Source organism: Ziziphus jujuba, chromosome 6, assembly GCF_031755915.1.
Source record: "Ziziphus jujuba cultivar Dongzao chromosome 6, ASM3175591v1".
Taxonomy (NCBI): Eukaryota; Viridiplantae; Streptophyta; class Magnoliopsida; order Rosales; family Rhamnaceae; genus Ziziphus; species Ziziphus jujuba.
This window is the reverse complement of record NC_083384.1, coordinates 16,864,764-17,008,942: the sequence shown is the minus strand read 5'-3', so window position 1 is coordinate 17,008,942 and position 144,179 is coordinate 16,864,764. Positions and strand designations below refer to the sequence as shown.

General features: G+C 31.5%; 3 protein-coding genes, 1 long non-coding RNA gene and 1 pseudogene across 39 annotated transcripts; 1 reads left to right on the top strand and 4 right to left on the bottom strand.

Annotated features, from left to right (window-relative positions):
* The first annotated feature begins 47,030 nt into the window (after positions 1-47,030).
* On the top strand, positions 47,031-49,669 carry LOC132804030 (uncharacterized). The gene is made up of 5 exons (XM_060817911.1): positions 47,031-47,610; positions 47,693-48,571; positions 48,689-48,796; positions 48,887-49,253; positions 49,390-49,669. The coding sequence occupies exons 1-5, from the start codon at positions 47,031-47,033 to the stop codon at positions 49,667-49,669; spliced, it is 2,214 nt and encodes a 737-aa protein (XP_060673894.1).
* A 12,891-nt stretch (positions 49,670-62,560) lies between these two features.
* Positions 62,561-65,280, bottom strand: LOC125419046 (uncharacterized). Its single transcript, XR_007238034.2, has 2 exons — positions 64,832-65,280; positions 62,561-63,373 (listed from the first exon to the last, which is right to left on the bottom strand). It is a non-coding gene; the product is annotated as an uncharacterized LOC125419046 (long non-coding RNA).
* Positions 65,281-68,514: 3,234 nt separating this feature from the next.
* On the bottom strand, positions 68,515-70,094 carry LOC107430395 (expansin-like B1). The gene is made up of 4 exons (XM_048464587.2): positions 69,898-70,094; positions 69,587-69,693; positions 68,982-69,293; positions 68,515-68,824 (listed from the first exon to the last, which is right to left on the bottom strand). Exons 1-4 carry the CDS (start codon positions 70,031-70,033, stop codon positions 68,627-68,629), a joined length of 753 nt encoding a protein of 250 aa, XP_048320544.2. The 5' UTR covers positions 70,034-70,094; the 3' UTR covers positions 68,515-68,626.
* A 10,129-nt stretch (positions 70,095-80,223) lies between these two features.
* On the bottom strand, positions 80,224-100,861 carry LOC107430396 (structural maintenance of chromosomes protein 6A). Of its 36 annotated transcripts, XR_009639367.1 has the most exons (10): positions 100,189-100,838; positions 99,939-100,061; positions 99,003-99,077; positions 97,662-97,731; positions 97,086-97,158; positions 95,831-96,077; positions 88,611-88,693; positions 86,067-86,238; positions 85,708-85,813; positions 85,171-85,571 (listed from the first exon to the last, which is right to left on the bottom strand). XR_009639367.1 is itself a non-coding variant. In XM_060818357.1 (8 exons), the coding sequence occupies exons 5-8, from the start codon at positions 95,876-95,878 to the stop codon at positions 84,252-84,254; spliced, it is 525 nt and encodes a 174-aa protein (XP_060674340.1). In that variant the 5' UTR covers positions 95,879-96,077; positions 97,086-97,158; positions 97,662-97,731; positions 99,939-100,061; positions 100,189-100,853; the 3' UTR covers positions 83,916-84,251. The 36 variants fall into 36 exon arrangements, 16 of the variants coding, with proteins under 16 accessions (XP_060674345.1, XP_060674340.1, XP_060674339.1 ...); XR_009639355.1 differs by lacking the exons at positions 97,086-97,158; positions 99,003-99,077 and adding an exon at positions 84,446-85,114 and having other exon boundaries at positions 85,228-85,571; positions 100,189-100,818; XR_009639359.1 differs by lacking the exons at positions 85,171-85,571; positions 86,067-86,238; positions 97,086-97,158; positions 99,003-99,077 and adding exons at positions 82,841-83,240; positions 83,599-84,363 and having other exon boundaries at positions 100,189-100,836.
* Positions 100,862-106,987: 6,126 nt separating this feature from the next.
* Positions 106,988-129,544, bottom strand: LOC107430394 (expansin-like B1; annotated as a pseudogene).
* Positions 129,545-144,179: the final 14,635 nt, after the last annotated feature.

Genomic DNA, 144,179 nt, shown 5'->3' with positions numbered 1-144,179 from the left:
ACATATATAGTACAAAACACGAGTATTGTATGGTGCATCTAAAAACGATAAAATTTTTATAATATTATAAAATATCAAATTTTGATAAAATACAATCGAATTTGTACACCTTCATCAAATCCATAGAATTTCATATTCTCTTTTAATCCATTATCACAAATCCATCAATTTAAATATTTCAATTTCTATCACCATAAAGTCCAATCCATGAATAAATAAATAAATAATTAATCGTATAAATACATTTTTGACCACAATTTTTAAATATAATTATTTTCTCAAACCTTCAAATCAATTTATATCAAAAATATCATTAAGACCATATAAAATTTCACATGTAATCAAATACGTAAAAATGCATTTTTATTATGCATCATAACCTCAACAACAAAATTAACAATAAGTTAATAGGGGTTTAAAACTACAATTTTCTAAATTTCAAAAATATGAATTCAATGCCATATATATTTAATTCAACATAAATTTGGCATCACAAATTTAAATAACAATTTATTTAAACATTAAACACATACATTTTTCAAATTTCCACATTAAATATATTAATTTATTTAAAAATGGCATCTTTCTAACTACTCCACCATAATTTGCAAACAAGCTACCAATAGAAAGCTAAGAGGACAAGGAACACGATACTAGCCTCCAATGTGCTTAATGTCACCTGTGGTGACTGGAAAATGGTTGGGAAGTTTCGGCCAAACTCCCCCTTGCATGTATCTCATAAATCGTTTAAAAATCGAACAAATGAAGGACATTTTTGATCATCAGGGGACCCAAAATAGTGGGGATAGGGTATGAAGTTGGACTGGATTGACCGCAAAATGGCGGAATCATCGGAAAACTTAATTTGGTTGCCGTGCGGCTTCGTGGGCTTGATCTGGGTGGAATCATCGGATGGCCAATGGTCAATTTTGGTAGCCAAATTACTGATGACTAGGGTTCACTGGCAGCCCATGCATGCATCAACGTGGTGGTCGGAAAGATGAAACCCGACGGCACCTAAGAAAAGGAAGAGAGGAAGAGAGAAAAAGAGAGAAAGAAAGAGGAAGAAGAAGAAGGAAGAAAGGGTCCCATGTTTTTTTCCCACATGGGGGAAAAGAAAAGAAAAATAAAAATAAAAAGAAAAGAAATGAAAATAATATAATGATATAATGAACGAGACACGTGGTGCATCCCAACTGGTGATGACACATGGCACTTTATAAACGTGCCATGTGGTGCATCCCAACTGGTGATGACACATGGCACTTTATAAAGAGATTTTTATATGTGGGTCCAAATCAAGCATGCCACCAGTTTACGAACTCGTGTCGATGAGCACTTTTGTATAACACATGGGTCAATGTCAATAATATCTATGTAAATAAAAAGTCAACTTCAAGTCCGGATTGCATATGGTTTTGACCATAACTTTCTACTCTTAGCTCTGATTTTGGCATATCACCAGTCTATGAACTCGTATCAATGAATGCTTTTATGTAGTACTTAGTCAACACGAAATTCCACCTATAGTTAAAAGTCAACCCTGATTAACTTGGTCAAAAATTCAAATTCGAGCATTTTCTCAGATCGGGGTGTTACGCCTAATTGTAATGACAGGTCCTTTTCTACTAATTTGGACCTCTTAAGCATGTTTCAAAGCTCTAGTTTGCTCAAATCTTGCTCATTGGTGAGATACAACAAAACCAATTTTGGTTACAATGAAATCACTGCCACCACCGGTGGAGGTTGGGTAAATTGAAGGTACTATCTTGATTTTCCCATCATAAGTTCCTATTTGGTACCTAGATTATGAATTATTGTTGAGTATTTCGGAAGTTACCATTGATGGAGCTTTGGTTGATTATGTTGAAATTGGACAATTAATTATGTTTTTAATTAAATTTTTTAAATTATTTTAGATATTAAAGTATAAATTGTTTTCTTATATTACTAATAATGTTATTTTTAAATCACTAGGAGGATTTTTCATCATGATCTTTTATTTATCTTACTTTCATTTCCCCTAGGCCTAGATACATGCATTATATTGGTGTGTGTGTGTGTGTGTGTGTGTGTGTGTGTGTGTGTGTGTGTGTGTGCGCCAGAGGTGATGATTGGATTTGAGCAAATTAGCTTATATGCAGGTGTATATATATATATATACATATATATTCATGGTCATTTAGCTTATGGACAAGTTACTTAATATATGGACAGTTATAAAGAATCTTCGATCAATTGTATATATATTTGTATATAAAAAAATATATATGTATTTATTGGAATTTTAGTTATGACTTTAACTATTTGATTAAAGTATTATTTTCATATGGTTATTTTATTATATTTTTATGTTATCTTACAATATATTATTTCATAGCAGTGTAAATTTATCTTTGTATATTTCCTAGAAATGCTTTGATGTTACTATGAACTAAGGGTATATATGTTGTAATATTTAAAGTGCTGAGATTGTGGAATTGTAATAGGTGGGAGGTGTGGGGTGTGGGATGGCTATGAATATAGAAGTATATATTCTTTATAGGTTATAATTTTGGGAAAGTTCATTTCATAGGAGAGACGTTGCCCGATTTTTTATAGAATTTTCAGTGAGGTTTTCCATAGTCATGACCATCCTAAGATTCTGGTAGGGAATTCCAGAAGCAGTGATACGAACTTATGTCAACACATCCCTAAACCTGTATTATATTAGTCCAGATCTCAATTAAGTTCAAGTTCTTACCGAAATACTTTAACCCCTAATCAGTTTGTGATTAGAAATCTTGGTATAATAAAGGCACCACAATAGGTGATGGTTATCCTATTGATAAGTTAAAACTAAAACACTCACTCTTTAATGGTATTTTAGGTGTTCAAAGAGAACAAAGAAAATTCTATCTCACAAAATAAATTCTAAATATTATTGAAGGTGTGTTCTTCCTAAAAAATAATTCCTTAAATAGGCTAGAGTCACAAACAATAAAACCCTAAAAACCGAGGACGAAATCGGCCATGTAGATTAGGAAACAAGGTTGGCCGAATTTTCTCTCTCCTTTCCTAATCAAATTTTGATTAACTAATTCATTTATTTTGAATAAGGAATTAATTAATTTACAATTAAAATGATAAAATAATAACTTTCCTAAGTTTATTTGTCCAGCAAATAAATAAATACAAACCAAATAAATGACTAATTTCCTAAAACAAAAGTCAAAATCAAATTAGGAAACTAAATAACTATCTTTTTGATTAAGCTATCTTTGACAAATCTTTGACCAATTTAAGCTCCAAATCAGCTTTCATATGCCTTTTTGCATTCCAAATAGGATGATCATTGAGTCCCAAACGTTGCCTTTGATTGGAATAAAGAGAAAATGTCAATTCAGAAAAATACAGTAAAGCCAGCAATAAAATACAATAAAAGCAGCCAAACTTCCTCCTATGTGCACACCACCTATTTGGATGCTTTAGCTTCTGTCTTATCTTGATTCTATGACCTCTTAGAGATATTAATTGAATCCATGAAGTGTTAGAACGATTTCTTGCTGCTCGGAGGCCATATTTGTACTAAAATAGCTACCCAGGTCTGTATCGGCCTCCACCACTTGGATGTTTAAAATGGATCTTGTATCTTTGGATATTGACAAGCCCTTTTGAGAATTAATTACTCCTCATATAAAGGCAGCCAGGTTATCCTTAAATATCTTAGCTTAAACCCTAGTGATGGGCCCAGTCTTCATCCGTATCGGGTCAGTACCCCAGTGGGTAGTCGGTTGTGCGAGCACGGGAAGAATCTCATCATTGCCCTCCTCTTGAAAAGGATTTGGCCTCAAATCAAAATCATCACCTACAGCAAAAGGAGATAAGTTGGCAAAAGGCTTTCTCATGATTTTTCCACTCAATTTGAGTTTTAGAATGCTTACCTTAGACAAAAAGTTCGTAACTACCTTCTTGGATAGATGATGAAGCCGTGCATGCCATACTAACCTTTTTTTTAAGCTTTTCGGCCTCCCTCCTTTGTTGCATTTGTAATTAATCTCTAAATACTACCTTTGGATTTAATGGCTCTAGCTTAACCTTTTTCGCTTTAAATTTAAATATAATGGAATTCTCTCTCCCATAATGTATGGCATCCTTATCAAATTGTTATGGTCTATCCAACAAAATATGACCTGCATGCAATATCATACAATACAACATCCACATATTTATCAATGCTGAATTTTATTTTCGCCTCTTTATTTACATTCATCTGACCACTATCATTAAGCCATTGCAATCTATATGGTTCTGGATGTTTAATGGTTTCTAACCCCAATTTATTAACTACCAAATTACTAATTACATTTGTACAACTTCCACTATCAACTATCATACTACAAATGTTATCTTGAATTTCACATCGAGTGAGGAAGATATTCTCTCTTTGAATTTGGTCCTCATCTTTGTATATAGTTGGAACCCTCCTTGCTACCAAACTCAATTCAGCCCTAGATGCGTTAAGTGTTTCGGATTCATCATGCCATTCATCTTTAACTTCATCTTTAACAAATTCAGTTTCAGCATCACGTTCTTCACTTTCAGACTCTAACTCTCCATTACCTTTCAGCACCATGATTCTTTTATTCAGGCATTGACTAGTAATGTCTCCTCTAGAAGGTTTAGGATCAGATTTACCTTCATTTTTGTGTGCTTGGACATATTCGGTTTTGGACTCCCTTTTTGGCCGATTGGTGCTTTGTTCTCCAAGTTTAGGCTTTTTTCTTGCTTCAAAGGTGGTATTGCTTCTCTAAGCACTTTGATTTGATCTCTTACTGTTTGATACTCCTCCAAGTCATGTAGTTGAGCCCCTCTTCGTGAATTGATTCTCAAGTCTAACAGCCACATGCAACATCTCTTCCAATTCCACATATTGTTGTAATTCCAATTGATTGGCTACCTCTTGATTCAATCCACCTAGAAACTATGCCATGGTTGCTTCTACGGGTGACAATTAGAACTTGAACATAATTAGATTCGGGCTAATATAATACGGGTTTAGGAGTAGGTCGTCCTACGTTCGTATCAGCCTGTTACCATGATTTAAAAAAAAAATGTTAATTTAATAAGTTGGTTAAATATTTTCACATGATATTTGATGTTGTAAAGAAAATTAGATTGAGTTAAAAAAAAAACAAAAAAAAAAATTATATTTGCTAACAGGCGACGAGGAAACATTTTTATGCGTCGCCTATTACTGATAATTAAAAAAAAAAATACTTGTTTATGTTGTTTAAATATTTTCACTGGTGATTTGATGCTAAAAGAAAATCAGATTGATTAAATAGAAAGATCACACACCAAGAAAAAAAATTATTTGCTAACAAGCGAAACATAAATATTTTTATGCGTCGCCTGTTACCATGATTTAAAAAAAAATGTTAATTTAATAAGTTGCTTAAATATTTTCATAGGATATTTGATGTTGTAAAAAAATCAGATTGAGTTAAAAAAAAAAAACAAAAAAAAAATTATATTTGCTAACAAGCGACGCATAAAAATATTTCCGCGTCGCCTATTACTTATAATTAAAAAAAAAAAAACACTAGTTTATGTTGTTTAAATATTTTCACTAGTGATTTGATGCTAAAAGAAAATCAGATTGATTAAACAGAAAGATCACACACCCAAAAAAAAAGAAATTATTTGCTAACAAACAACGCATAAATATTTTTATGCGTCACCTGTTACCATGATTTAAAAAGAAAAAAAAACACTCATTTATGTTATTTAAATATTTTCACTGGTGATTTGATGATGAAAAAAATTCATATTGATTAAACAGAAAGAGTACCCACCAAAACAAAAAAAAAAAGATTTTCTAAGAAGAGACGCACAACTATTGTTATCTGTCGCCTGTTACCATGATTTTTTTTTAAAAAAAAATTATGTTCAATTAATAAGTTGCTTAAATATTTTCACTGGATATTTGATGTTGAAAGAAAATTAGATTGATTGAAAATAAAAAAAAAACCAAAAATATATATATATATATATATATATATTTGCTAACAGGTGACGCGTAAATATTATTATACGTCGCCTATTGTCTTTCAAAAGGGTCGCCTTAAATGATATGGCGACCCATGTATCATTTAATGCGTCGCTTGTTATTTCAAATGAAGAAACAAATGCAATCTATTATTTTATTTGAGTTCAAATAAACTATCACTGATAGCCAAAAACATGAAAGTTCAACTCGTTGAACATACTTATGTCGAGCAATTGGACTATGGGTCCTTGCTTTAGATCAATTTACAATTGTTATATCCTATCTCAAATTATGTCGTGAGATGTGTTTTTGTGTTTGTGTATACACATATATGTGAATAATTGAAAAGAGAATTGATAAAACTATTTTCTATTTTTAGATTAATTGAATTGATGTTCATTGGAATGCTATGTGGAAATATTTTTAGATGTAATTTAAAAAAAATAACTAAAATTAAAAAATAAATGTTAATTACTATCGGATAAGGCAACCCTTTTATATGTAAATGCATCGCCTGTTTATTTAATGAGTCGCTAGTTCATCTAGTTTTTTAAACGAAAAATTACAATTTTAGAGTTATTGCCAAAAGTTTAAGAAGGAAATAAACAGTACTTGGAGAAACTTTTTTGTTTTAAAAGAATTAAAAAAAAGGGCATCTATGAAACTATTTATCCTTAAGCGATACAGTTTATCTCAATACGTCGCCTGTTTATCCATTTTCTTAAAATTTTTGGCGTGTTTTCAAATTTTAAGCGGGATTTTGAATACCATTTGTTTTCACAAAATATGTGTTAGTACACTTCATAATAGCTGTTAGAATTGGAAGCAATCTAAAAGAGACTTGAAGAGTGGGATATTTCGTGTTTAAGTTTCCATTTGCCTACGTTGCTATTTGGAAGTTGGATTTCTCTATGTCGCCTTCGTGGTTAGCTTGGCTTCTTCTTTCTTCGACTCCATGGTTTCGGTGAGTTTCTTTTCACTTTATTATTGGTGGTGACATGTGGTGGATTGGGTTATTTTTTATTTATTTATTTATTCATTATAACCGAAGGTTAGGTTCGCTGGGTTTTCTTAATCTTGCTATTGTTGAAATTCGTTGGGTTTTCTTAATCTTGCTTTTGTCAATAATTTGTTTGCGATTGGTTTTCTTAATCTTGCTTTTGTCGATAGTTTTTTTTGTGATATTGTTTGATATTGTTCTACTTAGATTGGTAGGGAAATAGATAAATCGTGGATAACAAAAGATAGAACCTTAAGCGATTATGCTAAGGGGGTGAGTGAATTTTTGAAATTTAGCATGGAGAATGCCAATGATTGTAATGCCATATGGTGTCCTTGCATGCAATGTGGGAATATGAAAATCCATACTATTAGGGATATTAAATGCCATATATATTGGAATGGGTTTGATGTCAACTATCGGCAATGGATTTGGCATGGTGAGTCATGTGTTAATGGTATTGGACCATCTTCTCATTTTGGGAATATTAATGTAGAATATAATGAAAATGATAGTAGTGGTAAGGAAGACGTGGCTTTCAATAGCTTAGAAATGACCTGTGTTGCATTAGAAACTTTTGATAATGATTCTAATGAATTTGCTACCTTATTGGAGGATGCGGAGAAACCTTTGTACCCAGGTTGTACCAAATTTACCAAGTTGTCGGCCTTGGTTAAATTGTACAACTTAAAGGTAAGATATGCATGATGTACTGTTGCAATTGTTCTCCGAGATGTTGCCAAATGACAATGTGTTGCCAACATCCGTGTACAATGTTAAGAAGACTTTGAGTGCTTTGGGAATGGAGTACATCAAGATTCATGCATGTTCTAAAAGTTGTATTCTGTTTAGGAAGGAATATGTGGACCTTAATGAATGTCCTAAATGTGGATCTGCTAGATGGAAAATTGATAAGAATGGAGTTGCTAGCAATCTTCCAAATAAAGTTTAATGGTATTTTCCTATTATTCCGTGTTTTAAATGAATGTTTCGTAGTGTTGAAACGGCTAAGAATTTGACATGGCATGCCAATGGGAGAAAGGTTAAGACAGGGGAAACACAACACCCTGCGGATTCTCCATCTTGGAAGTTGGTTGATCGTTTATGTCCAAACTTTGCATCCGAAGATAGGAATTTGAGACTTGGGACTGCGGCCGATGGAGTTAATCCACATAATATGTTGAGTAGTAGGTATAGTTGTTGGCCTGTGATGATGGTTGTGTATAATCTTCCTCCTTGGTTGTGTATGAAGCAGAAATTTATGATGTTAAGTCTTCTAATTTCTGGACCGAAGTAACCCGAAAATCAAATTGATGTATACATGGAGCCGTTAGTTGAAGACCTGCAGCGGTTGTGGAATGAGGGTGTTACGGTCTTCGATGCTTACCGTCAAGAGAAATTCACTTTGAAGGCAGTGTTGCTATGGATAATAAATGATTTCCCAGCTTATAGTAACTTGTCCGATCATGCGGTGAAGGGATATTATGCTTGTCCAATTTGCAGTAAAAATACTTTTGCTACAAGCCTAAAGTATGAAAAAAAAAAATGAGTTTTACCGAGCATAGAAGATTTCTTCCTCCAAATCATCACTATAGAAGGCAAAAGAAGGCTTTCAATGGATTTCAAGAATTTGGAGTGCCTCCAAAACCGTTAACTGGAGAAGAAATCTTAGATAAACTTAATGCAATGAGATTTGATAACTCAAACAAAAGGAAAATGACTGTTGATTCTGAAGAATGTTGGAAGAGGAAGTCCATTTTTTTTTAATTGGAATATTGAAAATTTAGATGTCATGCATATTGAGAAAAATGTTTGTGAGAGCATATATGGTACATTGCTCAATATTCCTAGTAAGACGAAGGATGGAGTTAATGCTCAGTTAGATTTACAAGAAATGGGTTTGCAGAAAGACTTGGCCCCTAAGCCGCAAGAAAATCGAACTTTCCTACCATCGGCCTACTATACATTATCAAAGCATGAGAAGAAATTGTTTTGTAAGTGTTTAGCGGAGTTAAAGGTTCTAGATGGTTATTCTTCAAACTTTAGGAATCTTGTTTCAATGGAGGACTTAAAGATGGTAGGATTGAAATCTCATGATTGTCATACATTGATGCAACAACTCTTACCTCTTGTAATTCGTGCAATCCTTCCTAAACATGTGAGACATGCAATTGCAAGACTTTGTTTTTTCTTCAATGCAATTTGCAAGAAATCTATCATTGTTGCTGAATTGGAAAAAATTCAAAATGATCTTGCTACAACTTTGTGCCTTCTAGAGAAATTCCTTCCACTATCGTTTTTTGATGTAATGGTTCATCTAACTGTACATTTGGTTCGAGAGGTAAGATTGTGTGGACTAATACATTTCAGGTGGATGTACCCATTTGAGAGGTACATGAAAGTATTGAAAAGTTATATTCAAAATAAAAATCGGCCAGAAGTTTGTATTGGCAAGGGTTACATATGTGAAGAAGTGATTGAGTTTTGTAGTGAATTTCAAAGAGGGTTAGATGCAGTTGGAAACCCAATTGGTAGATATCAAAAGTTAAATGATAAGGATGATGTTGGTGCCTCCATTAAAGGTGGAAAAAATCAATCAATTGATCAACAACTCTGGGAGCAAGTCCATAGATGCGTACTTTCGAATACACCATAATTGGAACCGTATGTCAGGTGCGTATATACATGTTAATGTATAAATTAGTTGATATTTTAAATATATATATATATATATATATATATATATATATATATCAACATGTATAATTTAGTTGATATTTTAAATATATATATATATATCAACATGTATAATTTAGTTGATATTTTGAATATATTAATATGCATCAATAAGTTGATATGTTGGATATTTTTATTAATTACAACAACTTTTATTTGTTTTAGTATTCATTTTGAAGTCTTGAAGACAAGCAAAAAAAATCAAGGAAAAAAAGCAAAATGGTTTCAAGACGAACACAAACGTACATTTATGTACTGGTTACATGATAAGGTATGGGAAAGTTAAATATTCAATATATAATATCATTGATTTAGCTTTAATTTTTTATATTTTTTTCAATTGACTAGATTGCATAGGAGCGAAGTCAACCTAATCACACAATTTCTGAAACATTAAGATGGTTAGCCCATGGTCCGCAATGGGTGGTAACGAAACATGAAGGATATGTCATTAGAGGGGTTAGATTCAACACTATAAATATGGATAATAAGAGGGTCACCCAGAATACTAGTGTCAAAGTTATTGCCAAAAGTGACCATTTTGCTAGTGCTAAGGATAATAACCCAATTTTAGCTGAGATGGCATACTATGGGATCATAAGAAAGATTTGGGACATCGATTACACTATGTTTTGAATTCCAGTATTCAAGTGTGATTGGGTTGATAGCAGTGGTGTGAAAATTAATGAGACGGTGTTTACATGTGTTAACTTTAGTAAAATTGGATATAAATCTGACCCATTCATCATGGCTTCACAAGTTCAACAAATATTTTATGTTGAAGATCAACTTGATTCGAGATGGTCTGTTGTTTTAACTCCACCACGACATTGTACTTTTGTTGAAGAAGATGTTCTTGGCGATACTACAATGGCTCACAATCCATTTGCCATACAATTGCCAAGTGTTGATACAAATGATCATGAGGATGAATGTGAGAGTGGCTACGTTCGTAATGACTGTGAGGGAATATGGATAAACAATATCTTCTAAATAAATTGGTACGTATATTTATTAACTTATGTTTTTAAGTAATATTTATTTATTCATTAATTATTTTTTTCTTATGTATTTTTCACTTTAATTAGGAGAAATGTGCCACGCCAAATCTTAAGAAAGTAAATATTCATTAAATTTTCATTTATCAAATTACAAATTAATTTATTAATGATTAAGTTTTTATTAATTTATTTTGCATAAGAGTGAATAAATTGTTTTATTTTTCCATATGCAATATGAGGGTGTAATATCGTCAACACGAGGACGTCCATTTCCATCTCAATGAGAATGCATATGTAAAAATATATCAATGAGATGATATTTAATTATATTGATAATTGTTTTGTTATGAACAAGTATTTATTTTAAATTTTTATATTCTAATTATTTTGGACAAAGTTAGTTTGGGTTTTTTTGTATTATAATTACTTTTATATTTTAATAAATTTTTAAAAATTAAAAAATATAAATCTAAAAAAATATAAAAGAAATGGCGAATCATTAAAATACTAAAAAGTCGCATAAAATATATAACAACATATAATAAGATAAATTTAGCGACTCATAAATTTTGCGACTCTACACAAAATGTCGCTAGAAGAATTTTTTCCCATTTTAGCGACATAAATATATAGCGACCCTCAACAAAAACGTCACTAATAAATTTTTAATGATTTTTTCATAAAGTGTCACTAAATCAATGAGTCGCTTTAAGTTAATTGTTGAATATGTCGCTAAATGAGAAAATGAGTCGCTAAAAACACATAAATATGCGACTCTTATAATTTGTTGCTAAAACACGGATACGTCGCTAATTTGGAAACACTAAAAAAGAGTCGCTAAAAATATATGGGTTGCTAAAAATGAAACTTACATAATTCGTTGCTAAAACATCATGCGTCGTTAAATAGGTGATCTAAAAATGCGTCACTAAAAATACATGAGTCGCTATTTAAAATCAATTTTTAGCGACAGTTTATGAACAAGTCGCTAAAAAATTTTTAGCAACAATATTTTAAAGAGTCGCTATGTTATGCGTCGCTATAAGTTCATTGTTGTATGCGTCGCTAAAAAATAAATGTGCGTCGCTAAAAATGTGAATAGGCGACTGTTATGATAAGTCACCCGTTGTCTTACATATTTAGCAACAGGATATTTGGCGACTCCGTCGAATATGCGTCGCTGTTTATTTAGTGCGACGCAGTACTTGCGTCGTGTATCAGCTCAATTCTAGTAGTGAAGGTCAAGTTTTGTTTATTGTAGAATTAAAAACAGAATGCATGGAATTTATTTATTTAGATATTTGGGGTTCTCCTATTTTGGCTAGTAATTATGTTCCAAGGAATTTACAGAATTTTGTTGACGATTTTTAAGGAAATTATGAGTGCATTTTTGTAAGGGTTGATTCGACAATGTTGAAGACACAGTAAGATATTGTACATTTGGATGAGAATATGATTTGAATATGCAAAATGTATTCAAACCGTTTTGGAGATAGTTTATTGTCTTTTTATTTTAGTGGTCTTTGTAGATGTTTGGATTGAAGTTAAAGTTACTAGTTATGCTTGACTTAGTTATAATTTGGGAACAACTTGTAGATTATTTTAATGGAAATGGTGATGTGAATGTAACAAATGAGACCTAAATGCTCTTTTAATATTTTAATTACCTACCCTTATGGGTTCATTTTTTAATATTAGATTTCAGTTAAAAATAAATTAAAAATTAAAAATTAAATGATTAATATCTAAAACCAAATGGATTTGGGAGGAGATTAGTTTTAATACAGATATACCTTTTTTTTTTTTTTTTTTTTTTGGGCCATGGTAAGTTGGAAAGCTTGTAAATGTTGTTTTTAGCCCCCTTCAAAACCGTTGGAATGCTTAATGCTTGATTCTTCTACTTCCCCCCCACCCCCCCTTAAAATGCTGCATTTTCATTTATTTTTTTTATTACTTTCAAGTCTTCAGATTTTAGTTCAAATCTCATCTTGGGCAAAAATTTTCCCTTCTCTAAAGTATTTTGATCTCTATAAATATAGAAATCGGCTCTATGTATAGAATTACTATCCTTAGTCCATTGCAAAGACTTGATCAAATCATCAAACTCAATATTTTATTTACTTGTTTCATAAGTTATTTATGTATTTTCTATATTTCTATCATTAGTTGTCTGTGTATTCTAATTAGTTTATTTGTGAGAGTAATAAGAAGAGGAAAAAAGTAAAATTTTAAATAATAAATTAAAGATGTACTAATTCTAGCAGTTTAAAATATTAACTTTCCTTTGGAAAAAAATCCATAACATTGTTTTAGGAGTCTGAACATTATTACAGATGATCATGATAAAGTTGATACTTTTTTCAATTACTACTTACAAGTATTAACCCCGTGTACTTAAATTTTTTAGTCGGTATATTTAATTGAGATTTTAATTGATTTTTGTAGACTTTTATGGAATTCAAAAGGTATGTGGTATGTAGTTCAAATATTTAAAGACTCTATAAAGTTTGGAATTGTTTAATATAGATTTTAGATGACATTTTAAAAGTCTATAAAAATAAAATGGTATTTAATTAACAATTGTTACAAGTTTATAAAAGCCATGTAGTATCCAAAACATCAATGATTTTTATTAACTTTTTAAATTCATGATTTTTATGTGATTTTTAAGTCAAAAATGGAAAGATTTGTTTAAAAAATTCTCCACTCATGCACCTCAAAATTTTTAAAGATTTTTAAAATGAATACTATTGAATTATCTCACAAGTCATTTTCGCAGCTTATTCCCAATTGGCAAAAACTCTAGTATTCCTGTAAGGATGGTAACCCTCCAAGGATCCGTTCTTATAAGGAAGACAAATCCGGTGTGGACGAGATAAGATGGGGAAACCTACTCCCTACCCTGTATGTATGTTTATTTAAATGTATTTATACATTTATAACTATATTTATATATTTTCTTTTACTTAAATTTATTTATATTTTTACATATTTTCGTAGCTTTTAAATGTATAAACTTATTAGAGAAAAATATATATTTTATATTAATAAACTAATATTTTTTAAAAAAATTCGGAAAAATAAGTTTATTTATCCTGTTTCGTTTCCCTTATAGCAAATCTTCATCCTACCCCACTCCATTGTTATTCTTATACTCTTGGAGTATCCATTGGTCACTACCTACTCTTTCCTAATAAAAAAAGGGAAAAGAATTACTATACACTGACCTTACATAAAAAAATTAAAAGAAAAAGAAATCTATGAACTACGAATTTTTCAAATTAATTTCATGAAAGTCATAAAATTTGATTTCTATTTTTTTAACCAATTTTTCCATTTTTTTAAAGCCATTCTTAAGAATTCTATTCTTTTATTGACAAATGAAATATAATTTGTACCAAGTTTATAGTTACATTTAAATGTCAATAAAAATTATCAATATTTACTAAAGTCAATCAATATTTATAAAAGTCTATCAATCTATATCAAAGTCTTTTAAAATGAATGTATATAAAAAAAGTATGAGATTTTTGTAAACTCTATAAAAGTTAATAGAAACCTATAAATTTTGCAAAAGTAAGTCACTAAAAGAAATGCAAAACGAATTAGTCAAACTCATTAATTTTTCATTTTTTTTTTCATTTAATGTCATTTCCAATTTAAAAACATTGATTGACTTTGCTTCACTTTTATTTTGATATACATACATATATATATATATATATATATTTCAAAATGCTTAAATTGATTAACAAATACAAAAGTAGCTAAACAATTCCAAAACGTATCTGACCAAATCCATCACATGGTTTCAAATTAATTGATTTGAAACACCCTGAAAATTTTTGAAATGAGGCCAAAATAAGACTAATGAGTTATGATTCTGCATATTGGCACACTAGAATTAAGTTGCAAATCAGCTTTTTTTTTTTTTTTTTTTTTTTTTGGGGTCAGGATCACAACACAATCTTTATTTAAAAGGCTCAGGAATGCTCATTTGTAATTGCAGGATGGCAGGAGGACGGTGACTTGAACCTATAATTTCTAAGATATGGATGTGAGAGTTCTAGTAACTTCATTTATCTAAATTAATAGTGTTGAATAGCCTAATTAGAGCATGCTTTTTCAGTAGTACTGTAGTTTTACAAATCAAATTGGATATTTTTTACCCAATGTCGGGGACATAACGAAGGTTTCACAATTGGACGGTCTTCCATAAAATTACAATTAAGCAAACCTCGATTGCACGAGGAAGTTTTATTTGTCAAAGTAAATAAATAAATAAAACACCTAGTTAGAGGGGGAACCTTACCTCTCAATATGCATATAATTACCACACGAAATTAATATAATAATAATATTAAAAAAAAAATTAAATATGCAATGCAAATACATAAACCACTTAGTCTAATTCTTCAAAAAGATCAAATTTATCAATTATGAAATATGAATGAATACCATCAGCTATCTCTCGTACGATATAAACAATCATGGAGTTTTTCAAAAATTCATTCTCAATGTTTTAAAAAACTTCATCCTTGAAAAAGCTCGTTCTATTGCTGTTTTAGAAACTGGAAGCGTCAATACTAGACGGATCAACCTAAATAACGATTGGCATAATCGGGCAAGAGAAGAAACATTTCGAAACTGCGGGTGTTGAAGTACATCAAACTTAGTAAAGATTCTATCGTCTCTCTAAATCTTTTATGTCATCTTTATTGAAATCTTGAGGATTAAACTTTTCAGCTAGTGTACATATAGCATTTATAGACAATGATTTGAACTTGTCAATAGGATTTAAAGCTTCACTCAAAGTAAATAGTTCTACTGTTTTCTTGTAAATCTCCTATTCAACTCCATCAATTGAAAATCTATTATAGTATTTAGTATAATAAAATGATAGTAATTCTCTACCATAAAATTTCTTTTTTATTGATTAAAAAATCATTTTAAATCAGACACAGCAAAAAAGATACTATATTCTGAAGAAAACTATCCCATTCATCTTCTCGCATCTTTTGACGAAGCACTTTTGTAGTTGATACTTAATTTATTGCATTTAAAATGTCTTAGGATTTCATTTGCAATGCTTGACATAACATATTAGATATTCCCAAAACTCTATGCAACAGTAACAAAATAAATCCTTATATGCACTTTTTGCCTCCCCATGTATATTATTCTTTAATCAATTGTCAATAAGATTTTCAAAAAGTGTAGAAGTTGAACCAAACATGTCAATCAATCTACTAGCGAAATAAAAATGTAAACTCCAATGAGTATCTCCAGCCTATTGTAAAGCAAAACATGATTAGCTTCTACCTATCTCAAGTTCTTTTGATGCTATTAAATTAACAATTTCATCTTTTCAAATTTGTTTAAATGAGAATGACGTTTAGTTGAAGCGCCAACAAAATTGACAATAGAACTCAATTCAAAATAATAATAATAATAATAATAATAACCATGCGTCATGTACCTTTTAAGACGCTGCAACTAAAATAAGTTGTAGCCAATAAGCAAAACAATAAATATAGTTAGCATATAGACGAATTTAAGGAATAAAGCTTGTAGTCGATTCCGTTCACTTTACATGTTACTAGTGTGAAGTCCAGCCGCACCACTGCACCAACAATGTGAAGACTGCTCAGCCACCACTGTTGACAATGGTTGCTGTAATTTACACCGAAAAATAATTTGCTCAACAATTGTGGGCAATGGCAGAGGTCGGTGCTGAATTTCAGAATCGATTGAAAATGGTAAACATGCAGCCAAATTTGTGAGCCTATAAATAGGCTCCATCCCCATGGTTTTGCATCCAAGCCAAGCAATCTCAATATCATCCTAAGTGAGGAGTGTTGAGAGCTGTTAAGACTCCAGAGAAAGCTTGAGAGAAGAGTTGAAACTCCAGGAGAGAGTTTGATAGTCAATAAAGAGAGATTCCACATGAGAATCCAAGAGAGAGAGAGAAGTTTTGTATTTTGTATTCTATTTCCAAGAGAGTAATAGAATTCTTTTTATTTTTCTTCTCATATTTCTTCTCTAAAGTGGTCAGAGAACCACAACAAGTGGTATCAGAGATCCAGGTTGAGAGCTTGGTTTCCAAATTTGAAGAAACAGAGCCTCTGTTCTTCAAGTTGGTGTTTTGAAATGTTGCTTAAATCAAAGATTTAAGGATACCAGGTGAAATTACTCGATGAGACGAGAAAAACCACGTTTGCCAAAGAGCAACGCGATGTTTCACAAGCCTACACATGCCACCAGAAGTTTTCTGCAACAGGTCACTCACCACACATGCTGCACATGCCATCTGGAGGTTAAGACGACCACGTCATCTGACATGTCACCAAATGCAGCCACGTCATCTGCCATTCGATTCGACATGTCGTCAGCCACGCATGTGCCACATCATCTACCACGTGTTGACACGTCATCACACTGCCATATCATCAAACATTTCTAAAATTACAAAACAGCCCCTAGATTGTTTGGAAATTACAGATTGACCCCTGTAGTTTCTGTATTTATAGTTTGACCCTAAAATTTTGGAAAATTGCATTTTTGGCCCAAATTTTTTGGTAATTATATTTTTAACCTCAAAAGAGTCAAGTCCACCATTTTTTTACTGTTCTGGATGCAACAATTAACTCTGTTTTGCCAAATTTAGCTCCGTTTTTGGGTTAAGCCATTATGTCAATGGAAGAATCATCTTCGGGAGCTATGGTTAAGCTCACTGCCACAAATTATACACTTTGGAGACCTCGGATGGAAGATCTCCTCAATTGTAAGGATTTGTTTGATCCTATAGAAGCTAAAGGAGTAAAGCTCGATCCCAGCAAAGAAGCAGAATGGAAGAAATTAAACAATAAAACGATTGGTCAGATTAGGCAATGGATTGACCACAGTGTCTTCCATCATGTTGCTAAGGAAACAGATGCATATGTCCTTTGGATGAAATTGGAGGATATGTACCAGGCCAAAACTGCTCGGGATAAAGCCTTGTTGCTTAAACGATTGGTAAATCTAAAATTACAGAGTGGAACTTCTGTAGCCGAGCATACCAGTGAGTTCCAGAGCTTGGTAAATCAACTATCTGCTGTGGATAACCAACTAGGGGATGAGTGTCAGGACCCGTCCAGAATTCCTCCCCGGAACCCTAGACAAGCCCTGATCCCAAGGAAATACCACCGAACCTGCCAACGGAAAATCCGGCAGCACCTCCCCTAAGGGTAGGACTTACCAAAAATTACCTGCACTGAAAACACACTTCTATATTCATCCCCTTATTCCTCCCACAAAACTACAAATTGATTCCACAAATTTACAGCACTTCATAACAATAACAGCAACACAGTGCATAAATAAAAACATAAGTGTCCAGAATAATAAACAGAGCTTCATGAAGTGCTATTCAATAGAAAATACAACAAGATGAAAGAAATAATACAACTGAAACAAACGAGTACAAAGGTACTTTTCGAACTACGATAGCGGTGGAGAATTGGTTCGCCCCAGAAGAACGTCTACCACCCCTTGCACCTAAAGGAACGGAATTTAAAAATGTGAGATGCTAATCATAATCATCTCAGTGAGCGACCCTAGCTACTGAACACTTTTAATAATAATAATAATAAATAAGGGAATTTAATTTAATACGGACAATTAAATAGATAAATAATTAATAACAATTGAAAGTAATAATTTCTCTCAAAACTCTCACTATTCACTCCGTTGGAAATGTTCCCTTTTTAAAACATTTTCACAAAACCCGATATTCGTATTTTCCGAAAACCAAGGGATCAAATAACTTAATAAACAATAAATAAATAAATACCCCAAATATAAATAAAATGTAATAAAATATGATAAATAATTTTGAACACTTTGGGGTTTGAAATTTTCATCTGAAAATTTATACTTGATGCACCACACCATATACCAGTGATGCCCTCCAATACTCAGCGTCCCGAGCACCGACTGGCGGGGGGTTAAAGAGAGAAACTTGCAAACGGCACTTCGGCGTCCCGACAGTCCCGCTGTTGAAACCGTCATCCCGGCCAAAGAGGGGGGCGGCTGTGGCCAATATCAAACTTACCTGCCCACGGTCCAATGGCAACTCACGGGAGACATAATACTTGCGCGCTAACCACATATACATACACCAGAACACCAATACTGTATGAATGCGTCTAAAATAATTATTAAATCAACCGTACCGTTCTTTCCAAAATTACCGTGGGAAATATACCAATTTTCACATTTACCATCCCACATATTTTCATTTAACAATCCGGTACGAAAACATCGATAAAAATAAAACAATAATTTTTCTCGTAATACGAGGTTCAACAAATAATATACCACGGGCATAATTATAAAAATTAAACCACCACTTTAAACAAATATTTTCATAAAATATTTAAACCAATTATGCCAAAAATAATATTAAAACCACATACAATTTATTACTGAAAATACCTTGCTCATGCATAATAATTAAAATTAAATTACAATAAAATAATAATTAAAGTGCACCACATGAGCATAATTCAAATACCAATTAAACACCAATTAAATATAATTAATTACTCAAAATATTTTTAAAGGTGGGTCACTCACCTTAAGCGCGTATATCAGCTAAGATCCTCCGCAGGATCAACTCCACTACTCGAACGCGCACCTAAAACAGCCACAGTATACCAACCAAATATATTAATATTTTAATCGGGTAACTCCCAAATGGGTACACAGGGAGCGAACACAAATGACAACTAAAAATTATGAGTGATATACCGAATCGAAGCTTGAGTGATGAGGATCACGGATTCGGTCTTACTTCCCGGAGATCGGACCCGAGGTGGCCGGAATCTCGCCGGAAAGTTTTCGGGATTTAACTCCTCAATTCTCCTAAATCGTCGTGAATTGGAGAAAAAGGATTCCAGATTTGGATTCAGGAGGTCGGAATTAGTGGACAGGGACCGGCGGTGCAACTGGGTACTCGCCGGAACAGTGACTTCCGGCGAGCCGTCGCGGTCATCAGCAACCGTCGCCGGCGGCAGAGTGTGCGGTGGCCGTTGGCTGAGATTTTTGGCTGTTTTGTAGATCGAGGGGAGAGGATTCCAACGGGACCAGCGGTGAGGCAAACGGAGGCCGGACGGCGGAGAGATCTGGGTTTGAAGATTTTCGGCGCCTCGCCAGAAAACGCTCCGATCCCGGCGAGTCAGAGGTCCCGTGGCCGTGAAATTTGGTGGGTAGGCTGGAATTGCCATGGGTGAGGGACCGGTCAGGCGCATGTGGCTTGAAAGTGGCCAGAAAAGGGTCAACGGCGGTGGCCGGCGGTGGAGGGGAAAAATCACCGCCGAGCTTCGTCGGCTCGGTCTGGGCGCGTCCGGCAATCGACGGCCGTGAAATTTCAGGGTTCGGCCGGAAATGGGGAGGCGCTCCCATCTGGTCGACGCATGTAGCAAGGATCGGCCGGAAAATTGGACGATTTCTGGCGGCCGATCGTTTCTCTCTCTCTCTCTCCTCTCTCTCTTTCTCTCTCCTTCCCGGCATTTTTGCCAAATAAAAGCCACTGTGGGTGACACTATTCATCCACCTGGACCAATCAGGTGATGACACGTGGCATTGCTGTGCACTTAAGCTAGATATAATAAAATATTACGGTATCCGGCGAACTTTAAACATCCATAACGTTTTAACCAGATGTCCAATTTAAGCGTGCCGCTATCCTATGAACTCGTATCGATGAGTACTTTACAACCATACAAAAGTCAAAACAAAATTATACAACAATAAAAAGTCAACTCCGGGCACCTTTTGAACAGTTTGCACCTCCACTTGTTTTGCCCATAACTTTCGAACCGTAGCTCCTTTTTCGACGTGCTACTAGTCTACGAACTCGGGGCATTATGCACTTTGCCATGGTACCCTGGTCAACTAGAAATTTCAACTGGAACAAAAAGTCAACTTTTAACCCACTCGGTCAACGGTCAACCTCGGTCAACGTGCACGAATTCCGATGTGGTTTGGGTCGGGGTGTTACAATGAGGATCAGGTCCTCCTACTTCTAAGCTCTCTTTCAGACAGTTGGGAGACATTGGTAGTCTCTCTCAGCAATTCGGCCCCGAATGGCAAACTTACTATGTCTATGGTCAAGGATGCCCTATTCAATGAAGAGGCCAGGAGAAAAGACATTGGCATGGACTAGTCACATGCCCTCATCACAGAGAAAGGAAGACAGCAAAGAGGTGGTCGAGATAGGGGGAGAGGCAGGAGCAAGAGTAGAGGCAGATCTACAGATGGTAAGAAATCATCATATAAATGCTATCATTGTGGCCTGGAAGGTCACTTGGAAAAGAATTGCAGAAAGTTGTTGAGAGAGTAGCGACTCCAAGATAATCAGCTGAAGAAGGATGGAGAGGCACTAGTCACTGTTGCAGGAGAAGTGGCTTTCTTTGCTCTACCCAACAAGAGACATGCCTTCATATATCAACCCAAGATCTTGAGTGGGTAGTCGATACTGCAGCATCCTACCATATCACTCCACACAGAGATTTCTTCAAAACGTACAAAGCAGGAGACTTTGGTACGGTAAAGATGGGAAATTCCAATTTTACAAAAATAGTGGGAACTGGTGATATTCAAGCAAAAAAAAATGTTGATTGTACAATCACTCTGAAGGATGTCCATCATATTCCAGACCTTCGGCTTAATCTACTTTTGGGAGCAGCCTTAGACAAGTAAAGCTATGACAACCATTTCAGCAAAGGCACATGGAAAGTGATGAAAGGTGCCATAGTTGTCGCCCGAGGACATATTTGTGGAATGCTGTACATGACTCATGTGAAGATATATGCGCATAGCCTAAACATTGCGGAAAGTGAGGCTCTCAAAATCTGTGGCACCAGAGACTCAGTCACATGAGTGAAAAAGGATTGTCTATTTTGGCAAAGAAGAAGCTTATCACTGTTTGCAAGGACACTGTGATAGATCCTTGTAGTCACTGCTTGTTTGGTAAGCAACATAGCGTCTCTTTCAGTTCCTCTGCATCGAGAAGATCAGAGTTGCTTAGACTAGTGCACTCTGATATTCGTGGTCCCATGGAGGTGGAATCATTAGGTGGCAACAGGAATTTCCTTACCTTCATTAATGATGCTTCTCAGAAGGTATGGGTATATTTCTTGAAGATAAAAGACCATGTATTGGATTACTTCAAACTGATTCACACCATGGTAGAGCGTGAAACAGGAAAGAAGCTAAAATGTATTCACTCAGATAATGGAGGCGAGTATACTTCCAAAGAATTCCATGGCTACTGCAGAAGATACAGTATTTGACATGAGAAGACGGTCCCTCACACCCCACAACATAACGGAGTAGCTGAGAGACTGAATCGGACAATTATGGAAAAGGTCAGAAGTATGATCAGTATGGCTAAGCTGCCAAAGCCATTCTGGGGAAAAGTTGTTCATGCTGCCTACTATTTGATCAATAGATCACCTTCCGTACTATTGAATTTTGAAATTCCGGAGAAAGTGTGGTCAGGTAAGATCCCCTCTTACTCTCACTTAAGAGTGTTCGGTTGTTTAGCTTATATACATGTATCCAAGGAGCTTAGACAGAAGCTCGATGCAAGATCTATTCCATCAGAAGGTTATTAGAAGTAAGGATGTAGTATTTCATGAAAACCAGACAATGGATTAGATCGAGAAGCCCAGAATGTCTCTAATCGTTGTCCTAGTGCCTAGAATTTTGGTCCTAATCTAGCACCAGCACAAATAGCCATAGAGGATAATGAGGTGCATGAAGATATGCCAGAAGCAGACCAGGAAGAAGAAGAGGATATTGAGCAGGGGGAGACTCAATCCTCTCAAGCAGCTACAGGGCTATCACAACAGTCAGATGATGGTACACCTCCTGAAACCAGTGGTTCATAAGTTCGGAGATCTGAGTGAGGCTGAATTCCATCAAAGAGATTTCTAGAATTTGAGTATATTCTGCTTACTGAAGAAGGGAAGCCAGAGAGTTTCCAGGAAGCTGTTTCTCATCAAGACAAATAAAAATGGCTACAAGCAATGCAAGATAAGATGGAATCTTTACAGAAAAATCATATTTATGAGTTGGTTAGGCTTCCAACGGGAAAGAAGGCACTAAAGAATAGATGGGTGTTTAAGCTCAAGAAAGATGGCAGCGGAAGGGTGGTGAAACACAAAGCTCGATTGGTGGTCAAAGGATTTCTTCAGAAGAAAGGAATCGACTTTGATGAGATTTTTTCACCAGTGGTAAAAATGACTTCAATTCGAGTCTTGTTTGGTTTAGTAGCAAGTCTAAACCTAGAGCTTGAATAGATGGATGTGAAGACAACATTCCTTCACGGTGATTTACATGAGAAAATTTACATGGAGCAGCCAGAAGGGTTTGAGGTTTCAGGGAAAGAAAACCTCGTATGCAAGTTGAAGAAGAGCTTATATGGCCTCAAGTAAGCACCAAGACAATGGTATAAGAAGTTTGAATCGTTTATGGTGAGTCAAGGCTATAAGAGGACTGTAGCAGACCAGTGTGTTTATATTAAAAAATTTCCTGGTGGAAACTTCATTGCACTTTTGCTATATGTGGACGACATGTTGATCGTTGGACAAGATGCAATGAAGATTAGTCAGCTGAAAGAGGAATTGTCTAAGTGCTTTGATATGAAAGAATTACGACCAACTCAACAAATTTTGGGAATGCAAATAATCCGAGATAGGAAGAACAGAAGGTTATGGCTATTTCAGGAGAAGTATGTTGAATGAGTGATAAAGAGATTCAACATGGATAAAGCTAAACCAGTCAACATTCCACTTGCAAGTCATTTTACGTTAAGCAAGAGAGTGTGCGCCTCATCCAAAGAAGAGATAGAGAAGATGGTTTCAGTACCATATTCTTCAGCAGTAGGAAGTTTGATGTATACTATGGTGTGTACCAAACCAGACATTGCTCATGCAATACGCGTCGTGAGTAGATTTCTTTCAAATCCTAGAAAGAGACACTGGAAGTAGTCAAATGGATTCTCAGGTATCTTAAATGTACATCAAAGCTATGTTTGTGCTACGGGGGAGGTGACCCAGTCTTAGAAGGCTATACAGATATAGATATGGCCGGAGACCCTGATAATAGAAAGTCTACGTCAGGTTATCTCTACACTTTTGTAGGGGGAGCTGTGTCATGGTAGTCAAGATTGCAGAAGTGTATTGCTTTATCCACTACTCAAACAGAGTACATTGCTGTAGCAGAAGCAGGTAAGGAAATCTTATGGTTCAAATGTTTTCTTACATAAGTGGGCATCAAGCAAGAAGACTACATGATACATTGTGATAACCAAAGTGCCATATATTTGAGCAAGAACTCAATGTATCATTCTCGTACAGAGCACATTGACATCTACTATCATTGGATATGCAAAGTAATAGAACAACGGTTGCTGAAACTGATGAAGATCCATACAAAGGAGAATCTAGTAGATATGTTAACAAAAGTCGTTGCTCAAGAGAAGTTGAAGCTGTGCAAAGACATAGCTAGAATGGATGGCAGATGACCATCAGTTTTAAATGCGGCTGGAGGGGGAGAATTGTGAAGTTCAGCTGCACGACTGCACCGACAGTATCAAGACCGCTCAGCCACCATTGTTGACAATGGTTGCTGCAATTAACACCGAAAAATAATTTGCTCAACAATTGTGGGCAATGGCAGAGGTTGGTGCTGAATGTCAAAACTAATTGAAAATGGTGAACATGCAGCCAAATTTGTGAGCCTATAAATAGGCTCCATCCCTGTGGTTTTGCATCTAAGCCGAGCAATCTCAATATCATCCCAAGTGAAAAGTGTTGAGAGCTATTAAGACTCCAGAGAGAGCTTGAGAGAAAAGTTAAAACTCCAGGGGAGAGTTTGATAGTCAATAGAGAGAGATTCCACGTGAGAATCTGAGAGAGAGAGAAGTTTTGTGTTTTGTATTCTATTTCCAAGAGAGTAATATAATTCTTTTTTTCAATGTTGAAGCATTATCAACATAAACAATTTCAAAAAATCTTTTTTAATAAAGTCATTGGTATCTACATATCTCAAAATAATATTCATTTGTTCTTTGTTGGATTCATCAACTGCTCCATCAATAATAATACAAAATTTTTCATCCTAAATTCATCATATATTTTACTTCTCACATTATTAGCAATAATTTTTAATAACTTATGTTGAATTTGTGGGGATATATACTTGGCATTTTAAGCTTCATTATCTAGGACAACTTCAGCAATTTTTTTGTTCACTTTTTCTTGCAGCTTGATTAATTCAGCCATGGAAAAACAAAATGCACTTTCCTTTTCTATGGAAAACTCAAGCCATGGAAGTCTTTCAAAGCAAGAAGATTGAAATCGACAATATTGGGTCCTAAATACAACAAGTGTACAATCGTATATAAGTTGACATGGTCCCATATAAATATATGCTCTTCAAACTTCATCTTGTTTGTCAATTGGATATTACCATATTGGAATGCATTTTTGAGGATCTGGTTGCAATATGGACTGTTACTTTCGAGTGGAGTAAGAGTATCCTCATTGTCAAGTTTAAATTTTTAATTCTTTAACGATGATTTTGAATTTGAAGTAGGACTATCACATTTACTTGATGATTAACCATCTTCTTTTTTATTAAAATAATGAAAGATATATATATATATATATATATATTTGCATTGTCTATTAAAATAATAACAAGAAAATTGATAAAATTAATATAAATAAAATTTTAAATATGATCACAAATATATATATATATATATATTATTTATATTAATTTTATCAATTTTCTTGTTATTATTTTGATTGATCACAATGCAAATATATATATATATATATATTATTGTTTTGTATTTCCTTTCTTTCTCTTGGTTTTAATGGCTGCGTAGGAACAGCCTTTTCACAATCTATATAATATATAAAAGAAAAAATATATACGGCACGTATCAGCATATTTTTCATCCAAATTCTCTCCAAAAGTACCATTTTTATTTATTATCCATTATTATTTATTTTATTCATTATCTTACCATGTATGAGTATAACCAAATATATATAAAATTAATTTTCGATATAACTTTTTATAACTATCAAACAATTCACATGTTAATAATTTTGAAATAAATTTAAAATAATTAAGATATTTCATTTTATCTTATTTACCAAATATATATTTTTATCCTTTTAAAATTATATATATTATTATTATAATTATTATAATAATATTATATAATATAATATTTCCTTATAAAGTGGTGCCGGAATATATATTACCTTCCTTTCTAGAAGGTATCGTGGCTTCTTTGGCTAATTATATATTATATCTGTTTAATCCATTCAGTTTCTTGTTTACTTTCTTTATCTTTATTTCCTTCGATTTACTTTTGTTATATTGTTCTTTTCTAAACCTTGCTGAACAGTAATCGTTCCGAGTCTGAACAATAAGTCCCAGGAGAGGCATGAGAGGATGTCGGTCTGAGAGATATAGGAATAGGATGGAAAAATATTAGTAAAAGTAAATTTAAGTGTTTATATATAATATATAATAAAGGAATTATAGCCTAATATATACTATAATAATGTATAGTAAGATGCACTTTAACATTTAATATTTGATTTGATTTTATTTACCAAATAAGTTAAACATATTTAGCTATAAATATGTAAGTGACATCTTCTGGTTATTTAAAATTTTGGTTTTCAAAATTTTGTTAGTTTTTAGTCTCTCATATTGTGTTTTAGTTGTTCATTCTTTTTTTTTATTCTTTAATTTCAATATATATATATATATATATTTTTTTATATATATACTAAACATGATCATGTTAATTATAAGCATGGACGTGAGCCATGCTATGGATTTTTGATTGAAATTGAAGATGCTGAATCAAGATTTGATGATCAAAAAGAAAAAGATGTTTCTCATGAAGAATCCTTAATTATTGATTCACTTTTGTCTATCAACTTTTTCAAGACGATGAAGAAGAAAAAGATAAAAATGAGAGGTGCAAGAGATTATTCAGATCGATGGCATGCAAGAATGCAAAATATGATCGTTCTATCAATCAAGTGGTGCCGGAATTCCCTGAATTTGAGATAACTTCATTGAATAAGAAGCAACTTAAGGAGATTAAGCATTTTTCCTAGATATTATAGTTTTTTTTTTCTTATTAAGCTTTTTTTATTGGAATTGAAAAAAAAAAAGAATGTTTTTATTTTAGTTAGTATAAATTACAATATAGTTTTTTTGAGCAGAAAATATTTTTGTTGTTGTAGTTGGTTAATATAATTATTTCAGGATATTCAATATTTTGTGGTTTGTTTTTGTAGTTTTAGCTCAATTTCCCTCTATTAAGTACTCTTAATTTTTTAAGAAGAAAGCATTCGGAGTAAGAACAAATAATTTCTTTATTCGTCTATAGACAACTTTCTAATAGCATTCAGTTGGTATGATGTGTCCAATGGATATTATGATATGATCCATTATATTTATTTTAATTAAGTACTGAAATAGAGGATTATCTAATACCATTCGCGATTTGATCATATTATATATGTTTCAACTTTCTAATTTTTTTTTTTATTTTTTGGAAAGGACTCTCTCAAATTAAAGATCCCGAATTTAACTAATTGGATAATCTTAATTAAATATTAATTTATTTCCTTTGAACATTAACTTTTTTTCTTTTAATTATGTTGATTGTTAATTAATTTAATTGATCCAATTAAGTTAAAACTTTATTTGCCTTTTTTATATTTAGCATAATTACATATAATCAGCATCATTTAAATTGAATTTTAACTTCTAATTAATTAGTATTAACTTAACATTCAAAATAAGTTCGACTTCATATATATTATGCAAATTAATTAAATTCAAAAGTAAAATCTAATTTCTAACTAACTAGAATTAATTTAAGGGAAAAATCTTTGTCCTTGAATTATGAAAAATAACACATATTAATTTAAATAGGAATAAATTCCCTAATGATAATTAGTTCTGAGCTTATATCCTGAATAGTAGTTATATTTTCAAATTAGTTTAAGGTTCCAACTAGCTTTTTCAAAAAAAAAAAAAAAAAAGTTCCAATTAGCAATGCATTTTTTCTAGCAGTAATTCTTTAGAACATATTATAATTTTTTATGATAGTGTTTCTTCATAACGTATTAAATATTAATATTTATGAAAACAAAAAGAACATACTTTAAATTTGTACACAATAATAGAAAATCCAATAATTAAACTATTTTATAAAGGAAGTAAATCATGTTAATATGTATATAACAATATATGTATATATTGTTCACCATTACTTATATGCATATATAATATAGTTTTCTTCTTTTTGTTTTCCTTCCTTTTTTAGAATATATAATTTTCTAAAAATATAAAAAATAAAAAATATATAATTAAATTAAGGGAACTAACTACTAATAAGGAAAATGTTGACCTATTTAATTAACCTTAAAACTATTGGTATAATTATTTTGCTTGAGGATAAATATCAATTTATCTCATAAATAACCTCTTGCCATAATTATAGTTTTAGGGTTAATTATTTTAGTGTTAAATATCTCATAATTTGATTATTAGATTATCTAATAAAAAATGTTATGTATATTTTTATCCATGACTTTACTTATATATTGTTTACCATTTCTTTCTTTTTAGAATATATGTATATAATAATATATGTATGGCTATTATATATGTATGACAATTTTACACTTGGAAAATTGGAAAATTTCATAGTATAAAAAGTAAAGTATCGAATTGTAAAGTAAATTGGTAAAGTAAAGTATATCTTGAAAAATTGAAAAGTATTGAATACTAAGTTATATATACATATACATATCTTTACTTGATTATTTAATAAATTATTCCTTATTTCTATGGGCTTAAAAAAGTAAAAAAAATATAGAATATTTCTTATTAGATAATCAAGTAATCAACTTATGAGATATTTAACCCTAAAATAATTAATCCTAAAACTATAAGCATGGAAAAAGGTTAATTAATCCTAAAACTATAATCATGGAAAGAGATTAATTTATGAGATAAATTGATATTTATCCTTAAGTAAAATAATTAAAATTTAAATAGTTTTAGGGTTGATTAGATTTATCAATATTTTCCTTATTAGTAGTTAGTTTCCTTATTTTATTTTTTATTTCTTTTATATTTTCAGAAAATTATACATTCTAAAAGGAAGGAAAATAAAAAGAAGAATACCATATTATATATACATATAAGCAACGATGAACAATATATACATATATTGTTAAATTCATAAAGAATGGCCCTTGATTCCTAAATTGGTGCCAATATCTTCTTTCTCAAATTGGATCTACAAATTATTTTATTACTAAAAATATTTTACTATTAAAGTTTGAACAATTAGGAATAGGAAAAGAATAATCTAATAGGCAGCATTAATCACATTATAATAAATTTAGTATTTATAAGTTATCGTTGAATGCCTTTGCCTCTTCATCTAATCCAACTTAATTATTTTTTATATATTTGTCAACTATTGATAGTAGGTTGTACAATGTCTAGTATCTAATCCAATTTACTATTTTACGTTTAATTTGTATACTTTATAATTATGTTGAATTGAAAATTTTGATTTAATATTGTTTTTATGATTCTTTATATATGATTTTATTACAATTCTTTTTTTACAATTTATTATCAAAATAATGTATGGCAATTATATATACCATGCATTGCACAGGGTATGTATCTAGTCATATATAATGATTATACGGCTCCAATTACATATATACACTAAAAAAAAAGATTGCAAATTGTGTTGACCACGGTTTTGGATTTTTGTTGGCATTGAAGTTGTGGTTTGTGTTGTTTTTCGTGCTACTGGAAATTGTGTTTGCATCATTCTATTTTTGATAATAATAATTAAAAAAATAAGAATATAGAAAAATAAGAAGAGCCAAAAGCTGAGAATACAAAAATTACAAAAGGCTGGTTTGTTGAAAAATTTGATTGCTGGATATTTGAATTTGAATTCTGATATCTTGAGTTGCTGGAAAATTCAATTTTGATTGCTGGATATTTGAATTTTGAGTGATAAAATTGATAAAATTAAATTGGTTAAAGGAATTGAGACAAAAACTTAAATTACAAGAACAATAACCAACAACTATTCTATATTTTGTTCAAAATTGTTCTTCTTCATTGTTTGAATCTTTTTCCTAAATTTTATCCTTTAATTTTTTGATTTCTTAATGTTCTAATCTGCTTCTTATTAATTTTGAAAATTGCTTGTTGATTTGCCTTATTTTTGGTTAGTGTCGCCGAAACTAGGTTTTGTCAATTCACTCGGTATTTGTTTGTTCTAGTTGCTGTTTTATTGATAAGTTTAATTAAAACATAATTGTTATCTATTTAATGTTTTAAATTTGTTTTAAAATAACTTTGAGATAATTCTTTGAGTGGAAAAAGACAAGAGAGTGAGCTTAAAAGAGGGTGAAAAACCGAAACTAGTGTGCAAACATGAGTGAAGAGACCTTGTTTGAGTGAAACACTTGAGGGAGTGATTTTGGTAAGGAATTTTGTGTTATTTATACTAACATGGCAGGTTCAAAGATGATAAGAGAAGATGGCTCATTTAGAATTAATAAAGAGGAATCCATAGGGTTCAAGGGTAATTCTCGAGTAACAGGAAGTGGAGGTGAACCTACCAACATGATGGCAGTCTTGGAACAACTTTAAAGGATGAATGCTCACTTTGATCACCTAGATCAAAGTATGGACAGGTTAGAAATATCACAAGGTGGGTTGAATCCAAGGTCTAATGTATATGGAGGCCGAGGCTGAGGTCGAGGAGGCCGTGAATGACCTAGAGAAGAATTCGGGATGGTAATTTTATAGATAATCTTGAAGAGGGAATTAATGATATTTTTGCATTCCAAGGAAGGCCAACCCATGGGAGACAAGCTAGAGAAGAAGGTGATGACCTTGAAACATTAAGGTTAACATTCCACAATTCATGGAAAAGAGTGATCCAGAGGCTTACTTAGAGTGGGAGGAACGAATGGAGATGATATTCGATTGTCATAACTATTCGAAGGCTAAGAAGGTTAAATTGGCTACTTTTGAATTTGGACATTATGCACTCCAATGGTGGACAAATGAGCAAAGTACCCGAAGAAGAGTTGGTGATGAATTGATTACTACTTGGCGACAAAGGAAGGGAACCACGAGGAAGAGATTTGTACCGACTCACTTTCATAGGTTATTGCGTCAAAGACTTCAATCATTAACTCAAGAAAATAAGACCGTAGAGGATTACTATATAGAGATGGAGATGCTCATGATGAGGTTAAGCATGAATGAGGATTGTGAGGCAACCATGGCAAGGTTTTTGGGTGGTTTGAATCGTGAAATAGCCAACCAAGTGGAGTTACAACAATATGTAGAATTGGAGGAGATGCTTTATGTAGCTATCAAGATTGAAAACAAATTTAAGAGAAAGCGTATAAGCTCATAGTTTGGAGGTGTTTCCAACAGTGCTGAAAGGTAATGGAAAGTTAGAATCTAAAAGTGAAGAGAGCGAAAAAGAAGTCGAATTTGTTGATGAAGAACATGAAGAAGCCAAGACTCTCAAAGCTTCGAAGGCTGAATTGAGTTTGGTGGCATTGAAGGTTCTAACCGTGTACAAAGATGAGGATCAAATCCAAAGAGAAAACATCTTCCACACCCGATGTGAAATTCAAGGTAACATTTGTAGTATGATAGTTGATAGTGGAAGTTGTGCTAATGTAATTAGTAATGTGGTAGTTGAGAAACTAGGTTTAACAACCATTAAACATCCAGAACCGTATAGATTACACTGGCTTAAGGATAGTGGTGAAATCAAAGTAAACAACAAACTAAAGTAAAATTCAACATTGATAAATATGTGGATGTTGTATTATGTGATGTTGTTCCCATGCATGCTGGTCATATTTTGTTTGGGAGGCTATGGCAATTTGATAAAGACACAATACATTATGGAACAGAGAATGCTATTGTTTTTAAATTCAAGGGAAAGAAGATTAAGTTGGAGCCATTAATTCCAAAGGAAGTGTTTAGAGACCAACTTCAAATTCAACAAAAGAGAGAGCTCGAAAAGTTTAAAGAGAGGGCGAGTGTGGCACCCACGGTTTCACCACCTGTCCAAGAGGGAAAAACCGAACCTCCTCATTAAGGTAAGTACTCTAAACTCAATTGTGAGGAGAAAATAAGAGAAAAGGCTGAGAGTGAGAAAAATGGAGGAAAAGCCAAGAGTGACCCTAAATGAATGGAACCTATGAGTGAGAAAGAAAAAGAAAGAAAAAAGAAGAAAAAAAAGAATTTTTATCTTAGCTTGACTGAAATTAAAAGGGCATTTGTGAGTAATAAACCATTGCTGGTTATAATTTATAAAGATGTTAATTTAAATGATCAAGCTAAGCCCGAAGAACTTGAATTGCCAAGTTCTATTTTTTCTCTTTTACAGGATTTTGATGATGTCTTTCTGGAGGAGATTCCTAATGGTTTATCACCTATCCGAGGGATTGAGCATCAAATTGATTTTGTGTCAGGAGCTGTAATTCCTAATAGGCCTGCATATATGAGTAATTCCGAGGAGACAAAGGAGCTACAAAGGCAAGTAAGTGAGTTGTTTGACAAAGGTTATATTCGTAAGAGTATAAGTCCATGTGTTGTTTCTGTTTTATTAGTGCCTAAGAAAGATGGTTCATGGTGCATGTGTGTAGATTGTAGATTGATTAATAATATAACTATTAAATATAGGCATCCAATTCCTAGGTTAGATGATATGTTAGATGAATTACATGATGCATGCATATTTACTAAAATTGATCTTAGGAGTGGGTATCATCAAATTAGGATGAAAGAGGGGGATGAATGGAAAGCTGCATTTAAAACTAAGTATGGTTTATGAGTGGTTAGTAATGCATTTTGGTTTGACTAATGCACCTAGCACTTTTATGAGATTAATGAATCATGTTATGCATCCATTCATTGGAAAATTTATGCTTGTCTATTTTGATGATATTCAAGAATATAGTAAAAATTTAGATGAGCATGTAGGACATCTTAGGTTAGTTTTAAAAGTACTTAGGAAGGAAACATTATTTGCTAACCTTAAAAAGTGTAATTTTTGTAAAGATGAACTTGTTTTTCTAGGATTTGTTGTAAGTACTGTAGGAATTAAAGTTGACCAATTCAAGCTACAAGCAATTCAAGGATGGCTGAAACCTACCTCCATTTCCTAAGTGAGGAACTTTCATGGTTTGGCTAGTTTCTACCGAAGATTTGTTAAGGATTCAAATGGGAGAAAGCATAAGAAAAATCTTTTGATTTGTTGAAAGAAATTTAACCAATGCTCATTTACTAGTTTTGCCTAATTTTTCTAAAATTTTTGAAATTGAATGTGATGCTTCGAGTGTAGGTGTTGGAGCTGTTTTAATCCAAGAAGGAAGACTCATAGCATACTTTAGTAAGAAGTTAAATAGAGTAATATTGAAGTACCCGACCTATGACAAAAAGATGTATACATTGGTGAGGACTTTGGAGACATGGCAACATTACTTGATGCCAAAGGAATTTGTGATTCACATGAATCATGAATAATTAAAGTACATCAAAGGCCAAGGGAAGTTTAACCGACAGCATTTTAAGCGGATTAAGTTCATTGAGACTTTTCCTTATGTGATCCGCTACAAGAAATGTAAAGAAAATGTGGTTGTCGAAACATTATCCCAAAAGTATGTATTGTTTTCTACCTTAGATGCCAGATTGCTTGGATTTGAACAATTAAAAGAACTTTATGAACATGATAGTACTTTGGTGAAATATTTAAAAGTTGTACCAAACATGGTTTTAATAAATTTTACATCTTTGGGGGATATTTGTAGCATTAGAGAGCTACTAGTTCGGGAAGGTCATGGTGGAGGTTTAATGGGTCATTTTGGTGTTTTTAAAACTTTATCCTTACTGCAAGAACATTTTTATTAGCCTAACATGCGGAGAGATATAGGCAAAATTTGTGAGAGGTACCTTAAATGCCGAAAGTCCAACTTGAAACCGCCAGAACTTTACATTCCATTATCGATTCCATCCTTTCCTAGGGTAGATTTGTCTATGATTTTATTCTTGGTTTACCCAGGTCTAGAACAGGTAAGAATTCAATTTTTGTTATTGTGTATAGGTTTTCTAAGATGATATATTTTATTGCATGTAATAAAAATGGTGATGCAACCAATGTAGCAAATCTATTCTTTAAGGAAGTCGTAAGATTACATGGAATGCCTAGGACAATTGTTTCGGATAAGGATGCTAAGTTATTAAGTTACTTTTGAAAAAATTTGTGGGATAAGTTAGGGATTAAACCTTTATTTTCAACTATTTGTCATCTACAAACTGATACACAAACTAAAGTAGTAAATAGAACTTTGTCTACATTGTTATTTTAATTAGTAGAAATTTAAGAACATGGGAAGAATGTTTGCCACATGTTGAATTTGCTTATAATAGATCTTGTATTCAGCTACTAAATATACTCCATTTGAAACTGTTTATGGTTTTAATCCTTTGACTCCATTAGATTTAACACCTTTGCCTTTAAGTGAACGTACTAATCTAGATGGAAAAAAAAAAAAAAACTGATTTTATAAAGCAGATTCATGGAAAGACAAAAGCAAACATTGAAAAGAGGATGGAATAATATGCAAAGAATGCTAATCAAGAGTGAATAAAGGTTATATTTGAACTTGGAGATTGGGTCTGGTTGCATTTAAGAAAGGAGAGGTTTTATGAACCAAAAAAGTCCAAGTTTATGCCTCAAGTGAATGGACTTTTTTAAGTATTGGAGAGGGTCAATGAGAATGGTTATAAACTTGACTTGCCAGGTGAGTATAATGTGAGTGCTACATTTAATGTTGCTGATTTATCTCCATTTATTGCAAGTGATGATTTTGATTTGAGGGCGAATCCCTTTCAAGAGGAGGGGAATGATGAGAATCTGCCGGTACCAATACAATCGACTACTCGCTGGGTGTGGATCCTTTACAAATGAAGACGGAACCAATCACTAGGGCACAAGCTAGGAAATTCAAAGACAATCTGGTTAGCTTCATCCAAGGAGTGATTCAATCTCAAGAGGACCTGACATTATCCGAAGATCCAATGTATCCAAGTCACAAAGGCATAAATGGACTAGTAAGTTGTTTTGGTACATTTTTGGACCCCGAGCTGCAAGGAATGGATTAAACTCTTTATGAACTCAATTGATATCACTAAAAGGTCATGAAATCATGTCATGGCAGAAAAAAAAAAAAAGCAATCAAAGACCACATTTGCACACAAGCCTTCTTTTTGGTTGAAATTGTCCATTTTGCCCCTGCTTTAAGCTCTCTTGTTGTTCAAGCATTTTCTCTTTGTTCCAATCAGGAACAACATATGGGAATCATATTTAATCATTTTTGGCATTCTACATGGCATATAGGATCTGATTTGGAGCCTTAACAAACTGGAGATTGGTAAAAAATAGTTTAGTTGGCAAACTAATCAACTAGTTTCCTAATTTGTAATTTGACTTTTGTTTTAGAAAATTAGTCTTTTATTTTGGTTTTTATTTATTATTTACTGGATAAATTTACTTAGGAAAGTTGATATTTTATTATTTCAATTGTGAATTAATTTATTTCTAATTCAAAATAAGGGAATTAATTAATCCAAAATAGTTTAGAAAAGTAGGCAAAATTCTGCCAACCCTTGGTTTCCTAATCTCTATGGCAGACTATGGCTGACTTTATCTAGTTGTTTTAGGGTTAATTTTTTTGTAACTTTAGCCTATTTAAGAGCTTATTTTTCAATGAGAATATAGCTTAGAATTTTTACATAAAATTATTTGTGAGAAATAATTCTCTTTATTCTGTTTGAACACCTAAGACACCATTAGAGAGTGAATGTTTTAATTTAACTTATCAATAGGATATCCATCACTTATTATAGCATATTCGATATATCAAGGTTTCTAGTCACAGGTTGATTAGGGGTTGAGGTGACCATAAGAACTTGAACTTAATTTTTTGATCTAAACTAATATAATACGGGTTTAGGAGTAAGTCGACCTAGGTTCGTATAAAGTGCAACCTTCTTTAATAAGAAAAAAACATATCAAAGGAAAGAAAACATAATAATATGTTACCAAAGGTCAAAAAAATTCTGGATCACAAAATTGACGAAGGGCCATCGATATTATCGATTGGACCTTTCGGTAATCTTTCCAAAATAAGCCATGCTTGCTGGAAAAGTTTTCATTTTAAATTTTTCTTTCACAAATCATCAAAATTCATTACAGCTACTTTTTAATTATGTATTGCACCATATAAAATGTTGATTTCAACCTTCTTTAATGATGAAAAAAGCATAAGAAAGAAAAGAAAACATAGTAATACCTTAAAAATGATGAAAAAATTTGTAATATCATAATTATCGAATACCCTATCTATATTATCGATGGGTTCCATCAATAATTTATCCAATATTTGACAATCTTGCTGGAAAAATTATGTATGACACCATAAAACTTATTGAATGCAACTTAGGTAATAATAAAAAACATATGAAAAAAAGGAACACACAATAATACTTTAACAAAAAATAAAGAAAGTTTGGATTTTCTTCATTATTGAAGGTCATTTTGGTATTAACAATGAGTGCATCAGTAATATTTCCTATCAATTTTTTCAAAATAAAATTCATATTTTATTTCTATTATTTTGATATTATATATGACACCATAGAAATTGTTTAGTGCAACTTGGTATGGATAGAGATCATAAGAAAAAATAAGACACATTAATCCTTTTACAAACATAAATATAAATTTTTATTTTTATTTATTGGTATATCGATTTTTTCCTGTCAGTAATTTTTTTAATTTTTTATTTTTTAAGTCAAACACTCCATTTGTTATTGCAATTATTTTCACATTATATATGAGACCATAGTATTGTACTAATACATTTATTCAATGCATCTATGTCGATATTTTTTCCCACGCCTACTAAGATAGCATAAGCAAAATACAAAGCACACATCCAGCAATCAGGCTATAATAACATGTATAGAACATTACATAGTTGTTATATCGCATAATTAAAAGGATAACTAAGATACACATCTAGCTTACAATTTAAGCTATAGCAAACCCCCAATTGGTAAAAGCTTATTGCTAAAAGAACAAACCAACAAGAAGACTATGAAATTACAAGTCCATGCTCCTTGCGTTCTCCCAAGCATCTTGTATGCTTAGACCCAATTTCTCATACCTCCGGATCTTTATTTCCGGAAGTTTAGGTAGTGAATTATGAATATCCTTAACATATTCATCGGTAAGGATAACTCCTGGAATGTCTGGCTCTGGGAAATATTAGTAATCAGCTAGTCCTTCCTTTTTCCTCATTATAACTTTTTTAAGAGATACACCCAATGGTTAATGGATTGTTTCATAGAAATAAAGAGACCATATGTAATATGTATCTTGAAATCATTAAAGTAGCAATCAGTAGCAACAACCTGAGCACCTTCTTCCCATAGACGAGTTTCCTACACAATTTGATCACCGTGGCATTGACTATGAAGTTGCACCTGCCTTGCTATTTCCAAATCAATCACCCTGCACACTAAAGAAGATGAGTTCAAATATTTTATCTCAACCTGCGAATGACAAAGTGGGTCAACCTTTATAGTAATGAAAAAAAAAGAAATTAATAATAATCCTCATTGTGAAGTTTCTAAAAAAGTTTGCACCAAAATTCTTATGTACATAGAGAGCATAACTTCTACCCTTCTTTTGCTAACACTTTTAGCCTCTGTGTCCCTATGACTAAGATGTCAACTACAGTATATTATCTATGTGGAAAAATGTTATTGCAAATGGTTTACAAAGAAGGCATTGAAATGTATTCTATAGTAAAAAAATGAATACAAAAGTGTGGATAAAAAAGAGAATTAATGGAATTGTAATGTATTCTAAAATCTAGTTGCTGCATTATACTTTCTTAATTTACTTATTCTTCATCAATTAGCTTTTCAATCAACACACTAAATAAACATACTAATCGCCAACAACCATAGGTTAAGTACACAAATAAGTCTAAAGATTACAATCACAAAACCATAAATAAAAGACAACTGGCAACAAATAGAGAACCTCAAACACCACATGCTTTATTTCTGAAAGTTCAAGCAGTGAATTATTAATATCCTTAACATATTCATCAATGAGGATAACTCCTGGAAGGTCTGATTCTGGAGCATGTCAATATTCAGCTAGTCCTTTTTTTTTTTTCCCCTCATTGTAACTATTTTCTGAGAAATACATCGAATGGTTAATGGATTGTTTCACAGAAACAAAGAGACCATATGTAATATATATCTTGAAATCATTAAAGTAGCGAGTAGTAGCAACAACTTGAGCACCTTCTTCCCATAGATGAGTTTCTTGTACCATTTGATCACCTTGGCCTTGACTATAAAGTTGCACCTGCCTTAATATTTCGAAATCAATCGCCCTGCTCACTGAAAAAAATGAGTTCAAATTTTTTATCTTAGCCTGTGAATAACAAAGTGGGTTAGACTATATAATAATATTAAAAAATTAATAATAATCCTCATTGTGAAGTTCCTACAAAAGTTTGCACTACAATTCTTATCACTACAAAAAAAAATGGGAATTAGCGACTATGCTGTCAGTGACAAAAAAGTAATGGTCACTGAATGAATAAAACAACGACCGATATTTAGTCGCAGAAACGATAGTAAGAGAAACGTGTAGAATTTTGGTTGACCTGTTATGGTGACCAAATATTTGGTCACAAATATAAATTTGCACTGACCAAAAACTATTTGGTAGTTAAAAAAGCAAGGCGGGAAGCTTTCCCACCTTTTTTTTTTTGTGGGAACATGAAGTTTCAACGACCAACCACTGTTGGTCACTAAAAGTATTTATAAAGGACCAATATATTAATCACTAATAATATAACTTAAAATTTTTTTTTTAAGGAAAAATAGCAAATAATGTTAGCATAAGGCATTCCACGACCAAATTATTTTGGGTGGTCAAATGTTATATTTGTGACGAAAATATTGGTCACTAAATAGAATTTAAAATAATAAAATATAAAAAAAAAGTTTATAATAGGTTTGGTTTAATGCCGTCAGCGACCAACTATGTTTGGTGAGTAAATACAAAGGCGGGAAACCATCCACATGCTTTTCCATTTTGGCGGGAAGTGAGAACCTTGACTAAATGTAAGAAAAAGAAACATGAAATTGGTAATTTAATGGTTTGAGCTACCATGTCAGTGGCTAGTAAATAGATACAAACGGTGTTAATAATAATATTAATAAAATAATCCAAAATGAAGCTGCATTTTGTAAAGAAATATTTACTTAAAAAAAAAAAACAGATTTTATTTATTTTTTGTATTTTTGGTTACAATCCCGATAGAACCATTTTTGGATGGATGATCCCCATAAAACCCTTTAGATGATAAAATCGCACCGGCCCTATTTCCTTTCTAAAACTCTCTCCAAGAGTTGTGCTGCCCCCTTTGGATTGCCTCACCTCTCTGACCATTCGTTGCTTCTGACTGCTTGGATTGGCATCTCTCTCAAGCTCCATCTCAGATGTGTTTCCTCTCCCATTTTCTCTCTGTGCTTTTTCTTTTCTCTGTTTCTTCATTTTTCCCTAAGTTGCTCATTCCATGAAACGTAGGTGAAAGATGGGTTAGTTCTTTGTTACGTATGACAAAGAGTCAACTGGATTTAATGAGCTAATAAAGGAAGGATTGAAGGATTTATTAGGGACATGAGAGGAAGCAAATCTATTCTTGGTAAGAGACATCTATAACTTCTTCTTTTTTTGGCTCTACGTTTGTTGTGGTGTTTTGTGAGAGATAGGTATATTGAGTGAGAGGAGTCTCTGGCCCTATATGTTATTGGTTTTTGGCAATGTGGTTGATATTTTCAAACAATAAAGTTCTAGAAATTTTTCCCACATGTTGATACATAATTGCATTTTTATCTTTTTTCCTATGTTCTTAACATAATGTAATGAGTTTTCATGGATTGGAATTTTCTTGAACTGCTTTGTTGCTTTTGAAAAAAACACAAGCATCGTAATTTGATTGGTTGAGATTTTTTGTTTTTGAGAGATACTGAATCAAAATGTAAAAAAAGAAAAAGAAAAGAAAAAAGAAAGAAAAAAAAAAGGGTAACCGAAAATGGGAAAAAAACTTGAGGTAAAGAAGTAAATATGGTTTTCCAACCTATAAACAAATAAGACAGTTTCTAGATTTTTACTATATTTTGGTTTTTTTGGATTGGGACTTTTAAGAACTTCTAAATTGTTGAATGTTGAATAATGGACTCTGTAACTTGTCTAATAATAAACACCCATAACATAGCAAAATGTAATTGAATATCAATATATAATATTATTGCATATTGGGAATTGAATGGAGAAATCAAATTAGAATAAATCCTGTTGAATATATATAACTAATTGTCTAAATATTATTTATGATCACCTTGTGTAGGCATGGTGCATAATTTGTGGAGATTGGAATACTGATGGCATCCTCCATCTATATAGATGTATGTACATATATAAATATGTGGGTTTGAGAGATGGAATAAGAAGGGACTATAACATTTCCACAAGATCAGTGATGATTGCTTCATTTATGCATATATACATGTATGTATATATATATACGTATAACAAAAGGATTGAATGATTAAGATTATTGACAATATCAATCCCTTAGATATAGTATTGATATTATTTTTTATGTTTGCAGGATGGTAATATAGGGGAAACAAATATTGCCAAAATATTCCTTTAAATATGCCACCTAAGAGATCAAGATATGTACCAGGAAGAGAGACTTTGGTTCCTAGGAGGTCTCCTAGGACTACCCCAGCACAAAGAGAGACTTCGGTCCCTAGGAGGTCTCCTAGGACTACCCCAGCACAAAGAGAGACTTCGGTCCCTAGGAGGTCTCCTAGGACGACCCCAGCAGAAAGAGAGACTTTGGTCCCTAGGAGGACACCATCACAAAGAGAGAATTTGGCTCCTAGGAGGTCTCCTAGGACGACAGCATCATCTAGAAGGACTACATCGCCTATGGAGACACCATCCCCTAGAGGTCGACAACCTATGCAAACACCAGATCGTTCCACAACACCAACGCCTAGTGAGACATCAATACCGAGTGGTCCAGAGTATGTGGAAACACCAATTCCAAACATTACATCGTCTAGAGGTCATTCTCCTATAGATCCTGTAGATGAGAGTACTGAAGATACACCTGTATCCACTGGTATGTCGGTAATCTATCATATATGTTATGTAAATTGAGAATCTATATTACATAGTATTATTAATTAACATTATTTCACTTTGTAGGTTTAATGAAGAAAAATACACGTGGCATTACGCGAGGATTGGAAATTCTTAAAACAATGGCATCCAATACTAAACTTCATGTCCAAGTAAATGATGGGGATATGCATGCATATGGTGACCATTGTTCTCCCTTTGCTAATCAGATTGGCATTGCTGTGTGTAACTTTGTTTCACCAAGATTGAAGGGATGGAAATATGCTTCTGATGATGAAAGGAAAATTGTCTACAAACATATTGCTGTGAGTAAAACTTAGACTCATATCATTAATATACCATATCAGTATTATAATAACTAACAAGGTTTTATTTTCCTTTTGTGTATAAGGATCGGTTTGACATTGATCTGAATGATCCTCAATGGATAGAGATTGTTGAGAGGCATTGTCGTGATAGGTACAAAAACAATAGGAGTTATTGCAACAATCATTTCAAGCTGTGTAAGATGCAAGGCAAAGACCCAATGCAATTTAGACCAAAAAGAATACGATGTCAAGAAGATTGGGAGTGGTTGTGTGCTCATTTTGAGAGTCCAGAATTTTTGGTGAGTTAGAACTATTTAAACTGTTTCAAACTTTTTTTAAATTCATGTGTATATTTTATCATATTCTAAACCATTTATTTTATATATACAGAAACGTTCTAAAGCAGGGCAATGTAATAGGGCTAAAAGGCTATATAATCATCATGCTGGATCAAGATCGTTTATTGCAACAAAGGCAGCACTAGTTTGACATTCTTCAACAATTACTTTAGTTATATTTGAGAATGGATTATTTTTTCTTTATTATTTTTCCATATTATGGTAAATACTCGGTTCATAAAGTGCTTGATAAGTGAAATTTCCGATTGCATTAATATCTTTGATATCTTAGTGTTTACTTAGCAATTTTAAGGATATATCTCTTGCTCATACATCTTATGTCTATTGAAATTTGGTTGTCATTGGATGCTAATGGATTTTTACTAGTTTTGGTCCTTTGACAGTTTATAATATATGTCATGTATCTATAGCAGAATTGGGTTTGAGCTTAGAATTCCATGGCTTTAATGACTATTTAGTTTCATTGCCATGATAAAAAGGCAAAAATGTCAACAATATCAGCTAAAAAGGACATTTACTATTACTACCTTTGTTATTCCGACAAACCTTTTATGCTTCAACTTTGTTGATATTGGATTTCTACTGCCTTGTAGCTATAGTTCTATGTGATTCTGTTGATTTGTTGTTACCTTTGTTTGTGAGCTATTTCTAAGCTATGAATCTTGGTGATTCATTGGGATGTTGAATTGAAGTTGGCGATTATGATTATAATGTTATATAAGTGTCTATATATACATATATATATATATATATACATACAGAAGGTTTAGTCCCAAATGTGAATGTGACTTTCCCTTTGTTTAAGCATGCAAGTAAAATTATCTTTCTTTTTATTTTGTAGTCATCTCCAAATGAACCAATTGGTGAGATTGAGTTTTTCAAGAGAACACACTGGACACAAAAAAAAGGATGGAATAATGTTATAGCTGAATCAAGATATGTAAGTTTTACTTATCACTCTTTAACTGGTTTGACATACTTGTAATATCTTATAATGACATTTTTATACCTTTCATGTTGTTAGAATGAGATGGTTCGGCTACAAGAAGCACAAACGCAGCAGACACAAGATGATGCTTCTCCTGATGATACTGGTGCACCGGTTTTTTTGACAGAAGCTGACATTCATGCACAAGTCCTAGGTAGAAATGCTGGATTCATTTATGGTGTTGGACCAGCTCCAAGAAAGAGCTATAGCAGGCTGCTTAACCAACCTACCCCTCAGTTGGCTACAGAGTTTGAAGATTACAAAGTTGAGGTAAAAAGACTTGCACAAGTTGTGGATCAACAGGCAGAACTCATTGCCAGACTTTCTGCATTCTTGGATGTGAGTCAGCATCCTTCACGTCCCAGCCAGTCGCCGCCACCACCACCACCTACTGCAACAATGACTTGATGTTATGGTTTCTGCTTGTGATATGCATAGCATTAAAATTCACCTATACATAGTTTTTTGATAGTGTACATAGTTAGAATGCAAAATATTTGCATTCACAGGTGAATTTTTGGCACTATGCATGGTTATAGACATTTGCAATCACAAGTCTTTTTGCAAAGCATGTACAGGCACAAGTGCTCAGCTTACAGTCCTTTTGATAGACTACTTTCTGTTTGTAGTGTAAGTATATAAATGTATGTAATGACAATTATGTGTAGGCAAGGACACTACTTTATAATCCTATAATTATGACATGGATTTTGACTGAATTCGATACTATGCCCTCTCCATGGTAGAACGACATTTAACTACAATGTTTTAAAGGTTTAGGAGGTTAAACGAACTTGAGGACAAAAATGCAAACTTAAATAATTAAATTAAGGATAAAAAATGCAAAATGAAAAATAGTTTGTGGGATTCCATCTCTCCCCTACATGATTTTAATTTTGTTTTTCTGTTATTTTTTTTTTTTTTTACATTTTATTGTTCTCAATAACAAGAATAAACATAATGAGACAAAAAAAAAAAAAAAAGCTTGTTTATATTAATGTTGTTTAAACTCGAGAGGAGGCAAGCTGCATTTTCTTTATTTTGCACTAGTTCGAATTTTTTTTTTTTTGTTTTTTTCACTAACTTTAATGTTATACTTATTTTTGAAGTAACTTATTTTTAATTTTTAATGTATTTTTAACTGTTCACATGCAAAATTATATGTATACACATATATATATATATATATATATATATATATATATATATATATATATATATATGTATATATATTTTGTGCCTCAATGAATGCTTAACTTTTGACTATGAATTTATAATAAACGTGTTGTAAATTAATAATTGGTTCTATGCCAGGAAAAACACTTTTAATGTAATTGATTATTATTTGTCAAATCTTTTTGTTTTACTTAATATTCTTATCATTTTTTTGTTTTCGCAAATTAGTGCCACGATTATTACCGACATAACGTAATAATTATTTATGATTATATATTTTTTATTTTAATAATTAATTATAAAATTTACAAATTCTTACTCCCTTAATGATTAATTGTGAAATTTATATTTATAAGTTGTTGGAAGATATTTTGATATATTGTACAAATAGTTTGATGGAAAACGTCTAACATTCACGGTCTTAGTGTATTTTTCTAACATCAAATTATAACAAACCTTATTACAAATCTTAAGGGCTTAGATGTATTATAGCATAGTTTTTATAAGTAACTATATGTATATAGGGGAATGTACTGTGTACAAATTAGGGGTTTGACACATATTAGCGATCCTTAACTGTTATTAGCTAATGGTAAATAATCGCTTATTTTTATTAAAATAGATAATAAAAATAATTCTTTTTCAAAATTATAATATATTTAAAATATATCAATTTTCAACTATTGAATGATCCTGCAATTGCTAGTGCGATTTGTCAAACATATTTGTCAAATATTTTTGATAGAACACGACCCCATACATATATATAGTCCGCAATTTATTTGAGATACTATATGTCGCCGTATAATTATATATAAAATATGTGTTTAATTATTATGATTTTGATCCTTCTTTGTTTTCTCAATGAACATTTGTTATGTTATTATAGTTTTTATCATACAAAGAAAGATGTTATTTACATACTAATCTACAAAGATACTTGTACATTTATATATATATATATATATATTATCATTAGTGTTTAAATTCAAACTCATGATCATGATATAAAATAATTGCAAATGCACATAAACTTTTTTGATACTTAACCACATTATAAATATGTTTCCTAATAATTTACACTTGATTAATTAAGATGGACAAAATACATTTTTCACTTTCCATACATATAGCTTTCATTGTTATTTAATATATATATATATATATGGACATTGTTTTATAGAAAATGTATATTACAATATTTGTCATATGAATATTAAATTTTTATATGGTTAATTCTTAGGTTCATATGATTGGACAGAAGAAAACAGAGAAAAAGAAAGAAAAGAAAGCAAAATAGAGAAAGTAAACGGAAATTTATATTGGAAAGTGAAACCCAAATATGAATTTCTACTTTGGTGGGAAGTTTTGCCGCCTTTTTCCATATTTCCCATTTATTTCATTTTGCTAAAATCCCAATTTGTCCCTTATGTTTACGTTTTAGCAAAAGCAAATCCCCATTTGAAACATTTTGTGTGATAGGAGTCCACCCCTCTGTGCGTCCATTTCGACCGGTAACACTCTCAACCTCTCTCTCAGTTTTGTTTTCTTCGTTTCAAAATACAGCTTATTACCTCTGCTACCACCTATCAAATTTCGTCCAATTCCAGAATTTTGGCTGACTAAAGAAGTCATTCTTCATATGTATTTTTGCTCAGCTTGTAAGGTATACGTGAATGATTGGGTTTTATACATATCAAACGAAAGCAACTGGATTGAGGAGCTGGTTGGATTTTTAGTTGGATGTGATGAGCTGAGAGGGAAAAGATTCTTCATGACCTAAGGAAGGCATTCTTGGTAAGAGACATTTTCTTTCTGAGTTTATGGTGTCTTTATGTAAATGACAGAGTTCTAGTACTGTAAATATTGAAAAATATATCAGATTTTTGTTTTTGGGTTCATACCAAACTACATGATGAGTCAATAGGAAAACAAATATATGTAACCTGCATTCTTTGTTGGAACAACTTATAGCTTATTGCAGCATATATAGGATTAGGTGAATACTTTTAGTTCCTATGACTTATACAAATTACATTTCCATATCCTATTTGGTTTTCATAATTTCTAAGCGTAATTATATGTCATTTCCTGGAATTATGGTTTGGTTGTTTGTGGATGAGGTGGTTTTTTCCATTTGACTTACCCTCCAATAAGATTGAAAAAACTAATTCATTATTTTGGCAAAAACAATAAAAGTAGTGCATCTACACGAACTTGAGCCCAAAAATCATGTGGCAGAGCAATTGAAATAACCAAATGTAGGGATACTTGCCAAACTCCAAATCAGCTTGTAAACCAAGTCATCATAGAAACATAATAACATTGTCCACATTCTATTTAAAATATTATGTTACAAGATAACTCTATATCACACAGTTTAGCCATAACTTAATGCCTAGTAAGCTGGAAATTTCTATTCTTATTTTTTTCAATAAAGTATATCTACATACATATAATTTTTATGTGATACATAAATATATATTAGCAGCTTCTGACATTGTGCTTCCACTACCTTACTGTCACCTTTAAAAAGGATCATGCTATAAGAAAACATACTGGACACAAGGTCATTGAAGTTTTATCTTTATTATGATAAAGTGAAGTTGATTATCAATGTTAATTCTAGATGGCTATGAATATACTCCAAAAACAAATATTAGTGGAATGAATAATGCTTAGTATACCTATCATTGTTCTTTTTGTTGTTTTTTTTTTTTAAATAGACCATTTCATGTCTTTGAGTATATGAATATTGCAATATCTATTCTCCTTTTGCTAGTTAACTAGTTTATTATTCTTTTAATTTCCTATCCTTTAATGCTATCTTGCTGTGTATTGAGACACTTAAACCCATTTTAGCTTCAATATTGTACAAGTTAAGTTATTTTAAGTGCTTAATATATTATATCCTTATAACTATACTATTGGTTTCTTCTAGGAAGTTATGGAAAAAAAATGGATATGGTGTCATGATAAGCTGTCAGGTGAATACACAAATGGTGTTAAATCATTTATTGAATTGGCTAAACATCATTTAGATGAAGATAATAGGACTAGATGTCCTTGTCGATATTGTCGGAATGTGTATTTCCAAGATATAAGTGTAGTTAAACGACATTTATGGGTGAAAGGATTTTCACCAGATTATCACAATTGGATTTATCATGGAGAGGCATTGAATTTTCAAGGTATTGAAATGGGTTTTGAGGAAGATGATGAAGCTGTTGAACATGATCAGGAAGAAGATGATAATGATGATATCAGGGTAGCATTGCAAGATGCTACAGGTGACATGGATATTGATGTAGATGCATATAAAGGTCACATTGGAGATCAAGATCATAGAAATAAAGAATTTTCAGGATTATTTGCTGAAGTTGAAAGCGAGTTATATCCAGGGTGTACAAAATTCTCTGCATTGACTTTTTTGGTCAGGTTAATGCATATAAAAGCTTTAAACCATTGGAGTAACAAGTCATTTAGTATGTTGCTTGAACTTCTCAAGGAAGCACTTCCAGAGCAAGGCAAAATGTACACTTCATGCACTTGGATTAGGATATGAAACGATTCATGCTTGTAAATGGGATTGTGCATTGTTTTGGAAAGAATCAGCTGAATTGGATAAATGTCCAATATGTGCTGAACCGAGATACAAATTTCAAGGTACTGAGGGGAAAAGGATCCCTCAAAAGGTGCTTCGATATTTTTCTATCACTCCAAGATTGCAAAGATTATTTACATCTCACCATACTGCTATTGATATGAGATGGCACAAAGAGAAGCGTCCTAACACAAATGGAGTATTGAGGCATCCAGCAGATGGAGAAGCATGGAAGCACTTTGATGAACAATATCTGATATTTGCTATGGATCCTTGTAATGTCCGGCTAGGTGCTGCCACTGATGGATTTAATCCTTTTAGTAACATGAGTACTTCGTATAGCATGTGGCCAGTGATGTTAGTGCCTTATAACCTGCCACCTTGGAAGTGCCTGAAAGAGACTTTTTCGATGATGTCACTATTAATACCAGGCCCAACGGCACCTGGAAAAGACATTGATGTGTACTTACGGCCCATGATTGATGAATTGAAAGATCTATGGACAAATGGTGTCACCACTTATGACATCTCTAAAAAGGAGAGGTTTACAATGCATGCAGCAATGTTGTGGACAATACATGACTTTCCAGCATATGGAACACTTTCTGGATGGAGTACCAAAGGATACAAAGCATGTCCGACTTGTAATGAAGATACTTCTTCCCAAGCTTTAAGAAGTAAGATTTGTTACATGGGACATCGTCGATATTTATCCATAAATCATGCATGGAGAAATAATCGACAATATGATGGAAAGCCTGAACGAAGGTTAGCTCCAAGGCAGTTTTCAGGAGCTGAAATATTACAACAGTTAGATAGGACAATTGAGAGCAGACCGGGGAAACATCCTAACAATGTGGATAAAAAGAGAAAACGTGCTGCCTGTGAATTAAATTGGACAAGGAAAAGCATATTTTTTAAACTAGAATATTGGTCTAAATTAAAATTTTGGCACAATTTGGATGTGATGCATATTGAGAAAAACATTTGTGATAATATAGTTGGAACAATGTTGGAGATCAAAGGTAAGTCGAAGGATACTGACAAGGCACATATGGATTTAAAGGATCTGAATATTCGAAAAGAATTGCATTTACAAGAAACTGGCGGTAAAGTTTTGAAACCTTTGGCATGTTTTTCATTAACAAGGGATGAAAAACATGAGTTTTGTAAGTTTTTGAAGTCTGTCAAATTTCTAGATGGCGATGCTGCTAATATTTCAAAGAATGTGAACATTAAGGATGGTAAGATATCAGGTTTGAAAACTCATGATAGTCATGTTCTTTTGCAACAACTTTTTCCCGTGGGTATAAGATCTTACATTAAGAAAGAGGTTTGTGGAACAATTATTGAAATGTGCATGTTCTTCCAAAAACTTTGTGCACGAACTCTATCTGTTTCAGACTTGGATATGTTACAAGAGGGGATAATACTTACATTGTGTAAATTGGAAAGAATATTCCCTCCAGCCTTTTTTGATATCATGGTTCATCTAGCAGTTCACCTACCATATGAGACAAAAATGGTAGGACCAATACATACTCGTTGGATGTATCCTTTTGAAAGGTAAAGCCTTTGGTTATTAAAGTTGATCAATCAATTTACATTCTTTTAATTTTTTTTATTTTTTTACTTTTTTTTTATTTTTATGATATTTTTCATTCATTATTAGAGCTTTGGGAACATTGAAAAAATATGTGAGAAATAAAGCTCATCCAAAAGGTTCAATAGCAGAGGGTTATGTTGTCAATGAGGCATTAACTTATTGTTCAATGTACCTTCATGGTATTGAAACTCGATTCAATCTGCCAGAACGTAATAAAGATGGTGAGAATCAGATTGCTTCGACTTTGTCAGTATTCACTCAACCTGTGAACTTGTTGGGGAAACCTCAATTTGTTGAACTGAAAGATGATGATTATAAAAAAGCTCATTGGTACATCCTTTACAATTGCTGTGAGTTGCAGCCATATTTTGAGTAAGAACCAAAACTTATATATTATTAGTTGAAGTTCAAAATAAGTAAATTATAAATCCATACTTCTAATTAAATTACATTTTTGCAGTGAGCACACCAAACTATTGCAAAATAGGGGTGTCACAAGTATTCTGCAGGTACAAGAAAAGGAATTTCCACAATGGTTTGAACAAAGGGTATGTATTTTTTAGTTATAAAAGGTAAAATTCCAGCTTGATATGTAAGTATTGTTAATTAATTAAAATTACATTTTCATAGATAAAATATTTCAGTAGATTTAAATATCCAATGGTAACTGATGAGTTGTACTCACTAGTATGTGGTCCTGATTATGGAATAAGATCATATAGTGGATATGTAGTAAATGGAGTTCGATATCGCACAAACGTTCGTGATGATAGGCGTGTCACTCAAAATTGTGGAATTTGGATTGTAGGTGATCATGATGGTGAATCTTGTGACTTTTATGGGGTAATAGAAGACATTCTTGTGTTAGACTATAGGTCCAAACACTCTGTTGTACTTTTTAGATGTGCATGGTTTGACACAAATGTGAAAAAGAAAAAGATGATCACAGAGTTTCAAATCACAAGCATTAATGTCACTTCATATTGGTATAAGAACGACCCTTTTGTCCTTGCCTCACAAGCTAAACAAGTGTTTTACGTGGATGATTACAAGATGGGTCAATATTGGAAAGTGGTTCGAAAGGTGCATCACCGTCATCTGTGGGATTTTCCAGACCGATTATATGAAGGTGATGATCATGGTGATTCATTTGAAGTTTATGAGTTGGATGCTTATCAAGAAAATGATTCAATGGACATTCAAAATTTATTTGAATCAATTGATATTGAACGTCTTAATCGTGAAGATATTGACCCAATAGAAAGTAATTTGAAGAGTGCAACAAACTATGAAGATGCAGATAGTGAGGCAGAGAGTGGAGATTTTGAAGATTCAGATAGTGGTGCAGAGAGTGAAGATTATGAAGATGCAGATAGTGGCACAGAGAATGAAGATAATGGGGAGTACAATGAGGAAACTGACAATGATAGTGAAGATGAGTTGTTAAGTAATGGTGAAACCGGTGAGGATACTGACTTATTTGCATAAATAACTATATATATTTTTTTTCCTTTTTTCAGTTTCCTATGTAATGATTTCTGTTCATGTTAAAGATGATTATACTCCATTTCAAACTAATTTAATATAACTATATGTTGCTTTTTTAATATAGCTTACTAGCATATATATATATATATATTAAGTCCAGAATGTTCATATTGTCAGCTAATAATTCGTTTTTGTTTTTATTGTCATCACTTTACATATGCTCTTATTCTTTAAAGTTTTATCACAATATGATTATAATGCACCATGTTATCACCTTGGACATATTAGAAAGTTCCTTCACTTTGCATATACTAATTACTTGTACTATTGTATTTATGTAATGATTTCTCTTCATCATACTATTGTATTTGTGTAATGATTTATATTCATGTTTATGCTGATCATGCTCCATTTTAACTATAGGTTAATATAACCTACGCTGACTTTTGAATGTGGTTTATTTGCATATATTAATTACTTATATTTATATTCTCACTTAATAATTTCTTTATTTTTATGTCATCATCAATTCCAATATGCTTTTATTTTTTAAAACAGGGGTGTCATCATAATAAAATATATTGCACCATCTTATCACCTTGGACAAGCACTTAATGACAAAAAAGAGTACTTTTTTTTTTTTGTTGCAATTGATTACATCTACAGTGCCGAACATGATCCTAATAGGATATTTCTTAAAGTGAATTAGGAGGATTAGATATATAAAAATATAAATATATATATATATATATACATATGTATATTTGTTTTTATTCCAATTCATGATAATATTTAGGGTAACAGTGATTCTATTTCCTTCAATGTTTTACCTTGCGCAAGTTATTTTTAGATTGAGAATTACTTGTATATTTGTGTAGAGTTTGTTTTGATTGAAAATTAATTATGTATTTTCATTTGTGAATTTATGCTCAATCATGAATGTTATTGGCTTAATAAAAAATGTTTTATTGGTGAAATTATTATTGCATTTTTTAGAGTTTGTCTTTTTTTTCCTAAATTTTATTATTGCCTCTATTTATCAAATATTCACAAATGCATTTAGTGTTCTTGGAGAATTTCAATGGAAGTGAGGGATATTTATTATAGAATACTATTGGAGCTGAATCAGTTATGCACATTTTTTTTCCCCAATATATCAATCAATTAGTAATTTGTTTCTAATTTGTTTCGTTTGTATTTTGTCTTCAATTTTTTTTAATGTTTTTTTAAGAATGAGATGGTATGATTACAACAAACATGCGTTGATACATTTTTTGGTACGATTACAATAACCATGGATATTGGTGCGTGCTTTTCAAATTACATTGTAGCATCTCACAAGTATAAATTATATTGTTTGCTTTATTCATGTTATATACAGATGCTTTTTCTTCTTTAATATTTTGTGTTTGCAATGTAAATATAGTGTGATATCAATTTCATGTATGTAATGAAATTTATAATAATATAATCAGTTTTATACTTTTTGGTTAAACATATAATTGAAATTATACAATATTATTAATATTTATTAACATTCATAAGCATAATTCACTACCAATCTATTGGTAATTAATACCAAAATAAAGGTTTATAGAAACCCAATATTGGTAATTGATAATGCCCTTTATTTTGGTATACAGTGAAAAAGGGATACAGTGACTAATATTTTTGTCATTAAAATGCATTTCAAATTGCCAATGATTATTATTATTAACCATAACATTCGTTAGTGAAAGGTTTCTCGACGACCAAATAATAGTTACAGAGTAATAAAATTTGCCACCAATTGTAACTGGCCACTATACCAACAATTTTAGTGACTACAAAAATGTGTCACTCAAACACTATTTAAGGACCAAATAATAAGTCGTTGAAACTAAATTCTTCGACCAAATCACATTGCCCCTAAAACCATATTTTTGCAACCAACTACATGGTCGTTCAAAACCTCTTTTGATGACTGGAACATTTTGTTATTGAATAGGGTTTTTAGTGACCATAATTTTGGCCATGAATATTTTAATAATTGGTCCCATAACATTTTTTGGTTACGAAGTTATAAGTTTTTATGACTAAAATATATGCTTAAAGTGACCATAAATAGTCACCAACACAGTATTGAGTGACAAAATATTGGTTGCTCATATTTTATAATTGGTCGGTAAAAGCTTAAAATTGGTGTCCTTTTTAATATTCAAGGCGTTTTAAAGACTAATTTATGGTCACAAAATCCTTAAAAACTAGCCACTAAAACCTCAACAGATTTAGCAACCAACATATATTAGTTACTAAATAGAATCTGTTACGACGTTTAAGCGACCACATGGTGACCACGTTTTTTTGGTCTCTAAAAGCCACTGGCGACCAAAATTGGATGTTTTGCAACCAAATTAATGGTTGTTAAAAGGCATTTTTTTAGTAGTGTATGTACGTAGAAAGCACAACTTCTACCCTTCTTTTACTAACATGTTTAGACTAACTCTGTCCCTAGGACTGAGATGTCAATAGTCCTATATTATACCTCTCACAAAATGTTATTGCAAATTACCTAGTATAACAAACTTTCCAAACATAAACAGCATGAAATATCTCCAGCACGAGCTTCAGCAAAACTCTATGACTTCCAATTAATTAGAACATTTCCTAAATCATATTTCTAGCTTCTTCTTTTTCAAACAAGCCTATTAAACTCACTCTGTCCCTGTGGCGGAAATGTCATTTTTCTTGAACGACATGTCATCTGGCCTAGATGATGTGTTGTTTTGATTACTTCACTGATAACATCAACATTTTTTTAAAAAACAATATATATTTTTTCGGTTCAAAAAAAGTAAAATATCTATTTTTTAAAAAAAATTATAATTTTTTTAAAAAATTCAATTTATTTTTTTGTTTAATTTCATTGAAAATGTTTCTTTTGGAAACTAAATAATTATATATTTATTTTTTTTGGTCAATTATAATCTTTCTTAATGAATATAGTAGGCCAATATGCATTGTTTTGATATTTTAGCCTGCAATTCCAATCTAAGAAGGAAAGCACCAAGCTTATTCCTCCAACTAAGCTTCTTGCCGATGTCCCAATGTCCTCTCCCCCATCTAAGATAGTTTTACTTTGAAATTTCAATTTGTTGATTAGATTATATTTTCACTAAGTGGGGGAAAAAGAAAAGGATGCTTTCCGAAGAGATTTGATTTTATTTATATACTCTTGGTCCTTTTATATGTTGCATCCATTTTGTAATTTTTAGATATTAATTTGTCAACTTCTTTGATCCTATATTATAAACAAAAACTATAGGGATGATTGTGGGGTTTTCGTTTTGAACTTTATTGAGTACAGAAGCAGCGATGAAAATCTTTTATTCGGGCAGCAAGATATTAATTGGTTTAGAAAAAAATATGTTGTTGAGTTGTATTTTACTAGATTTTCAATTGAGATCCGATGTTTTTGACTTTGACGTCCAAATACATTATAACACTTTATTTTTTTTTATTTTACAATCAATTTGCGGTATTTTATGTTATTTTGCATATGATATATGACACAGCAGAAATTACCAACGATCCATTAACAACAAAATTGTGCAACCGCAATAAATGATGATCCATCGGTAATCATGATAGAATCTGTTGGTAATTACTCCAAAGATTAACATAAATATTATATTATGAATGACATCATATAATTTGTGATTATACATTTATTCAAATCAATTTAACGAATGATAAAAAACATAAGAAAGAAAAAAACACATTAACCCATTAACAAACAAAACATGAAATATTATATGTTCAAAATGACCAACGGTCCATCAGAAATATCAATCTAAAAATTACTAACAGCGGCCATAGATATTACTAATAGGTCCTTTGGTAATTTTTTAAGTTAATTTTTTTTATAAAACTTCAAAATTTATTAGATTATTTTTATATTATGTATCACACCATAAAACTTGTTGAGTGCAACTTAGATAACAATAAAAAAAAATACATAAGAAAAAGAAAAAGAAAACACAATAATCCGCTAACAAACAAAAAAGAAAATTTGAATTTTCATAACTTCTGAAGGGCCTATCAATAATACTGATGGGCGCCGTCGGTAATTTTTTCAGATTTTGATAAGTTTGGTAGAAAAATTACTGATAGCACTCATCTATAATATCCATGGCCCTTCGGTAATTTGTCATATTAAATCTTTTTTATATATAAAACTCCATAATTTATTATAATTATTTTTATATCATGTATGATACCATAGAAATTATTGGGTGCCACTTAGGCAATGATAAAAAAACATTTCAAAAAAAAAAGAAAACACAATAATCTGTTAGTAACAATAAACAAAATTTGAATTTTTCCTAAAAAAATTACCAACGACACCCATCGGTAGTACTGATGGACCTTCGATAATTTTTCATATTAATTGTTTTTATATAAAACTCCATAATTTATTATAATTATTTTTATATTATGTATGACACCATATAACTTGTTAAATACAACTTAAATAATGATAAAAAAAATAAGAAAAAAAGAAAACATAATAATCTATTTATCATAAAAATGAAAATTTGAATTTTCATAGTTACTGAAGGGCCTATTTGTATTACCGATGGGGACCTACAATCTTGTTGGAAAAATTACCAATAGTAGCCATTGGTATTATCATATGGGCCTTTGGTGATTTTTCGTAGACCTAATCAAAACATCTATCTGGACCATCCTCAAGTCACACAACACAATCGGTACTATGAATGGCTTAACTAGCTAATGTTGAGTGTCCATATATATACATATACATAGCGGTGTGTAGTAAATTATTAATAGAATATTTGATTTGTTTAACCAGTTTTGCACATAATTTTAATTTAAAATGTCTGAAACATTCACAAGTGTTAATGGTTAATAGGAAAACGTATCATACATAAATGGACAATTTTGATATGATGAGGATCTTGTAAAAAATTTATGGAAAGAGATATGTTATATCAGTTACCAGATAGAAAATCGATATCCAAGTGATAAAAAACTTATCACATATAATGTAAGTTCATAATTTATCATATATCGCCCAAAAAAAAAAACATAAAATAAATAAATAAAACTAATATCCATCCTTTTTTATTCAACCTCCCATAAATGGAACCTCATAATTGTTCTTTTTATACCAAAAATAATTTAAATGAGTCACATTGCTAGTAATTTTATAGCAGATGATTTCTTTCTTGTGCAGATTGACTTTTACAATTGATGGCCAAAAAAAACAAATAGCAACATCACACTACAAAATTGTTCCAAAAAACCAATAAATTACAAAATATTTTAGAGAAAAAAAGAAACTATAAAAATTCAACGTGTCTCTGACCAGCCTACCAAATAAATTAGAACATCTTTCCAGCTTTTCCATCAACTTTCATATACAAGAAAATAAGCTAATAAACAAAATAAAATCAAAACTAACAAATCCGTGGCGATTTGTGTAACGGGCAAGAAAGAGAGTAACATGGCATGGCCGTGGTTGGATATTTATCTATTATAGAAAGCGAAATCAACAAAGAATTGTCAGACATGACACGGAATTTTGAAAGCAATGCCTGTAACCCAAAAGAAACCAAAACATGATCATCATCACCAAAATCCAAAAATGCAAAACCGAATTTCCAAAACTTAAATAAAAAACAAAGCAAATAAAAAAGATAATACTTGTTGAATAGGGCCTCTTGCTCTCTTCCTCTGAGAGATTGATAGCAAACAAATTCAAATTGTTTGACTAGAAACCATAAAACCCAGCATTTACACAACTTAATTGTGGCCTGGACCCAAAAAAATAAAATAAAATAAATAAAAATAAAAACCACAAATTGGAAACCCACCTAAGAAATTTAGAATTTCATTTTTATTTTTGATTATTGTTTTATACTTTCTTTTTATCTATACATAAGAAAAAAAGGAAAAAATAATAAAGAAAGGGCATGAAAACCCACCGAAGCAAAGTCTCCATGGGAACAAAAGAGGAACCTCCAGCTGCTATTGCTGCAATGGAGATGCAATGGATTGCTGCTGCTATCGATTTCAGAAGTCGATCGACGGTCATCAGCGCCCTTTTCAAACTCTCCATTTTTCTTTTTTCAGAGAGAGAGAGAGAGAGAGAGAATGTGAAAGCCTTTTCAGCCTTTAAATCGTCCTTCATGTTCTTCAAGTTTAGAAACAGAAACCAATCAAAAATGACAAAGGAGTGCATATATTGTAACAGCCCAGTCCACCCGCATGAGATATTGTCCGCTTTAGGTCCTAGCCCACATGGTTTTTAAAAGGCCTCTCAGTGGTTAGGGGGAATCCTCTTCCAACCCCTACCTGCCAGTCCCACTGGCCCAGGCCTCCCAGGCCCAAACGAGATATTGTCCGCTTTGGAATCTAGGTGATGAGCCCAATCCTACCCCTCACGATTTTACGTTCCCTCATAGGAAAGCCTCTCAAGAGAAAGGTATCCACACCCTCTTATAAGGCATGCTTCATTCCTCTTTCCAACCGATGTGGGATCTCACAATCCACCCCCCTTGGGGCCCAGCGTCCTCGCTATCACACCGATCTAGGTCCGGCTCTGATACCATCTGTAACAGCCTAGTCCACCCGCATGAGATATTGTCCGCTTTGGACCCAGCCTGCACGGTTTTTAAAAGGCCTCTCAGTGGTTAGGGGGAATCCTCTTCCAATCACTACCTGTCAGTCCCACTAGCCCGGGCCTCCCAGGCCCAACCAAGATATTGTCTGCTTTAGAAGCTAGGTGGTGAGCCCAATCCTACCCCTTACGGTTTTTCATTCCCTTATGGGAAGGCCTCTCAAAGGAAAGGTATCCACACTCTCTTATAAGGTATGTTTCGTTTCCTTTTCCAACCGATGTGGGATCTCACATATACGGCCTCTGTTAGGCTTTGTTTCTTATGGTTTTCGGGGAATTAAATGGTTAAGGGTATAGTTGGAATAATAAAAAAAATTGTGGATAGATTAAAAAAAAATAAAAAAGTTTAAAAGGAAAGGGGTATATTTTATTAGAGCTCTTCAAACAGGGGTAATGGGCCAAATTTTCCTTAATTTGTTATCCTAACCATTTCACCAGCCTACTGCTTGACATATCCCTATACCCCTGTTCCTTCAATCCAAACGCATAAACCTACCCCTTGACCCACTAAAGCTTTTTCCCTTTAGCAATTTCCAAATGCTACTGAGTTTAATTGAGAAGAAAAAATATTTCTTTAAAAGCTTCTTTTAGAAAGGTGAAGAGGATGATATTTGATGGATTCTAGAGTGCTGTAATACGTAGTTACTAGCCATTGAACAGACACACGAATAGACACACACAGAGAGAGAGAGATAAGAAAAAGGAATTTTGAAGTGATGCTTATGGGTTTGATGATTCAACTAACACTAGACAGTGTTAGATATATTTTATGGACTAGTTATAATCATGTGACTCACTTATAGGGTTCGTTTATATCAATAACGGGACTGACTTATTTATTGACCTTCCTTACTAGAGCCCTTGGATACACACTTTCGGTAATACTTCAGTTAACCCATTGGACTGAAGGACTTGTTCTCTCTAAAAGCCCAATTTTCTTATTCTCTGTTTTATTATTACTATTATTAGTTTGTATATATATATATACATATAAATATTTGAGGAACAAGTCACCAATGATAATATAAAATACATACAATGGAGATTAGGGTTTTGAAGCATCTATGGTATTTATTTCGTGAAATCCTAAGGGAGAAAGGTTAGAGAGGAATGTGTCCATTAACCACTATTCCTGTATTCTATTTTGCAAGTAGATTTAAAGGCTCTGATAAATCAATGGTTGTGTTTAAATATATCATATTCTAAATACAGTTATGATTGTGTATAGATCTAGGATTTATAGGGCTGCAATGATATATATTTAATTGTTCATATTTGGTAGCACTAACAATTGATATCAAAGCCAAGATACACAAATTTATAAACTGTATTTTTTGTATATTTTATGTGTTTCATATTGTGGAAGATTCGGATTCTTTTTTTTGCACATATAGTGATCGATGGTGGCTTGATCAAAATTAAATTTTTGGATTTTATTAATTGATTGCTTTCGATCTTTGGAGCCTTTTAATTGAAATAAACATATATATATTATTTATTTGTACAAAACAAAAAAAATAAATAAATAAAACTGTGAAACTTTTGGTAAAACTTGTGCAATATTAGATCCGTTTACACTATATTTGTTTTGCAAAATTTTGGAAAAATGGTTTTTTACATGAATTTATGACCTAGGCTACATGGTATTTTGTTTTTCCTATGAAATGGAATAGTTTTAAGTGTTGATTTGGATTGAAACCCTTTTGAAATCGAGCAACAAAAGGAGAAACCCATGGCCGATAGAAACTTAGGTTTTGCATTACTTATGGTTAATTTTGGGCAAAATTAATGCATGGGTTAGGTTTCTCACATCGAGGCTAATCAAATGGTGAAAATATGGCCAAAAAAAGAAGTCATAACAACGAGTTCTTTGGCCGAGTTCTGTTGACCCTTTTACAGTGAAGCCAGGTTGATCCATGACACGATTGGCTAAGGAAAAAGAGTCCAACAACTTGTCGTTTGGGATTTTTTACAGCAGCACGCCAACATCAGCATGACATGTCATTTGTTGACATCAACAACCATATTAAAAAAAAAAAAAACACTTAATTTATTTTTCTTATTTTTCTTATATATGGTTTTATTTACTTATTTGTTTATTTTTATTTTGTGGAAATTTATCTCCATTTCAAATTTAATTTTAAAAGATCACTTATTTATTTATTCATTTATTTAGTTATTGTTATCTTATGTGAAATTATCTCCATTCCTAGTTTATTTAATTAAAAGCCCAAGATTTAAATTAAACATTGTTTGTTAAATTGCTCATTAAAAAGTTTTATGCTATGTTGGACATAGCAGTGAGGATTAGCTACGTGCTTGTCTGTCGCAAAATTTGATATATCCAAACCATGAACTCTCAGAGGCTTGGTGCCTGATTGGCATAATGGTGTAGAATTTAAAGTACTCACCTGTCATGAGGCTTAATTTGTCCATATCATGAAATTGTCAATGTAACTCATATTCTCTCCCACTTTTGAAGCATGGTCCATATAGGTGATTAGGTTACCATATCGGTGGTTTGATTACTTGGTAGAATGTTTGAAATGACAGTGGAAGTTGATTGAATATCATAAATTGCAGGTTTTAAGTTACCCTGTTGGTGACTTGGTTTGATGCATTTCATTTTGATGATTTGGTTAACTATCCCAGGATCGTGTATGGGTATCTTTTATGCTACGAGGACCCTAGCAACATTATGTGTTTTGATGTGATGAAGAGGCTGGGAAGATAACATTTACGTAGTCCTTTATGATGTAATGCATTCTTGTTATTTGTCATTTCACAGTTGGGAGCACCCCTAATACTTTTCCTGTGAATGTCATGATAAAATTGAATAAATGAATTATCAAAAATGGGGAAAGTTTCTGATAACATTTGACTCTCACAAAGCTAGATATGGCTTTGAAAATTGAACCATCAAAGATAGCAAATATTTATAATATTGTCGAGGTTAAATTTTGTATAAGGACTGTAAGTACTTGCATAATTGCTATATGATGGTTATGAAAAATCACAAGTATGATTATATATATATATTTTATGTATTACATTCTATGAATATTGTTCTTAAGTTGTTTGATATTAGTAGGAAATTTATCAATTTTAATAAATTGGGAAATACCACTATTTGAATTTATTGAATTCTATTGTACATAATGGATTTATGATGTGAATAAGCTTATTTTGAAATTTTCCTTCTATTGTATCGATCTCATGGACCCTAATAAAGAATGATAATTTGCTTGAGAAATGATAATTTGTTTGAGACTTTTATGGCATTTTATGATAATTTAGTTTATAAGTTATTGCTTATATTAATTTTCTTGTTTTGTTGTTGTTAATTCAAGTTTTGTTGTTGTTAATTCTATAGTTGCACTAGCATGAGCCAGAATTTGTAATAATTGTTTATGCTACAGCATTAATCTCTATGTATTTTGTACACCACTTGCTTTAACACATTATTATATATATTTCATTACCTATATTAATAACTTCATTTTATTATAATTATGTTGAAATTATGAGTGAAAAATTAGATTTCTTAGTTGTCTTTAAAATGTTCAAGATGAAAATGAAACTTCAAAAGAATAAGAAGTTGAAGGCTTTGAGGTTTAAAAGGATGATAAATATTATAGTAGATATAATGAGATTTAACAGAACCTAATGTCTTTGGTAATTTATTTATTTGAGCATAGCAGTTATGTGTAATTTATAATACTTGGCACTCTTTAGTAAATGACATAACTGAAATAATAAACTGCACATTGATAGAAATAGTACAGTAATGTGTTGGCAAATTTAATTTGTAATTTTTCTCATGGATGATAAGTTATAACTAGTTTATACATTCTCTTATATATGAGGTTCTAAAGTTAATGTTATGATGTATAATTTCGATATTAAGAAGTTAGACGATAAAATTTTTAATGGTTATTTCATTGGTTCTTGTAAAAGGATCTAAAGTTTTTGAATTTTACTATTCATCTTTCACAATCAGGATCCTTATGTCAAATATGACTATTTATTTTGAGAATGTTTCAGTTTTAGGGAGAATAAGGATCCAATGGTTCTTGTTTTTCCAAAGAGAAAAGTGTTGTTATTCTCACTGTTTATATCAAGACTCATCCAAGATCCCTTCCTGAAACTCTAGATAAGGAAAAATCCCACCGGACCGTTCTATGGAAAATGCGTCAACATCTCCCCTAAGGATAGGACATGCCCCAAAAATTTTCTACACGAAAACGTACTCCTATATCATACCACCTTATTTCTCCCTTCTTCCTACAATTAATTCCACAATTAACAGCACTTCGATAAAAATATAAGAACATATATCTATATATATATATATATATATATATTAAAAATAATTCAATAAACAAAGATACCTTAAGTTATTCACATCCACCCACACCACCCACTTAGTGCTACACATTTCAAATATATTTCAAATATCGTTTTACAAATATATCAATGCGTGATATAAAAAAATAATAAAACAACCACCAAATTAACAATAATAATAGTAATCATTTTGACAATAACAGCATTAATATAACTTATCTGAAAACTATCACTAATCCAGAGGCTATTATATACTTACCCAAAGGCTTCCACACTTGTCCGAAGGCGTATATAATTCTCAAAAGCTTTCATATAATAATAATAATAATAATGATAATAATAATGATACCAATAAAAATAATAGTAAAAATAATAATAATAACAAATTATTATTTATTAAAATCTCAACAATTAATAATAGCAATTACAATAATATTTAATAATAATTTTATTAATAAATACCGTTGATAATAATAAAAATAACAAAAAATAATAATGATAATAAATAATGAAAATAATAATAAAAATAATCATAACAAATATAACAATAACAAATGCAACAACAATTATAGTACAAAAAATAATAACTATAATACTCTCAACCACTAATAATGATAATAATAATAATTAATTAATAGATAAATAAATTAACAATAATAACCATAATGAAGAAACAATATTAATAACAAGAACTTTTAATGAATCGTAATAACAAAAAAGGTTAATAACGATAGTACTAGAAATCAATTTACAAAGAAATAGATAATATAAAATAAAATAATATTTTAAAATTAATGATGTATTACGACCTATGCACTCATAACGAAGGTACATACGATACCATCTACATACTGCACGATCCATGATTCCAATTATCGCCGGCACTCTATTATCAGTACAGATCGGGAGTGGTTGCCCATATTAACCTTCCGATCCCTTGAATTCGTAGACAATATAGTCATGAGACTAGTTCTTCATGGACTACGTTAGATCGTTGTCCCCATATGATATGGTACATACAAAGATAATATAATATAACATATTTATATATATTTATAAACGTATATATGTATATACAAAAAGAAACTTGTTGCACCACACTATATACTAGTGGCATCCGACAGTACACAGCATCTTGAGTACGGCCTGACAAAGGGGTTAAGAAGAGAACCTGCATCCAATCGCCGTGGTGTTCCACTGGTACCGATGCTATCAATAGTCATCCTGACCATGAAAAGGAGTTGCTAATGCTCACTCTGTATTATCGCTACCTACCTTTAGGTCCATAGCATCTCACAGGACAACCCTATATACATGCGCACTAACAACAGATATTATACAGAACACCAGTACGCATACACCAGTGGTGCCAAGCGGTATCTAGCATCCCAAGCACCACTCTGGCAAGAAAATTAAGGAAAGAACATGCATCCGATCACCTTGGCATCCCAACGACGCCGTTGCTATAACCCTCAATCCCAGCAATGGTAGGGGGTGGCTATGGCTAATATCAAACTTGTCTGCTCTCGATCCGATGGCAACCACGAAAGAATATATAATCTGCATGCTTATCACATCCACAATTATAAAACACCAATACGAGTATGACGCATCGAATATTGATAAAATTTTATAATAATATAATATAATATTATAAAATTTTAATTTAAATAAAATATATTTAAATTTGTACACTTTTATCAAATCCATAAAATTTCATATTCTCTTTTAATCCATCCTCACAAATCCATCTATATAAATATTTCAATTTCTATCATCATAACCCAAATCCATTAATAAATAAATAAATAAGTATATATATATATATATATAGATATATATTTTAATCAAAATAATTTAATAAAATTATTTTCTCAAATCTTCAAATCAATTTATACCAACAGTTACACTAAAATCACAAAATATTTTATATATAACTAAATACATAAGAATACTTTGTCATGCGATCAAACTTCAACAATAAAATTAACAATAATTTAACAACAATTAAAAACTACCATTTCTTAATTTCAAAGATATAAATTAAATACTATACATATTTAATTCAGCGTAACTTTAGCATTATAATTTTAAATAACATAGGATGCACTCACACTAATTCACAAGCATATGTATACATGAATATAACTCATATACTTTTACAAACATACACTTACATATGTATACATTAACATATATATATATATATATATACACAACATCTAGATGTACACTATATATACATACTCATCTATATGCATTCATTTACACACACACACATATATATATATATATATATATATTATTTATTTATATACCCTCACATATACACACATATATATGATCACATATTTTCACACATACATATATATATATATATATATACTCATATATTTATATATATTTTCATATATATTCACACCCATCTATACATATATATATATATATATACATACATAACCTTCTAACGAATATACATATATGTATTTATATGTTCACCATGTGTATATATATATATATATATATCAATCTACAAACATACACGAGCTCTAAATTTCATACAATAATCGCAATCAAACCCAATAAATAATCTTACACAATAAAAAAACACAACACGCCTGCCACCTTGGTATTGGATGTCTAAAATATTACAAAAATATTACTTGGGCTTACATAAAAGCAAATGACCACATAACTAAGATTCTAGTCTCAATTTGATGCCATGACTCAAGAATTACCAATGTTGCCCACCCAATTGAATATAATACAAGGTGAACCCGATTGGCCCAAACTCAAGATTTGGGGGTTTTCAATATCTTGATAATTAACTTAAATTAATCATTCCTTTAGTCTCTAGTAATTATTAGGAACCTAACTGTAATGACAATTGAATAAAAACTTGTCCAATTTCAACATAAACACAAACTAGCTCCATCAACGGCAACTTCCTAAATACTCAATTATAATTCACATTCTAGCTACCAATTCGAAGCTATGATGAGAGCATCAAGAATATACCTTCAATTGGTCCAACCGCTGCCGGAGGTCGCCGGAATCCTACCGGGAAGTTGCTGCCGAAATGGGCTCTGTCATATCTCAAGAACGAGCAAGATTTGAGCCAATCCGAGCTTGGAAACGGACTCAGGGGACCCACATTTGTGGGAAAGGGCCACCCATGCGACGCCATACTCATCGGAAGACGGCGATCGGAAAATGCACTTTCACCGGTTTTCATGGCTTTCCGACGAGCCTAGGCCATTCCATGGCGAGATAAACACGGCTATGGGTTCTTGGTAGCGTGGGTTTCAATTTGGTATGAGTAATTTCTGATGGGTGGTCAAAATTTGGAAGCAATTAAAGGTGGGGTTACTGCCATGAAAGGCTGCCGTAGCTTTCTGTTCTATTCTTTTTTTTCCATGGGTCATCGGGGAAGAAGAAGATGGGGATAAAAGATGGAATAATATAAAATAAATATATATAAACAAAAGGCAAATGATAATAAAATATTATTAAAATAAAATACAATAAATACTAAAATAATATATAATGTATAGTGTAAGACTGGTTATGGGTTTTAATTTATCCAAAAAAATAATAATTTAATAATAAAATAATGCAACATTTAAATATGGGGCAAATGACTAAACGATAAAATATCTCTAAAACTATTTTGACGATAACTTTTCTGATTTATTATTATATTATTATTATTTATATATATATACATAATATTATTATTATTATTATTATTATTAGTTATTTTATATATATCTATACATAAAAATTTGAAAAATAAGTAATCAGTAATAATATACGATATATATATATATATATTTATATAATGTAGATTAGGATTTTGAAATATCTATGGTGTTTATTTAGTAAAAATCTAAAAAAGAAAGATTAGAGAAAAATGTGTCTATTAATTACTATTTTAGTGTTCTGTTTTACAAGTAGATTTAAAAAATCTGATAAATAAATAATTACATTTAAAGATTAATATATTATATTTTAAATACAATTATGATTGTTTATAGATCCAAATCTATAATACTATAATGATATATAAATTTAATTGCTCATGTTTGATAGCACTAACATATAGAGAACATAGATTTCACTAATGCTGGAGAAAGAAAGAAACTACAAAAAGAGAAAGAGGGTGGGTGATAGTGAAAATTATCCAAAGGAATTGTGTGCATTATTAATTACCTAAATCCTTTCTCAAAATCACGATGGGCATAAGAGCATCTCAAATGGAATGCTCTTTGAGCATGCTGTTGCTAAATTTTAATATGATTCTTCCATTTGGTGCCTCAAATGGGGTGCTAAATTTTTATATTTTGGCATTAAATTCGACAATAATAATAAAATACACACACCTTATAAATTTATTATATCATATTTGATATGCACATAAATGTGTACATAAAATATTTATTTCACTAAAATAGTTTTTTTTTATTTGATATATTTTTAAATTAAAGAATTACTATTATTTGAAAAAAAAATAATGCCTTTTAAAAAAATTTTAAAGAATAAATATTTAAAAATTTTTGATAAACTTCATTTTAAAGAATTAACAATCACTTTTTAAAACCTCACAATTCTTATTTCCATATTTTAATATAAATAAACTTTAAATATGTCCTTATCATATATAAATTTAGATGATTTATTATATATTAAAAATACATAGATAAATCTAAAAGCTGACATTTTATTAATTTTGTCTAAATTTTGAAAATTGTTAAACTATTTATCGTGGCCAAATATTGAATATAATTCAATAATGTTATCAAACATATAAATAGGATAATTATTTTTATTTTTTTAAGTTCCATGAATAGCTGATTCTATTTTAATAAAATAAGCATTACCTAACATGCGCTTAATAGTTATACTTTTAATTTTAAAGGAAAATTTTATTTAACGTCCTCAATCTTGTCATAATTATGGTTAAGCTTGATGCTTTTGAAATCATTTAGATCTCATCTGTTATATTTTAATAGTTAATATTAATAATCAAATGTCATCATTAAATTTTTACAACATTATTCGATCATATAATGTTTATTTTTAATATTCCTTTAACTTTTAACTGTATAAAATAAGTTAAAAGAATGGCAAAGAAAGTTAATAATGATTTTCCAAAATTATTATAATTTAAATAAAATTATGACAAAATTGAAAGAGTTTAAATGAAATTTATCCTTAATCTTAATTACTAATTAGTGAATCGTATCACAAGATAAGAAAATTTATAATTTAGGAATACTATCTTTTAAGTCTTGCTATTTATGATCGTTAATCGATATCCATCTAATGTACAAATTTTAATTTGACCATTTAATTTTATTATTTTTTATTTTTAAATTTTCAAAACCAGACATTTAAATTACCATTTGATATGTAAATCCCACTGTAATCATTTATTAATATTGACAAATAGTAATTTTTTTATTTTCATTTTTCAGTATTTGTTATTGGATAACCCATGCTAAAATTGACGGAATGACATTTAGCAATGAAAATGCTTTAGTTTATCCTTATTACCAATTCTTGAAAGTCCATGGACAACACTGATTTGGTGCGAGTGTTAAACAAAAATTCCTTTCTTCTTCCTTAGGAATAAACTCCACACCCTCAGCAACATTAAATTTCCATTTTCCCGATTTGCAGTGGTTTTTCCCCCAGTCTTTTTGGGTTGGCTGGATTCGAGCAGTAATCATGACAGAGGGTAGAAAGGGAGAATTCACCGAAAAAAAAAAAAAAAAATGTTAGAGAGGGAGGAAGAAAACTACAAGGGAGAAGAAAATGTGGTTGCCAATGTAGAAGGGGTAATTTAGGTAACGTTTGTAACATAGATAAATAAAAAGCTTATTTCATCTATTGGTTATCTTTCATTTAGAGGCCCAGATATTGCAATTAGCTTTAAAAATCGTAATCAAATTAGCGACTTTGATGGGTAATGGGCCATTTTCTTCTTAACAGAACCAGCCATCAAGTACTATTACCTTATTATTATTATTATATTCATTTATTTAGTTGTTTGTTGATTTATTTATTTATTTATTTATTGTAAATTATTTATTTTGCTATTTTTGTTTATGGCTTTGTTTTTGGGTGGAAACTGTGAGCAAACAGGAATTTGTGAGTGACCTACAATGTTTTAGTTGCTTACTAGAGGAATATTTTTAGCCACTAGATTCTGATATATATTAATTGACTTTTTCACACATCCTTCATAGGTTCATTTCCAACTTCCATAGTTTTTAAGGAAAAACAAATTTATACCGAACTTTATTGTATAGATTATATTGAACTCGTATGTGAATTTATTATCAATAATAGAACATTAGCATGAGACAGTTTAGTAGAAATGTTATGATACAGAATCTAGAGAGTAGCTCTGTAGTTTAAAATAAACGAGTGTAATACAGCACAAATTATATATTTATATATGCATTCCTACTCACTTTTCAAGTTGTTTAGAAATTTATAAACTGAAAAAAAGTTGCTCAAATATTTTATAAACATTAATAATCAAAGATCCATAAATTTGACTGAAAAAAGTTGCTCAAATATTATATAAACATTAATAATCAAATATCCATAAATTTGGAAGTTATTTTATTCATGTTTTGTTACTATATGAAAGTACAAATCTAGTTATTCATTGAGCAGAGGCAGCAGAGGAACTGCACCCTACTCTGACACACTATATATCATACCAAACATAAAGCAACTGAAAACATGGTTTATATATATATATATATATATATATATACTTGCACGCACACTAAACTCCATCTAAGCAAGCTTAATGGCTGAATCATAGAGAGCACCAGCTTTCCAACAACCAGGGATGGCATTGTTGGATTGGACCCAGGTATAGCCAGCATTTCCACTCAGTTGGAACCTCAAGTTTATAGAACCTAGTGGTGGGTTAGCGTAGTCAAATACTGTCCCAAAGGCTCTTCTCAAAGGGTTCCATTGCTTCAATTCCTCCTGAACCAAAAACAACATCATTAAACCCCATCAATATTTTTTGTTCAAATTGTATCGAATTTCAACTATGTAAACAAAGCATAACCGAAAAGATTACCTCCCACAACTCTTGTATCGAATTTCAACTATGTAAACAAAGCATAACCGAAAAGATTACCTGCCACAACTCGACCGCTGTTAAGTCATTTTGTCCTGCTACGTATAGAACGACTATGGCCAAGTATTGTGGATATTTACTTTGCTCATGGACCTTGATCATGAGATTGTAACCAGGGTACTTGCAAGAGATCCTTCTGTATTCGATATCAACAGCACCATAATCAAACATCTCCATGGCCAAGTTTGGCTTTGCCAACTTTGTGTAGGCTCTTGTGCTGAGAACGAAATCTGTTCTGTCTCCTTCAGCAGAGTCAGTCACCACTACGTTCACCCCATCATCACTGCAATATTCAGTATCTGTGCACTTAACCTGAAAATTGTTAAAAAAAAAAAAAAGTAAACAAAAGTTAAAAAACGAGTGTTTGAAGATAAAGTTAAATTATATATCTACTTTAATATATAGTTAATTATTAATAGCAATATGATTTGAACTTTGAGTATTGAAAGCGACTTCAAGTCCGTCGGTTTATGCTCTTTTTGGGATATTATGAATTATTGTTATATAGTTTTGTTGGAATTCCCTTTAAGCATATATTTGCCCCACCATATATAATTCATAGTGAGAAATTTCTTTTATAACATACTAAACTAATTGAAGCACACCTGATAACAAGCACCACAGCCAGATCCATTCTTGTAGAGCCTAGAAACTCCTGCAACATTGCCAAAATTGACAGTCTTTCCATATCCTCCATACCCACAGGTACCACCTAAACAAAATCAACATCACTTTCGCTTAATTGTATATTTGTAATATCATAATCAACTATGATGTAGTACTTCTATTGCTATGTAAAGCAAATGTTGTATTTTTTGCCCAAGTTGAAAAAGCACTTGGGTCAAAAATGTTAATTGTGCACTAAAATGAACAGAAAAAGTGTGATAAGTTAATTTTTTTTTTTTTTTTTTCATACCTGGTGTTCCGTAGGCCTCAGGGCTACCATAGTAGGTTGCTCTGGAGCTTGTAAAGGTGTTATCAGAGGTACAAAGTAAAGGAAAGAGAACCACAAGACCAAGAAAAACCATTTGTTTTTCTATTGTAAACCCCATTTTGGCGAGTATTTCCAAGAAAAGAAAATGGAAGGTAGACAAAGAAATATGAGCTAAAAGAGTAAAGGGAAATGAGGAGGTTGTGAGAGCAAAGAATTCAAGCATACTATATTTATAGTTGATTTGGAGGCAGGGTAGGTGTTATTAGCCACCTTTTTCTTCCACTTGATAGTAGGGGGTACAAAGGGGATGCTCAAGTTTATGGAATAGATTGATGATGTGCACGCGTAGATCTCCTTATTGATCCTTTAAGATCATTTCATGATTTTTTTAGTTTTTTTTAAAATAAAGAAAAAAGAAAATAATAATAATAATAATAATAATAACTAGAGAACATTGTAATCATAATAAATAATTTTAAAATAATCTATTTGAATTAATTATATTCAAAACTAATAATAACATATGGAAAATTTTTTTACTAACTATCTTACGTTGCTTTTATATATAATATAGATAATATAGATAATATCATAAATAATAATATTTAAGTTTTGATAGACAACAAATTAAAAATAAATAGATATTAAATATACTGAAACAAATAATAATAATAATATCATGTAACAAAAATTTAAGGAAAAATAAATTATTCATTCATTAAAATCATTTCAACAATACTAATTTCTAATCAAAGCTTGAAATCTCCTAAAATCATAGGATTTGAACTTTGAACATCCATTGCATCTTATTAGCGTTGATCTGGTTGATAAAATCAACCTATTTGGCCATATTTAAAAACTTATTTAAAAGTTTTATTGTTACTAAATATATTTGGATGTTAATTTTTTTTTCCATTTATATTATAAAAGTTTGTTAAGAACGAAAAGTTTAGCCTCTATATATAATACTATTTAATTATAGAATTCAAATTTAAAAATTTTTATCTGTCTAATTTTTTCTATTTATGGAATTCAAATTCAAATTCAAATGTATTTATATTATATTTTTTTATCTATAGAATTTAAATTTAAATTCAAATTCAAATGTAATTTTTTATTCACTGTAATATTTAATTTTTCTATATTAAATACTCATAATATAATTTAATTATATTTATTATTATTATTTGCCCAATAAAAACTTTTTTACTTAATAAGATAATTTATTTATGATTACATATATATTTTAAGAAGATTAAAGAAGAAAATCAATTTTATTATTGAAATCTATATATTTTGATATTAAAATTCTATTTATTACATAACCGTATATGTATATGTATTAGTATATAGAATCTAATTATTAATTACCGTACATAACATTTTTTATTTTAGAATAAAATAAATATAACACATTAAAAAATATTAATCTATAGATTATAAATCTTATTTTAATTTTTTTATTTTAATTGTCTTTTTTCATTTTTTATTCCTTGCAAGTAATTAATTGGTTTGTATTAATGAAAAGCCAAATGTATTTGACATATTTGGTTAATAAAATAAACTCAAAAAATTTATTTTGAATTATATTCTTAAAATGATATCTTAAATGTTTTCCACTAATAAAATAAATTATATTACTGATATAATTTTTTTGTATCCAAATACAAAGATATCTTTATTATTTTTTTATAGAATCACATTTGTATATGTAAAAATATTTAAAATACGTTATATATAGAGATACACTTATTATTTTACAAATATAATATTATAGTTTTGTCCTAATTATACATTTTAACATTATTGTCCTAATTAAGGTTTTATCAATAGACATGATATGTAATATTATAATAATAACACTATATATTTTTGAGATACAAATAATTTAAGATAAAAAAATCCCATACTCTCAAATGGTAACTTTATTGGTACTTATTGATATTTTAATATATTTTTATAAGGAAGTTGAATTTTACATTATTTTGATAATGCCATAATTTTCAATAAATTATTATTTTTTTATTAATAATTTTGGAGATAATTTGAACGAATATTATAATGACACATGGCATTGACTCTTCTATTTTTATATATTATATAGATTATATTGTATAATATAATAATAATAATAATAATAATAATAATATTACTAACATGTAATGAAATTTTTTTTTTTTAAAAAAAAAAAAACTGCCCATATTTTAACACCATTTCAATACTACTAATTTTAGATTTTTCATCAAAGCTTATGACCTCTTAAAGTCTTAGGACATGAACTTTAATATCCATTGTATCTTGTTAGAATTATCTGGTTGATAAAATCGATCTGTCCGGTCATATTTGAAAACTTATTTAAAAGTTTTATTGATAATAAATATATTTGTATTTTTTTAATGTATATTATAAAGGTTTGTTAAAAACTAAAAATTTGATATCTATATATAATACTATTCAATCATAAAATTTAGATTCAGAAATGTTTCTGTATTTAATTTTTTTTTCATCTGTGGAATTTAAATTAAAATTTCAATGCATTTATATAATTTCATTCAAATTCAAATGTATTTAAATAATATCTTCCTTATATAGAATTTAAATTCAAATTCAAATATATTTTTTAATTCTTTGCAAATAATCATTTATGTGACATTCAAATTCAAATATATTTTTTTAATTCTTTACAAATAATCATTTATGTAACATAAATAATTAGTCAAAAAATGAGAATCCATGTAATTTCCTCCCAGCAATTATATGTTCGTTTAGTATTCTAAACTTTAATAATTATATATTTATATACATATATATATATATATATATATATATATTTTTTTTTTTTCTCTAAACTTTAGTATAATTTTTTTTTCTCAATAATATATAATGTTTGAACCACATACAATTAATATGGTAAACCAAATATTCTTCCAATAGTATGTTATTAAAATACTGCTAAAAAAATGGAAGAGAGAAAATTAGTTTAGTATATCATGGACGATAGAAATAGATTGACCATAGGCAAATAATTAATTTTTATCTACTATATACTCATAATATAATTTAATTATTTGTTATTATTATTATTATTATTATTATTTATCATATAAACACATTTTTAAATTATTTATAGAAATTAAATTAAAAAATATTTCCTAACTAATTTTACCCATATATGGAATTCAAATTCAAATTCGAATTCAGATATATTTATATAATTTAATTCAAATTAAAATATATTTGTATAATATTTTCTATCTATAGATTTTGAATTCAAATGCAAATTACAATATATTTATATAATTTAATTTAATTTGAAATGTATTTATATTATATTTTTCATCTGTGGAATTCAAATTTAGATATACTTATTTGTTCTAATTTAAATTCAAATATATTTATATAATATTTTTTTCTGTAGAATTAAAATTCAATTTCAAATTAAGATGTATTTTAATAATTTGATTCAAATTTAAATATATTTATATAATATTTTTCATCTATGCAATTCAAATTTAAATTCAAATAAATTTTTTGATTCCTTGTAAATAATTAATTTCCTTATAATCAATGATAGGCATAGATACTTCAAAATCCAAAATAACCGAAAGGTGTCACTTAGTCATGTTTTGTCAAATGTATTTGACTTATTTAGCAAATAAAATAAAATAAAATATTTTATTTATTTTAAATATATTTCAAAAAGTTACTATATGTCATTTTATAAATTAATATATCAAAAAATTTGGTGACTATAATAATGTACACTTTTTGATTAATATAATATCATACATAATTTCGTGACTATAATAATATAATCTTATCCTTCTTCAATCCAATATATAATATTCTAATATAATAATAAAAATATATATTAACTGATAAATAAAATAAGATCAAATAAATTGTTTTGAATATAAATCTTATTTTACCTTGTTTAATAGTTATTATTTATGATATTATAGTTTTTATGTCCAAATAATAATATATCTTTATTAATTTTCATATAACCATATTTATATATGTAAAAATAGATTATTTATGATATTATATTTTTTTATGTCTAAATAAAAATAGATTTTATATATATTTGGATACAACCATAAAATGTAAGATCATAAATCATAAATATAATTAAAATAAAGAATATCTTTGTTAATTTCTATGTAAACATATTTGTATATATAAAAATATTTCAAATATGTTTAATTAAGGAAACAATATATAATGTCATATATAATAACACTATAATAATAAAAATATATATTTTCAAATTCGTTCATTCATAAATCCAAATATATCATATTTGATTCTAAAGAATACAATTCTATGAGTATAATGTACCATATTTGAATGTGTTCAATTTATGGTTATGAATATTTTTAGAAAAAGTATGTTTATTTAAAATTTATTTCAAAACAAAAATTGATCTTATCTATATATCAATTTTATTTATAAAAGGTAATATCATATATAAATATAATAAATAATAAATAATCTATATATAATTAAAATGAAAAAAATGATTTTGGAGGGAATTTGAATTAACAATGTGCTGACACGTGGCATGTGGCATATACTTTTTTACTACACGTGGCACATACTTTTTTACTTTTATATATTATATAGATATATAGATATATATATTTGCCCTCTATTAGGAAACACCCCAACTTTTTTCTATTTAGATTCTCCATCTCTTTGTCTCTGCAGCTAAGTTTAACAGAATTTCTAATAATCATTACAATAAAGAAAATTTGTTCCTTTTCTTTTTTTCTTTTTTTTTTCTTTTTTTAAATTCCCCGTTTTTCATCCCGTGTGGATTAGAATTAGGAAGTTTCTATATAGGCGTACTTAACTGTTATATATTTTGCAGTCTTGCTTGGTGATGGTTTACAAATCAATTCTATGAAAAACCAACTATTTTACCATATTCTTGATTGACAAGGTTTTAGTGAGTTGACTTTAGGTGAAGAATTAAGCTTGACAAATTTTTAGAGGGTGTATTCAATTAGGATTTTAATAGATTTTAAAAGATTTTAAAAATTTAAAGATATTTGATTAAAATTTTTATAGAATTTATTAAAATCTTAGAATATTCAATTTAGATTTTTATAGAATCCTTATAAATTTGATGATGTTCAATTATTATTTTTTAAAAATCTATAAAAATTTATTGATATTTAAAAAATTATTAACTTAAAAAAAATTTATAAATTAATAAATTTGATTGGATTTTAAAATGCCACATATAAATACTCAAAGCTTTCATAAATCTAGCCTCTACCCATAGATTTCATCATATTTTAAAACCAAAGAAAAGAACGGACGAACAAACCCGGATAAACGGCCAGACAAAATAGATAGGCCAACAACAATCAAAACGACAAGCTTGCCTGTGGGCTCTCTCCACGTGCTGCCTTACTTTTGAATATGATTCAATTTTTTCTTTTTTTTTCTTTATGCTTTATATGTGTCCGAGTCTGTTTTTCGAAAACATAAAAAAAAAAAATTTTAAAAAAGAAATTGGTTTAACTTTATTTTTTAATATAATATATATAAAAATTTGATTTGATTTCTTGGACGTACCTAGAAAGTCTATGTAGAAATATAACTGTAGAAAGCCTGTAAGAAACTTTCAACCCACGTCAAAACAAAAAGCATGACTTAATTTTATTAGTCTTTTTGTCAATTCTACTATTCTCTTTCCATCAATCTATATTTTCATTAAATTCATTTTCTATAAACTCCCACTTGGGTTTTTTTTAATAACAGCAGCACCATTTCTCTTACAAAATTAATCGAACTCTTGGACTATATACAATAACAGTCACATCTAAACCTTTTTTATTTTTATTCCCATCCTCTGTACTTGGTCATGTGTGGACTTGATTTAGTTAGTAATTTTCTTTGTTGTAATAAGCGTAATTTAGTTAGTAATTTTCTTTGTTGTAATAAGCGTAATCGTACCGAATTACAGGAACACAAAATGTGACATAACACGAGTCATTAGCCCCCCAGCACCAACCCACGTTCATTTTTGTAAGGTATACATGAATGCAATAATATGATTATAATTTTCTATCAATCATTTTCTTAAATATCAGCAAATAAACAAAATAAATTATTTAAAATAAATATATATATTTTTTTTAATGAAATAATACCCAATTAATGGTCCAACAAGAGTGGAGATAGATCATCTCCATTTTCAATGAAGTTCTGAAATTTTCATTGTTTTTGTTTTTGTTTTTGTTTTAGTTTTTTTTTTTTTTTTGAAATCCAAAAGCAAGTAAAAAGTTTGATTGTACCGCACTGAGGAAGTAAAAGCTTATGGCTCTTACCCGTGTCAAATTTATTAGTGGATTTTAACTTTGGGCCTAGAGCACTCAAAATGTATCCTTACTAAGACGATTTGGCTTTTAAGATGCCAAGGACTACAACTATGGCAGATTTATTAGTGGATTTTACGTTTGGGTTAGAGCACTCAAAATGTATCTGTCAGATGATTTGGCTTTTAAAGATGGCAAGGACAACAACTATGGCAGAAGATGGCAAAGACAACAACTATGGCAGCCATCTATTGGAACACCCTTGCTCTAGAGCATTAGCATTAATAAGAGTTTGTTGACTTCTTTGGTTAAGGAAACAAATAAGGAGCAGCATGAATTACGACGTCGGCAGATATAAGGTCAGAGAAAGTGTAGGAATAAGGAAAGCATTATAACAAATAAGACAATAACAACTTTAATTTAAGTTTCAAGAAAACAGGTGCTAAAAGAAGATTTTTTTTTCTTTTTTTTTTGATATTTTTCTGTCTTGGGATAGTGGGAAATTAATTTAAGTGTAGAGAACATACAAGAGAGGTGGTATGGTTTTCCAGCAACAAAGAAATTTACAATTGGGGTAGATGACTCTTGTTCATTGCCGTCCATTTGGTTGCTGCTTGTAATTGGTTCTCCTGCGTTTGTAATGGAGCGGAAGAAAGCTATTAGCACATGAGTTTTAATCAAAGATTACATCTTCATTAAGCTTAAACGCTTTTTATTATTACCACCACCTTCTAAACTTCATAAGTGCAACTCTCATTATTTGCCTGTTTCGGAGATAATCCAGCAGTTTTTACCGATACCTTTTACTATAACAATGCCAATTCGAATTCTCATATTCCCATATATGTAAATTCTGGACCATTTTTGTATCCGGGACAATATATATTCTTTTAGTGTCCATTTGGTACGCTCCATATAGTCAATCCTACAGATTTTTTTTTTAATTATTATTAAAATAAATATAAATTTTTGAATTAAACAATATAATTTAAATTAAATAAGTTTAATACAAAGAATTGATAAGTCCTTTATCTCATTATTTTTAAAAAAGTTTGTTAATTCATTAATAAAATTATTAATATGAATTAGAAAAATTGCATATATTAATCTAATAATCCATCAAGAGGAAAAAAAAAAAAGAAAAAGAAAGAAAACCAAAACTGATACTGTTGGAATATACTTATATATATATATATATATATATATATATAAAAGAAACAATGGTTTAAAAAAAGGAAGAAACAAGTTTAGAGAAAAAAGTTAAAAGAAAAAAAGAAAAAAAAAAGTGAAAAGTAGTGTTTTTTTTTTTTTTAAATTCTTTTTTTTACTACTCCAGCTAGACATAATTTTATGTTAGAGATGGAGATGAGATAATTTTATCTTGCCAAAGGGAATAAATCTATTGGCCAATGATTTTTCAATCCTATCAGTTGTTGCACCAAGTATGCGATTTGGACTATTTTATCCTAATATCAATCCTTATCCTGTCTACCAACCAACGGGACATTAAAGATTGTATTGAAATGCAAAGCCCAATGTCTTTCTTTTTATGGATATGCATTATCCTGATTAAAATTTTGTTCAGGATTCTCGGATCTTTATCAAGAAATTTAACTAAATGAGGGATATTCATGCAGTGAAAATTTAACAATTGATAAATGATAATTAATATTTGAATTCAAATTAAAAATTCTGATAAAATATGATGATTTTTAGCAGTTGCTATTCAAAAATTTATAATTTAATAAAATCAAAAATTTCCTAACTAGAGAATAACTGTGTGTGTATATATATATATATATAATTTTACTATTATGAGTGGCATCCCCACCTCTTGGTGGACCGATTTCATATGTGTAACAATTACATGCAATTGCAGTCTAATTACATGTAACAACATAGATCAAATTTTGATAAATTCTTGTCAGCCAACTCTTCGTGGAAAGCACCTCCCATAATAGTATTTATATACGTATAGTCGTTTGCTTTTATAATAGTCGATGTTTGACTTCTAATGTTGTCCAACTAATGTCCAACTTAAGTCAGAATCAAAATAATCCAATAGCATATTTCATCTTGACCATACAAGCTATAAAAATAAGCTTTCACGCAGAAGGGGCAAGGACTTAATGTGACATCATATAGGCCAAAAATATCAGAGAACTGAATTGAAATATAAATTCTAGAGCTAAATTACAAACTTTATAGACTAATTCATGCCAATTGCAGGTCTTTGATTAGATATTCGACCTCCATCCCTTTTTAGTGCTCGTGTACTAATAATAATCAGGCAATTTTGGTGTTGTTTGATCTCAGCAAAAGAAAGTTTTTAGCTTGTGTTTCTAGGTCCTCATTTCAGTGCAGTTCAGTTTTCTGCACCAAGCTGACAACATATTTGACAGTTGACACTTGTAATAAAATTAGAAATAAAATGAACTTTCTTAATCCATATATAAGCAAGATTTATTCACACTAATTAAATGGCAGTTCCAGGTCGAGGTCCCAACTCATTGAAAGTGACTTTCACCACAAATGGCTGGACAATGACGTCACCCTCCATAAATGGGTCATATAACCGCTTGTAGCAAATAATGGAAGATACAATGTTAAGACATGGGACTAAAGTATGTGTATGGTCCCTCAATATCAAATCTTTTAACTCCTTCAATCCGCTTCCTACACTTGTAACCTATGATGAGAATGATAGGGTAAAAGGCTATGCCACGGGAAACTAAACCAGAACCATCGAGCAATAAAGCACAATACCATCCAACAATGTTTTTTTCCCCACTACAACACATATTATTTTTTATAACTTGCACAAAAAGATATATAATTGCATTTTTAGAAATGCCATGACAACTTTGCTATAAAAAGTTGTATTCTTTATATTATTTTTTAAATGTCATGTTAAATGCTATAAATAATTATTTACTAGCATTTGTCTTATGCTATTATATATTTAAAAATAGTTATAAATGTCATATCATAATATTTTATAAGCTATATTAAATATATTTTATAGCATTTGAAAATGCTATTTTAAGTAGATTTAATAGTATTTAGAAATACTATATCACAATAACAAAATAGTAAATTTATAACACTTTAAAATGTTACTAAAGTTTAACTATAATGATATTTAATTAATTAGTGACAATCATTATAGATAGCATGGATAGTGTAACTAAAAATTATAATGACAATTTAAAATATCACTAAAAAGATAAATAATGACATTTATAAATGTCATTAAAAATTATTATATTAATACAATTAACCGATTAGTGAATTTGAAAATGTCTGAAAAATTATTAATGATATTATAAAATCTTATTGAATTTTAAATATTTATTTTATTATAAAAATTTAAAAATACCAAAAAAATAAGATTTAGAATCATATTCAAAATGTTACTAAAAAGTATAATAATGATAAAAATTTAAATCAATTTTATGTTTTTTTAGTGAAATTAATTAATACAAATAATGTCATTTATCAATATGAGATTTCAAATTTTAATTTTAATTTTAATAATATTTTTATTATTTTAATGAATTTAATTTATAGGACTGTTTTTCTTTTTAGGGAAAATTATCTCAAATTTAAAGTTGATAATAATGAAAACAAAAATCATAAGAGTAATATATTAAAAAATAAATAATAAAATTTAAAACTAATTTATTTAATAGATCATGATTAACCATTCAAAAGATAAATTAAGGTACATATGATAATATAAATTATCTACAGATAAGAGAGAGAGGAAAAAAAAAAAAAACTATATCTGCCACAATTACAAAAAAAAATCTTTAAATATTTATCTAGAAGCTCAAATGACAGCAACAATTCCAAAAAGATAATCCCCATTAATGATTCCACCTCTTACTATTCTTGTTCAACATCCTGCCAGTAACAAAAAAAAAAAAAAAAAAAAAAAAAAAAAAAAAAAATCTCCATCTCCGATAATCCAAACATATCAGACTTTGCTAATAGAATAACACTAAAAATTAAAGCACTATAAAAAAAAAATTGATTAAATTAAAATTTTACCTACAAGTAAATTATGAATAAAAAATTATAAAACTAACATAAAAATCACAATAGGCCAAAAGAGGCATGTCGGCAACAGAAAGGGTTGGCTTGGGTGAGGAAGATGCCAAAAGCAAGAATGTAATTTATCCAACGAAGAGGTACTCGAGAGTCACTCCACTTAGAAAGAAGCATTCCAAGTATGACCTGCCTAGCTCTATGGGAAAATGCCCCTTCGTATTGAATTGAAGAAAGTCAGCCCCCTCTTGGATAACAAAATGGATCTGAAATGTTGGAGGAGGTGTTTAGTTATTTTTTGAGTTAATAAAACCATGATATGAAATTTTTGCCTTATTTAAATAAGAAAGAATTTTGAAAAAAAAAGTAACAATTTTAATTATTTTTGAAAGATAACTAACTTTAATTGGAAGATAAACTAACAAAAGAGAATATATATATATATATATATATATATATATATATATATATATATATATATATATATATATATATATCCCTCCAAACTAATTTCCCTTTTAATCCAACGTTATTTTTAAATAGGAAAGAATTTTGGAAAAAAAAATAACAATTTTTATTTTTATTTTTGGGATAGCTAACAACTTCAATTTATATTATCTTCTTTTTTATACAAGTAGCGGTATCAAAAAGAAAAACTTCATTTTAAAAATTATAATCCAATGACACTTCAAAATATCACAAAATAATATTTTTAATGACATTTAATAAACCAATGATACTCATATAAATGAAATAAATACTATGTAACTAAAGAGTTGATCAACATCTTTAAAAGAATAAATAAATAAAGTGTTAATGACTAAGCAAACAGATTTAAAAAGAAGATATTAAGATAGAAGTAAAATATATAGAGTGCTTGTGATAGAGAATATGAATAATGTATATATGATTTTTAGGCTGTTTTATTAGGGCTTGAATTCCAAACTATATATATGAATATTTATTATTTATTCCACATATATTTTTACTCATTTTATTTTCCTCCTTGGTGATATTACTCCATCTTAATTTCTTGTTTAATGTTGAAACCAATCTAGAAAGGAATTGTTATCAGTTATGAAACTTCAAAATAAGTATGGATTCATTTATATTTCTTTATGGCTTATTCATATAAAAATCACTAGCTTATAGCAATTCTAAATATTATGTTTAATACATTTTATAGCATTTAAAAATGTTATTTAAGTATATTTATAGCATTTAAAAATGCTTTAGATTTTCATAATATTTGAAAATGTTATTGAAAAATAAAATTTTAATCAATATATTTTAGCATGCAAAAAGTTGATTAAAAAAGCTATTATTTTATATTAGAAATTACATTTTTCTAAAATGCTATAACTGTATGCTATAAAATCGACTATTTGTTGCAGGGCCCTTTAGTGAATTTTCATCCTACCTTACTCCATTGACATCGTATACTTTCAGAATATCCATTAGTCACAACCTACTCTTTCGAAATAAAAAATGAAAAGAATTACTATAAATTATACATAAAAAAATTAAAAGAAAAAAAAAAACCCTATGAACTTTGAATTTTTCTAATTAATTTCATGAAGGTCATAAGATATCATTTCTATTTTTTTAACTAATTTTTTCCTTTTTAAAGTGATTCTTAGGAATTTTATTTTTTATTGACATGTGAAATATAATTTTGTTATTACATAATTTATAGCTATATTTAAAAGTCAATAAAAGTTTATCAATATCTATGAAAGCTGATCAATGTTTATAAAATTTTATTAATCTATATCAAAGCTTTTTAAAATGAAAGTACATAAAAATCTATGAGAGTTTTGTAAACTCCATAAAAGTGAATAGAAATTCAAAAATTTTGCAAAGTCAATCACTAAAAAAATGCAAAACAAATTAGAAAAATCACTAATTTTTCAATTTTTTTTCATTTAATGTCATTTCCAAACTAAAAACATATGAACTTCATTTCACTTTTATTTGGATATACATATATATATATATATATATATGTACATACATATATATACATATATATATATAAAAATATATATATGTACATATATATATATATATGTACATACATATATATATATACACATATATATATATGTACATACATACATACTACTTCTAAAAGACACAAAACGACCACCTAACTAATGAGTTATGATTTGATACCCAAAAAAAAAAAAAAAAAAAAGAAAAAAAAGAGCTAATGAGTTATGATTTTGCATATTGGCACACTAGATAGAATTAAGTTATATTGAGTTTTTTCTTTTTTTGGTCAGGATCACAATACAATCTTAATTTAAAAGGCTTAGGATTGCTCATTTTTAATTCCAAGGTTGTAGGAGGATGGTGACTTGAACCTATAATTTCTAAGATATGGATGTGATAGTTATATTACTAGACTAAATTAAACGTGTTGAATAGCTAATTAGATCATGCTTTTTCCGTCATAGTTTTATAAATAAAATTGAATTTTTTTACCCAATGCCCAAGGACATAACCAGGATTTTACAACCGGCGGGGCTTTCCATAAAATTTCAATTAAGCAAACCTCGATAGCAAGAGGAAATTTTATTCGTCAAAGGAAATAAATAAATAAAACACCTAGTTAGATGAGGAACCTTACCTCTCAATATGCATATAATTACCATACTAAATTAATATAATAATAATGAAAAAAAATTATGAAAGTAAAAAAATATGCAAATACATAAACCACTCAGTCTGAACTTACGATTCTTCAAATGATCAAACTTATCAATTATGAAATCTGAATCAATACCATCAGCTATCTCCCTCGCAATATAAACAATCATGAAGTTTTCTAGAAATTCATTCTTCATTTAATTGCAGAGCGATGTTTTAACAAACTTCATCCTTGTAAAAGCTTGTTCTATTGTTGCTTTTGAAATTGGAACCGTCAATAATAGATGAATCAACCTATCAATCAACAAATAATGTTGTGACTTTTTTGTTTCGACCAACAATCGGCATAACTAGGCAAGAGAAGAAACATTTTGAAACTACGGGTGGTGAAGTACATCAAAGTTAGTAATGATTGTATTCTCTATCTTGTTAGAGAATCATGGCATTATTAGCCATGATGGTGAACTAACACAAGACCTTGTTACTTAGGCCGAGAGGTTTGCAATTCAAATTTGTCTTTATGTTTTGACTTGTGTTTTGTTCTAGCCAATTTTTGTGTACAATTTAGGCTAGGTAAGTTGGTGTTTAATGACACCAAAATGATGTAAGTAAAGTATATTAGCTAAATTAGAGCTTAAAAAAAATCAAGCACCTCAATGACATGCAAGCATATCGATGACATGGATGATGATATGGACAGTTGCTTGATGACATGGAGTCTTGTCATTCGGTCAACCTCTTCCCCAATGCATGCTAAGACATGCAGCATCAAGTATGAGGACTATTTCAATTTGAAGAGGCTCAATAAGGCAGCAACACCCATCAAAATTTAAGAAAGCAAGTGATGAAGTTGTAATCACACTTGTACTTGCTTCACCTTGAAGCACTTAGAAACTATTGGTGCTTAGGTTCAGCTCACCACTTTTGTAAACTATATATATGTGTAACATTATAATAAATGAATTGAAGTTTGATTTTTGCAAAATACCTTATTTTTCTTTTGAAAATAAAAGAAGTAACGATATCTGTCTTGGTGAAAAATACAGCAGCTTATTCAAAAAGTATCAAGGCCAAGCTTCTCAAAACCTTTCCAAAATCAATTTTCAACAGCTTTAAACCTTTGGGGGGCGTTTGGTACGCAGGATAGGTCCGGATCGGACAGGATCGGACAGGATAAGTTCAGATCGGACAGGATCAGACAGGATCGAATAGTGCAGTACTGTATTTGGTATAGTTCTGGACTGAATGTTGGACTAGTTGTCCCATGTTTGGTGCAGAATTGGATTGGATTGGACTATTTTATAATTATAGTTTTATTTCAGAAATCCTATGCTCTATAATTATGACATCACCATATATTTCTGGCTTCAAAGCATCCTCCCCTTCATTTTTAATTTCTACATGAAAATTTGCATAACTACAACAAAAAATAAAATAAATAAATAAACAAACCAAATTGAACTAAGAAGTAAGTCTTAAAACACTATTTTGCAAGCATAGGAAGCACATTAAAATATCTCAAATGTAGAAAATGCCTCTTGAAAAAAGAAAAAAATATAAACCAACTATATGTTATTCACAAACATGAATTCTCTGTTATATTTACAGTGCTCCCACTATGCTTCAGGCCACTGAAAACTAAAAGAAAGTCTGAAACAATTTCAACAACCACCTTAAACGCAAATCAAGAAAGATCTTTATGGATACTTCAGGTCTAATGAGATAAATAAAAGTGTCTCACTCATTAAAGCAATACTGCAGGCTACAGAATCACTAATCAAAAGGATCCAGTTAATGGTTAGAGTAAAGAAGCACAAGAGAAAATACTGATGCCCAAAGAATGAAGTTTCTCTTAATGTTAAAGGAAGAGGGAAAATTTACATAATATATCAATAAAAGTTTAACAGCATTACAAAAGTAAGACTAATCCAACTTGGCCTAAAGAAATTAGATACTTAGGTGAATGTAAGAAGAACTAAAGCTGTACGGAGACTGAGAACTGGTTGAGAAATCTCCCAATTACAAATCCAATTAACAAGGATATCAGAGAATCACTACTCTTTCAGAACTTCCCATCACCAATCCAATCAACAAGGTTATTAGTAAAACACTCCTTTCAGATAGAACTTCCTAAATTTAACTTATCTCTATCCTCTTACAGTAGGGCCCTGTACATCAAGAGTGAAATGCTTTATCAAAGTAAACATAGTTCATACATTCTAAATTTCTAGACAGATTAATGAATTTTTATTACTCACAAACAGCCATGAGAATATTAAACCTGTACGAAAGGTGGCATACAAACAGAAATTGTTATAGTCCGTTGTTTCTCTGATGGACTTGTATCAAAAACATCGGATTCTCTCTTAACAATCCTCAGCAGGTACAGCTACAAACTTCTCAGAAATGTATATCCTACTCTACAACTTGTCATCTGCGGACCTTCTACCCTACAAAGTCAAGCATTCAGATTTTCACATCTAAATTAAAGTGATCCCTTTTCTAGCAAGATCTGCGGTTCTCTATTAGCACAGTGGCATGGCGTTCTATGTGGCCAATTCTTTTAGCTAGATGTCTCATGACGTCAAAATGAAACACACCTTGAAAGGAATATGAAGCACAAACCTTTGACAATGACAAAATGAAAAGATTTTATTTCAAAAACATAGAATTAATTTCTATGATGTGAATGTTTCTCATTAACCTGCCCCAAAAAACCAAACAACAAACAAGAAAAAAGAATGGCAAGGCGAACACAAACCTGCAACCAGTTTTAATAAAATCCTTCAACGTTGAAGCCCTTTGAGTCCCTTTAGCTCGACACCCAAATGCAACGCACAAAGCAGTAAGTATCGCACTCTTACCATCTGTAAACACCATCACACCAAAAAAAAATAAAATAAAAGAAAGAAAAAAAAATATTGCATTTTTAAAATTAAACTCCCAACAGGCTGCTAAAATTTAGACTAATTGCCTATCTAACAAATATAATTGCGCTCAAACACATACACTCAAAAAATAAAAATAAAAAACCTGAGAAAATTGAAACCATAGGCAAAATCAACAAATTCTGAATGCCATAAACCCTAGGCATAGAGAAGATAGAAAGAGGAGCCTTACTTCCATTTTGACCGGTGATGAAATTGATGGAGTCGCCGAGCTCGATTTCCAGGTGATTGTGGCACATGAAGTTCTCTAGCCGGATTCTTTTAATGACGCCTGCCATGGGACGGTGAAACACGCCGGAGATATGATCGTTCATGGCTGACGCCGAGTTCTGCTTCTTCTCCTCCTAGGGTTCCGAATAAAAAAGAAAGTGATTTAGACTCAACCACCAAGAACCTCCGCGACAAAGATTCCTATCAGTGGCGGGAAATAAAAGGACTTGATGAGGTAGAAGAGAGCTCAGTCGGACAAAAGCGACCCAGCCTCCAGATGGGTCAGATCTATCCCTTTCATTTGGGATAAAATGATCAACGGGACAAACATGTCCCCCTCCCATTTTTACTTTCCAAACACCGGACTGGGACTGGATCCTGTCCTGACCTGCCCAATCCTACGTAACAAACACGCCCTTGTTCTCTTTAGTTAAATCTTTCCCTAAACTTTCAAATTGATATCATAGCCAGGTTTCTTCAATCTTTTGAAAGAACCAAGTGAGAATCCAACGAATGCCTATTGGATTCAATGGGTTCTTCACATTTTTCAACACATTCACCTCCTTTATTTGATGGCCAAAACTACTTAATTTGGTTAATCAAAATGAAAGCTTATTTTCAAGCTTATGACCTTTGGAAGTTGGTTGAATATGATTATAAACTAGAATCTTTAAGAGTAGGAGCTTCTGTAAACCAAATTAAGCTGCATGGCAAAGAAAACGTAAGACCTTATAAAGCTCTCACATCAATACAAGCTACTTTTACTGATGAGATCTTTACAAGGATTATGACTTGCACAACACCTAGTAAAGCTTGGAAAAAGTTTCAGGAAGAGTTCCAAGGAAACACAAATATAAAACAAATGTAGCTTCTAAACTTTAGAAGAGAGGTTTAGAATATGGAAATGCTAGAGCATGAAATCGTGAAAGAGTTCTTAAACAAAAGAACGAAGATTATGAACCAAATCCAGTTACAAGGTGAAGACTTTCCTGATCAAAGAATTGTAGAAAAGATCTCTCATATGCCTTCTGGCGAAATATGAAGCAGAGATTTCATCTTTAGAAGAGGTGAAAAACCCCTCACAGATCTCCTTTGCTAAATAGATCAATGCATTGAAAGCTACAGAACAAAGGAGAAGGAATTGACTGAGAAGCCGTATGAGATGAAAATCTCATGTACGGTTCTATAGAGTACCATCAAATGAAATGTGAATAACCCATCCTCCTCTCAATTTGATATGTCATTTTAGGAAAAAAAAAAAAAGAAAAAAAAAAGAAAAAAAAGAAAGAAGCCCTTTCATTATTATTCATTGTTAATAAAGTTAATAAAGTAACATTTTTTTTAATAATTTTTTGCCTTTCTTTACCCCATAGATATATTGAATAGAACAAGCTATTTTTTTTTTCCACTGTAAGTTTGAAACTGATTCAGACAATTGTCTTGGTCGTGGGATATCATTGAGAAATAGAAATCCGTGTTATCAAAAGATTTCCTGTGATTATTTCTAGTATGGAATGAGTCAATCATCCACTTTGGTATCTTATTGAACAAAAATGGTGATATTGTTCCTCCATTGATCAAGAATTTTGCCGAACCAAATGCCTACGTTGCATTTGCGAGTAAAAGAGTAATTGAACAAACATTGAATAAGATAGTACCCGAGGGTGCACAAGCAGCTGGATATTTATTCCATAAAAAAAATGAAAAAAAAAAGGGCTCCGTTCTTTCCCATTGCCCATATATAACTTTGGTAAGAGTCGGGTCATCGAAATAGAAAAGTTATGAAGAATGCGATTGGAATCAATTTCCTACCATTTGTATTTCAAAAGATTGATCCGAAATCTTATTCAAATCCAATGTAGCACCTATGGGTACATAAGAAATGTATTGAATTGATTCTTTTTAATGAATAGATCCGATCGCAACTTCGAATATGGAATTCAAAGGGGTGATACATTCGAGTAATTAAACGTTTTGCAATTAGTAAACTAGATTTATTGTCATAACCTACATTTTCTAGCAAACTCGATCCATTTAAACCATGATCATGAGCAAATGCATAGTTAGAATTCTAGCTCTTCCAGAGTGGTATCTCACTGATGGCTCGGGCCCCCTTACGTTTCATGCTTGTTTGAGTAATAGCAATGAGATTCCCCAATATCATGCTAAGAATAGCTAGGATTCAAGGTGATTCTAGTTTAAGAGAAACAGCCCTTGTAACCAACAACAAAGGCAAGTCAATCCAGCAAACTCAGCCTTTTCAAAGGCCACATAGAGGCAACGACATCACCATCCAAGGAGGGAAAGAGAAGACTTATGATCTTTGCACGATATGTAAAAAACAAGGACACATGGCCAAGCGACATTGGTGGAGACCAAATGCTCAATGTAAAATTTGCAAGCAATTTGGTAACATGGAAAAAGTTTGCAGGGAATAGAATCAAAAGAAAGAAGCAGCAATACAAGTTAAAGAACCTAAGGAGTCAAATGAAAAGCATGAACATACCTTCACAACCATTTGCAACATCGCAAGCACAAGCAAAAACTCATGGATCTTGGACAACGGTTGTACTAACCATATGTCGTGACCTGTTTATGAGGTTAGATTCAAAAATTGCAAAAAAAATCAAGGTAGCAAATGGACAAATGATGAAAACACAAGAGAAAGGAGATTTGGTGATCAAAACACCGAAAGGTACAACATTAATCACAAACTTGTTATCTGTTCAAAACTTGTTCGAGAACCTATTAAGTATGCCACAACTCATGAAGAATTATTACACTTTGAAATTCTTAAATACAAGTTGTGAAATGTCTAAGAATGGAAAAGTTGTGTTACTTGTCCATATGAAGTATAGAAGTCTTGTGATTAATTTTAATAAACAAAATCAATCAGCCTTGAGCATTAAAGTCCAAGAAGAATCGAAGCTATGGCATAGAAGCCATGGTCACTACAACTATACCACCACATAGCAAATACAAAACTCAACAGATTGTTGACAATCTGCCACAAGTCCAAGATGTTTAAGTTGTATGCCAAACATGTCAACTTAGCAAGCTCAAGAGGCAGTCATTTCCTTTAACAACTTTCAAAAAGGCAAAGAAGAAAATACAGCTAGTGCACTCAGATTTGTGTAGCCCTATAAATGAGACAACTTATGTCGAAAGGAGGCATTTGTCATTTTTATTGATTAAAAAAAAATCAAAGGTGACGGCCACGTTTCAAGAATTCAAAATGCTTGTAGAGAATCAAGCTCAAACAACTATCAAGGTAGTTAAATCGACAATGTAGGTGAGTACATTTTAAGTGCTTTTCAAGATATTTACAAACAAAATGGCATCATACATCAGCTTATAACTCTATACACCACAACAAAATGGAGGTAGTAAAAGAAAGAATATAAACATCATGGAAATGTCAAGATGTTTGTTGTTTTAGAAAAGCCTACTGAAAAATTTTTGGATCAAAGCTACCAACATGAGTGTGTACCTCCTTAATAGACTTTTAAGTAAAGCAATTAATTCCAAAACTCTAAATGAACTGTGGTATGGTTTTAAACCCTTAATAGCTCATTTAAAAGTTTTTAGAAGTATTTGTTACTTACATGTTCATGACACTAAGAGATCCAAGATAGACAAGAAAGCAAACATTGGCATTCTTGTTGGCTATAGCTCAGTTTCAAAAGGCTGTAGAATATATGATGTGTGAAAGATATAGGTTGTTGCCTTGAGAGATGTTGTAATGGATGAAGATTCACAATAGAACACAAGTGCTAATAAGCATTTATATTCAATCAAGAATCCCTTTCACGAACCAAAGTGATCTGGATGCTATCAAAGAAGAGGAAGATGATGATCCAGCCAATAAAAATTATGTTAGCAAAAGAGGAACCAAATCAATTGTAGAGCTCTATGAGAGAGAAAGCATGGCAACTCATGATCCAGCAACTTATAATGAAGATGCACAACATAAAGAATGGCAAGCTGCAATGAAGAACGAGCTTTATATGATTGAAAGAAGAAGACATGGAGTTTGGTACCATGACCGAGAGATGGGCATGTCATAGGTGTTAAATGAGTTTTTAGAGCTAAACTAAACCCTCATCGCACCTTGAACAATTACAAGGCAAGACTGGTGGTAAAAGGATATATCCAACAATATGGAGTGGATTACACTGAGACCTTTGCACCGATGGCAAAACATGAAACCATAAGACTACTTCTAGCCTATGCAACCAACAATTCTTGGAAAGTATACCATTTGAATGTAAAGTCAGCCTTTCAAACTTTCTAAATGGTATATTGGAATAGGAGATCCATGTTGAGCAAATTGAAAGTTTTGTAAAAGAAAGAGAGGAGGAGAAACTATACAAGCTTCATAAAGCATTATATGGGCTTGAACAAGCTCCAAGTGCTTGGTATGCAAGGATTGATGACTTTTTGCTTCATGAAATTTTTCAAGTAGTGAAAATGAGAGAACCCTCTACATCAAAGCTAACTCACATAAAAACAAAATGGTAATCTCTCTTTATGTTGATGATTTACTCATAACAGGTTGTAATCCGAAGTTATCCAACAATTCAAGAGCAAGACGAAGCAAGCTTTGAGATGTTTGATCTTGGTTTAATGAACTTCTTTCCTAGGCATGGAGATCAAGCAAACGAGTAAAGGTATATTTCTATTCCAAGAAAAATATACTTTAGATTTGCTTAACAAATTTCAGCTAGAAAATGCCAAATCTATTGAAACTCATTATGATGCAAAATGCAAAGTTTGAAGTTGATGATAAATGGCTCGATTAATCGAAGTTTGATAGGAAGCTTACTTTATATACATGCATCAAGACCTAATATCATGTATGCTACAAATGTATTGTCAAGGTTCATGAGTGCTCCATCTTAGAGCCATTATCAAGCTATAAAAAATATCCCAAGGAATGTTAAAGGTGCAACTAACTATGAAATCTTATACAAGCATGGTAAAATTTATGAACTAGTTGTCTATTGTGATAGTGATTGGACAGGCAGCTTGAAAGACATGAAAAATACACTTGTTACTTGTTCATGTTTGATAGGTCCATTTTCTTAAAACTCACACAAGCAAGGAACCACAGCACAATCAACTATCAAAGCCAAGTATATTTCAATTGCAGCAGCATCAAACCAAGAAATTTGGCTAAGGAAATTGCTTAATGATTTAGGTTGCAAGAAAAAAAAATGCAATCATCATCTATTGTGACAACACTTCAGCTTTAGCCATTGCCTAAAATCCAATGCAACATAGGAGAACAAAGTACACTCCTATAAAATATCAAAACATCCGGAGGCTGAGAGAAATTAGAAGACAAACTTGGTCCATTGCCCCACATAAAATCAACTTGTAGATATCCTTACAAAGCCATTACACTTCAAAAGCTTAGAAGTCTATTATACATCGTGCCTAACATTACCAAAAATGAGTGTTAGAAAATCATGGCATTGTTAGCCATGATGGTGAGCAAACACGAAATATATTTACTTATGCCAAGAGGTTTGCAATTTAAGCTTGCCTTTGTATTTTGATTTATGTTTTGTTCTAGCCAATTTTTGTGTACAATTTAGGCTAGTCAATTTGGTGCTTAAAGACACCAAAATGACGTAATTAAAGTATATTAGCTAAATTAGACTTTAAAAAAATCAAGCTCCTCAATGATATGGAAACACCTCGGCGACATAGATGACGACATGGGTAGGTACTTGGTGTCATGGAGTCTTGCCATTCGGCCAACCCCTCCTCCAATACATGTCAAGACATGTGGCATCATACATGAAGACTAATTTAATTTGAAGGACTCAATAAGGCAGAAACACTTGTCAAAATTTAGATTTAGCTATGGTGTGCATTCATACCATTTCTGTAAACTTAACATAATAATGAATGAATTGAAGTTTCGATATGGCAAAATACCTTATTTTTCTTTTGAAAATAAAAGAAGTAACCATACCAACCTTGATGAAAATGATAGTGTACACATATAGCATTTATAGAGAATGATTTGAGCTTATCAATCGGATTTAAAGCCTCACCAAAGTAAACAATTTTATTGTTTTCTCTATAAATATGCTATTCGACTCCATCAACTAAAACTCTATTATAGAATTAAATATAATAAAATGATAGTAATTCTCCACTATAATATTATTTTTTATCGACAAGAACATCCTTTTAAATCAGACACCACAATATCATACGTTTTCATAAAAAAAGATGCCACATTCTGAAGAAAATCATCATGTTCATCTTCTCGCATCTTTTGAAGGAGGCACTTTTAAAGTTGATACTAAATTCATTGCATTTAAAATGTCTTGGGATTTCATTTGCAATGTTTGACATTACGTATTAGATATTCCCAAAGCTTTATACAACAGTAACAAAATAAATTCAAATTGAAGTGTTTTCAAATCTTTGTACGCACATTTAGGCTCTCCACATATATTATTCTTCAATCCATTGTCAACAAGATTTCCAAGAAGTGTAGACGTTGAACCAAACATGTCAATCAATCTATGAATGAAATAAAAATGGGTAATTCCAATCTATTGCAAAGTAAAATTTGATTAGCTTCTGTAGCTGTCTCATGTTCTCCTGATGCTATCAAATTAACAATTTCATCTTTTCAAAATGATTTTAAATGAGGATGACATGTAGTTGAAGCACCAAAATGATTTTAAATGAGGATGACATGTAGTTGAAGCACCAACAAAATTGACAATAGAACTCAATTCAAAAAAAAAAAAAAAAAAAAAAAAAAAGCCATGCATCATGCACCTTTTTAGATGCTGCAACTAAAACAAGTTGTAACCGAAAAGCAAAACAATAAATACAGTAAGCATATAGACGACTTTAAGAAATAAAGCTTGTAGTCCATTCTGTTCAACTCACATGTCACTACACTACAAGAAATTCACCTTTTACCGACAAAATATTTTTGCCAGCAAAAACATAAAATTCGTAGTTAAATGTTTTACCAACAAAAATAAATTTGTCGACGACTTTGTCGCCTATACTTCCTCTGTGATTGTATTTACCGACAAAATTTTAGAATTCTTGGCTAAAACTTTTGCCAAAAAAAATAAATTTCTTCGTGAAAAACTATTTCCCTCAAATCATAAATTGTCAGTTAAATCTTTTGGCTACAAAATATAGCATATTTTTATATTCTTGAAATGTAATTAGCAACAAAATTAATTTGTCGTGAATAAGTGATTTGCCGTCGAAAGTGTATGTTGTCAGCAAAGGTAAAAAAGAATAAGTGATTTGCCGTCGAAAGTGTATGTTGTCAGCAAAGATATTTTTACAGAGGAAAGCAGTTTCCTAGACAAAGAGTTTTAGCAATGAAACTAGTTTCGTCAGCAAAGCTATTTTTAGTGACGAAAAGGTTTCGTCGACAAAGACATTTGTTGGCAATAATCAAATGTTTACCGACGAAACAAGGCTGAAGCAAATAATGTTTTTAACGATGAAATATTTTGACGACAATGTTATTTTTACCGAGAAAATTGTGCTTTTATTGACGAAGGTTTTTCCAAATTTTTTTTTTAAAAATATTGCAAATAATTTAATTTTGTTTTGTAGATTTTTATTTAATTTTATTTCCCTGTATTTTTTTTTCAGTTGTTTTTACCAACACAAATATTATAAAAATAATTACACAAAAGAAATAATTCTTACCATTAATAGTAAATATGTTCTATGTTAGTAAATTTTAAAAATCTACTGTAATAAAATAAAAATAAAAAATTTCAAGAAGCAACTGATGGAGGAGGTGAGGTGGTGGTGAAGGAAAACAAAACCTGCTAAACGATATACCATTACCAGAGCAAGAGTTCTATGCCATAATATGCTTTGCTCATTACAATATTGACATATTTAACATATCTTCCAACTTCTAGGTCAATGTCAAACTTAAATTGCAAAAATAAATAAATAAATAAATGAAATAATAGAAATTAATATATTAATAATATAAAGATATACCTAATCAACCAAACTTTCAAAGAAATTAATAAGCAAGTCAAGCAGACAAAAAAGTTCATACATTAAATTAAAGTAATAATAATTGCAACCATAAAAGAATTAGATAAAGTAATCCAGAACCCAAATATAACCACCGCTCAATCTTATCTGTTGGTGATGGTATATGATGGTATACCTTCCTCTATCTCCCTCTCACCCAACTCACTAATCCATTCACAACCATTTTTTTTTTCTATGCTTATTTTCATAGAAAGCCTATAAAAGCCTATTAGAAACCAACTGAAAGCAGAAAACCTTATCAGCCCAGAAAGAAATATTATCTTAGAAGATGCAATAACAACCACAGTCCTACATGTCAGAAAATTTGAGAAAGCACTTAAGAGTTAGAACCAGCAACAATCTTAGCACATAGACTTAGAGCCAAATTTCAGAGACCTTTCAAAGATGAGATAAGATACTCAAAACTGAAGGTTCATCTCTCCAACATTCTCTGGCTTCATATATAATAATCATCTATCTGATAAGTATCTATATGTATACATTTCAGTATATCAACATATATATATATACACACATATATATTTCAACATGCACACATGTTATTTTTGCTACCCAAAGGAGATCCAAACCTCAACAAAGAACCAGGATACAGAGGAGAAAGAACCTTGGGAGGCCAAACCCCTCATAATTACAATGCAAACACTGTTTACAAAAAATGTGAAGTGCTCTATTTCTGACATTTTTAGATCCAAGGAGAATTGGAGAGAAGTTGTTGAAATAGGAAAATATGTTTCCAAGTTAACCAACGGAGAGAACATTTTTGGAAAGTCATTCTTGTATCCTAATCTTTAATAAGGATACTCCTTTCATGCTTCCCTAAATGTACATAAGATATGCAATCTCACATAGCTAGGCATGTTAGAAGTCCTACATCATTCCTATGTCTAATTATATCTCTTGCAAGCCGTTTGTAATAATTTTTTATTTTTTACCTTTTGTGTTTAATTTTCTAATGGGATGGCATGTTGCATATAGATCCAATAGAAGAAAAGAAGGTAGGGAAACATCAGCTAGGTCTCAGGGGAACACTAGAATTTCTGCAAAAAGGAAAATATGTATATGAAACTAGTTTATATTATTTATTAGAATTCATGAATTGGATTTTGCAACTTGTGGTGTTCTGCAATTTGTGTGGACTGCTATAATTTGGTGGACTGCTGCACTAGAAACATTTTGATTCTGTTTGTTTCTCTTTGTGCAGTGTGTTGTTAATGTCATCAAATTTCTTTATAGAAAATACATGATTAAAATAATTTTAAAGATTGCACTTATTCATAGGCTAATGTTGGGAGTTTTTTCAGTTATGGGGCAAAATACAAAACGTGTCAATGTTGAAGGTAAAATAATACTTTAACACCTTTATATTTGTTTGTATGTGTGAATTAAATGCATAAAATTATTAAACATGATATGGTTCTTAAATGTTACATGATGTCCTAAATCCAAGCAAAAGATTTGAAGTGGCTCTTCCTAAATATGAAATTCCTATCCGGTTCATACATCGAAGTTTAGGATCATCAATAGGTCTACTGCTAGGTCCAAAAACACTAATTGTTCAACTATGTGCACGGTGAAACATGACAGATTTGTTTTAGTTTATATAACTGATATTTTAGTATTTAGTATAAATATGAAAGAAACTAGAAAAACCTGTAGAAGGTTTCTGATTCTTTTTCTTTCATTCTCATCAATCTGCATCCATGTCTCAACTTGCAGAGGAGCATGCTTCCCAACTAGATAACCACACTCACTTGTTAATTTACTTGAAATCTTGTCTTTGTGGGCCTCCCTATGGCATAATCTAGTTCCACCTTTAACCTCTCCATAGTTGCAACCATAGCTGCATTTCCTTTGCCAATAGTCCCTCCTTTAACATTTTTGCTTTGCCAATGGGATGCTGAAAATAGTAAATAAACAAACAAGACATTTATGTAAATAAAATAGAATTAAGAAGACTGATTTAAGCAACTATTTATACGTAAATAATATTAAATAAACAAACCTGACAGTTACTGCTATTAGAGTAATCACATCTATTTAGTTATGACATACAAAGACATCTCCATTTCAAAATTACTGATATGAGAGTAATCTACTCCTGCAACATTGCTAGACTCAGAATGTATAAAATGGAACTCACTAATAAGTGAAGCTCTTCGTATGAACAGTCTGGTCAAAGAAAAGCTGAACGAGTTCATCAATATGTAGTATAGCAAAAAAAGGGGAAGGCCAAAGTTCCTGTGTCCTATAGAGTATGACCGAAAGTTAATTTTAAGGACATATTTGGTATGATGTTTCACCGCTAGAGTCCGAAAAAATGTAGGGATTTCCTCTTTTTATTGATTATTCCTTGTTTTAGACCTTTCTTGGCAGTTGTTCTGCTGTTTGATTAATGTATCCTAGTGTTTGTGTGTATGTTATTATGTATTATAAGTAGTGTTCTAATCTGAACAAGTTCATCAATATGTTGAACAGAAAAAGAATGAGAAGGGCGAAGTTCATCTATTCTAGAGAGTAAGTAAAACTAACTGATGTTTTTTCCATTACAATTGCATATAACATGTCTTAGTGCGCTAAAATTATTTTATTTTTGTAGTTTGAGATTAACCCTAGGTATCAAAATCAATGTATGTTGAATGTTTTATTGGTCTAATATCATGGATTAAAATAAACATATTTTGATCCAACCAACTACTGTTGTGATTCAGAATAGATTTCAGTACCTTGTTAATATTATCAATTAAATGTTGAAAAACCATGCCGATTATAAACCCGATTAAGTTAGGTGCCTGTGGTGGCTATGTGCAAGAATGGATAATGATGGTGCAGTTTTTTCAAGCCCTGTCCTCTCTGTCTCTCTTCCTCTCTACCTCACCTTAAAAAAGGGTGTTTTAGGAAGAATTACCTTTTGTTAGAGAAAATAAAAATAAATATGGCCCAAGTGGGACAAGATTGAGCCATAAAAAGTTACCAAATTTCTGCAAAAAAACATTTAGACGAAGGATGAATTAAAACTACTTTAACATAACCAAACACCAGAAAAAAGAAGGCACATCATGTGGGTACTTGTTCCCTATATGAGCTCTGAAAATATATATAGTTATATATTTACACATAACTATATATATATATTGTTGTTATTTTGGTATTGTTGTTATTTTGATTATAACTTCTCCAAATTTATGAAGGCATTTGATATTGTTGTTATTTTTTTAAAGAAATTTTTATTTTTATTTTTAAACCACTTTAGATGTCTAAGGAAACAACTAATAAAAGCATTGATACTTTCTTCTTGGCTAATGGACATTGTATTACTATTTGGATACATATAAGATTAGAAGAAGACCTCTAGAAAATTCCTATAATTGTAAACTCATTTAGCCTTCAAATGGATAATCATTGAATACAAAATGATGAAAGAAATAGAACACAGTAAAGGCATGCATGGGAAAGTAACAAAATTGCCGTATGTTGTACATACCTGGCCTCGAAATGGTTCAGGAACCCATAGTTATGGCTATGAAGCTTACACCCAGGCCAGTTCTCTATGCCTAATCACATACAATAACACCCACCAATGAAAGAGTCGGTAAAATTCATGGTAGATTGATTGAGCAACAAGATTAACCAGTAAGCATTATAACACAGGATCGTAACCTTATATCTAATTGGCCTTATATCTAATAGATAGTGGTGTTACATTTTATTTATCTTCATAAAGCAACCATTATGCTTAAGCCCTACCAACACAAATATACAATTTATGGAAGTATGATGGACGGAAAATCATGTATAATTTCAGTTCCACAAGAAGCAGGTGTAAGTAGTATTGTTAATAAACTATTTTAGAAAAATATATCATTGAAGAAATATTAACGAATTTGCTACCCAAACGAGACGCTCCACAAAACGAAATTCTTAATGTAACATGATATGCACCACAAGTACTAAAGCCAAAATGGAGCACAAAGAATCACTCGATCCCAGATATTCATGAATAAATTCCATGACATGATTTCCACAAACCGACATAATAATAAGTGCACAAATTTTTTTAGCAACAAAAAACAAATTAACAAATTTACAAATTATCATCAATCAAATGTGCAGTGCAGCAATTAGAAAAATCCATTATTGTAATCATGGTTGCTTGGAGATGGGAGAAAAATAAGCAAAATAAGTATAGAAACATTAAAGATACATTACAACAAATTCATATATCTCTGGATCTAGGACCAATGTGTCAGTAATCAGTGTATTTTATTCATGAAATAACAAAATGTTTTCATTGAAATTTAGAAGTCAAAATAATCTAAACAGAAAAAGGCAATATATAAATGGTTGATAGTGATACTGTCCTGATTGGTGTCAAAATGCACGCAAATTCATATACTCTAGTATCTATTTAGATAGCCCGCCTCATTCAAACTGAACTACTCTAGGGAAAATCAAATGTTGAAACATAGATTATGCTGAGTCATTGCTCACTTCTTATAGTCTTTTCCTCCATCTAGTAGGTTTTCTTGTGTCCTATCCACTCATCTAAAAACCATATCTCAACTCTCCATGATTTATAGTGTATTCAGTATTGTTCACACAATCTAAGATTCTTCTTTTGGATGTTCTTGGGTCTCATAGCAGCTTTAGCACAAACGATAGCATGCTTCCTCAATGATACAGACAATATACATAATTTTATTTATTTTTTTAATTTTAACAGGCAGTAGTGACACCCCATGTCAACCTAACAACAAATATATAAAGATATACATTACTTATGTGTGTGTGTGTGTGTGTGAAATTAATGGATAAGTTGTCTTACATGTAGGTAGAAATATATGTAGGCTGATACATTAACTAGAAAAGATAATATTTTCTCTCCCAATCGATCTCGACCCTAAACATAGCAATAGAAGCAAGTCAGCAATGTCCTCATGTGTAAGTCCTATATGTCAAATTACGAAGCAGAGGTATAAGGGAGTCTCAGCTGCACAGATCAGTTTTCTGCTCTCAAACTGAAAGGATACTTAGAGAAACATCATTGTATGATACTTATGATTAAGATTCAGCATTTTGTACTTCCTATCTAGAAACATTTTTCAAAACTTTGCATATAATTGATAATTTTTGGACATATGCTTGCGTTATACCCCTAATAATCTAATTTACAATGAAAGCAAGTTGAAGTAAGATCTCATACAGCACTGCAATTTTAATGGCACAATCTTAAAAACTAAAGGTGGGAAAGGTCACAATTTGTAATTAAATCAACCAGATAAAGCATCATAACTTTAGCTCAGGCAATTCAATAACACAAGCACACTCAACCACTTCTATTCCAACGTGCTCTACATGAATTAACAAGGAAGATGTGAGCCTGTGAATAAGAGAGGGGTCATGTCCCTTCAGCTTAAAATGAAACAGCACATACAAAAAGATGTTTCTCACTGAAACCACCTAAACTTTTAGAAAACCAAAAGATATTTTAGTATTTGAAAAACCAGTGCACAAATTCCTATAATGATACTTGAATGTTACTAGTAAAAAAAAATAACACCAGACGAGCATGAAGGCTGTGGAAGGATAATTTATTTTATCTCCAATGTGAAATAGCTGAAACATTACTAGTTCTGTCAACAACAATACAGCATTCACAATTATGCTGAATATTTACAAAATGATGCAAACTTCTTTGTTCATTGCCTATTCAATAACTAAAAACCACAAAAATAAAAATAAAAAATAAATTGAAACCCACCAATTCTACAATGAAGATTCCAATAGGCCCGATTATACTAGCTCTAGAATTTCAAATTTCAGTAGTCTTGGTGAATCCAAGAAACGGGGGATTGAAATTTGGCTCTACTTTTGGCACTTCCACCTAAGATACAGAAACCCTTTTGTTTATTAACTCCCATATAATGCAAATATGATAAAGAAAAAAGAAAGCCCAGTTCATAAATGAAAAAAAAAAAAAAAAAAAAAAGGAGCAGAGAAAAGCAACATACTCCGAAGCAGCATACTCCGACAGGAGGTTTTGCAGCTTGAACCCTAAAAGAGATACGAATTTTGGAGGCGTTGCGAGGCAAAATAGGATTGTGGAAAAGGGGCTACAGATTATGATGATTTTGTGTTACAAGTCTAGCAGGAATGAAAGACAATGCTGTTATGGTAGATGAAAGTAGAGCCATTGTTTCGGGTTTGATAGGCCTAAAAACTCTGTTTTCCCACCTTATCTACTCGCTCAATAGCCACTCAACAATATATCTAAAAAAAAAATTACTTAATTTTTTCTGTACACAAATTTTCGTGGGTCTTTTTTCCCTCTCTACTCTTACTGATTCCCATCCCACAAATTAACAGAAATTTGGAGCAAGCATTCTTCCTTTCCATAATGAAATATAAGCATATTGATAAACAAAAAGTGGAAAAAATAAATAAATAAATTGGAAAATGATTTTGACACAAAAAAAAAAAAAAAAAAAAAGTGAGAAAGGAGAAGGAGATGGAGAGAAAAATAATGGGTTAAATTAATTGTATTTTAATTATTTTTCCACGTTAGGACTGGAGGGACTGTGAGGCGGGACGGGCACCGGGAAAATTTATTTCTATTGCCGACGAATTTGTTAAAATTCTCGCCAAAAAATTAAGTATTTATCAATTTCTCGACAATAGGAATTTTTCCGAGGAAAATATATTTCACTGGCAAAAGTTTCAAACAATTAAAAATATATAATATATATTAGTTTTTCGGAATAAATAAAACATAAATTTCATCAACAAATATTTATTAGTGTTTTTAAAAATAATGTACATACAGTGTAACAAATATTTGTGCTCTCTACTATTAAAATACAACATAAAATATAATGAAATTACAAATTTAATTGTAAGTTAAGATAAAAAGTAACTTAGCTACACGAATATTGGTTTAATTTAATTTATATCTTATAAATTCTAAAATAATACTACTATTAATAATAACAATAATAATACTATATATATATAGTTTTATGTAATTATAATACTAATTGTTAGTTAGCAGCACATTTAATTTTTTTAATATAAATATTTTACATATATATGTCATAAAAAACCTAAACCGAAAATATAAAAAAATATATATATAGAATTGTTCCCAAAAAAATACATTTTTCCCAAATGTTTATTCCATTATCTGTAAAAAAATAAAGTATTTAGAATATAACAAATTATTTGTAAGTTAAGATATAAGATATAAATTAACTAACTTATATGTATACTATTCAATTTAATTTATGCTACTAATAATAATAATATACATTAGAAATATATATATGTAAATATATAGTTACATATAATTATAATATTATCTAATAAGCACTGCATTTGATTTATTTTTAACATAAAAAATTTATACATATATGTCACAAAAACCCTATGTTGAAGATGGAAAAATTAAATATATGATAATTTTCCCAGAAAAAACTTTTTTTTTAGAAAAAAAATTCACAATTTTACCAACAAAATTGTTAAATTTTATTGGCAATAGTTACATTTGCCCAGTAAATTTTTTAATTTGCTGGGAAAAGTTTATTTCGTTACAAAAAAAGTAAGGTACATAAAAGATAACAATTAAATGAAAGTTAGGATAGAAAATAATTTATATGTTCAAAAATTTAAAAATTCAAAACAAAGCCATGTGGTAGATATGTAAAATTTTGTCGGCAAATTGTTTTTTTTTTTTTTTTAACTACCTCCTAACCAAATTTAAATATATAGGATATATTAATTACAAACAAATTAAATGCATAGATTCACTAAATGATAATAATAATTCAAAAATATATATTTTCGGATTTTACCTTTTACCAACAATTGTGGTGTTTGTTGATAAAAAGGTGTAACTTTTCGCATGTTAACCTTTTTTGGAGAAAATATTAATTGTTGCTAAAAGGTATCACTTTTGCCAGCTACTTTCAATTTCGTCGGTAATTGTTTTGTTTTTACCTACAATATTTAAGCAAAATTTATAACTTTTGCCGGAAAATTTTCATTTCGTTGGTAAATAGTTAATTTTTGCCAACAATATTAAGGAATCGTCAGCAAAAGTCTATCCAATACCGGCAAAATTGTATTTTCGTTGGTAAAAATGTAACATTTGCTGGTGATTTTATTTTTTTGTGGCAAAAACTATAGTTTTTACTTAGGAATATGTTTTTTTGCCAATAATGATTTCTTTCGCAACAATAAATTAATTCGTCGGTAAAAATTTCGTCGCTAAAGGTTCATTTTCTTGTAGTGCTAGCACAATCATATCCTTGACCTCATAAATTTTCAACTAATCACATTACCCTAGCACCATCATACCCTTGACCTCATAAATTTTCAACTGATATGAAGTATTAATCTGATACATTGCATATCTCTTTTTTCAAAGTTGAAGTATTATCAACACAAACAATTTAAAAAGATTTTTCTCTAATAAACTCATTGTTAATTGCTATCTACGTATCACAAAATAATAGCCATTTGTTCTTTGTTGGATTCATCAACTGTTCCATCAACAGTAATACAAATTTTTACATCTCCAAGTTCGTCACAAATTTTACTTCTCACATTATCAGCAATAATTTTTAAAGAAATTAGCATAATTGCACAAAAAACTTTATCAAGGTTGATATTTTGCACCTTAAAGAATTTTTTCTGGTAATTTGCAACCTGAATTCACAACTTTCTTGCACCGTCTGTCAAATATTTAATGGAAAGGAGGGTGCAAAGTGTAATATTTATATCGTTTACGGGGCAAATAGAAAAAATTTCAAATAAAAAGTAATGAGAAATAAAAAAATTAAAAAAAAGGATTAATATTTTTCTTAATGCTAATGAAAACTTTAAAAAAATTGAAAATGTAATCTTTCAAAGATAAAAATAAAAATTTTTACAAGAAATATTCTAAAAAAATAAAAAATAATAATAGAAAAATTGCACAGATTATTATAAAAAATGCAAATGTAGTTTTTCAAAAAATAAAAATAATAACATGTTCATATTTGAGAAAATAAGAAAAAACATGAAGACCTATAAAAAAAATGATTAAATATTTCTAAAATATAAAAGAAAACTTTGAAATTTTATTTTTCTAAAATTTCTAAAATACAAGTGTAAAAAAATATAAAAAATAATTTTTCAAAGTGTTCTTTTATATTTTAGAAATCTTGATCACTTTCTTCTATAGTTTTTTTTTTAATATTTAAAATACGCACAAAGTATTATTTTTATTTTTTAAAAATTTATATTTACATTTTTATAATAATCTATGGAATTCTTTTATACATATTCAAATTTTTTTATTGGTTTTCATTTTTTTTATTAACGTATTAAAAAAAATAAAAATCCTTTTTCTAATTATTTTTTTTATTTCTCATTACTTTTTATTTGGAAAGTTTTGCAATTTACTTATAGAAGGAATAATGTGCAAGGATGTTATGAGTTCGGGGTGCAAATTGCTAGAAAAAAAAATTTTTGAGGTGCAAAGTGCCAATTCCAATAAAATTCGAGACACAACAATGCTAATTTTCCTAATGTTTAATAACTTATGTTGAATATTTGGGGATGTATACTTGGCATTTTAAGAGTGTAGCTCTTATTTTTTTTTTTTAAATAAAAAATATGCTACACTATCTAGGACAACTTCAACAATTTCATTGTTCACTTTTGCTTGCAACTTGATTAAATCAATAAAATTTCCACGATTAATAGAATTGATGAGTTCATTATTACCTCCAAAAGCGCACCCTTGCATTGTTAGCCATTTCACGCTTTCTATGAAGGTCTTTAGCACCAATTGATTATGCATGACTATTTTTGCAGACTGTTGATTTATCCATCTGTAATATGCTGAGGTAGATTTTTCAAATCCTCCAATTTCTGCATAGCAAATATTGTGTAGTGAATTAGCATCCCCTTCAAGATTTTTTAGCATACATGGGTCATTATTTACTCCCTTCCAATTTTTAAGCCCCTTGACTGTGAACGTGTTTTGCTTCGATGTATTATGACCATCTTCCTTTCTCCTAAAATAATGAAAGATATATATATATATATATATATATATATATTGCATTGTGATCTATAAAAATAATAACAAGAAAATTGCTCAGTTAATATAAATAAAATTTAAAATATGATCACAAATATATATAATTGTTTCATATTTCCTTTCTTTTTCTTGGTTTTAACCGCGTAGGAGCAAGCTTTTCACAATCATATACAACGGATTATACGGTTCCAATAATATATATACTAAAAAAAAAAAAAAAAAATTTAAATTTTGGGTTGGATGGGCTTGGGCCCACCTTACCCCATATATAGATACGTCCAATGCCTTATATTTGGGCTATATAACCATTTCACCAGCTAACTACTCGACATATCCCTATGCCTCTGTTCCCTCAAGCTAGACGAACAAACCTACCCACCCAAGTTTTTTCCGTTTAGCTATTTCTAAATTTTGCTGAGTTTAATTGAGAATCAAAAATATTTTTTGAAAAGCTTCTTTTAAAAAGGTGAAGAGGACGATATTCGATGGGTTCTAGAGTGCTGTAATATGTAGTTCTAGCCATTGCACACAGAAACACAGAGAGAGAGAGAGAGAGAGAGAGAGAAGAAAAAGGAATTTGGAAGTGATGGTTATGGGTTTGATGATTCAACTGATACTGAACAAAGAAGGACATAGATTTCACTAATGCTAGAGAAAGAAAGAAACTGGAAAAAGAGAAAAGAGGGCAGGTGACTGTGAAAATTACCGAAGAGAATTGTCTGCATTATGAATTACTTAAATCCTTTCTCTAAATCGAGATGGGCGTAAAGAGCATCTCAAGTGGAATGCTCCATGACCATGCCGTTGCCAAGTCTTAATATGGTTCTTACATTTGGTGCCTCCAATGGGATACTAAATTTTGATATTTTGGCATTAGATCCTACAATAATAATCAAAGTATGCAGATCCTTTAATCATTTATTATAATATATCTGGCTTGCAAAATAAATATATGAATAAAATATTTATTACAAGAATAGTTTTCTTATTATGTTTGGTATATTTTCAAATTAAAGAATAGCTATTATTTCAAATATAATAACCTTTAAAATTTTTTAAGGAATAACTATTAAAAAAAAAAAAGTGGATAATGATCTAAACAAAATTAATAATGATCTTCTAAAAATATGAGAATTTAAATATAATTACAACAAAATTGAAAGAGTTTAAATGAAATTTATCCTTAAATCTTAATTGGTGACAAATGAATCGTATCACAAAATAAATAAAAAATTATAATTTAGCAATATTATTTTTCAAGTCTTGTTATTTATAATAATTTATAATTTAGCAATATTACTTTTCAAGTCTTGCTATTTACGAGACCACTAATTGATACCCATATGATATATTAAATTTAATTAAAGCATTTAATTTTATTATTTTTATTCTAAAATTTTTAAATTAAATATTTAAATTATCATTGGACATGCAAGTTGCACTAATAATCATTCATTAACTATGACAGTAGCAATTTTTTTTTTTTTTTTTTTTTAAAGATTTGGTATGGGATAAACCAATGCTAAAATTGCCAGAATGACATTTAGCAATAAAATGCTTTACTTTGTCCTTGTTACCAACTCTTGAAAGTCCATGGATAATACTGATTTGGTGCCAGTGGTAAACAAAAACGGCCTTCTTCTTCCTTATAAATAAACTACACATCGCCAGCAACATTGAATTTCCATTTTCCCAATTTGCAGTGGTTTGGCTAGATTCAAGTTGTAACTGTGATAGAGAGTAGAAAGGGAGAACGCACCAAAAAAAAAAAAAAAAAAAGGCAAAAAAACAAAAAAGAAAAAAAAAAGGTGAGAGAGGTAGAAAGAAAACTACAGAGGAGAAGAAAATGTAGTTGCCAATGTAGAAGGGTAATATAGGTAATGTTTGTAATATAGATAAATAACAAACCTATTTCATCTATTGGTTATCTGTCATCTAGAGGACCAAATAATGGGATTGAATTTAAAAATCCTAATCCAATTAGCCATTTTGATGGCTGACGGGCCATTTTCTTCCTAACAGAACCAGCCACCAGGTACTGTTACTTGATTTTTATTATTATTATTATATTCATTTAGTTTGTTGCTTGTTCATTTATTTATTTATTTGTTTTTGGTAAATTATTTATTTTGTTGTTGTTGCTTATGGCTTTTGTTTTTGGGTGGAAACTGTGAGGAACAGGATTTCATGAGCGATCTACAATGTTTTATTTGCTTACTGAAGGTTTAGCCATTGGATTTTGATATATATTAATTAACTTTTTCACACACTTTTCATAAGTTCATTCCAACCTTCTATGTTTTTTAAAGGAAAAATAAGCTTATACTGAATTCTATTGCATAGATTATATTGAACCCACATGTAATTTTACTACCAATGATAGGACATTAGCCTAAGACAGCCTAGTATAAATGCCATGATAAAGAATCTAGAGAATTGGTGTGTAGTTTAAAATGAACGAGGGTAATATAGCACAAATTATATATATATATATATATATATATATATATATTCATTCCTACTCACTTTCCAAATTGCGTGTAACTTTATGAACTTAAAAAAGTTGCTCAAATATTACTATTTGAAAGTACAAATCGAATTATTTTTTGAGCAAAGGCAGTAGAGGAACTGCACCCAACTTTACCACACTATATAGCATACCAAACACAAAGCAACTGAAAACAGGGTATATACATATATACACTTACACACACACTAAACTCCATCTAAGTAAGCTTAATGGTTGAATCATAGACAGCACTAGCTTTCCAACAACCAGGAATGGCATTGTTGGTTTGGACCCAGGTATAGCCACCACTTCCACTCAATTGGAACCTCAAGTTTATAAAGCCTGCTGGTGGATTAGCCGAATCAAATACCGCCCCAAAGGCTCAACACCCCTTGTGATCCTCCTGAACAAAAAACAACATTATTAAGCCTCATCACTATTTTTTGTTCAAATTGTATCGAATTTCGACTATGTAAACAAAGCATAACCGAAAAGATTACCTGCCACAACTCGACCGCTGTGATGCCATTTTGTCCTGCTATGTATAGAATGATTATGGCCAAGTATTGTGGATATCTACTATGCTCATGGACCTTGATCATGAGATTATAACCAGGGTACTTGCAAGAGATCCTTTTGTATTCGACATCAACAACACCATAAGCAAACAACTCCAAGGCCAAGTTTGGCTTTGCCAACTTTCTGTACGCTCTTGTGCTGAGAACGAAATCTGTTCTGTATCCTTCACCATAGTCAGTCACCACTACGTCCAACCCACCATGATTGCAATATTGACGATTTATGCACCTAACCTAAAAATTGTTAGAAAAAGGAAACAAAAGTTAAAAAAATGAGATTTTGAATCCAAAGTTGAATTATATAACTACGTTAATATATAGTTATTAATTAGTAGCAATACGATTTGAACTTTTGAGTACTGAAAGCGACTTCAAGTCGGTGGGTTTATGCTCTTTTTGGGATATTATGAATTATTGTTATATAATTTTGTTGGAATTCGCTTTAAGCATATGTTTGCCTCACCATATATAATTCATAGTGAGAAATTTCTTTTATAACATACTAAACTAATTGAAGAACACCTGATAACAAGCATCACAAGCAGTTCCATTCCTGTAGAGCCTAGAAACTCTTGCAACATTGCGCCATAATTTACAGTCTTTCCATATCCTCCAAACTCACAGGCACCACCTAAACAAAATCAACATCACTTTCGCTTAATTGTATATTTGTAATATTATAAGCAACTATGAAGTAATACTTCTATTGCTGTGTAAAGCAAATGTTTTACTTTTTGTAACGTTTTAAGGAATTTGAATGATTTGGACGGTTTCTAATAGTGGGCATTAAATGAAATTTATTTTGTTGCCGTTTTGGGTTTTTGGAAAAGGAAAGAGTCAAAGAAGAAAAAGAAAGAGGCTTTTCTGGGGTACGAGGAAAAAAAAAAAGAGGGAGAAGAGAGTAGGAAATAGAATTGGTTTTTTTTTTTTTTTATACTTGTTTGAACAGTAAAAAGATTTTCAAAAAGATTTGCATTTAGAGAGTGGTAAAGCCAAGGTATACTAAAAGTTCGAGGGAAAGTTTTGGAGGTGCTATGTCCAAAAGCTTAGACTCTATTGTATCCTGGGAGACAACCGTCAGGAAATATCTACACCGGTGGGACGGAAATTGTATTAAGGAAACTGTGGTACCACACAGGCCTCGAACAAATTCATCAAAAGCAGATCGAATACTAAGGCTCACAGGTTCCAAATCTAATATTTGATTTATTTATTTTCCTTGTATTTTGTTTACATCTGTAGATCCACATGTTTATACATATATTCATATTATATTCACATTATTTTGCAACAATCTTAAGACAATTTTCCGCATGAATATATGTTTATATATGTGGATTGTTCAATCTTGTTGTTGATTAGTGACTTTCCGGTGTAAAGTTTTTTGTTAAAAAAAAAAAAAAAAGGCTTCAAACCCGAGTGGGTTGTGTGATGGACATGTTTGTGAGAAAGCTGTTTCTTATGGATTTAAAAATTCTTGGGCTATTCCTTATCATTGTTTAAAATTAAATTTCTTTTTCCAAAATTGAATTACCCATGAATTTTAAGTTTTTTGATGATTTTTGGGCATTTTTTGGTGCTGGATTAGTGAAAAAGAGGTGAAAAAATATGAACCGGGTCAGAAAACCCATTTACCGGTAAAATGGATCGAATTTGACCCGGTTGGAGGTTGAAGAAGGGTTAAAAATGGGCAAACGGGTTGGATTTTGGGTTAATGGGTCTGAAATTGGATACTGTTGGATCTGGCCCAATTCAAAGGCCCAACCCAGGTTAGAACATCTACTGTTCAACTCAAGGCCCAAGCCCAGATAAGACCCAGCCCACATGAACAGTGGCCCAATTGGTATGGGCAGGCCACAACTCCATGAGAGAGCCCCACATGGCATATGAACAGTGTCGGCCTGTGGGTGCACCACGTGTCAGCCTCTGCTGACACCACGTGTCTATGAACAGTGCACGTGAACAGTATTATGTGGGTGTATACAGCAATTTTGTGAGTGTATACAGAAACCCTAGAAAATCATATTGTTTGTGTTTTCTTATTGGAAATGGGTTGAAATTAGTTTGTTAAGATAGAATAGCAACTAATTGATTTTTGGTTTTTGTGATTTTACAGAAATGGCAAGTGGAGATGTGCCCGTTGCACAAGTGGCAAAACAGACTCCTGTGGTTCAAGCTCCTCCTACTGCAAGTCATGCAGAAAGACCTGAGAAGTTTGATGGAGCGAATTTCAAAAGGTGGGAACAGAAGATGTTGTTTTACCTGACTACATTAGGCCTTGCAAGGTTTCTGACTAAAGACGCACCACCGAGTACTGAAGAGAGTGATAAAGAAACTCTTATGGCGGTGGATATGTGGAAGAATTCTGATTATTTATGTCGAAATTATGTCCTGAATGGCCTATCGGATTCCCTTTATGGAGTATACTGTAGCTCGATATCAGCGAAAGAGCTGTGGGAAACTTTGGACTGGAAGTACAAGACCGAGAATGCTGGATCCGGAAAGTTTGTGGTAGGCAGATTTTTGGACTATATGATGGTGGATACCAAGCCACTAATGAGTCAGGTACATGAGTTGCAAGTGCTCATCCAAGAACTTCTTACTTAAGGGATGATCATTAATGAAGCCTTTCAAGTGGCTTGTATGATTGAAAAACTACCTCCAAGCTGGAGTGACTTCAAGAATTATCTGAAGCACAAAAGAAAGGAGATGGATATGGAGGCTCTTGTTAGCAAGCTTCGCATAGAATATGATAATAGGAGATCTGACAGGAGATCCATGAAGGCCGCTGTGAAGTACAATGTTGTGGAGCATAGGAGTAGCTCCAAGAGTTAAAAGAAGAAACCTGGAATGAGTTCCAAGTTGGGGCCTAAAGGAGGCATCTCCAAAAAGGCCAAGTTCCAAGGAAAATGCTTCAATTGTGACAAGATGGGTCACAGAGCGGCAGATTGTAGATTGCCGAAAAGAAAAAGGAACAAGGAGGCACAGATGATGGAGCACATCACAAGAAAGGTTGATGATATTGACCTAAGCGCTGTTATCTTTGAGGTGAACTTAGTGGGTTCTAACCCAAGAGAGTGGTGGATAGATACAGGTGCAACCCGCCATGTGTGTGTAGATAGGAGCATGTTCACCTCCTTTGAACCAAAGGCAAATGGGGAGAAGTTGTTCATGGGTAACTCTGCCACATCGGAAATCCAAGGGGAGGGCAAGATTATCCTGAAGATAACCTCTGGGAAGAATCTGACTCTAAATAGTGTATTGTATGTACCAGACATTCGAAAGAATTTAGTATCTGGATTGCTGCTAATCAAACATGGTTTTAGATTAATGTTTGAGTCAGACAAGGTTATCTTGTCCAAGTATGGGATGTTTGTGGGAAAGGGCTATGAAGTCAATGGTATGTTCAAATTGAATGTAATGACTGTAAAGCCAAAGTTTATTAATAATAAAGCTAGTACTTCTTCCATTTACTTGCTTGAGTCTTCCATTTTGTGGCATGGTAGACTAGGTCATGTTAATTTTAATTTTCTGTGGAGGTTAATTAACTTGAATCATATTCCCACGTTTGATATTGATACCAAACATAAGTGTGAAACTTGTGTAGAAGTGAAATTAATGAGGTTATCATATCAAACAATTGAAAGAAATAATGAACCTCTGGATTTAATATATAGTGATGTATGTGATTTAAAGTTTGCACCAACTAGAGGTGGTAATAAATATTTTATCACCTTTATTGATGATAGCATGAAATATTGCCATGTGTACTTGCTTAAGAGCAAGGATGAGGCTATAGAGAAATTTATTCTCTATAAAACGGAAGTTGAGAATCAACTCACCCGCAAAATTAAAGTGATCAGAAGTGATCGTGGTGGAGAGTATGTAACTCCATTTGGAGAGTATTGTGCTCAACATGGCATAATACATGAAGTTACTGCACCATATTTGCCGCAATCGAATGGTGTGGTTGAACGGAAAAATAGAACTTTGAAAGAAATGATGAATGCAATGTTGTTAAGTTCTGGAGTACCTCAGAACTTGTGGGAGGAAGCCGTTTTGTCTGCAAACGACCTTTTAAATAAGGTGCCCCGTAAAGATCAGGTGAAAACACCGTATGAACTTTGGAAAGGAAGACAACCTACCTATAAATATTTACGAGTGTGGAGGTGTCTTGCCAAAGTTGTGGTACCTACTCCTAAAAAGGTAAAGATAGGTCCTAAGACAGTAGATTGCATCTTCATAGGATATGCACAAAATAGTAATGCATATCGATTTCTCATGTATAAGTCAGATATTCCTGATATACACAAGAATACAATAATGGAATCGAGAAATACATCATTTTTCGAACATATTTTTCCGTATAAAATTGAAGCAGGACCGAGTACGTCTAAACGAACTTATGATGCTATCAGTGATGATGATCATGATAGTGATCAAGATCAGGAGACCGAAGTTGAGACTGAGGTTGAATTAAGACGAAGCAAAAGAGCAAGAACGGAAAAATCCTACGGTCCGGATTTTCTTACTTATATGCTAGAAAGTGAACCTCGAAGCTTCCAAGAAACTGTTAGTTCTCCTGAAGAAAATTTATGGAAAGAAGCCATAAAAAGTGAGCTTGATTCCATCTTGCAAAATCATACCTGGGAACTAGTAGATCTTCCTCTAGGTTGTAAACCGTTAGGTTACAAATGGATATTTAAAAGGAAGATGAAAGCAGATGGAACAATAGATAAGTACAAGGCAAGACTTGTAATTAAAGGATACAAGCAACAAGAAGGCCTTGATTATTTTGATATTTATTCTCCGGTGACAAGAATAAATTCCATAAGGATGGTACTGGCGATTGCTGCATTGCGGAATCTTGAAGTACATCAAATGGATGTGAAAACAGCCTTTCTTAATGGAGATCTCGATGAAGAGATCTACATGGAGCAGCTTGAGGGTTTCTCCACACCAGGACAAGAAAAAAAAGTCTGTAGATTGGTAAAGTCCTTGTATGGACTTAAATAAGCTCCAAAGCAATGGCATCAAAAATTTGATAGTGCCATGCTTAGTGATGGATTTAAGATAAATGAGTGTGACAAGTGTGTCAGGACCCGTCCAGAATTCCTTCCCCGGAACCCTAGACAGCCCTGATCCCAGGGAAACCCTACCGAACTCTCCAACGGAAAATCCGGCAGAGCCTCCCCTAAGGGATTTAATTACCACAACTACCTGCACTGAAAACACACTTCTAAAAACATCCCCTTATTCCTCCCACAAACTACAAACTGATTCCACAAATTCCAGCACTTCTCAAAAACAACAACAGTCCAGTGCATAAATAAAACAGAAATATCCCAATAGTATACAGAGCTTTAAGAAGTGCTAAACAACAGAAATACAACAAGGCTGAAAGAAATAATACACTGAAATGAAAGAGTACAAAGAAACTTCTCGAAGCACAACAGCAGCGGAAAACTTGGTTCGCTCCGGAAGAACGTCTACCACCACTTGCACCTAAGGGAACGGAATTTAAGAGTGTGAGATGCTAATCATCTCCGTGAGTAACCCGAACTACTGAACACCTTTTTGCGATAATAAAAATAATAGTAATAGCAATTAAGGAATAGAACAAATACCAACAATTAATAAATAATAATAGTAACTGTTGGAAAATAATAATTTCCCTCAAAACTCTCACCAAACGCTCCGTTTGAAATGTTCCCTTTTTAAAACCTTTTCGCAAAACCCAATGTTCATACCTCCCAAAAACCAAGGGATTAAACCATTTGATAAACAATAATTAAATAAATACATACCCCAAATATATAATAAAAATGTAATAAATTATAGTAAATAAATTCTGAACACATTTGGGGTTTAAACCATTATTTGCAATTTACACCGACAATTACACCTGACGCACCACATCATATACCGGTGATGCCCTCCGATACCCAGCGTCCCGAGCACCGACTGGCGGGAGGTTAAAGAGAGAAACCTGCAGCGGTCACTTCGGCGTCCCGACAGTACTGACTGCTAAAAACCATCACCCGGCCAAGGAGGGGGGCGGCTGTGGCCAATAACAACTTGCCTGCCCACGGTCCAATGGCAACTCACGGGTGAAGTAAAAACCGCACGCTAAACCATATAATAATCGTGTGCTAAACCACGTGTCCATACACCATACACCAGAACACCAATACTGTATGAGTGCGTCTAAAAATAACTATTAAGTAACCAACCGTACCGTTTTTTCCAAAAACCACCGTGGGAAGTATACCAAAATTTCACAAAACACCATCCCACATATTTTATCCAATAACCTGGTACGAAATATTGATAATCAACAAACCACAATTTTCCTCGAAATACGAAATGCAACCATAAAAATACCACGGGCATAATTTATAAAATTCAAACCAAATATTTTCATAAAATATTTAACCCAATTATGCCCGAGAAATCACATTTGAAACCACGTAAAATTAATACCGAAACATACCTTGCTCATGCATAACAAATAAATTAAATTAAACCGCATTAAAACCATAATTAAACCACACCACATGAGCATAATTTAAATACTAAATTAAATACCAATTAAATTTAATTAATTGCCCAAAATAATTTTTGAAGGTGGGTCACTCACCTGGAGAGCGCAAATAAACTAAGATCCTCCTCGGGATCAACTCCACTACTCGCGCGTGCACCTAAACTACCACAGTGCACAAACCAAACATATTAATATTTTATTCGGGTAATTCCCAAATGGATACCCGGGGAGCGAACAGCAAACGACATCTAAGGGTTACGAGTTATATACCGAATCGAAGCTCGCGTGATGAGGATCACGGATTCGGTCTTACTTTCCGGTGATCGGACCCGACGGGGTCGGAATCTCGCCGGAAAGCTTTTCGAGTTTCGGCTTCGCAATTCTCCCAAACCGTCCCGAATTGGCGGAAACGGAAGCCGGATTCGGATTCAGGAGATCGAACACTGCAGACTGGAGCTGGCCGGAATTTCGGGTACTCGTCGGAACAGTAATTTCCGGCGAGCCGCCAAGGTCACCGGCAACCGTCGCCGGCGGCGGCGCATGCGGTGGCCGTTGGTGGTGAAATTTTGGAGACTTGTAGATCTTGAGGAGAGCAACCCAACGGGACCGGCGGTGAGCAAAACGGAGGTCGGACGGCGGAGAAATCACCGTTTGAAGATTTCCGACCCCTCACCGGAAAACGCTCCGATCCCGGCGCGTCGGTGGTCCGATGGCCGTGATTTTTGGTGGGTCGGCCAGACTTGAGGAGAGGATCATGGCTAGCTGGCGCGTGTACAGTAACTCGGCCGGAACAGAGTCGATTCGCGGTGGCCGGCGGTGGAGGGGAAAACTCGCCGCCAAACTTCGGAGGTCCGATCCGGGCGCGTCCGGAGGCCGTTCACCGTGAAACTTGGAGGTTTTGCCGGAAATGAGGAGAGCAACGTTGCTGGCCGGCGCGTGCACTGTAGATCGGCCGGAACAGTGGAAAACTCTGGTGCCCGGCGGTGTCTCTCTCTCTCTCTTTCTCTCTCTTCCCCGAGACTTTTAACAAATAAAAACCCTTGTGTGACACTATTCATGCCACGTGGACCAATAAGAAGCTGACATGTGGCATTTCACTGTTCACCGATCCAAAAATATTAAAATAATACGGTATCCGGTAAACTTCAAACGTCCATAACTTTTTAACCGGATGTCCTTTTTGAGCGTGCCGCTAGTCTGTGAACTCGTATCGACGAGCACTTCATAACCATACATGAGTCAAAGCTCATTTCCCCAAAAACAAAAAGTCAACTCCGGCACCCCCTGGACAGTTTGGACCGCAACTTGTTTCGTCCATAACTTTCAAACCGTAGCTCCGTTTTCGACGTGCTACCAGTCTACGAACTCGGGGCATCGTGCACTTCGCCACGGTACCCTGATCAACTCGAAATTCCCACCGAGTCAAAAGTCAACTTTTGACCCCTTCGGTCAACGGTCAACCTCGGTCAACGTGCACGGATTCCGGTGCGATTTGGAACGGGGTGTTACAAGTACATCTATGTAAAAGATACAGGGAATGGATATGTCATTATTTGTTTGTATGTAGATGACATATTCATTGTAGGTAGTGACGACAATATGGTCCAAACTACAAAAGTGATGTTGAAATACAAATTTGATATGAAAGATATGGGGCTTGCAAATGTGATTTTAGGGATGAAAATCACGAGGACTTCGAATGGTATCATTCTTAGTCAAACACATTATGTAGATAAAATACTGCCTAATTTTAGTAAAGATGATACTAATATAGCCAGAACACCCATTGATGTGAGTTTACACTTATCTAAGAATAAAGGAGAGAGTGTAACTCAAGTGGAATATGCAAGGTGATTGGAAGTCTGATGTACTTAATGAATTGTACAAGACCAAACTTAGCCTATGCTATAAGTAGACTAAGTAGATACACGAGTAATCCAAATGATGAACATTGGAAAGGAATCATTAGAGTATTAAGATACTTATGATATACTCGTGAATATGGACTGCACTATACGAGATATCCTGCTGTATTAGAAGGATACAGTGATGCTAACTGGATATCAGATATAAAGGATTCAAAATCCACTAGTGGCTATGTATTTACATTAGCGGGTGCAACTATAACGTGGAAGTCCTCAAAACAAACAGTAATAGCTCGATCCACGATGGAATCAGAGTTCATCGCATTAGATAAATGTGGAGAAGAGATAGAATGGCTACGCCAATTCTTAGAGGACATTCCAAGGTGGCCTAAACCTGTGCCAGCTATAAGTATACATTGTGATAATCAATCTGCGATTGGCAGGACACAGAATATTATGTATAATGGAAAGTCTAGACATATTCGTCGTAGACACAATTCTATTAGACAATTAATCTCAACTGGAGTTATCTCGATAGACTATGCAAAGTCAAAGGATAACATTGCGGATCCGCTAACCAAATGGTTAAATAGAGAACTAGTTGAGAAGTCATCGAGGGGAATGGGATTGAAGCCCGTGAGTAAAGTCGATACGATGGAAACCCAACCTAGTTGACTGGAGATCCTAAGATCTAGGTTCAATGGGACAACGCAATTGTAAAGACTGGTATGAATCATTGTGGGGGTTAATCCTCTGCCCATTCCTATGATGAAACAGTGATAGATAGAGGTTAAGCATGAAGTATGCTTTTAATGATTCCTAAAAGTGTGTGTGTTTAGTAATCTTTGCATAGTAATGCTGATTACATTGGAAATAGGAATCACCTATGTGAAAGAGAAGAGTGGCCGCTTTAAAGGAGAATTGATAAGGGCACAATTCTTTAGAAACTCTCGGCAGGTGTTCAAGGCCAAAATGAACACAACAGTGAGAACTAAAGTGTACCAAGGAGGAATCTGTGTGAACTATGTTATCATTTACACAAATGACGAAATGGTTCAAAGATATCGCATCTACCATTAGTCAGTAAAGAAGATATAGTTGCACAAGGGAAGGTTCAAAGAGTAACATCTACCTATCCTATGCAGGTTCCAACTGCAAAGCTTTACCACCAGAGTCTTGCATAGTCCAAGTAGTCAAATCATTCATGTGGGGATTGTAACGTTTTAAGGAATTTGAATGATTTGGACGGTTTGTAATAGTGGGCATTAAATGAAATTTATTTTGTTGGCGTTTTGGGTTTTTGGAAAAGGGAAGAGTCAAAGAAGAGAAAGAAAGAGGCTTTTCTGGGGTACGAGGAAAAAAAAAAAAAGAGGGAGAAAAGAGTAGGAAATAGAATTGGTTTTTTATTATTTTTTTTATTCTTGTTTGAACAGTGAAAAGATTTTCAAAAAGGTTTGCATTTAGAGAGTGGTAAAGCAAAGGTATACTACAAGTTCAAGGGAAAGCTTTGGAGGTGCTACGTCCAAAAGCTTAGACTCTGTTGTATCCTGGGAGACAATCGTCGGGAAACATCTGCACCGGTGGGACGGAAATTGTTTTAAGGAAACTGTGGTACCACACAGGCCTCGGACAAATTCATCAAAAGCAGATCGAATACTAAGGCTCACAGGTTCCAAATCTAATCTTTGATTTATTTATTTTCCTTGTACTTTGTTTACATCTGTAGATCCACATGTTTATACATATATTCATATTATATTCACATTATTTTGCAACACTTTTTACCCAACTTGAAAAAGCACTTGGGTCTAAAATGTTAATTGCGCACTAAAACGAACAGAAAAAAGTATGATAAAATATTTTTTTTTACATGCTTGGAGTTCCATAGGGATCAGGGCTACCATAATAGGTTGCTCTGGAGCTTGTAAAGGTGTTCTGAGAGGTACAAAGTAAAGGAAAGAGAACCACAAGACCAAGAAAAACCATTTGTTTTTCTATTGTAAACCCCATTTTGGCAAGTATTTCCAAGAAAACAAAATGGAAGGTAGAACAAAAAAGCTGAGCTAAAAGAATAAAGGGAAATGAGGAGGTGATGAGAGCAAAGAATTCAAGCATCCATATTTATAGTTGATTTGGAGGCAGGGTAGGTGTAATTAGCCACCTTTTTATTCCGTTTTGATAGTAGGGAGTACAAAGGGGGATGCTCAAGTTTCTGGAATAGATTGATGATGTGTACACGTAGGCCTCCTTATTGTCCCTGCAGCTAACTTTGACAGAATTTCTAATAATCATTACAGTAAAGACAATTTGTTCCTTTTTTTTTTTTAAAAAAAAAGTAGAGAAATAGGTTTACTCATCCCGTTTTGTTTCCCCTTTGATGAATCTTCATCCTATCCCACTCCATTGTCATTCTTATACTTTTGGAGTATCCATTGGTCAATGTCTACTCTTTTTTAATAAAGAATGAAAAGAATTACTATAGATTGTACATAAAAAATTAAAAGAAAAAAAAAACTATGAATTATTAATTTTTCTAATTAGTTTCATGAAGATCATAAAATTTCATTTCCATTTTTTTAACCAATTTTTCCTTTTTTGAAGTGATTCTTAGGAATTTTATTTTTGATTGACATGTAAAATTTAATTTTGTTACTAAATAATTTAGAGGTATATTTAAAAGTCAATAAAAGCTTATCAGTATCTATGAAAGTTGATCAATGTTTATAAAAGTTTTTAAAAATGAAAGTACATAAAAATCTACGAGAGTTTTGTAAACTACATAAAAGTGAATAGAAATTCATAAATTTTGAAAAGTCAATCACTAAAAAAATGCAAAACAAATTAGTCAAACTCAGTAATTTTTCAATTTTTTTTTTCATTCAATGTCATTTCCAATTTAAAAACAATGATTAACTTCGCTTCACTTTTATTTGGATATATATATATATATATATATATATATATATATATTTTTTAGAATGCTTAAATTGATTGACAAAAACAAAAGTAGCTAAACAATCCAAATATGTATATGACCAAATCCATCAAATGGTTTCAAATTAACTTGATTTAAAACACCTTGTAAAATTTTGAAATGGGCCAAAACAAGACTATACAGTACTTCTAAAAGACAGAAAACCACCACCTAACTAATGAGTTATGATTTGATACACCCCCCCCCCCCCCAAAAAAAAAAAAAAAAAGCCCAATGAGTTGTGATTTTCCATACAATCTTAACTTAAAAGGCTTAGGATTGCTCATTTGTAATTCCAGGGTGGTAGGAGGATGGTGACTTGAACCTATAATTTCTAAGATATGGATGTGATTGTTAATGTTGAATAGCCTAATTAGAGCATGCTTTTTTAGCCATAGTTTTACAAATCAAATTGGATTTTTTTACCCAATGCCAAGGGACGTAACCAAGATTTCACAGTTTTTTTTTTTTTTTTTTGGGGGGGGGGGGGGTTCCATAAAATTTCAATTAAGCAAACTTCGATGGCAAGAGGAAATTTTATTAGTCAAAGTAAATAAATAAATAAAACACCTAGTTAGATGGGGAACCTTACCTCTCAATATGCATATAATAACCACACTAAATTAGTATAATAACAATAAAAAATATGAAAGTCAAAAAATATGCAATGCAAATACATAAACCATTTAGTCTCAACTTACAATTCTTGAAAAGATCAAACTTATCAATTATGAAATTTGAATCAATACCATCAGCTATCTCTCTCGCAATATAAACAATCATGAAGTTTCCCAGAAATTTATTCTTCATTTAATTGTGGAGAAATGTATTAAAACTTCATCCTTGAGAAAGCTCATTCTATTGTTGTTTTGGAAACTGGAAGTGTCAATACTAGACATATCAAGCCATCAATCAAGAAATAATGTTGTGACTTTTTTGTTTCAACCAACAATCGGCATAACTGAGCAAGAGAAGAAACATTTTGAAACTGCGGGTGATGAAGTACATCAAACTTTGTAATGATTCTATTGTCTCTCTTGTTAGAGAATCATGGCATTGTTAGCCATGATGTTGAGCTAACCCAAGACTTCGTTACTTATGCCGAGAGGTTTGCAATTCAAGCTTGTCTTTGTGTTTTAACTTGTGTTTTGTTCTAGCCAATTTTTGTGTACAATTTAGACTAGTTATGTTGGTGCTTAAAGACACCAAAATGATGTAATTAAAGTGTATTAGCTAAATTAGGGCTTAAGAAAAATCCAAGCACTTTGATGACACGGAAGCACCTCAATGACATGGATCACATCATGGACAGTTGCTTGGTGACATGGAATCTTGTCATTCGGCCAACCTTTCCTCCAGTGCATGTCAAGACATGTTGCATCATACATGAAGACTGCTTCAATTTGAAAGACTCAATAAGGCAGTAACACCTGTCAAAATTTAAGAAAGCAAGGGATGAAGTTGCGTTCACACTTGTACTTGCTTCACCTTGAAGCATTTAGAAACTATCAATGCTTAGGTTTGGCAATTGTAACACCCCATCCCGAAGTACACTGGAATTTTCTCGCATTGACCGAATGTGACCATTGTTGATCAAGTGGGTCCATTTTGACTTTTTGATTCGGATAGAAGTCTGTGTTAACCAAAGCACCATTACGAAGTACATGTCGACCTGAGTTCGTATGCTAGTAGTACATCGAAAACAGAGTTACGGTTTGAAATTTATGAGCGAAATAAGATGTGGTCAGAACTATCTGAAGGTGCCAAGTTTGACTTTTTATTTTTGTGGAATTTTGCTTTAACTCATGTATGGTTGTAAAGTACTCGTCGATACGAGTTCATAGACTAGTGGCACGCCTAATTTGGACATTTCATTAAAAAGTTATGAATCTGCAAAATTTTCTAAGATAGTATTATTTTATGTTTGATCGCTTGCCTGTATAAAATGTGTGCACAGTGCCCACCGATACTGTGCCATGTATCATTTATTTAGCCAACCCTGTGAGTGCATAATGGCACCCACAGGTGCCATTTTAATTGGCTAAAAGAGTGGTAGGGGTGAGAAGGAAGAGAGAGAAAAATGTGAGAGCGTGAGGAGAGAGAGTAAGAACCGGCCAACCACCATTATCCATTTTCTCGACATCCCCTTGCTACATGCACCTGACCACCACCACCACCCTTCCATTTCTGACTAGCCACCCAAATTTCATGGCCAACTGGCCACCCACACGCCCAAATCCTTCTTTTTCAATCGATGGTGCTAATTTCTTTTCCAGGTGATTTCTCCCAAACCGGTCACCTATTTTTGAAAATGCCTGTCTCGTTGAGTTACCAGTCCTCCGATCTATCTCCCCACCTAAAAATCATGGCCATTGGCCACCAAACACTCCGCCAACAGTGGGCTTTATCGGTGGGCACGGCAGCTCACCAGAAAACTTGATTCCGATGAGTACCTGATGAATCCACCTATCTTTTCCCCCTAATTTGACCCCCTTGAGTCCATGTTCGAGGTTCTTTCCCTCTATTCCTGACGGATCTTGAGATTTGTGGACATTAAGTCCGAGACCTTTCCGATGAGATTCCGGCTACCACGGGTCCGATCTCTAGAAGATAAGACTTGATTAGTAATCCTCACATCGTAAGCTTCATTTCGGTATATCATTTGTAAATTTTGGTTAATATTTGTGTTAGCTCCTCTTGGTAACCGTGTATAATTTATCGATTAAAATATTAATTTAATCGGTTTTATATGGCATTGATATTTTAAGAGCACGTGTGAGTCGTGGAACCGATCTCATTAAGGATCTTGATTGATACGTGTGCTCGAGGTGAGTGATCCACCTTCAATTTTATTTTCAGTGTTAAATTATATATATTTTGTGATAATTAAATATTTGGATTTGATATTTTATGTGTTGAAAAATTTATAAATTTCTAGTTTAAAATTTTGATGCCAAATTTAGGGTGAAATAAAATATATATGCATAAAAATTATATTTTGATTTTTTGAGAAATTGTGAAATTTAATTTTTTATTAAATTATTGAAGAGTAAATGTTGAAATTATGATGCATGATCAATATGTTATCATAATTTTAAGAATATATGAATTTCATGAGGTTTTAATATTATTTTTGGTATAGATTGATTTTTCGAATTTGAAGGAAAATAATTATTTAAATTTATTATGCATTGAAATAATTGTGGAATTTATTTTATGGTATTAAGGAATTGTGGGATTTAATTATATATGAATTTTATGTGGTTTTAAGGATATGTTGATTTAAATTGATTTTGAGGATTTAAGAAAAATATTATTTTAAAGTGTTATGCTTCAAAAATATTTTTATGCATTTAAATATTAAGGGTTTGGTTATCTGCCATTAGAAATCTGGTATATTTGCATTAATGAGTTTGCGAGAATGGATTTTAACGTGATGAATTCACGATGATGGTTTAAAGAAATGTGGATTATATGGATTTGAAAAGAGGTATTTAATCCAGTGGCAATGATGAGATTTCGATACTTGGAAAATATATGATTTTAGAATTTTAAGATGCACCATACAATACTGGTGTTCTATACTGTATACGTGGATATGATCAGTGAAGAAAATATCAATGTCGATGAAAATATCGAAGGTATGAATTTACAGAAATATCGATGGAAATGTCGATATCGATAACATTACGAAAACTGTATAATGCATAGAAACCCGACGACTTCTCGCCGATTTTTCCACCGGATTTTCCACCATATCCACCTGAAAAACGAAATCCCGACCGACTCCTGCGTTTCCTGGCGAAACCCATCGAATCCGAGGAAATTCCGGTGACATCCATGACAGAAACTCTTCCTCCCCCCCCTTTCGGTGTCGGAGGTAGTCGACAACCGACAGTATCGGCGACTTTTCGCCGGTGTCGGCGACATTTGCTTCACTGGATATGATTAGCGCGCAGGTTTATAAGGTTGCCCTGTGGATGCCAATGGATCCGAAGGCTAACAAGGTATAATGCATAGAGAGCATCAGCTGCCCCCCTCCATGGCTAGGATGACTGATAGCAGCGGCGTTGTGGGACACCATGCGACCGTATGCTAGTTTCTCTCTTTAACCTCCCGTCAAGTGGTGCTTGGGATGCTGGGTACCGTTAGGCATTACTGGTGTATAGTTTGGTGCATCAAGCGGTTTTCTCGACTTGATTTTCAAAACAAAATATTTTAAAATCATATTTAAATTTAAAATGTATTTAATGGTGTTTCTATCATTTATTTCAATTGATATTTTGAAAATGTATTTTACCATGATTTTATTATTTAAATTGATTTGATGATTTAAAATGAATTTTATTATAGTTTTACCGTTTATTTCAAATACATGTTTCAAGTTGATTTAAATATTTCTTTCATTAATTAATTGATTTATTCTACTTATTTTAGATTGACCGTTAAATGCATTTTGTCATGTTTTATTATTTATTACAATTTGAGGTTTTAATATGAATTTTATTGTATTTCATTATCTATTTCAAAACGAGGCTTAAAATTAATTTTAATATTTCCTTGATTATTTTAATATAAGTTTTATTGTGATTTTGTTTTATTTTACTTATGCTATTTTATTTACAATTTAATAATTGTTATTAAAATTATTTTTATTTTTCATTATAAAATTTAGATATTTAATTAATTGTATTTTATTTGCACTTTATTTAATTAATTAATTATTTCTTGATTTTTGGGGTATATAAATATTAGGTTTTGTGAAAATGTTTTAAAAATGGAACATTTTCAATTGAGTGAATTATAAGGGTTTTGAGAGAAAACATTATTTTAAACTACTTATTATTTATTTACTTATTTATTATTAATTAATTAATTTTATTTTATTGTTTTATTGTTATATTATTATTATTATTGTATGGTAAATAGGGTCACTCACTGAGATGATTAGCATCTCATATTTTTAAATTCGTTCCCTTAAACCCAGGTTAGTAGACATTGATCATCCGAATGTGAGTTTGACGTCTTTGTTCGTTGCTGAAAGTTCAAGAAACCTTCCTTTCTTTATTTATTTTTTTTATCATGTAATATATATTTTTTATTTATTTCATATTGTGATAACTCTTATTTTTAGAAATTCTATAAATGCTTTGTATAATATGTTGGATGTATTTATTTAATACTGCACTGTTCCCTGTTTATTTTGATGTGCTATGAGTTTGTGGAAATAAATTGTAATAAGGTGGGAGAAATAAGAGGATATTGTTAGAAGTATGTTTTTGTGCAGGGAATTTTGTGGTAAATTCAACCCTTAAGGGAGATACTGTTGAATTTTCCATCGAAAGGTTTGGTAGTATTTCCTTGGGATCAGAGCTTATCTAGGATTCCAATGAGGGATCTTGGATGGGTCCTGACAGCAATGGTGTGCTTTCACACCTTTTTTGTAAACTATATATATATATATATATATATATATATATATATATGTGTAACATTATAATGAATGAATTGAAGTTTGGTTTTGGCAAAATATCTTATTTTTCTTTTGAAAATAAGAGAAATAACCATATCAGCCTTGGTGAAAAATCCAGTAGCTTATTTAAAAAGCATCAAAGCCGAGCTTATCAAAACCTTTTCAAAATCAATTTCCAACAGCTTTAAGCTCTTGTTCTTTTTGATTAAACTTTACCCTAAACCTTCAAATTGGTATCAAAGCTAGGTTTCTTCAATCTTTTGCCAAAATCATCTTAGAATGCGAGGACTACATATTGAATTCAATGGCTTCGTTACATTTTATAGCACCTTCACCTCCTTTGTTTGATGGCCAAAACTACTCAATTTAGTCAATCAAAATGAAAGCTTATCTTCAAACTTTTGACCTTTGGGAGCTGGTTGAATATGATTACGAACTAGAACCTCTAAGGGTAGAAGCTTTTGTAAACCAAATTATGCTCCATAATGAAGAAAATGCAAGACCTTATAAAGCTCTCATAGCAGTCCAAGCTATTGTTACTGATGAGATCTATGACTTGCACAATAGCTAGAGAAGCTTGGGAAAGCTTTAGGAGGAGTTGCAAGGAAACACAAAAACAAAACAAATGCAGCTTCTCAACTTTACAAGGGAGTTTTAGAATCTGAAAATGCTAGTGCATGAAATTGTGAAAGAATTCTCAAACTAAATCATGAAGATTGTAAACCAAAATCTATTACAAGGTGAAGAATACCCAGATCAAAAGATTGTAGAAAAGATCCTCATATGCTTTCCAGAGAAATATGAAGCAAATATTTTATCTTTTGAAGAAACGAGAGACCTTTCACAGATCCCTCTTACTAAATTGAACAATGCCTTGAAGGCTACAAAAAAAAGGAGCCGTCTTGTACTTCAAGGTGACTCTAGTTCAAGTAAAGCAGCCATTACAGCCACCAACAAAGGTAAGTCAATCCAGCAAGCTCATCTTTTTCAAAGGCCACATAAAGGCAGGGAAATCACCAACCAAAAAGGGAACGAGAAAATTTATGGTCCTTGCACAAATGCAAGGACACAAGACCAAGCTATTTTGCTAGAGACCAAATGCCCAATGCATACTTTGCAAGCAATTTGGTGACATGGAGAAAGTTTACAAGAGAAAGAATAAAAAGAATGAGGCAAGACAAGCTCAAGAACCTAAAGAGTCAAATAAAGAGCATGAACACACCTTCGTAGCCCACTTGCAGCCTTGTAAGCATAAGCAAAGACTCGTGGATCTTGGACAGCGGTTGTACTAACCATATGTGCAACAACCATGACCTATTTATGAGGTTAGATTCAAAAATTGCAACAAAAATAAAAGTAACAAATGGACAAATGATGGAGGCACAAGGAAAAAGAGATTGGTGATAAACACACCAAAACGTGCAACATTAATCATAAACAAGCTGTATATTCCAAACTTGTCCAAGAACCTATTGAGTGTGCCCTAACTCATGAAAAAATGTTACTCTTTGAGATTCTTAGATACAAGTTGTGAAATATCTAAGAACAGAAAAATTGTATTACTTGCCCATATATAATAGTCTTGTAATTGATTTTAATCAAGAAAATCAATTAGCCTTGAGCATTAAAGTCCAAAAAGAATTAGAGCTAGGGCATTGAACCCTTGGTCACTACAACTATGCCACCATAGAAATCAAATGCAAACTCAACAAATTGTTGAGAATCTATGACAATTCTAAGAAGTATAAGTTGTGTGCCAAACATGTCAACTTGGCAAGCTTAAGAGGCAGTCATGTCCTTTAACAACTCTCAGAAAGGTAAAGGAGAAATTACAACTAGTATACTCAGAATTGTATGGACTTATAATGAGACAACTCATGTCGAGAGAAAGCATTTTATCATTTTTATTGATGACTATTCAAGAAATGTTGGATCTAATTTCTCAAAAATTAGAGGCAACAACCACGTTTCAAGAATTTAAAATGCTCATGGAGAATCAAGCTTAAACAACTATGAAGGTAGTTAGAACCGACAATGGTGGTGAGTACATTTCAAGTACTTTCCAAGACATTTGCAAGCAAAATGGCATCATATGTCAACTGACAATTCCATACACACCATAAAAAAATAGATTTAGTGAAAGAAAGAATAGAACCATCATGGAAATGTCAAGATGCTTGCTATTTTAGAAAAGCCTACTGAAGAAATTTTATGCCGAAGCTGCCAACATGAGTGTGTACCTCCTTAATAGTCTTCCAAGAAAATAATATACTTCAAAACTCTGAATAAATGATGGTATGGTTTTAAACCCTGAATTGCTTATTTAAAAGTTTCTAGAAGTATTTTTTACATACATGTTCATAACACTAAGATATCCAAGCTAGATATGAAAGCAAATATTGGCATTCCTGTTGGTCATAGCTCAGTTTCAAATGGCTATAGAACATATGATATGTCAAAGATGCAGATTGTTGTCTCGAGAGATGTTGTAATAGATGAAAATTCACAATGGGATTGGAAAGAACACAAAGTGCAAAGAAGCATTTATATTCAATCAGAAACTCCTTCCATGGATAGAAATGATCTGGATGTTGTCAAAGAAGAGGAAGATGATGATCCAACCAATTGGTGAGCTCTATGAGAGAGTAAGCACAGCAACGCATGATCTAGTAACTTATACTGTAGCAACTTTAGACAAAGGATGGTAAACTACAATGAAGGAGGAACTCTATATGATTGAAAAGAACAAAACATGGAGTTTGGTATCAAGATTGAAAGATGGGCATGTCATAGGTGTTAAATGGTATTTTAGAACTAAAATAAACCCTGATGGAACCTTTAACAAACACAAAATAGGACTGGTGGTAAAATGATATGTCCAACAATATGGAGCAGATTACATGGAGACCTTTGCACTGGTGGAAAGACAGGAAACCATTATGCTACTTCTAGCCTATGCAGCCAACAATTCTTGGAAAATATACCATTTGGATGAGAAGTCAGCCTTTCTAAATGGCATATTGGCGAACAGCCTTTCTAAATGGCATATTGGCGAAGGAAGTCTATGTAGAGAAACTTGAAGGTTTTGTCAAAGAATGAGAGGAGGAGAAAGTGTACAACCTTCGCAAAGCTTCATACGAGCTCAAACAAGCTCCAACAACCTAGTGTGCATGGATTGATGACATCCTGATTCATGAGGGACTTTTAAGAAGTGGAAACGAGCCTACCTTCTATATCAAAGCCATCTCACATAAAGACAAAATGGTAATCTTTCTTTATGTTGATGATTTACTCATATTACGTTGTAAAGCCGAAGCTATCCAATAATTCAAGAACAAGATGAACCAAACCATTTAGATGTCCGATCTTGGTTTGATGAACTCCTTCGTAGTCTTGGAGATCAAGTAAACAAGTAAAGGTATCTTTCTATTGCAAGAAAAATATACTTTGGATTTACTTGATAAATTTCAGATAGAAAATGCAAAACCTATTATGAAGTTGCAAACAGAATCCTAAGGTATGTTAAAGGTATGTCCAACTATGGAGTCTTACATAAGTATGGTAAAATTTATGAGCTTGTTGGCTATTGTGATAGTGATTGGGTAGATGGCTTTGAAGACATGAAAAGTACCTCTAGGTACTTGTTCATGTTTGATTCAAGTTCATCTTCTTGGAGCTCACACAGGCAAGGAACTATAGTACAATCACCTACTAAAGCCGAGTATATTTCCGCAACTGTAGCATCAAAACAAGCAATTTGGCAAAGAAATTGCTTAATGATTCAGGTTGCAAGCAAAACAATGCAACCAGTATACATTGTGACAACACTTCAACTATATCCATTGCCAAAAATCCGGTATAACATAAGAGAACAAAGAACATTCCTGTAAAATATCACAGCATCTAAGAGGCTGAAAGAAACAAGGAGACAAACTTAGTCTATTACCTCACACAAGATCAAATTGTAGATATGCTTACAAAGCCATTGCCAAAGGAGAGACTTCAAAAGCTTAGGAGTCTGCTATACATCATGCCTAACAGGAGGAGTGTTAGAGAATCATGGCATTGTTAGCCACATGGTGAGCCAACCTAGGACCTAGTTACTTAGGCCGAGAGGTTTACAATTCAAGCTTGTCTTTATGTTTTGTTCTAGCCAATTTTTGTATACAATTAAGGCTAGTTAAGTTGGTGCTTAAAGACACCAAAATGATTTAATTAAATTATATAAGCTAAATTAGGGATTAAGAAAAATCAAACACCTCGATGACATGGAAGCACCTCAATGACATGGATGATGACATGAACAGTTGCTTAGTGATGTGGAGACTTGTAATTTGGCCAATCGCTCCTCATATACATGTCAAGACATGTGGCATCATGCATGAGGGCTACCCCAATTTGAAGGACTCAATAAGGCAGCAACACTTGTCAAAATTTAAGAAAGCAAGCGATGAAGTTACATTCACACTTGTATTTGCTTCCTGATAAACTAATTGAAGCACACCTGATAACAAGCACACTAAACTAATTGAAGCACACTTGATAACAAGCACCACAGCCAGTTCCATTCCTGTAGAGCCTAGAAACTAAGAAAAATCAAACACCTCGATGACATGGAAGCACCTCAATGACATGGATGATGACATGAACAGTTGCTTAGTGATGTGGAGACTTGTAATTTGGCCAATCGCTCCTCATATACATGTCAAGACATGTGGCATCATGCATGAGGGCTACCCCAATTTGAAGGACTCAATAAGGCAGCAACACTTGTCAAAATTTAAGAAAGCAAGCGATGAAGTTACATTCACACTTGTATTTGCTTCCTGATAAACTAATTGAAGCACACCTGATAACAAGCACACTAAACTAATTGAAGCACACTTGATAACAAGCACCACAGCCAGTTCCATTCCTGTAGAGCCTAGAAACTCCTGCAACATTGCCATAATTGATAGTCCTTTCATATTCTCCAAACCCACAGGCACCACCTAAACAAAGTCAACATCACTTTAATTGTAAATTTGTAATATTATAAGCAACTATGAAGTAGTACTTCTATTGCTGTGTAAAGCAAATATTGTACTTTTTGCTGAAGTTGAAAAAGCACTTGGGTCTAAAATGTTAATCGTGCACTAAAATGAACAGAAAAAAGTGTGATAATTTTTTTACATACTTGGAGTTCCATAGCCATCAGGGCTACCATAATAGGTTGCTCTGGAGCTTGTAAAGGTGTTCTGAGAGGTACAAAGTAAAGGAAAGCGAACCACAAGACCAAGAAAAACCATTTGTTTTTCTATTGTAAACCCCATTTTGACAAGTATTTCCAAGAAAACAAAATGAAAGTAGACAAAGAAAGCTGAGCTAAAAGAATAGAGAAAGGGAAAAGAGGAGGTTGAGAGAGCAAAGAATTCAAGAATCCTATATTTATAGTTGATTTGGAGGCGGGGTAGGTGTTATTAGCCACCTTTTTCTTCCACTTGATAGTAGGGAGTACAAAAGGGAATGCTCAAGTTTCTGGATTAGATAGATGATGTGTACGCGTAGACCTCCTTATTGACCCTTTAAGATCATTTCATGATTTTATTTTTTCAGTTTTTTTAAAAATAAAGGGAAGGAAAATAATAATAATAATAATATTTGTTCTCTATCAACCGAGAGGAACATTTTAAAAAGTTTTTTGCTCAATGTGTTTCTATTTACATTCTCCATCTCTTTGTCCGTGCAGCTAACTTTAACGGAATTTCTAATAATCATTACATTAAAGGCAATTTGTTATTTTTTTTTCTTATTCCCTATTTTTTATGCAGCATGGATTAAAGTTAGGAAGTTTCTATCATAGGCATTTATTGGCATACTTAACCATTATATATTTTGTAGTCTTGTTCGGTGACGGTTTATAAATCAATTCTATGAAAAACTAATTACTATATTCAAAATTGACAAGGTTTTAGTGAGTTGACTCTAGGTGAAGAATTAAGCTTGACAAGTTCTTATTACTTTTGTCAATTCTACTATTCTCTTCCCATCAATCCATATTGTCCTTAAATTCATTTTCTATAAACTCCCACTGGGGTTTTTTTAATAACAGCGGCACCATTTTCTCTTACAAAATTAATCCAACCCTTGGACTATATACAAAACAGTCGCATCTAAACCTTTTTTTTCTTTTCTTTCCTTTTTTTTTTTCCCCATCTTCTGAACTTGGTCATGTGTGGTTTTGATTTAGTTAGCAATTTTCTTTGTTGTAGTTAAATAAGCATAATCTTACCCAAGTACAGTAACAAAAAAATGTGGCATAACACGTGAGTCATTAGCCCGCCAGCACCAACCCATGTTCATTTTCGTAACGCATACATGAATGCAATAATTGGATAATAATTTTCTGTCAATCATTTTCTTCTCCTCCCATGTCCAACCACCGATAATATGATGCCATTTAATTCAAAAAGCAACAGCAAAAAAATATATATATTTATATATATATATATATATATATTATTTGAGATAAATAATTGTTTTTTAAATGAAATAATATCCAATTAATGGTCCAACAAGAGTGGAGATAGATAATCTTCATTTTCAATGAAGTTCTGAAATTTTCATTGTGTCCGACAAGTGCAAAGATAAATAATCTTCCATTTTCAATGAAGTTCTGAAATTTTCATTGTTTTTTTTTTTTTTTTTTTTTTGAAAATCCAAAATCTACGGATTAAAAGAAAAACATATATAAAAATTGACAAGAGAGGTAGGAACTAATTCTAAGTTTGGGTTAGAGCACTCAAAATGATTTGGCTTTTAAAGAAGAGAAGGACAACAACAATGGCCTCCATCCATTGGAACACCCCTTCTCTTCTATAATTAGTAAGACTTTGTTGACTACTTAGAGGAATAAAGCAAACATGGCATGAGTCTTAACATCTGCATCTAGGGTAGAGAAAGCATTATAACAAATAAGCAAATTTGTTAGGGGATTCTAAATTTGGGTTAGAGCACTTAAAATGGATTTGGCTTTAAAGAAGGGAAGGACAACAACTATGGCAGCCATCTATTGGAACACCCTTTCTCTTCAGTCACCTATTGGAACACCCTTTCTCTTCTAGCATTAATAATACTTTCTTGACTTCTTTGCTTAGGAAAGGAATAAAGAGCAAACATGGCATGAGTCTTAATGTCTGCATATATAAGGGCATAAGGGTAGAGAGAAAGTATAGAAATAAGTAAAGCATTATAATAAATAAGAATTTTTTAGTGGATTCTAAGTTTGGGGTTTGAGCACTCAAAATGGATCCTCACTAAGATGATTTGGCTTTTAAAGAAGAGAAGGACAACATGTAACAACCAGTACCAAAATACACATGTTTTACAAATTTGACCAAGTTTGATAAGGTTTGACCAAGTGAATAATATGTGAGTCCAAGTTGACTTTTTCAATGGTCAATATTTTTAGTTTGACTGAGATACCCTTATGTAGATCTTGTCGATACGAGTTCATAGACTGATGCAACGCCAAATTCCAAGTCATGGATAAAAAGTTATGGTTCTGAGAAGTTCTAAGCATAAGTTTTATATCAATGTCCAAACTAGTTACCAGTTTTTGTCCGTTAGTGACCCAAGGCTCTATATAAGCCTCGATAAGTGTGCTAAATAGGAAACCAATTTCCAAAATATCCATTTCATCCCCAAAACCCGAGAAATTCCTCCCCAGACCCATGGGTCCGAATTGGGTTGTTTTGACCCGTTTAACGTTGAACTGGGTCATCACCATTTCTGCCCATTCTGGCCAACCACCACTTACACACATCAGCCAGGGAGGAAGCCCACAAGGAGGCAAGATCGGCTGTGAAATTTCACGGCGATCGAAAGTCGGACATGCCCGGATCTAGCCTGCGAAGGCAGCGGTGGCCAGTAAGGTGGGTCACTGGATTTTCACATTTTTCAACAATTTCAAGCCAAACCACACACCTATCCTACTATGTTTGGACCCTCTGAGCCCATTTCCATGTTTATTTTTCCCAGATTCCTCACCATTTGAGAGATGCGACAATTGAGTTTTCTGGCCATCGGAGGAACCTTTGGATTGAGGTGAGCATACTGATGGTTCTTTGTCTCTTGGGCTTTCCGTTAATATAAATTTTATGAATTTTGGAGGTCGTTTGATAATTTTTCTATTTTAGGTCAATTAGTTAGACACGGGATAAATTGAGACTGTGTTTGGACAAAATTGGTCAAATTGGTTAAAATTGGAATTGGATTAGTCAAATTAGATATTATTAGGACCCATTAGAAGGTTCAATTTTGAATTATTAGCCTTTGGGTGAAAAGCCCTAATTTTGGGTGTCGGATCCTAAGGGTACGCAGTATAATTGGACCGATCAATGTTCAATTTGCGTAATTTTATAGTTGTACAAATTAATTTAAGATGTGTGGTGTTGAAAAATGTCTTTGGTATAGTTATTGGAGCTTTAAAAATATTTTTATTATATTAGAGACACTTATGTTGAGTCTGGAGGTGATCCTGCAGGGAAGTAGGAGTAAGCATCTACAGTACTGTGAGTGGTTATATTATTTTAAGATATTTTGGGTATATAGTGTAATATATGTGTGCTTCGAATATTTTACGTACATATCATTTATTGAAACGTTTGGTTTATGCATATGTAAATATTTGATTTTTCATATATGTGTTATCATTTTATGTGACGTTTGACAATATTTTAAATGATTTTCAATTCTAATGAGTTCATAAATGGACTTGTGGCATTTAAACATCTTAGAATTTGAATTGAGACTTTAAATTTGGAAATTAATTGATTTGAGAAAGCAGATTGAAAATTTTATGATTTTAAGCATGTTCAAATATTTTATAATTTTATGTGCTTAAAATTGGTTTATTATGAATATATTTCATTGTGGTATTTCTGGTTTAGCATGAAATGATGATTTGAAAATTTTGAAATATTTAACTAAGCGGTTGAATTTGAATATTAAAGTATTATTTATAATACAGTATTGTTGGAAAAGTATAAATGATCTTACAAGATTGTTTTAAGGATAGAGTATTGGTTATATTTTTAATTGATATACCATATAGTACTAGAGTTTCGATTCAGTATTATATTATAGTGCGCTGGGTTTGCCATGGTAGTGTGAAGTTGGTTTCATCCAATGGTTTATTATTGCACGAAATGTGAGGTCAGGTTTATCCGATGCTTTATTATTGCCACGGTGTCATGAGGTTGTGTTCATCCCACAGGTTATTTATTGCCATGGATTGTGAGGTTGGGTACGTTATGATGGTTTATTATTTTCCATGATGCCTTTGTATATTAAAGATCGTGAGTTGGGTATATTCCACGGTTCACCGTTTGATACATTGAATGGTACATTGTATATGTTTTGAGTACATTGATCGTTTTCAAATATGGTGGTTATTACTGCACTTTCATAATAATTTTGTGTAACTACGTTTATAATATTTACGCTCAATTTTTACATCTTGATTAAGGCATTTTATAATATTATATTGATTGTTCACTTGATACCTTTTTGAGCATCCATTTCATGATATTGAATTGGGGTATAAGTTTGGGTTTTATGAAATAATTTTTAAATGTGAAACTTTTCAAACAAGTGGAACAAGAGGTCTTGAGAGAAAGATTTTACAGAAATAAATTATTAATTTTTCTATTATAGTATGCCACTCACTGAGATTTCTTTATCTCACGTTTTATTATTTTAAATCTGTTCCCCTAGATCTAGATAGTTAATAGCAGTTTACCTCGTGCACAGCCTGTCACTTTGTTCCTTCCACTACAGTAGCAGTATTATCTTTTCTTTATCTTACCTTTATCTTTCCGGACATCATTTATTTCTTATTTGTACTTCTAAACTTTGTTAACATTCTTAAAATGCTCTGATTTAAATACTGGATTCAGTAAAGACCATATTACTCATGGATGTACAATGAGCCGGTTGTGGACTTTGTGCTATTATGGATTTATTTATATTTATATATTGAGGTATTATTAGTAATGCATGTGTTTGTTGTTTATGTTTTAAGGCGAGGTTCCATGGGATATTCTCTAGGGATTGTCCGGTGGAACTTCATTAGGCGGGATCACCTGGGAGATCCTGGCAGGGTTTTGGGCGGGTCCTCACAACAACTATGGCACTACTTTTTACTATAACAATGCCAATTCAAATTCTCATGTTCCCATATATAATTTTTCGGCTGTATGCAAACTCTTGACATTTTTGTATCGGGACAATATATATTCTTTTAACGTCCGTTTGGTACGCAGCATATAATTGAATTGAGATTGATATTGGATGGATTAAATTTTAATCTAGTCTTATATTTAGTGTCAATCCTACAACATTAATTTTTTTATATAATTATCATTAAAATAAATATAAAATAGATAAATCCTTTATCTAATTATTTTTAAAAAAGCTTGTTAATTCATTTATAAAATTGTTAATATGAATTAGCAAAATTGCATATATATATATATATATATATATATAAAAGAAACAATGACTAAAAAAAAGGAAGAAATAAATATAGAGAAAAAAGTTAAAAAAAACAAAAAAAAAATTGAAAAGTAGTTTTTTTTTTTTTGGGTTATCCAGCTAGACATAATATTATCCTAGAGATGGAGATGAGATAATTTTATCTTGCTAAAAGGGAATAAATCTATTGGCCAATGATTTTTTAATCCTGTTAGTTGTTGCATCAAGTATGGGATTTGGATTATTTTAACCTAATATGAATCCTTATTTGATCCACCAACGGGGCTTAAGAATGTATTGAAATGCAAAGACCAATGTATTTTTTAACGATACGCATTATCCATTCTTGGTGCTTATCAAGAAATTTGGTCAAACGAGGGATGTTTAAGTGGCGATAATTTTACCATCGAAAAATGATAATCAATATTTCAATTCAATTTGAAAACCCTAGATGAGATGTGGCAAATCTTAGCAATTGCCACATAAGAATTTGTAATTTAAAGTCAGAGCATCTCCAATGGTTTTTTCTATTGGAATTTATGTGGCATTGATTTTGAAAAGTGTTTATATTTATATAACATTCTTTCTATTTAATAGATAATGTTTTAGATAATTACTCTCCGACGATTCTATTTAAAATATTCTGAAATGTTAATGTGTAATTTTTTATTTTAAAATTATATCTAATTAAAAAAACCAAAAGTTTAGGGAGTTATTTTTCTTTTATCAAAAGTCAATAAAAATAAATAAAATACTGACTTAGCATGTCTAACAGAACGTCCAGAAGTAGACAGTGTCCTTCATAACTTCTATTTCTTTTGTTGCCACATCAACTTATAGAACTAATGCACAGAACCATTGAGAGGATTTTTTTAAAATCTTATTTATTTATCTAATGTAGTAAAAGATTTTCAAAATAGACACAGAACCATTGGATGTGCTCTCATAAATTTCCTAACTAGAGAATATTTGTGTATATATATATATATAAGATTTTACTGATATGAGTCATATCACCCACCTCTTGGTGGACCGATTGCATATGTGTAACAATTACATGCAATTGCAATCTAATTACATGTAACTACACATATCAAATTGTGATAAATTTTGTCACCCAACTCTTGGTGGGAGACATCTCCCATAATATAATATATATATAGTTGGTTTTAATTTTTTTTTATTTTTTTTATAATAGTTGTTGGTAGACTTCTAATGTTATCCAACTTAAGTCCGACTAAAAATAATTCAATAGCATATTTCATCTTGAATTACATGTAATCAAGTAATAATCCAGTAACGTAAGTTGCCCAACTTCACCTAGTAGAATGTTTTCATATATATATATATATATATATATACACACACACATATATAACTTTGTTATAGAACATATGCATAGCCTTTGATATTCAAGGTGTGCTTGATTGATTACATGTAATCCACCTAGAATACAAGTGATTGGATCATACAACCCATTGTAAGTGGTGGTTACATATAATTGACTGGGCAAACCCTTGGTATTAAAGGAATGTCACTCATTTTATAGCAAAACTATATATATATATATACACGTAGTAGTTCTCTCATGTAAGAATCATAGACAAATTTTTTGTCAAGGATATGTATCTAAATTAAACAGATATACTAAAAACAATACACGTTATCTCGGATAAATAATTAGTCTAGGATTCCACATCAAAGAAAAATTATATATATATATATATACATACACATATAAGATCAAATTTAAGTTAGATCTTTAAGTTGTAAAACATTGATCCAATTAAATTTTGAGATTAAGGACTTAACCAAAACCTAATTGTATACATATATTTATACATAGTCCTGCTATAGAGAGCACACAAATGGCTGGACAATGACATCACCCTCCATAAATGGGTCATATAACCACTTATAGCAAATAATTGAAGATACATTGTTATGACAAGGGACTAAAGTGTGTATATGGTCCCTAAATATCAAATCTTTTAATTCCTTCAATCCACTTCCTACATTTGTAACCTATGATGAGAATGATAGGGTAAAAGGGTAGGCCACGGGGAACTAAACTAAAACCATCGAGCAACAGAGCACAATACCATCCAACAATGTTTTTTCTGTCACTCTCAGTCCCACCTTTATAAGCAATAACAGAAAAGGGGAATATATGGAGTATAAACTATACAGTCGAATCAGAACCTGTAGCTAGTTCCTCTTCCAGGTGTCTCATGATAGAATCATCTAGGGAGAGGGAGAGCAATAATTGTATATAGATTGTAGGGCACAAAAAGAACAAGCACGTACCAACACCACAACCAACCTTCACCAATGAGAAATGAAGAAAGATTATTAAAAGGAACTGGTATAATTGTGAGTATCTGGGTATGAAGATATGATGGGGTAAGAAAGACCAAAATAGGCAATATTTAAAAGTAGATATCCAAAAAGAAAAGTCAGTTCCTCCCATACCATGGTAGGCAAGTTCAGCCTTCCAACTTTACCAAGGTTAGGTGACAGAGGGGGATCAGGCTCTATCCTTCCCCCATAAGACCGAAAATTAACATGGGCAAGACAGAGTTAACAGGATCCGTCCCGGGAACCCTCTCAGGATCTCACGGGTGGTCCCGCCTAGTGAAGTCCCACTGGACAATCCCTAGAGAATATCCAATGGAACCTCATCTTAAAATGTGGACAGCCAAACACCAACATTAACAATAATACCTCAAAATATAAATATAAAAATAAATCCACAACAGTATAAAGTCCTCAACCAGCCTATTGTACCACAGGCCATAACTACACCCATAAGTAATATGGTCTCTACTGAGTCCAATATTTAAATCAGAGTATTCTAAAAGTGTTAACAAAGTTTAGAAGTACAAATAATAAATAAATGATGTCCGAAAAGATAAAGGTAAGCTAAAGAAAAAATAATACTGCTACTATCGTGGAAGGAACAAAGTGACAGGCCTATGCGCAAGGTAGATTGCTAGTAGCTGTTTGGGCCTAGGGGAATGAATTTAAAACAATAAAATGTGAGATAAAGAAATCTCAATGAGTGGTATAGCATAATATAAAAATAATAATTTATTTCCGTAAAAATCTTTCTCTCAAGACCTCTCATTCCACTCGTTGAAAAGTTCCCCGTTTAAAAATTATTTTACAAAATCCAAACTTGTACCCCAAATTCATATCATAAAACCGATGCTCAAAAGTATCAAGTGTACGATCATTGTAATATTATAAAATGTCTTAATTATGATATAAATATTAAGCATAATATATAATGAATGCAGTTCCACAAAATATTTATGGAAATACAGTAATAATCACAATATTTGAAAATCAACAATGTACCATTTGATGTACCAAACTGTAAAATGTGAGATACTCCCACCTCAAGACCCTCAATATCTGAAAGGTATCGTGGAAATAGTAAACCGTCAAGACATACCCAACCTCACAGTCCATGGCAATAATATCCTGTAGGCCGAGCCCAACCTCATGGTACCGTGACAATAATAGCCTATGGGATAAATCCAACCTCACGGTCCGTGGCAATAATATCCTGTGAGCTGAGTCCAACCTCGTGGTACCATGGCAATAATAATAAACCATCGGATAAACCCAACCTCACAGTCCGTGGCAATAATATCCTGTGGGCTGCACCCAACCTCACAATACCGTGGCAAAACCCAACACACTGTAATATAATATAATATAATACTGATCCAAGATATTGGCGCTTCATGGTACATCAATTAAAAATAACCGATACAGTATCCTTAAAACAATCTTGAAAGATCATATATACTTTTCCAATAATACTGTATCATAATAATACTTTAATATTCAAATTCCACTACTTATTTAAATATTTCAAAATTTTCAAAATATCAGTTCATGTTAAAGCCAGAAATACCACTGTGAAATATATTCACCATAAACCAATTTTAAGCACGTAAAAATCTAAAATACTTGAACATGCTTAAAATCATATGACCTTCAATCTGCTTTCTCAACTCAAATAATTTCCAAAATGATTTAACACCTCAATTCAAATACCAAGATATTTAAATACCACAAGTTCATTTATGAACTCATTAAAATCGCCAAACATTTAAAATATTGACAAAAGTCATATAAAATGGTAACATATATAGGTAAAAGCAGATCCTCATATATCCATAAAATGAACATTCAAATCAAACGATAGGTATAAGTGAAATACTCAAACCATATATATATTATACTCTATACCCAAAACATTTTTAAAATTATAACCACTCACAGTACTGCAAATGCTCACTCCTGCTCCCCTACAGGATCACCTTCAGGCTCAACTCGAGTGTCTGTAATATAATAAAATACTCCTCAGGCTCCAATAACTAAGCCAAAGACACTTGTATGACCCAAATGTCTTAAAATAATTTATGGTACTATAAAATTACATAAATTGGACACCGAAAAGTCCAATTATACCTCATACCCTTAAGACCCAATACCCAAAATTGGGGATTTTTTCACCCGAGGCCTAATCCTTTGAAATTGAACCACCTAATGGGTCCTAATAATATCCAATTTCACTAATCCAACTCCAATTTTAACCAATTTGATCAATTTTTTCCAAACACAGTCCCAACTTATTCGAAAATTAACTAATTGACCTAAAAATGAAAAAAATTATCAACCGACCTCCAAAATTCACAAACTTTATATTGACCGAAAGCCCAAGAGACAAGGAACCCACCAGTATGCTCACCTTAGTCCAAAGTTTCCTCTGGTGGCCGGAAGACTTGGTTAAAGCTTGGGCCAAAATTTAAGTCATCGTATCTCCCAAACGGTGAGGAATCTGGGAAAAATAACCATGGGAATGAGTTCGTAGGGGTCGAAAATAGTGGAAAAGGTGTATGGGTTGGCCTGAAACGACCAAAAATCGAGAAAATTCGGTGACCTACCTCGCCGGCCCGATCTGGGCAAGTCCAATCGCCGCTAGTGGTGAAATTTCAAGGATGAGCTCGCCTTCAAGTGACCTTTCTACTTGGCTGGCACGTGTAAATGTTGGTTGGCCAAAAATGGGCAAAACGGAGGTTACCCGATTTGACGGTAAATGGGTCGAAATGACCCAGTTCAAACCCACGGGTCTGAGGGAGAATATCTTGGGTTTTGGAGATAAAATGGGTATTTTGGGCTTTACTTCCTGTTTGGCACACTTATTGAGGCTTATATAGAGTCTAAGGTCACTAACAGGTAAAAACTAGGGATTGGTTTTGACACTGATATAAAACTTATGCTTAAAATTTCTCAGAACCATAACTTTTTATCCGTAATTCGAAATTTGACATGCCACCAGTCTATGAACTCGTATCGACGAGAGCTATACAATGGTACCTCAGTCAAACCAAAAATATTGGCTATCGAAAAGTCAACTCGTATCCATATATTGTTCACTTGGTCAAACTTGTTTAAAACATATGTATTTTTGGTACGGAGTGTTACAAAGTACAAGTACCAAATGACCATTCAACTAACCTCATACATTCGGGCTCCATAAACATTTTGAACAGTACAAACAACTTGTAATTCGAACAGTTACCAGCTATTGTATGCTTAATTTGACAATAACTTTTGGTTGGAAATTACCTGTAAGATCCTAGATTAATCGCTCAAAGGCTTCCTACAGTCAAATAAGTTGTGCTTTTTTCAAGTCAGAGACAACTCCCCTGTCTTCAGTGCTCCTTTCATTGTACAGTACCTAACAAAAAATAATCAACAATGTATTAGCATTGTAATGCACTGGACAAAAATTATGAACTCCTCCAATTGGTGATACCTTATCTACTATTCTATACTCAACTACTTCACTGGGACTAAAATATTTTGAACGCCTGATTTCAGTTTCATCTTCCTCAGGTGATTTTCCATCATGCTTAGAAAGGAGGTTGACCTAGAACAAAAATTCATAGAAAAAGTACAAAACAGATATATCACCTCATTGTAACTGATATTCAAATGACAACTTACTATAGTCAATCAAGTCTAAACTCAACTGGCTGCTGTTTAACCACAATTGCCAAAGCATGTCTGGAGAACCTCTTTTTTTTATTTTTATTTTTTTTATTTTTTATCATATCTATTTAATTGTATGTCTCTGTGGAATAAAGCAAAGTACTTTTCTTTATTCTGTTTCCTACTTTTCATTTAGATTATTTAGTAGTTAAATTCCAATATATTTTTGGGATTCTCTTTTAACCATCTAAGTTGAGGAAATTTGTTTCATCTATATTTGTTAAGAATAACCAGTTTACAATAAAACTGTGAATTAGGTGTAATCCTAAATTTTGATGTAGTTTAATTGCAGTGGTCTGAAGAAATCCCATATTGTTTGAAATGAACGTTTTTTGTGGTTTATATATGGAAGCCTACAAAGCTTACTTGGATTCTAAAGACATGTTTGGCACCATGTTTAAAAGTTTACAAAATTCCACGGGTCCCATTTATAAACCTTTATTGGGTTGAACATGCACTACAATATTTCTTTTTGTTTTGGCCATGGTAAGTTGGAGAGCTTATAAGTGATGTTTATTTCCCCTTAAAATACGTTGGAATGTTTAATGGTTGATTCTTTTTTTTTTTTTTTTTCCTAAAATGCTGCTTTTTCAATTTTATTTATTTATTAATTTTTTTTTTTACTCCCAAGTGCTCAGATATTAGTTCAAATGTTGACTTGAGCAACAATTTTCCCTTCTTATTTATTTATTTATTTATTACTTCCAAGTCCTCAGATTTTAGTTCAATTTTTACTTGAGCAAAAATTTTCCCTTCTACAAAGTATTTTGATCTCTGTAGATATAGAAATCAGTTCTGCGTTTCAAAATACTATCTTTAGTCCATTGTAATTTGCAAGACTCTATCTAATCACCAAACTCAGTATTTCATTTACTTGTTTCATAAATTATTTTTGTATTTTCTATATTTCCATCACCTTTGTTTATAAGTTACTGATTGTCTTTGTATTCCCGATAGTTTATTTGTGAAAGGAACAAGAAGAGGGAAAGAAATAAAATTTTAAATAATAAATTAAAGATGTACTAATTCAAATAATTTGAAATATTAACTTTCCTTTGTAAAAAAATCCATAACTCTACTTTTGGAGTATGAACACCATCAAAGATGGTCATGATAAAGTTGATACTTTTTTCAAGCACTGCTTACAAGTATTAACCTTGTGTACTTAAATTTTTTAGGGAGTGTGTTTAATTAAGATATTAATTGACTTTTGTAGACTTTTATAAAATTCAAAAGTAATGTGGTATTTAATTCAAACATTTTTAATTCAAACATTTAAAGATTCCATAAAAGTTTGAGAGTAGTTAATATAAATTTTAAATGACCTTTTAAAAGTCTATAAAAGTTAAAAGATATTCAATTAAGACCTTTTACAAGTCCACAAAAGTCATGTGGTATCCAAAATGTCAATAATTTTTATTAACTTTTTAAATTCGTGATTTTTACTGACTTTTAAGTTAAAAATGGAAAAATCTATTTAAAAAGTTCTCTAGTCATTTACTTCAAAATTTTTGAAGACTTTTAAAATAAATATAATTAAATTATCTTACAAGTCATTTTTCCAATGCATTCTCAATTGAAAAAAAAAAAAAAAAAAAAAAACTCTAGTATTCCTGTAAGAATGGTAACCCCACAAGGATCCGATCCTATGGGACAAACAAATCTAGGGTAGGGATGAGTTGAGATGGGGAAACGTATATGTTTATTTAAATGTGTTTGTACATTTATAAAAACATTTATATTTTTTATTTAAATTTTTTTAAATTTATACATATTTTTATAGCTTTTTGACATTTATAAACTTATTAGTCAAAATATATATTTTATGTTAATAAACTAATATTTTTAAAAAAAGTATTGAATATTATTTTCTTAGGGAAAAAAAAAAAAGTAGAGAAATAGGTTTACTCATCCCGTTTCATTTCGTCTTTAGTGAATCTTCATCCTACTCCACTTCATTATCATTCTTATACTTTTGGAATATCCATTGGTCACTACCTACTCGTTTCTAATAAAAAAATGAAAAAATTAGTATAGATTTACTTAAAAAAAATTAAAAGAAAAAAAAAACTATGAACTATGAATTTTTCTAATTGTTTTCATGACGGTCATAAGATTTCATTTCTGTTTTTTAAAGCAATTTTCCTTTTTTAAAGTGATTCTTAGGAATTTTATTTTTTATTGACATGTGAAATATAATTTTGTTACTACATAATTTAAAATTATATTTAAAAGTCAAAAAAACTTTATCAATATCTGCCAAAGTTGATCAATGTTTACAAAAGTTTATTAATCTATATAAAAGTTTTTAAAAATGAAAGTACATAAAAATATATGAGAGTTTTGTAAACTCAATAAAAGTGAATAGAAATTCATAATTTTTGCAAAAGTCAATCACTAAAAAACTTGCAAAACAAATTAATGAAACTCACTAATTTTTCAAATATTTTTTTTCATTTAATGTTATTTCTAATTTAAAAACATTGATTAACTTGGCTTCACTTTTATTTGGATACATATATATATATATATATATATAGATATATATTTTAGCAGTCCGTCTATGGTGCGGACGGTCCTCATGCGGACCACAGTATTGGTGACAGTTTTTCATAGTATTGGTGACGATTTTCTAAAAAACCGTCGTTAATACTATGAAAAACAGTCACTAATACTGTGGTCCTCATGCGAACCGTCCTCACCATAGAATTTCCATATATTTTAGAATGCTTAAATTGATTAACAAACACAAAAGTAGCTAAACAATCCCAACATGTATCTGACCAAATGCATCAAATGGTTTCAAGTTAACTTGATTTAAAACACCATGCAAAATTTTGAAATGGGCCAAAACAAGATTATACAGTACTTCTCAAAGACACAAAACCACCACCTAACTAATGAGTTATGATTTGATATCCCCCCCCCCCCCCCCCAAAAAAAAAGAAAAAAAGAAAAAGAAAAAAAAAGCCAATGAGTTGTGATTATGCATATTGGCACACTAGAATGGAGTATAAATGAGTTTTTTTTTTCTTTTTTTTTTTCCTTTTTGGTCAGGATCACAATACAATCTTAATTTAAAAGGCTCAGGATTGCTCATTTGTAGTTTCAAGGTGGTGGGAGGATGGTGGCTTGAACCTATAATTTCTAAGATATGGATGTGATAGTTATATTACTAGATTAACTTCATCTATCTAAATTAATAGCGTTGAATAGCCTAATTAGAGCATACTTTTGCTGTCATATATAGTTTTACAAATCAAATTGGATTTTTTCACCCAATGCCCAAGGATGTAACAAGGATTTCACAATTGGGCTTCCACAAAATTTCAATTAAGCAAACCTCGATGGCAAGAGGAAATTTTATTCGTCAAAGTAAATAAAAAAC

What these genes read in the sequence shown, in the direction of transcription:
- LOC132804030 (XM_060817911.1), top strand. Translation starts at nt 47,031, where the DNA reads ATGGAAAAAAAATGGATATGGTGTCATGATAAGCTGTCAGGTGAATAC. An exon ending in GGAAGCACTTCCAGAGCAAG is followed by an intron (nt 47,611 to 47,692) that starts GCAAAATGTACA and finishes TGTTTTGGAAAG; the next exon opens with AATCAGCTGAATTGGATAAA. An exon ending in TGGATGTATCCTTTTGAAAG is followed by an intron (nt 49,254 to 49,389) that starts GTAAAGCCTTTG and finishes AAAATATGTGAG; the next exon opens with AAATAAAGCTCATCCAAAAG.
- LOC107430396 (XM_060818361.1), bottom strand. Translation starts at nt 95,878, where the DNA reads ATGCAGATTGATGAGAATGAAAGAAAAAGAATCAGAAACCTTCTACAG. An exon ending in GAATCAGAAACCTTCTACAG is followed by an intron (nt 86,239 to 95,830) that starts GTTTTTCTAGTT and finishes TCGGAACCCTAG; the next exon opens with GAGGAGAAGAAGCAGAACTC. An exon ending in TTTATTAAAACTGGTTGCAG is followed by an intron (nt 84,364 to 85,707) that starts GTTTGTGTTCGC and finishes TTTTTGTTGTAG; the next exon opens with TTATGCAAATTTTCATGTAG.
- LOC107430395 (XM_048464587.2), bottom strand. Translation starts at nt 70,033, where the DNA reads ATGGGGTTTACAATAGAAAAACAAATGGTTTTTCTTGGTCTTGTGGTT. An exon ending in GCTGTGGTGCTTGTTATCAG is followed by an intron (nt 69,294 to 69,586) that starts GTGTGCTTCAAT and finishes AACAATTTTCAG; the next exon opens with GTTAAGTGCACAGATACTGA. An exon ending in CAGCGGTCGAGTTGTGGCAG is followed by an intron (nt 68,825 to 68,981) that starts GTAATCTTTTCG and finishes TTTTTGGTTCAG; the next exon opens with GAGGAATTGAAGCAATGGAA.